Genomic DNA, 143,510 nt, shown 5'->3' on the forward strand with positions numbered 1-143,510 from the left:
CCTCATGAACTGCATGACACTCACAGCAATTATCCGTTGGCGCCCAAGATGATTAAGGTAAAAACCAGACAAAGAATTTGAAACTCTTTCTTCAAATTAATGAACAATTCTGTATTTGGCATGGCCATGGAGAACCCGAGAAACAGAGTTAATGTTAAATTTATCAGGGCATCAGAAACAAAAAAAAATCAAAAGAGAGATGGCAGACCTATGATATGCATTAAGAAAAATACTTCATGAAGATTTGGTCGAAATTCATTCTGCAAAGTCACAATTAATACTGAATCTATACGTTTATACCGGGCAGTCAATGCTGGGTCTAAGTTCCTAATGCAGGAAATACTATATCCATTTTAGAAAGGAATACCAAGAAAACATTAATTTGTTATTCACAGAGATAGTTTGTCAATTAAATTGAAAACAACAAATATTTACGATGACATGAAAATCAAAAAGCGAATTTGTATATTCATTCTTTCCTGACAACAACAACCAAATCAATAATACTAACTGAGTATTAAGATTAATTGTTTAAAAGAATGAAACACACACACACACACATACATATATATATATATATATATATATATATATATATATATATATATATATATATATATATATATATATATATATATATATATATATATATATATATATATATATATATATATATATATATATATATATATATATATATATATATATACATATATATACATATATAGATATAGATATATATAGATATAGATAAGCAGCAGAGAGGGAGGACGAACACACCAAAGAATTCCGACAAAAAAAAATCATCTCGTAGAAAGGTCCAGATTTTTACAAATAAACGTTTCCTTGAGATGATTTTATTTTTGTTGAAACCAACCCCATCAATAAAAATTTAGTTCGAAAAGGTAGCTGAAAAATAAAGTACTCTACGTGTTTATTTACATTTTGTTTAATTTCCACGGACGACCAACGTTGGTAGGCGCCCTCTCTGCTGCTATTAATTTTTTTAAATTTACCACCATACCAAGTTTGATGAATATTTCTCAACACGTTCTCGCTGTCGTTTTTCCTCATCTGTTTCATCTTTATTTGTTTCATCTTTATTTGTTTTGTTCTTCAAGTAATATTCAAGTTCTGATGGTAGTTTTTCTATTTTTGGATTTATGTTCTTTCTTTTTCTGTAATATATCATCAAACTTCTGTATCGATCTCCACCGCAATTTTTGAAAATCTGATATAATCCTCTAACGCCGTTGTTACAACCAACACAACTTCGTGGACCAGCATGAGGGTTTTTTGATAAAATGTAATTGTGTTTCTTGCAATATTCTCCACGACATTTTTTATCACATTTTCTAGTGGTTCCTTGACGCAGCCACGCACAGTTGTTCATTATATTAATTTTATGATCACCCCTGTTATCTAAATATTTTATCAAGACCCACACGATATCTTGTTCTTGGATCATGTAAATTTATTGTTATAAATCCATGCGGAGTAGCTTGCGCTCGTGAGAAGAAATTTCTGAATTTATTATAATCCATGTCACCACCACACCAAGTTTGATGAATATTTCTAAGTGTGTGTGTGTCTACACCATTAAACACAACTAAAATATTGCAATTGTCTCTAATCACTTTCGGAATTTGTGTATATCGTTGAGTAACATAGATCACATCTGTATTTTTATGTCTGCCGCGAGAAAATATTCTGGCTGGATTTGATTGTTTATCTATCATCACATCATCATACACAACTAAATTATTAATAAATCCGTCTAAAACATCTACGGATGGTGCTTCATCAATATCGGTTATAAACTCTATAACATCATTACCTTCGTCCAGTAATCTTGCGTTTTCATTGAAATCTTTAAGTACATCATAACACCTCTGATCATCAACGGATGGTGCTACCAAATATAATTTATTCCATTTCAACCATCTCATTATCAGACTGAGTAATAATTGCGTCTTACCCGATCCAGATGGTCCTATGATAATCATTCTGATGGAATTTGGTAACGCAGGGTGGTGTTTAACTGGCTCTCGTCGACGAGTTGCTGAGAAATCAATTATATCCATATATTTTATAACATGAATTTATATTGTTTACGCTGTAGAGTTAAAAATCGAACTACTGATTTAGCTACGGTTACAACAAAAAATAAAAAATAGCGCATGGTGGAAAATGTTCTGTGTGCGGTAGAAAGAAATTTTCGTTTTTACCTAATAAGCGCGGTGGTGATATTGTTAAAATGATGTCAAAGTTTCCAGGTGCTCCATGGGCTAAATACCGAGGAGAAAAACATCTACCAGGATATAATTATTGCGGTCCTGGTACCAGACTTGATATCAGACTTGATAATCAAGATCAACCAAAACCAGGCGAGGAACCAGTAAACGCTACTGATCGAGCTTGTCACTCTCATGATGTAGCTTATAAAAGTAAAAATCTACAAGATAGGCATATTGCAGATGCAAAATTAATTCATGCGCTAGATTCTATAAAAAATAAAAATATCAAAGAAAAATTAGCTAATTGGTTGGTAAGATATGCGATGAAAGGTAAACTCGTATTAGGGGCTGGTAATATATAATGGAATTAATTTATTATTCACCAAGAGGATATTGGAGAGACAGAGCAGCAATTAGTAAACTTGCTGATGCAGCAGCGGTTAAACGTTCTACTGCTAAAACCTGGTTATCCAAACAAGCAATAAGGAAAATTTATCTACCACCACCGAAACGAATTCAGTACGCGTATTTCGATGTTAGTGTTCCTAATGAAGTTCATCAAGCTGATATTCTGGTTTTACCATATGATACTGTACGTATAAAAACATACAAATACACGTTGACCGTTGTTGATGTTGCAAGTAGGTATAAAGAGGCAGAGCCGCTATCAACGAAAACATCATCTGAAGTAGCCGATGCGTTTGAACGAATTTATCAACGAGGTGGTCTACGATGGCCACAATTATTACAGGTTGATCCTGGTAAGGAATTTCTTGGTCCAGTATCATCGTTGATGAAACAACATAATACCAAAATACGACGAGGGCATACTGCAATTCATCGTGATCAGGCAATTGTTGAGCGATTTAATCGAACACTTGCTGAGCGGTTATTTGGATATCAATACGCGAGGGAATTTATTCAAGATAAAAGATCTCGCGAATGGGTTGCAAGATTACCAAGCGTGATAGCTGCATTAAATAATGAGATTACACGAACAACCAACATGAAACCCATTAATGCAATTACAAAACAAAATATACCAATGCTGCGAAAAGATATTGAAAAACAAAAAATACTGGGTGATGTAACAGTTCGATATTTATATGAACCGGGTGAACTTGAAGTTGGTAAAGCGAGAGCGACTGATCCTATCTGGAGTGTTACCACACACAAAATATCCACTGTGACAAGATCCTCAGGTAGACCTGCAATCTACAGATTAGATTCGGCTGCTCCTCAACGTGGATTTACACGTGAACAACTAAAAATAATCCCCGAGGATACACAACTACCACCGCGATCACTTAATTAGCACTAGTGTCAGCACCCAAGGCGCTGGCACCTCTACGTCGATTACACTCGAGACAGGTCAACATCACATTTTCTCGTGTATGACCGCGACTATTATCTTTTCTGTCTACGGTAAATTGTCTTGAATCATTATTCGAATACCGCCATAACATTATACAATTACAACTTGCACAATGAATATTTTGCTGTTGTTTTAACTCAATAATAAATTCAGCATCAAGATCAAAGTCGCGTTTATTTTTTTTATCAGATTGTTTGTATCCGATTAATTTTTTTCTTATTGTATCATCATCGATGATGTTAAATTTATCAACGATTTCAGGAATTATAATTCTACGTAATTGAGATATTTTTCTCACCCTCGATACCGCTAAATAAACTAAATTTGACCACTCGATGCGATCGTCTACAATCCAAACTCGTGTATCAGAAATAGTTAATCCCTGAGACGAGTGGATCGTCATAGCGTATCCCAATACCCATGGAGATTTGTCAGCGTGTAATGCATCTTCGACTACACTGATATCAACGGCGACAATATCATTTAATACGAGATTCTGTTTTTCAGTCTGTCCTGGAATATCAACATTAATATTCTGTTTTCGTGTATCTGATGGTCTATAACATAACGGTACGGGTAATTCTGAATATTTTTCTTTATGTAGTTGAAATAACTGCTGTTGTAAAGCGTCTCTGATTATTTTTCTGCTTGCTACTATCAAATCGGTGGGTCTCCATAAATTTCAAAAAATCACTCATTGAGGTCTCTGAGATTACTCCGCGTATTATTTCACACTGAATTTTGTTTGATTGTAATCTGATTAATTTTTTAAACTCCTTTAAATATGCATCGAGAGCTCTATGATCATCATCTATTTCTTCGTAATAATCAACGAAATTTTTTAACCAATCATGTGGAGATGGTCCAACAAAAGGCGGCGGTTGACCATGATCGCCACACATTATTATAGCGGTATTTTTCGTCAACAACCAATCAAGAAATGTTTTTAATGTATCCAATGACACCATACATATCTCGTCCCAAATAATTATCTTAGGTATATATTTTTCTCCCATTCGTTCAGGAGTCCATGTATCCCCGCACCACCGAAAGAAACTATGATACGTGCACGATTGTACTTGCCGTTGTTTCATCTCGCGTGCAAGTCTATGTGTGGGTGTCAGCACGATCATATCTGAATTTCTAAAAACATTAATTGCTCGAGTCGTTTTGCCGCATCCACCAGGTCCATTGAGATATACTGTCTTATATCTAGTTATTGGATCACTCACTGACGGTGCTTTCGACATTTCTGATATTTTATTATACTTACGATAAAAATGTCTCATCGGAACATCTACTGATTCTGTATAATTGTGTAATATTTCTTTTTTTATTCTCTACGAACTCCATCGTTCATCACTACTTATAAATTTCATAATAGATTCTAAATATTTACTCGAAATATAAAACGAATCTGTTGCGACTCTGACTGCGGTCTCAGGAAATCTATTAATCATCGATAATAAATTTATAGAAACAGAAGCCAACATAGAAGATCTTAAATGAGTATACTGTGGGGAGACATCATTTATGTAACTAACAATCGTACCCAATTTTGTTCCGTCGGATAAATAAACACTTTCTCGATTTACAAATATATTTCTTGCTGTTGTATCAGCAATTATAAAATCGTGTTCGGCATCATCTAGAATTAATCGTGCGTGATGTCTTTTATGATCATATGCACCACCTTGAGTAAATTTACCTATAATTTTTCTACCGAGATCTTTTGCGGTTTTGAGTTTAATCTCGAGAATTTTAGGAGCTTCTTTGATAATATCATCTTCGGAAACATCAGGACATTTTTCCTTAAATTCCTTAATAACTTCATCAAAACTGATAGAATCTGGCATGGGCAACCAAACTTCGGTCTGCGCGTGATATGATATAATTGCCTCACTGACAACCAATGATGTCAGTACCGCACAATCTAGCATATATCGTAATAAAACTATAGGCGCCCAACGTTTTTCACAAAAATGTCTGCCAAACCAAACATAACAAATCTTGTGAAGATTTTCGTTAAGCTCGAATGATTCAACACAAGCGAATCCAGTCAGATCAAAATCAGGTAATGGTCCATTAATTGCCACTCGCGTCATCTGGTTTGTAGGGTGACCAAATCTTTTAAAGTACACAGAACAATCTCCGTATCCTAGAAAACTTCCCGGATAACATGCAACCATATCAACCGAAATGACATCATTGTAATTATACTTGGTATTCCATAATCCGCCGTGTCCGTATTCGACGCAACTTACGCGTTCGTCCTCGAGTAAATCAAATCGTGTTGGTTTCCATGAATTTTTTTCTCTGGCAAAATGAGCCGCAACAGATGGAACGGTAAAGCAATTAGTTAGTAATTTATCGGTATTTTCTGCGAAAAACTTCTCCGCAAGATTTGTCATCTCGTCATGGAGAGATTCTGTTCGATATATTTCACCATTTGGTCTAACAAACTGATCAAATCCACCTTCCTCATTACTTTTAAATAACCATACTGATACAGGATCATTTTTCTTATTTCGTTAATACAATCAAACATGCTTCCCGAATTTGAGGGGCAAAATCTAACAGTTCGATCACGTGGAAATATTGTTACTGCCATGGTCCATGCGTGCGCGTTATGATCAATAATATTTATTGGAGCTCCTTTCGATTTATATTTTGATTCGTACAGTATTTCTCCCGTTATTGTTGATACTGCTATTGGGAATCTTAATATTTTTCCTAATTCAGCAACATCTTTTATTGTAGCACCGGTATCCTTAACTGAATCAGCCCACGAGTTTATTTTTTCACGTCTTAAATCAGTTAATCCATTTCCACACATCGCGTTTGTAAAGTGTTCTATTACTCGTTCGGCTACACAATTTAACCTTGAAAATTTCATTGGTGCCAGTTTATCAACGTTGGGTTTTTTATTTATCTCATAGATTCCATAAATAACTGCTGTTACAGGATACGCTCGCTCATAATACGGTTTATCAATACCCGTCAATAGACCCGGTCTGGAATTTTTGCTTAATATGGCAATTTTATTATTACCAAAGACAGGATATTTATCACGGATAATCCAACTACCTGTTTCTGTTAATACAACAAATTTTACTCTGAAGAAATATTTTTGATTACCCTCGTATTCAGTGATGTAGTTAATGATAGTTGCCGCTCGCTTGTCATTCATTGTGGCGCATAATCTTGAACGTTGACCATACATGAGATGCACCATCTGTGTAAAATTCTTTCTTGGCGTCGTGAATTTTATTGATCAAACTTTTATTTTTCGGATCAACCAGATCTCGTACTGGTAAGTCAGAAGATAATCTGTCGAGAGTAAATTTATATTTAGAAGGCCTAGTTTGGGATAATCTCTCAAACTCGTTCATATAATTAAAACAAATATTTAAATAAAAAATATTATATATACAATGTCTCAATGCAGATGGCTCATGATCGGCTCAGTAAATCGATGCAATAAATCCTGCAGAAAGGAATTTTGTTGGATGCACTTACAAAGTATACGACGAGGAAGTCTAGGACCATTACCATGTCTGCGATGTGGTGTTGGGGTGCGAGGAAAAACAGAATTATGTGGAAAACGGTTCAGAGAACTTAAAAGATATTATAACAAAAAAAATAATAATGGTGAAAACGCTATAAAATCCGTGGAGGATTATATATCAAGATTTCAGACAAGCAATGATTTAAACAAATAATATTATTGTATAAATGGAGCAAAATATATGTTCTGCTGCGAAATACTTTAATATTCACCCATATTCGATTAAAAAAAGTAGCAGAAAATATGCATAAAACTGCTTTCTCAAAACAATATAAGCAGAAAATCACCTTCCAATATCAATAACTATCATCACTACATCGAATTCTATTTATTTAATATTTGGGTCTATAGTATACGAGCAGACTTCTTACCTGAAGAAGGGGGATAACTCCGTTGAGCATACTCATGTAATTGAGTTACTTCCCTTTGACCGTGTTCACGATCGTAAGCGGAAGTTTGCTGTAATACATCTATTTCAAATTTGCGATGTATTTTTAACCACCTAACTTCGTAATTAATACTCGTAGAAAGATATTTATGGTTTCTAACATACAAACAGAAAAAATAACTGCAGTTACATTGTATAATAGTAGATCCGTTGCAAAGATACATTTATCATTTTGATGATGTGGAAAAACCCAAGAAAAATCCCCCAATTATGGGTTTTTCCGGGTTCCTCCACTATATATACTGGCCTTATACGTTATGTTTATGCCTCTAAACTTGCTAGTGTGCGGTGGCAGACTAGGAGTTATGGGGCCGCCTCTAAACTTGCTAGGCTGCGGTGGCAGACTAGGAGTTATGGGGTTTGATTTTGTGTTTTGCCTCTAAACTTGCTAGGCTGTGGTGGCAGACTAGGAGTCATGGGGTTTAATGTTGTGTTTTGCCTCTAAACTTGCTAGGCTGCGGTGGCAATCTAGGAGTTGTGGGGTTGTACTGTCTTTATATGTATCCTTGAACTTGCTAGGCTGCGGTGGTAATCTAGGAGTTATGGGATTTATATGTATCCTTTTATGCCCTTTGAACTTTGGTAGAATGCGGTGGCAAGCTACGAGTTCTGGGTTGTGCTGTCCTTAATTAAGATTATATGTTCCGTGTGTCCTCTAAACTTAGTAGAATGCGGTGGCAATCTGCGAGTTTAATGGGGATTGTCTTTACCCTCTTGGGCCTCTAGACCGTTGTTTGACGGGTTAGGGGCTCTCATAGGGAGTAGTGTTTCGTGTGCCCGTTGAACTTTGGTAGAATGCGGTGGCAAGCTACGAGTTCTGGGTTGTAAATATATTTTGTGTTCTGTGTATCCTCTAAACTTAGTAGAATGCGGTGGCAATCTGCGAGTTTAATGAGGCTGTAAATATGTAAATACTACGTGCTGTGCCTTCCTTGAAACATCCCGACGAACTCGATAAGGGTTCTATCGGGAATAAAAAAAATTATTTTAAAGATTTATATATTATATAATGAACCATGAAAATATCAAAGATATTATTTCTGCTATCAGAAAACTAGAAGAAAACGGAATTAATATATCTGATGAACTAAATCCTGAAAAAATAATATCTGATTTTGAAACATTAGAAGAACTTAAAAATGAAAATAAGTATGTTCTATCATCTCAAATATAAGTTCATAAAGCGGATTCAGGCAGCTATGTTTCAGTCACTAGCTATGGTGAGCGATGATCAAGTAAATGAATTTATTCCTCTTTCTGTCGTAGTAGAAAAGGTCAGATCGGGATTATCCAGCGAGTACAAAACGAAAAAAACATTCAGTACCCGCATAAGATACTTAAGAAAAATTATGTCACCAAGTAACGACCAAAGCAACCCTGTCTGAATTATTATATATTTATTCTGAAATATTTTATTTATTCTGAAATATTTTATTTATTCTGAAATATTTTATTTATTTATTTATTTTATTCTGAATTATTTTATTTATTCTGAATTATTATTTATTTATTTTTTCTGAATTATTTTATTTATTTATTCTGAATTATTTTATTTATTCTGAATTAGTATTTATTTATTTATTCTGAATTATTATTTATTTTTTCTGAATTATTATTAATTTTTTCTGAATTATTATTTATTTATTTATTCTGAATTATTATTTATTTTTTCTGAATTATTATTTATTTATTCTGAATTATTATTTATTTATTTATTCTGAATTATTATTTATTTATTCTGAAATTGATGGGTTAGTTGGTACTCAGAATTATGTGAAATAATCAAATTCATAATTTTGATGGGTTAGTTGGTACTCAGAATTATGTGAAATGATCAAATTCATAATTTTGATGGGTTAGTTGGTACTCAGAATTATGTGAAATGATCAAATTTATAATTTTGATGGGTTAGTTGGTACTCAGATTTATATAAAATGATCAAATTTATAATTTTGATGGGTTAGTTGGTACTCAGAATTATGTGAAATGATCAAATTTATAACTCTGATGGGTTAGTTGGTACTCAGAATTATTCTGAACTATTATATTTTTCTGAATTATTATATTTATTCTGAATTATTATTTATTTCTGAAATTGATGGGTTAGTTGGTACTCAGATTTATGTAAAATGATCAAATTTATAATTTTGATGGGTTAGTTGGTACTCAGATTTATATAAAATGACCAAATTTACAACTCTGATGGGTTAGTTGGTACTCAGAATCATACAAACCAATCAAATTTATAACTCTGATGGATTAGTTGGTACTCAGATTTATTCTGAATTATTTATTTTTTCTGAATTATTATTATTTATTCTGAATTATTATTTTTTCTGAATTATTATTTATTTATTTTTTCTGAATTATTATTTATTTATTTTTTCTGAATTATTATTTATTTATTCTGAATTTGATGGGTTAGTTGGTACTCAGAATCATACAAACCAATCAAATTTATAACTCTGATGGGTTAGTTGATACTCAGAATCATACAAACCAATCAAATGTATAACTCTAATGGGTTAGTTGGTACTGAGAATCATACAAACCAATCAAATTTATAACTCTGAAGGGTTAGTTGGTACTCAGATTTATTATTTATTTTATTTATTCTGAATATTTTATTTTATTTTCTGAATTGCATATTAGATCGTCGGGTAAAGTTGCCTGATTCTCTAATTGATTTTAATTGAATAAAATACCAAAATCAATAAATATCGGTAAAAATTACAAAAAATCAGTAAAATTAGCCCAAATATCAGTAAAATTAGCTCAAATATCAGTAAAATTAGCTAAAAAAGTATGTAATTTTTGACTGATTTACTGGTTTTTACTGGTTTTGATATTTTATTCAATTAAAATCAATTAGAGAATCAGGCAACTTTACCCGACGATCTAATAGACAAAATCACCCAAGATGGGTAAAATACCCCTCAAAAAACACGAAAAATTTGTTGATTTTTCACTGAAATTCAGAATAAAATAAAATATTTCTGATAAAATAAAATAAAATATTTCTGATAAAATAAAATAAAATATTTCTGATAAAATAAAATAAAATAAAATAAAATAAAATAAAATATTTCTGATCCACCCCTTGTTTTATTTATTCTGAAATATTATTTTTTTAAGTTGATCGACTTTAATACAGGAGTGTGCATAATTTAGAATCTGATCTCTGCTTCAAATGATCTCGATAATATGCTTTTGACGGAGCTCATCTAACTGTTCTTGTGTTAATAGGAAATCCTCACTTCCGTATTCATCAATAACTAAATTAACGCTAAATTATTCTGTGTTTTGTGAAAACGCTGTTCTGATGGCGTTTTCAAGTACTTCTTTGTCGTGTATAAAAACCCTCACGTGCTGGTACATTATATAGTATTTACTGTATCTTTACAATCAGAGATCTATGATTTCACATACAGATTTATCACAAGCTCTTCTACACGTATGTCAATTAAGCGATTAAGGTGGTCTGTGAGCTTAAAATTTATTCGTGTTAACATATTACTGTGACACCGCAGGTACACAGGATTAGTTGGTTCTTGCACGATTAAATTTCCAGGGGATACTTGTGGTGTAAATGTATATAAAATATATCCCTGTTGAGCCTGATTTGATTTTCCGAGATCTATTTGATAGCTACCATCGACTACGTCACAAACCAGATTGACCACGATCGTACTGGTTATATTAACGATTCCCGGAGATACGTGCCTGCCGCCACCGTGTGGATCATTATTGTATCTGAAAACAGTTGGAGGTGGTGCTAGTTTTCTCCAAGCATCGAGTATTTTAGGATAAAACTCATTAATATTGTCATTGACAGATTTTCTTAACTCGGTTACGTTATACCAAGGAAGTTTAAAATTCGGTAAATTCGCCTCTGGTATTCTAAAGAAGTCTAAAAGCTGCTGCTTATATTTATTTTCATCGCTGTCAACATGATCGATTATCGCCTGAATTAATCGCTGGTTAAAATATTCTATGTCATATGCGAGCTGATTTAATATTTCAATTTGTTTAATAATTTCGCTGCGTGAAGTTATATTAAAAAGATGTTCTTGGAAAGTTGCCGTAGTCGCTGTAGTTGTTTTCTATGTTCTTGATCAATGAATTTGAAGTAATCATTGATCTCATCTAGGCGTATAGTCATGTATTTAGCTGTTCCTCTTTGGAGATCTCGTTCATAAGTAAAAAACCATATAATATTATCCTTACTGTGAAATTCAAATATACTACCCAATGTTGCGTTTTTTTAGCTTAATTAAATTTTCCTCGTATAATGGTAAAACTCCGTGGTATGATTTACTGTCCGTGACATAATCAGATTTTTTTGGTTCTGGTGGTCCTTCATACACCGGTGGGACATCAGGCCAACCTAGTACGAATCTTATAGTGGACTGATAAATATCAACGGCATAATCAGGAGAATGTATTTCAACCGTCGAGGAAAACGTCGGCTCATGAACGTTAATCGATATTTTTGCTTCTTTTCCGGTTATTGATTTTATTCTCCGTTGAAATTCCTCATTGATCTCTTCAACCTCATAACTGCCAGTGGGTATTCCAACATCTATCCAGTCAGGAGTACCATCTGGTTTGTTCTTGTTAGCAAATATAAGCGAATTATTTGCTGGTGTACCATTAAATGATTTTTATCTGATATTTGGCCAGCTGTAATATACCCGTAATTGCGCTAGTGCTATTTCTTTTACTGGAATTGCAGTAGGAAAGTTAATACTAAATTCAGGATTAGTTGAACTTACCGAGATCATCGTTATCTTTGGCGGAGTTGTGTTAGTCACGATCTGCTGGAGTAATTCTGTCATTATTAATACTTGTATCTTTAATACCAATACCTTCGTGATATATTTTAGTCATCATTGAAAACTCGTAATCAGATATAATTCCATCACTGAGACTCGCTGATAACAACGAAGATAACTTCGAGTATGCTACCGTCGCTGTGTGTAATTTTATTATGTAATCGGATAATGGTTTCGTTTGTGCAAGTACATATTTTTTTGGCGATGATATTGAGCACACCTGCAATCGTTGTTGCTGCTGAAATACAAATAGTTACAGCTACTGGTGCCATCATTGTCACCGCTGATAATATACCACCCGTTCCAGCAACAACAGCGGATACTGAATAAAAAATCACATCAACGATAACTAATCGTCGTCGATATTTTTTTACTTTTACTGTATACTGTTCGACTTGATCTTTCAACGCTGCCTGCCATTCACGCGCTTGATTGTACCTGTATTGTGCACCATCCATATATTTTTATGCAGTAACCAATTGAGGTGTTTCAGCTACAAATTCCAAACACCACCAGTAAGATGTTGCGGTTAATTTCTCATCAGCTGCTTCCAGAATAAAAATTTCTTCGGTTCCGCTATTTAATATAACAGATACAACCCCGGAAAACCTATCCGTTGAATGACGCCATAGATACGTTGTAAATATTTCAAATTTTGCACCACTGAACACAGACAAGCTGTACACGCCAGTGACTGTTGCGGTATATTTGATAGTTTTATTTTGCTGCGACCATGTTGCAAATCCCGATGATACCGTGCATACGATGTTTGTGATATGTCCGGGAGTTATTCCAGCTGGAATTTTACTCAAATTGGTTTTATTCACGATCTCAGGAATCCCCGCTACAGATGTCTTGCTGTGTTCGTTTGATCGTGTCTAGGTTAGTTTTGATATCAACGAGTTTTATGTCAATTGCGTGCGGAGTGCCGAAGAATTCTTCTGCGGTTTTTTGATGGTTTCTGCGAAATCTTGCAAAAGCGCTTATATGAACGTCATACTCGGCCCGCAGCGTGCATAGTTTACTGTCTACGTTGTCGACGTATTTTTTTTGTTGCTGCGTCTTCGTCGGATGTTGGATCTCTTAAAACTACTATTTTATTCCCGTTCATGCTTAGTTCACCCGTCATTGTGTCACCGGTATTTTTCACGCGATTAGCGACGCTTTTTGCAATTTCATTTCTGATGATTGCAAACGACATACTTGAATCTCTGATTCTACCACCGTCAGTAAATATAGGAATATTATCCGTAACTGCACCAAGTACTCGTCGAACTATATCATTCCATCTGATATTGCTCGTTTTTAGTTTTCCGTATCGATCCTGAAAAATAACAACCTCATCTGGGTCAACTCCAGCCAGGCTCATGATATCAGCGAGTTCATCTTTAGTTGCGTACTTTGACAGATCAACGTCGCCGGGTTTTTTCTTAACGCGTGAAGATCTTCTTCCGTAAATATCAACCATTATAATAAGACCTGTTGTTTAAAACGCTTTACTCGCAACGAATCGGTTGCTTGTATAATCATGCACGACTTTATGTGGCGGTCTGGATGATTTTGATATAGCGTTAAGTACATTAATTACCTCACGGCCACATACTGGCGGATCTGTCATTGTTTGTGTGGGTAGCGTTGATTACCAAACTTTTGAACCAGAGGTTCTTGCGTGGAGTGGTGCGACGTACTTGATAAATTCAACGGGTGGAACTAACCCGTATGAATCAAAATAAACAATTCCACGTGGATCAACCGCGTATGATACCCAATGAGTACCGGGTCCTGAATTCGAGTCTAGATTAATAATACCTGTTTCGAGTTTGTTTGGTCGGTCCGGCAATTGATCTCGCATAAAAACACCTCTAAAGTTTTTTATTTTTAATTTTTTAGCAACATCAAGTAAATCAAAATTTGATGCTGGAACGTCTAACGTGGAAGCCTCAGACCTCTTCCCCAGCGAGATCCCGGTAATCTTAGACCACGTCCCTTTTTTTGTGCTATATCGTCCACCAGTAATTTTTTCGAAAACTTTTTTACCCGCCGCTTCAGCAGCACCTAACGCAGCAGCTTTTGCTAACGCCGGTGCAGCAGCTGCGGCTATCGCAGGTAACGCAGCAGCTTTTTCTGCAAGTAGTGCTGGTATTGCAGCTAATAGTGGGAAAAATCCACCTATTTTAATCATATCTTTTATAGCGCTCGGAGAAAGATGTAATTGAACTCCAGTTTTTGATTCTAGGGCTTTATTGAAATGTTTAATCTGATTATTTGTCAACGATAATTTGTTTGGACCACCAACAATCTGATCTCGTTTTAGTGATATTTTAGTTCCACATTTGTTGGCGGTTTTTGATTGAAGCTTTTTGACCTGACCAGGAGTCAGAGTAACATTAACATGACTATACGACATTTTTATATAAAATATATTTTTCTAAATAACATGATTAAATATTTTCCACTGGTGCATCAACGACTCTCATTCGACCACTACCACCTTCAGGTAACATGGCTTTATCGCTGAGTATGACCGCGATTGCTCTATAATTAGCACCACCTGTATTTAATATTGCTTTAAGATGTATATCAACGACAGATTGTTTTGACAGATCAAGATGCTCCAATGAAAAATAATAAATCGGATATGATTCTTTAAAATCATTTTGTGATATTTGCAACCCAGTATCAACATTTTGATCACGTCCCATGAATGACATTAAACGATGATAGACACGTCCTATACTATTTTGTTCATAATTTAGTTGTATATTCTCTGTTGGTTCTTGCTGTCCGTCTATCCGTAAGGAAATATCTGTAATACCTAGTTTATCAAATATCATATGAGAGCGAACTTGTGAACCTAATCGATTGGTTTCCTGAAAAGCAATAAAAATATGCCGTGGTGCAGAAACACCTTGTTGTGATGCTATATGCCATGTAAACTGACCGTTAACGTCAGTTTGTATACTATCTGTGCTTGTTGTTAACCATGACAACAAGGATTTACCACCAGTGTCCATGAAAGAAATCAACTTTTGTTCTTCTGCGATCGTTGGAGTCATTACCGGCATCCACAGTAAAAGTTTCGATAATACTACAGAGCATCGTTATCATCATCCTTTCTTACAAGAACAACCGTGTGTCTAGCTCCAAAAATAACCTTTCTAAAATTTCTGCAAAATCCAAAAATATGCGATAGTGCAATTGCACATGAAAATCTTCTATTGTTTCCTAGCAACATTTTTCTACGCGCTGCAAATCCCAAGTTGAAATTTTCATTAGAACCCATTACCACTGGACCCATATCAGCATCTTGAGCAACATTACTAGTTTTCTTTGGTGTTCCTATTATATATTGATCACTTTCAGGGTGATCAGAATTATCTTTCACAAACATAATTGCGGGACCTGCTGATCTTGTATAATCATCAGAATATCTTGCTAATCCTATTATTGTTGTAGCAACGTCGACATCTTTCTGAATTGATTCAATATTTTTTCCATCGATCATATAAGTGGCGCTATCAAACAGTGCCATGATCCCATTGTTGACAAAACCAATTTTTACTGCATTTCCATAATTAGTATTATCCGTTTTTACAATTGTACCTTCTTCCTCAATAAACGCCTCAGCGGGTAAAAAGTATCTACTTGTGTCATGAACTTGTAGTTCAATTCTTCCACGTTGATCTGGTATTCGTGCGTCATAAGAATAAAACTGATAATCACGCACAGATTCATCTTTAAGCACAGGTGCTTCCATGTCAAATGCTGTGTCTGATATACGCTTGAACATTTATTATAATTATTTTCCGTTTAACACGTTGATTACCGCGTTCGGGAAATTCCACTTCCTGATATCAAACTTGAAATATTATTCCCTGATTCACCTGCTAACGCCGCTAGTTTTTGATTTGCAGCCTGATTTATTATTTTACTGACATCTGCAGGCATAATTTCAGCACTTGGTAATTTTACTGGTGGTTGTGATTTTCGTCGCAATAGTCGTGCTAGTCTTTCTTTGATTGCCGAGATAGCCCTACCAGCAACATTAACAATTGCTCCAGGACCTTTATCACGAACAATATCAATAGCTTTCATCGATAATTGTTTCGCAACTTGCGCTACTTTTGGAGCTATCCTTGTAAATAATCCCCGTACAAAATCACCAATTCCATCTCCGTAAATTGCTCTATAGGTTGGTAATCGCGAGTTTACTGCTCTGACCTGTACAGATTTACGATGATTATTATGTATGATCATCTTATTTTATTTGTTATTTATCTAACAACTAGTCATCAACAAGTTCATCGATAAGTTCTCGGTAAACTCCGATATCCATGATACCACCTTGAAATAATCGTCGACAAATATCAGATGCTTCATTAATTATTTCTGGTGAATTATTTCCACCTCGTTTTCCTCCTTTGGGAACTTCTAACCGTGACACATCATTGAGGATATTATCAGGACAAACAAAATTATTTCCCAGACCACTACCAGTAGCACCTGGTACATCATCGTCAGGATCTTCTTTTTTAGAATCTATTTTACTTGATAAAAGAGACAATTTCTTTTTCCGCTCAGTCTCTCTCTCACTCAATTCTTCTTTTTTTTTTGTCTCGCTCTTTCTTTTTTTGTTCCATTTCTGCCAGCATCCTTTCCCTTTCTTTTTTAAACTCTTCAATTGACTCCCGCTTCGACGAAGAAGATTGTTGTTGTTCTATTTGTTGCAGAGGTGGAGGAAGTTGATACTGGGCGAGTTGTTTCAGTCTCTCTCTCTATAAAGTCTTTTTACTTCTTCATTAATAATTTCATATTCTTGACCTCTAGCTTGTTTTTTGTTGTAATATACGCGATATATATATCTAATAAGATTATCATCATTTACTTTTTCATGACGAGGTTTTAAAATGCCAGATTTATTAAATATACTATTTAATATTACTTCGGGTAATTGTTCTTTTTTAGTATTTCTAATTTCTTCAACAAACCCTTTCCTAAACTTTGCAATCAATTCTACGTTTTTTTCTACTAGTTCGGGTTCAGGTGCATGTTCTTTTTGCACGTCGGCAACTTCAGCACGAAGTTTTCCAATTTCTTCAAGTATTTCCTCACCAACAGGTGGAGGTTGAGCCGCAGCTATATCAATTGGAAGATCTCGTAAAATCTTCTTTGTTTGTTTAGTTCTTTTTGCTATTTTTTTAGTTTGTGCCGCAGTTTGTTCTAATACCGAAAAAATACCCTTTTTCCTCTTCTCATCTTCGTCCGCAATATCTCCCCATATAGTTTTTTCAACAGCCGCTGCAGCTTTCTTAGTAGCTGCAGTGACGGGTTTAAACAGCTTTTTAGTGTCTTCTTCGTACTCAACTTGTGCTTCTTGCTGCGCTTGTAGATTTTTTCTAAATGAGTCTCTGACAGGAAGAAATTTTTTAATTGCTTCTAATAGTTCTCGTGCTATTCTTGCAGTATGAGATTCTGGATGTATCATTATTTTGATATAACAATTTTTTAATTAATAGCAGCAGAGAGGGCGCCTACCAATGTTGGTCGTCCGTGGAAATTAAACAAAAAGTAAATAAACACGTAGAGTACTTTATTTTTCAGCTACCTTTTCGAACTAAGGATTTATTGGTGGGGTTGGTTTCAACAAAAATAAAATCATCTCAAGGAAACGTTTATTTGTAAAAATCTGGACCTTTCTACGAGATGATTTTTTTTTTTTTTTGTCGGAATTCTTTGGTCTGTTCGCCCTCTCTGCTGCTATATATATATATATATATATATATATATATATATATATATATATATATATATATATATATGAAAAAATTGAGATGAAACATGAAATGCGTTATATAGAAAGCGAAACACAACGCATAACATTATAAGAAGATAACTTTTAAAACAAAAATTAAAAAATTAGTCTGCCTTACACTAAAAAAAAAAAAAAATCAGGAACATTGTTGTTGTAGGGTTTAACGCCATTTTTCAGCACACGATAGGCTGTACATGGCGGCCAGTATTAATGTTGGAGGAAGAACCCGGAAAACCCCCAAAAGAACCATCGACCCACGAGAAAATCAGGAACAATGGAATCAATACCTATGCTTAAGGCCATTATGAGACAGGATGATGTCCCTTGTTTTTCTGATGAAATCGTTAGAAAGTACTGTTGAATCGTTGTCTCCCAAAAGCATATTCACCGCGAAAATGCCATCAAGCTCCAATCCATTAACATGTTTATCTGAGTCTCTAAAACGGATTTTAGAGCATAAAGTGCCTGAGCTAAAGCATATTAAATCCAGCGGCTCTGAACACTACGTACAACGTCAACAATTACGTTTTATTGTCTCGAAAAGAATAGCCCGAAAGCGTGAAAATAAATAAATAAATAAATAAATAAATATAAATAAATAAATAAATAAATAAATAAATAAATAAATAAAACTGTCTCGGAAGGCCATTTTGCATCTACCGACGCTCACGAAAATTTTAATAACCAGTGACCGACATGGGTCATGTTGTTTATGTTCTTTTTTTAAAAATGTATTTATGGAAAGCACTTTAAAATGGTGTGCTTTTTTTTTTTTTTAAAAAGAAAACATTTATATTTTTCTTATAAAATGACCAAAGAATCGAAAAATTGAGTTCAAAATTAATCAGCTGAGTCAGAAGTTACGTTTTCTGCACTTTTATTTTATTGACAAGTAAATGTTATATGAATTTTGACGCGACTTTACCTTTTTACCCAGTCGAGTCTAAGGGTATAAAACAGAATTCATTTGTGTGAACGGTTCAAGAAGCTGTTGATACGTAAAATATGTATTGGACTTCCCTTTCAGTGTTTACTGTTGATTTGTTAAATCTACGCTGCTGATTTCGTGGGTATTTTATTATAGTGTCTAACGCATATTTTAGCACAATCAATACATTTGACATAGACTGAGGACCTATTCTGTTTATAAATATTACTTTACAAGAATAATGTTACTGGTGAACATGTAGAAATATGTTGTGATTTTTTTTTTCCTAGCAACAATAATGGGGGTTCTAAAAGATTACTCACTGTATACATGAAATCAACGATAAGACAATGGCAAATTTGCTCAATATTATTTATCCATGTGGACTAGACATATGACTCACTACTGTTCGGATTGAAGAGTACAAGATGGTGGGCGTGTGAAAAGCATGACTCATTGGTCGACCATCTCAAAACTTTTTTAATATCAGTTAAATTATCTTTCATAAAACTACTAATATAAAAATATATACTTCCCAAATATAAAATTTTGTTTAAATAATTGAGATAAACTAGATACTTTCATAAAATAATGAATAATTTTGCATTAATGTTGGAAACAATAGTGTGATCTGCAATCACATTTATCAAAGTTTGAGTTGATCCCCTACACACGCAGTAACATCTCGCGCAGGTGCGCTTTGAGCGAAACGGTTACGAGATTAATTGACTATCTCTACTTCAGCGAAAGACGTTTCCTAATTTCAGTGAGAATCATGTACAGCGGCGACAGACTCAAGTGTTAACCTCCGGTCGTAGACGCAAGTATTAAACTATTAGTAGGTACATGAAAGCTCTTAAGCGATTGATCCTGTTATTAATGAGCTTGCCTAGTTAGCCGCTCACTGTTGTTATCATTAGCCAAATGATTGGTGGGGGGGGGGGGGACTAGTCTAAAACCCAGCGTTTATTTACATCAGGGTTTCCACTTTCAGTGGAAGGGTTTTATTATGATTCCTAACAGATTAAAAGAATCCATATGCTATTTTAGTATGCGTTGTAAATGTATATTAATACGAGGACATACAGAAATACGGGTGCAACCCCCTCCGTCTGTCTCTGTCTCTTTCCACCTTTATTTCGGTTTCTACCAGTAAATGCCACACTCTCGCTAAATCGTGCATTTAGGGCAAGTATGCTAAGTACCTTAGTGTATTTTAGGGACCTCTAAAACGGTGACAAATGATTGTCACATGTATACATAGGCGGTTGCCATAGTAGTATTAGCACAATCTCCCGTTTGTTTGTAAAGATTTTAAAACTGAAAAGCGTCAAGGATATAAAAATCCACAAAACTTAGTAATTTTATTCATTGATGTAAAATGTCCTGCCTGACTGCCTCTGAGGGACCCAAACACTGTTAAATTATTGGTGTTTCAACACAAACAGAAGCTCATAAACGTAAACACGGAAACATACTGCTTGCTGTCCATTTCTGGTTTCAACAATAGTTTATTTCAGGTTTTTTTTAAAAGTTGCATCCAGAATTTGCATTGAGTAGTTTTATTATTTCTTTACTAATTTTTTTTATTCAAAGTGATGTAAATAAAATAGTTACAAAAGCATCGAAGCAAATCATGACTTAAGACTTGTCTAGTCCAACAATGTAAGACATAGCACATGTTGTTTTTGTTTTAGTGCTATGTCTTACTATCCAAATAACAGCCTTGTATAGCGTGTTCCAATGTCGTTGACATCGGAGTGAGTAATCAAAGTTTCAGGAAATCTCACACACTTGGCAGCCATTATCGACACTTTTCCACTAATTTATGTGTAATTAACATACTAACTGTGCTGTCTTTATCCTGGTGGAATGAAAATATGATACTAGCAAATGAACGCATTTTCATGTTCCATTGACATACATTTGAATTTCTGCAGTGCAATGGTAGTCGAGGTATGCCGAAATTCAAGTAGGTACATGATGGGGATATGTTTTTTGAACGAAACGAACCGTTTCTCACAGTTCCAATAGGCATAATATATTTGTGTTCGTTTCATTAAGACTAATATTTTAACTTAACTTGATTTCGGCATTCCCGGCTTTCATCGCTATCCAGCCAACTGAAATGAAGGCCAATGAAATTTGAAAACAGGTCCATTTCTTTTGTGAGAATCTGAATTTATTAGAGAAAAGACATCAAAGTAAGTAAAGTCTGACTAAAACATTATGACTTTGTAGAAAAGGGTCGTTACTTTAATTGTCACTTGTATGAAATAGGGGGCCCCGAGTGGTCTAAAGCGCTCTCCGTTACAGATCACTGCCATCTCATCTCTGTCAGCATGGGTTCGAGTCTCAGAATCGGTTAATGTGGGTATGCAAGAAAGCTTGCCAGTAGCTTCTCGTGGGTCGGTGGTTCTTTCTTTGGTTTTCCCGGGTTCTTCATCCACCATTAATACTGGCCGCAATGTATAGCCTATCGTGTGCTGAAAAATGGCGTTCAACCCTACAACAACAAGAAGTATGAAATATTCCAGAAAATTTGACTTTCGTAACGATGTTAGTAGACATCAAAACACACTACATAGCGCTGTTAGTTAGGCTATAAGACCTTGACGGTCTCAACATAAACAATCAGCGTCAAGGTCTTACATGTAGGACGAAATACTTGCCATGGAACACCTATGCCTAATTTGTCTACTGTATGTCAGTACATAACATATTGCAGTAGAAACCGTTTTGTTTTGTTTTTCACAGTTATCTGTCGTAAGCTTGATACTTAAAATGGTAGATATTATAAACATATTGTATGGCAATTTCACAGTTAATCTTCACATTCTTAATGCTGTTTGCATTTACAGTGACATTTTACAATGGACACCATACATTTATTTCTAAAGTGATTTTTTGTAGTTCTGTGCATATTTTAAGACAGATCATTGTTTTTTAGTGTAAGTTTTTGGACACCTTTTCAGTCATAATTAATTCTTAGCTGGTATGATGATTAAAAAAATGGGTAAGAGGTGTAGGATTTAAAAATGAAATCATTTTAAAGTTTCATGTTTAAGAAATTCACTCAGAGTTAAATTTTATTAAAAATAATCGATCTATAGTGATTTTCATACGTTTCTTCCTAACTGCAAACATTTGAAAATCAAACCTATATAAATCTAGGTGCAGTATTGGAAATTAGATGTTTGCAGTATGTAAAAAGTTATTGAAATTAAAACACTTGTATGTTGTCTTGCCACAATTCCCATCAATAAATGCATATAGAACAGGGGTCTCAAACTCAAAGCACCCTGCACGAGGGGATTTTTGATAGCCCAAGGGTCACACCACCTTTGTTATCTCTCATGATACTTTGATGCAAATCATTTTGTGGACCACAGGATATGGCTTTGTGGGCCATGTGTTTGAGACCCCTTATATAGACTGGTATGCACTGCATTCATCTGTCTTATTATGGTATTCACACATACTTTCTGTAGTTATCTAGACTAATAATTTAAATATTAAATTAAATTTTACTTGGTGCAGTGTGAAGTATGCATCAAAGACGTTTACCGTCGGGTATTTATTAATACAAATATTACTTCATTTTCATGTAAATTCAAACAACTTGTATTTGTATTATATTTTGTGTTTTGCTGTACACTGTATTGCAAACTCCATAGTAATATTTCCTTAGATATCTGCAAGCACAACACCCTTAGCTTGATGTGGCAACCCTTTCATTGAGTTGCATTGATACTTGCTCTGTGTCAATCAGTCATAGAGTCAGATAACAGTTTAGTGGAAATTCCTGCTAGTATGCCGCATAAGTGTATCCCATTCAGTTGGCTTTAATTCATTTCACAGAATCAGAATGTGTACTCAGAATAGAGTGCCAACTGTTCCGTTGATTCAGTTTGTTTTAGAAATTCTTGTGAAAACTGGTAAGAAGAAGCCAAATTTGGATTTCTTGGATCAAACTTTGTAAATAAAAAAATCAGCTGACTTAAAAGAATCTGGGGTTGGCTTACTTTGTAAATAAAATAACCTTTGTATTTGATAGCCCAAGTTGAAACAATGGGTTTATATCTCTCTGTGCCCTTCCAGGTAGGCTTTTTCACCATCCAAGCTTTTATTCTTTGCCACCTTGTTATCAGAGTTGATACAAACAGGCATTAATGTCTCAGTTTACAATAGTATACACAGCGTTAATTGTCTTTATGACTTATTTTGTAACCCATGGCAGCAAAGTTATTGTCATTTGCATTTACCATAAAAAAAAATTAATTATTATTAGTACTTTAATTATTTAATAATGATTCTATTCGTGAAATATTGACATATTGTTAGCCTGCATGTAATACTCTAATGGCTATTTTGCTCCATTCACCGTCATATGCTGGTGCATTGAAGCAGTTGTAATTTCTCTCTCTCACACTTGTTTATGGTTTTGTTGGATCCAATTTTCAGTTTGATATGACGTTGAAACCCTTTAGTAAAACCACGCCTGATTCATTTATACATCTTCATGTCAGTGAATAATATTCAGCATAAGCGATGCATACTTTGGTTACGTACATGACATCACAGGACCATACAGTTTTTGATAATCGATATTTTCCTTTGCACAAATATTGCTTATGAAGAACAAAAACTAAAAATAAATACGAATTGTACAAGGTTAGTATCTTTCAGTGTATTATCAAATAAGCATTACATTTTCACACTATTGGGAGTTGCCAGCAGATATTTCTATTAGCTTTTTTTATACTTTTTTCACAAGAAAATTACTGGAAACATAAATTTGAAATGAGTATTTAAGTGTCTCAGCTGTTTCCCACCAACTTTCACTCAATGCATGCTGTTGTAATATATTTATAAAGCAGATAATGTCGAGACAACTGGCACTTTGTCAAAATCAGGTTGGGGGTAATAACCTAGAAATGCACCAGTTCTTTTGGCCAATCAGTAATCTTCCTTTCTATGGCACCCGTTTTTAGCCTTCTAGAAGGGAGGTTTGACTAGAATGGATCATTGAGTATAAAGTTGGTGGAAATTGAGATGATTGGAAATCTTGTTCAAATGCAGGTTACTGACATTTCTTATTATAAAAAGTAATTACATATGTTACAGCTATGTTGCTTTTCAAGTTTTACTCATGATTGTAGATTGTACGGGTTATCTTGTAAACAACAACTTACATAGCTAAAACATTTCCACAAATGTTGACTGAATTTTAAGGTAAATTTTATAAACATGTTTACTGAATTTGAGCTCAGGACAGTGGGAATTCCTGGTCTACCTGAAGCTTGTCATGTTCTTTACTAAAATTTTACTAAGAATGTTCTGGCAATGAACTTTTCACCCTCATCCTGATCCGCTTGTTGCAATGTTAGGTTTTTATATTAAGGTTGTTTATATCAGAATTATTCATTCTTATCTTAACATCTGTAGTGGTTCAGTCATTTAGTTGTGTTCAGAGGATTTATTTATTTAAATTATTCATTAGAGTTACACAGTGCTCATTGACTTCTGGCCCCAATCACTATTTTTTGGAATTATTGTGAATTCATTCAATGACATTCTGGATTTTATATCATTGTGATAAATCAAAACTGTTGGCACATTAGCACACTCAAGGTTACTGGTGCATCAGCTCATTCAAGATTGGAATTCATTCAGACCACCACTGGAATTCATTATTCATTAGGAATACTCTGTACTTTTAGACTTGTGAAAGAACTTTTAGGACTGTTTGGGATTTAATTTACAATTCTGTAAGTTCCTTTTCTATTTTCACTTTGTATTCCAGAGAAATAAATTATATGTTGAATTTTACAAAACTCAGTTTTAACCTTATTCTGTTACTTAGGTTAAGACCATAGAGTTGTAAAACTTATATAAATATTTGCTGGTGTCATTACTTTAGCATGACTATATTAATAAAGCTTCACTGTGTCGAAAATACTGCAAGCTTAACAATGTCTGACCAGATGCAAATCTCATAGTTTTGCATTTCTCTGTCTCATATAATTCTTCTATATCTAGTTCACTAAGATGTGTGATAACTCATTCATGTAGACAAATTATGACCTTTAGATAACAGAAAGTGTTCACTATTAATGCAAATACCACTAAGAAATATGGGGCTGTGTATGCAGCTGCATTTCTATAACTTGTTATAAACCTTCCATAACCATTGTAGTGAAGACATCTGTATTGAATATAATTAGTACCGGGACAAATAACTGTTAGAATATACTCGTGTGCTTCGGAATTTTTTTCCTGAGCCTGTAAAGTAGTTGTCTGCTATAAGTTTCCCAAGTTATTGTCTCACCATCCCTTAAAGCCAATCAGGAAATGTATATGACTTGTTGAGATTGACCTTTACTTAGAAAAGTACAGCTTAAAATTCAAGGAAAAAGTTCTCAAGTGTTGCTCACTTTTTGGCTTGTTTCATGTTCATATTCATGCCATATCCCAACATTGATTTCATTACAAGGTATTTTAATGTGGGTAAGAAAACTTTGCTGTCGTTGATGGGTTGTGTTGTATTGAAGTAAAATCCTAGAGCAGCAATATAACAAGTTCTGTTGTACTGTATTGATCTCTGTTGAATGGTTATCCAACTGCAGACATTATAGATCCATGTCTGTCAGCCAGTTATGTGATAGTATATTTAGGGTGATGCTCTACCTCATACATGAGCGGCTAAATGAAAGCAGACCGCTCCGGTGGCCAAGTAGTTTGGAGCGTCCACCTTGGATGCGGCAGGTCATGGGTTTGATCCTCAGCTGAGTTATACCAAAAACTTACAAAAATGGTACTAACAGCTGTCTAGCTTGGGGCTCAGCATCAAGAGGTTAGTATTAGAACTGGTCGGCCTGGTGTCAGGATAATGTGACTGGGTGGGACATCATGCTACATATCTGCGGCATGATGCCCCAGTGCCCAACATCACTATAAATTGCCACACAGCAGACATAGTAGCGATATGACTGAAAAATTGTTAAAGCTAGTTTAAAAAATCCAAATTACACACTAAATGAAAGCAACAAAGTTAATATAAGGAGGCACTTTAAAAATCATTGAGGGAGTGATCCCAAAGTCTTGTTTAATTTCACAGGTTAGATGATGTATTGTAGTCCATGGCAAACATTTGTTTTACACAGGTGTTGATTGAAAAAAAACTGGTGAATTTTTCTGCATCATATGATCTTATGGCTGTTGTGTGTGTGTGTATATATATATATATATATATATATATATATATATATATATATACAGTGTATCACCTAGGGGTGCAAGACTGGAGGTCAGACTGAGTAAAAAAACAAACTGGTATCAAAACTGGGGGTCAAATTAAACATTTGGGGGTCTCTGAAGCGCAAATGATGGTAAAGGGAAACATACACACTATATATATATATATATATATATATATATATATATATATATATATATATATATATTTCCAATTTAAAACTAAACATTTTGTTGGTACATAATGGGAAGTGGATTATAATTATTGTCTCCACTGAAATACAGTTTCCCCTGATGCATATTATCTCCCCTGATGTATATTTTCTCCCCTGATGCGTATTTCCTCTGATAACTGTTGTCACTTTTGAGTGTGACCTAATCCATATTATCTCAGTTGCATATTGAATTTTATAACGTTTTGTTTCTTGCAGGGACATTGAGAAAGCCTGTTGATACAATTGGGACTGAAGCAACACCATGTCAGATTTTGAGGACTCAGATAAACCCCCAGCACCTCCAGTCAGGCTTACCAGCAACAGGCTGTAAGTTATATGTGACAAAACTTATTGTTGCCATTAAGAAAGATACCCTCTAATAGCAACCCTGTTTGCTTTTTGTCCTAGTCACCATAAGAATAAATATATTCCAGAAGGAGACTACCTCCCAATTAAGACCAATATTTTTGCTAACTTGTGCACAACGGTGTAGACCACACTATAGGTGAGGGTGTGAGTTACCGAAAAACCTCCCAAAAATCAAGGTGACATCTTCCCCATATTAGTTCTGGAAGTGCCAGAAGCTTGAGCTGTTGGAATTTTTAAAAATTTAAAGAGAATAAGCTTTTTCCAAAAGCTATAATTGTAGAATATCAAAAACTGTATTTCCAATTTTGAAGTCTTAAGATTTGTGACATAATTTCCTTCGGAGTCCTGAGATATAATGGCTTCAGTGAAACTTTTAATGGCGTCAAAGAGAATTTTTTCTTCTTCTTCTTCTTCCTGCACATTGGCTGCATGTGGCTAGACCCGTTGTTGAAATTACAAATGTGAGTAGCCTCTCAGGTTTGTCGCATTAATTTAGTTTTAAACGTAATTGAAGATTATATTCCTTGAGATATAAAGTCTTTCCTTAATAGATTGGTAGATTAATAATTCTGTATCAGGCTGTACTGTTGGTTGGTCATGTATATTACTGATGAGAGTATATATTTTATGTATATATATTTAAGCACTCACTCTCGCACACTCTTTCTGAAAACCTTTAAAAACAATATATAGGAAAAGAAACGGCACCATTTGTACTCACTTGTAAGTCCAACTTCAGACAGAATATGCAGATCTGCTATTATGATGTGCTGTCAGGTCTGGGTCTCTGCAATTTGTTAAGAGTAATCAGTAGAACCTGATCAACCTGAATATTATTTAATTGAAGATCAGGGTTAATATTGTTTGCCATTGGACTCGATTTAGAAGACAGTATATATGGTAAGTTTTCTTTAGGCTAGTAATTTAGAAACATGCTGAGTTGCTGTTGTTAATTTATATTAAACATTTATATTAAATTATAAGTTGTTAATTGTGAACCCAGTGTACCCACCTTGAGACTATAATGTTTTAGGGTAATTTAAAAACTAATTCACTCCCCATGCAAAACTGGAAAAGTCTCATACTTTTTTACTTGCCTGGAATTGAGATTTTCAGGAAATTAGACAATATATTAAAATCATTTCATGCACGCTCAATTCAGAATTTGTTTCCAAGTATAAATTTGACTTGCCCAAGAAATATTGTATCATGTCCTTCTCGGCAGGGCAAGAGATTTTTCACTGTGATAATAATGTTTGATTACTTGTGTCTAAATATTTTAAACCTTGTATGTAAAAAAATAATTGTCTTTCCACTATGTGTGGTTCATGGAATAATTAGTAATTCACTATCCATTGTTGGATGTTTCTCTGGTTATTGTCACTCTTTAGTGATACCCTCCATCTGCCATCTATAACTCAATCTCTGTCAAAACTATTGGGTGGCAACTATAAATAAGTTGTCCATAGGGTATCCATCTGCAAAAGGGGTATAGCTTTTGATCCTCTTTCTGTGGTGGGGATGGGTTCAATAGTCTGCTACACAAATGATGTCAGTTATAGTGACATGTTGTATATTTTTAACAAACTCAAGACATACAGTTTGAGCAGGGTGATGCACAATACATATAATAGATTTTGGTTATGACCCAAGGGTCAGGGTTCATGGGATCATGGGTTGTGGTCTGTATAGTCCTTGTGGAGGGGAAGATATGTAATAACAAGTGTAAGGGTTTGCAATGTTGAACTGTGGAATACCTTTTGTTTTCCAATTCATTCTAGCTATTGAATAACTGAGTACCACCACCTGAGTAGTTGAAGTTAGTTGGTGTACAGGTTTATGGTACAGTTAGCATATGGTTTTTACTTGACTCCCGTGGATCACTTACTTGTACCTCACCATTCGGAAAAGTAATTTGGAAATATTTTTTTTCTCTTTTATAGGGATGTCAGTGTTACACAGGAAAATAAACCACTGCCAAAAGAACCAGACAGCAGAGATGAAAAACGCAAAATCAAACCACAAAAAAGTAAGTAGACACTTTAGAAATAAATCAGTTGGAGAGATGGCTGTCTGAGCTGTATCAATGACCAGTACAGTCCTATTTGCAATAGAAAATTTGTTGCAATTTGTCGTTATTTTTATTGTCTGGGTCTGTACAGTTGTTAGAAGTAATCAGCAGATCAAACAACATAGACCCTAATCTGTAGGCACATCATGCTAAGGCAGATCAGGCTCTTTGTTGTTTGCAGTATGACTCAACTTATAATTGAGTATATATGGTAATATTATTTAGATTGTCTTATTCAAATTTTGTTATTGATGTTACCTGTTGTTTCATTGGGAAATAAGAGTGAAAGTTACATTGTGTTCCTAAATATAGTATTTTAAAAAAGATAAAGTTGGCATTTCTGGCTCCAAATTGAGGGAAATCCTAATTTCTAAACCAAAGAAAGGTCACTTGGAAAGGATGGTTAGAGGTAAGGGTTGTAAATTATGTGAGCTAAGTTGGACACTGATCTATTGTTCTAATGATTACTCCTACCAAATTACATACACTCCGATCCGCTGGTGCGTTATGCTACAACAGATCTGGGTGTTCCAAGAAAGTTTGGACAAAGTTGCTTTAACCCTCTTAACTGTACTTTATGATGTCTTTTTAGATAAAAATCTGGTGTTCTTGGATTGCATTCAGATTATGTGCATTTATTCATCTATACACTATAGATTTGATGCAATCTTGCATGGTCATGAGATGACACTGAGTCCACAATTTTATATCCCAGACAGAGGGCGGGCAGGGGGGATGAGTTCTTTGCAGATCACTCATGTCTCACCTATGTCCACTTGAGTTTGATTCTCGTCTCAGCCAGTATGGGCATTTGAGAAGAAAGCTTGCCAGTAACCAGGTTCTTTTCGAGGTTTTCCCATGTTCTTCCTCCAGATATACTGGCTGCTGTGTATAGCCTTTCATGTGGTGAAAAAATGGTGTCAAACCCACAAAACCATACCTAGCTAGTCTTGGGTCTTTGTTGTATGTGGTGGCACAATTTATCCATCCCAGAGTTTTTGCTTGCCTAGTTGATAATTTTAAATGCCTGGGAAAGATTTGAATGGAACATTCCAGATACGTACTGTGACTAGATAGTGTATTGCACATCATAGTCAAGTCCTGACCTCAAAGGTCAAGCATTGTTTCTCTTTAGACTCACTTGTGCATCAGAGAACTCCAAATTTTTACTTTGGCCTGCAGTTTGATGCCAAAGGTTTTTTATGGGATTTTTATTTGCTCAGTGTGAGCCACCAGTTCTGACATCAAGTTTTTCACTCTCGGTCCTGCACCATTTTAGGAAACACTGGTCAAGATTACAGCAAGGGAAACTGTAACTCCGTGACCTGTATCATGTTGTGTATTCAAAACTATTTTCAGGGATTTTTACTAGGTCATACATCATAACTAGGTGGTATGTTGTTTATCAAATTCAGGACTCTTATCTTAATGTCGACATCACAGCAAGGGAAAATGTAACTTTGGTATATGATTTCATGACCAGGATGCAATTTTAATCCACTGATTAAACTGCATGTGTGTGTGTGTGTCTATATATATATATATATATATATATATATATATATATATATATATATATATATATATATATCTTGTTAGCATGTTGCATACTGCAGCCATTTTCTTCTAGTTCTAGGTCATTGCTTGGAGACATCTTTGCTTTGTTTGGCAGTAACTGTATGATTCAGTATCCATCTTGGCTTGATATTATCTAGATATCCATCTTGGCTTGACATTATCCAAATATCCATCTTGGCTTGATATTATCCAAATATCCATCTTGGCTTGATATTATCCAAATATCCATCTTGGCTTGATATTATTCAGATATCCATCATGGCTTGACATTATCCAAATATCCATCTTGGCTTGAAATTATCCAAATATCCATCTTGGCTTGATATTATCCAAATATCCATCTTGGCTTGATATTATTCAGATATCCATCATGGCTTGACATTATCCAGATATCCATGATGGCTTGACATTATCCAGATATCCATCTTGGCTTGATATTATCCAGATATCCATCATGGCTTGACATTATCCAGATATCCATCATGGCTTAACATTATCCAGATATCCATCTTGGCTTGATATTATCCAGATATCCATCATGGCTTGATATTATCCAGATATCCATCATGGCTTGATATTATCCAGATATCCATCATGGCTTAACATTATCCAGATATCCATCATGGCTTGACATTATCCAGATATCCATCATAGCTTGACATTATCCAGATATCCATCATGGCTTGATATTATCCAGATATCCATCATGGCTTGATATTATCCAGATATCCATCTTGGCTTGACATTATCCAGATATCCATCATGGCTTGATATTATCCAGATATCCATCATGGCTTAACATTATCCAGATATCCATCATAGCTTGATATTATCCAGATATCCATGATAGCTTGACACATAGCTGCCAACCCTCACGAATTTGGTGTGAATTTCACGACTTTTTCAGTGATTCACGAATTCACGCCGTAAGGCAAAAATTCACAAATTTTCCGATCCTCAATTATTTTAAATCTTTAATAAAATAACCGATTTCCCGTTAAGCGCTAGTCATGATATTCACAGTTGCCGAAATGGTCCGGTACCGCTGGTCACGATATTAGTAGATCTACAGCCGATTAGTACAGTTGGCCCAGTGGCAAGCATTTTAGCCTATTTTAATCTATATGTATAAGAGTAGTTTTAGAAATGCTTTTGAGAGAAACTGGGGCCTAACCGGAAATTTGCTCCGCGCATGCGTCAAAACACTGATTCGAGTTACCGTTCAGCATCGCATGTACGATTTTGAAAATGTCTTCACCGCCAAGGAAAAATAAATGTATTACTCAAAAAGTGAAGTTTAATTTGGAATATATCAAAAATTGGCCGTGCATTCTGCCATTAAACATTGATATTCATTCATGCTTTTTGCACTCAGTGTGCCATCGCAGAGACGATGTAAGGAAGAATGTCGGTTGCAAAAAACACGTAGAAGTTGGGAAAATTAAGAATTCGCAGATTTCAGCTCTGGAATATTTTAAACCATTGGTGGAAGACCTGCAGGCTACCAACGCTTAAGCATTATTTGTGAGTTTTCTTGTGTCAAACACAATCTACCTTTATCAGCTGGAGACCATGCTAAACATTTGTTCTGACATATGTTCCCGGACTCAAAAATCGCTTCCAAATTTTCCTGTGGAAGAACCAAAAATGCTGCAGCTCCTGTGCATTCCTCACAGCAACGGTAACAGCGAAAGAGTATTTTCTTTAGTGAGGAAAAATAAGACAGACTTTAAGGCCTCCGTAGCTGCAGAAAATTTGTCAGCAATTTTAGTCCCCAAGATCAACCAGCAGGCAAGAAGTCGGAACTGTTTAGAAAACAAATTTACGATGAAGCAGTTGAGGAAGTTCAAGTCTGCCACAGTATCATGTCTTGATAAATAAATATTTCTGCATATATGTAGTGTTTTATTTTTATTTTGCGAACTTTATATAGTGTAGTATTGACGGTCGGAGTAGTAAGAGTGAACGGAGTTATTGTCATGGTATTATTCACGAATTCGTGTCCAAATTCACGACTTTTTATCCCTATTTTCACTAATTGTGAGCCTGGAAGGTTGGCAGCTATGTTGACATTATCCAGATATCCATCATGGCTTGATATTATCCAGATATCCATCATGGCTTGATATTATCCAGATATCCATCATGGCTTATCATTATCCAGATATCCATGATGGCTTGACATTATCCAGATATCCATCATAGCTTGATATTATCCAGATATCCATCATGGCTTAACATTAACCAGATATTCATCTTGACCTGATATTATCCAGATATACATCATGGCTTGTGTCACATATATATATATATGTATTCACACCAGCTGACTAAAAGGTAATGGTCTTACCAAGGTAAAGTGTAACTCTCTTGTTTGTTTTCTTGTCTTTCTGCTGTAATTTGTTACCCATTGGAGATGCTCAATGAAACTTTACCAAGATATTTATCATGGAGAGTGTGTCATGCACCACAGTTTAGCCCCACAGATCAAAGGTCATGGTCATAACTGGTGAAGTTTAATAATGGTTCTACATAATGTCCATCTGGACCATTCTTTCTACTCCATAATATTTTAATGACAACATGGATTGAAAACAAATATGTGTGTGTGTGACTTGGATTTTTAACATAGCTTCAAATAAAATTCAGTCATATCATTGGCAATTGATAGTGATGTCTGGCATTGGGGCATCATGCTGCAGACATGTGGCATGATTTCCCACCCAGTCACATTATCCTGACACCAGGCCAACCAGTCCTCTTAATGCTGAACACCTAGGAAGGCAGCTGTTTGTACCATTTTTATAAGTCTTTGGTATGGCTCGGCCAGGGATTGAACCCACAACCTCCCGCATCCTAGTCAGATGTTCTAACCACTAGGCCACCAGAGTGGTCCAAAACAAATATGGTATGCCATTGTCTTCCTGTGTCTGTTATTCTTCTGAAATAATCATCTAATTTTACCCAAATAGACAAAGAAAATGAAGTTTTACATTGCCTTTTCTCACGTCAGCTCCTTTTTTTTTAGTTAATGACTTCACGCATGCACCCACCTTTTTGCCATTCAGTAAGTTTAAGTAAAGTATCCTCTTGAATTTTGGTCTGCTTTGTGACAGTTCATTGATCATTTATTTTGTGCAGTTATGTTTTAATATTCCTGCCAAAAATGTGCACATCAGGCTTAAAGAATCGCAAGCAAGTTATTACTCTGGTGGTCAAGATGACCAGCTTTATTTCATTTTTCTTCTTCTTCATCTTGCTGATGAAAGCAAGGGGTTGTGGTCACTAAACACAATAATATAAGGAGCTGAACTAGTGTAAACTTCAAAATGTTGTAATGCCAGTATCAAACATTCCTTCTTGATTGTTGAATAATTTCTTAGAAAACTAACACACTGGATGATCAATACCATTTTCATCTTGAATGCAAACTGCTCCAACCCCAACATCACTTGTATTAACAGACAGTTTAAATGATTGGCTGAAATTTGTAGCTGTAAGAACTGGCACACTTTTAAGTATGGCTTTTAACTTGTCAAAAGCCTCCTGACATTTTTCAGTCCAAAGGAACTTGTTTTTTTTACTCAATAAATTTGTCAGAGGTTCAGCAGTTATAGAAAAATTGAAACAATATTTCCGATAGTATCTAGCCATTCCAAAAAATCACATCAGTTGCATTTTATTTAGAGGCACGGGGAATTCAGAGATAGCCTTGACCATAGTTTCTATAGGTTTAACTTTTCCATGTCCCACGATATATCCAAGAAAAGTTACACTAGCACAGCCAAACTCACTTTTGGATAAATTAATTGTTAAACTTGCATCTATGAGTCTGTCAAAGAATTTCTGAATTGTTGCTAGATGTTCTTTCCAGGTATCATTGTAGATGATGACATCATTGGTGTAAGCATCACAATTGTCTAGACCAGAAGTAATCATATTCATAAGACTTTGAAAAGTACCTGGTGACCCTTTCATCCCAGACGGCATTACATTATATTGATCAAGTCCATCTGGTGTCATGAGTGTCAGAATTTCCTTTGCTCCTTATGTTAGTGGAATTTGCCAGAATCCTTTCAGTCAAATTTGGTGACATAATTGGCATTTCCAATCTTATCAATACAGTAATCGATTCTTGTTAATGAAAATTAATCTGTTTTTGTTTCACTATTCACCTTCCTATAGTCAGTGGACATACAGAAGTTTTATCAGGTTTTGGAACAAGTATGCATGGTGAACTCCAGTCACTTTTACTGGGCTGTATTAAATCATCCTCCAGCAAATACTGAATTTCATTTTTCAAGTATTCCTGTTTGAGAGGGTTCATCCTATATAGGTGTTGTTTCACAGGTTTGGAATTTGCAATTTCAAGATCATGGAAAATTTTGTTCGTTCTTGTAGGAACATCTGGAAATAAGTGCTCATATTCAAATAATAACTGTTTACGTTCATTTCTTTCTCACACTTGCAAATGTGAAAGTTTCTGATCCAGATCTTTCATAATTTCTGATCCGAATATTTGTCACTGCAATATCAGTAGAATCCGTTGATATTCATTCACTTAAGTCTTCACTGAGTGGGACAGGTACAACTAAATTAATTGCATGTTTATCCTGGCTATCTCTTTCAATATATTCCTTTAGCAAGTTTACATAGCAGAGTTGATTTTGGGTTTTTTTCGCCTCACAGGAGTATTTATGATGTAATTTAAGTAATTTATTTTAATGTCATCTGTATAGGGACCAAAATACTTGGCGTGAAGAGGATTTTGTGGTATGGGCAAGAGAGCCAGGACTTTATTGCCAGGCAGAAAACCTCTTTCCTTTGAGTTTTTATCATATCTTGACTTCATTTTTGATTGAAAAGGATTCAGACCTCACAAGCCTTTGAAACTTATACTTAAAATTGGAAACATAATCAAGAAAATTAATTTCAGTATCTTCATTAACAAGAAGTTTCTCTTTCAACAGCTTCAATGGTCCATGCATAGTTTGTCCAAAAACCAGTTCAGAGGGACTGAAGCCTAAAGATTCTTAACTGGTTCCCAAACAGCAAACAATTGTAAATGAATGCCATCATCCCACTACTTACCCATATCAAAACAATATGACCAAATCATATTTTTCAAAGTCTGATGAAATCTTTCTAATGCCCCTTGGCTCTCAGGCTGATAGGCAGATTTGAATTGTTTGATGCCTAATTTGTACATAACTTGCAGGAAAATTCCATACATGAAATTTGAGCCTTGATCAGAATGGACAGATTTGGGAAGACCAAATTAAGTTTAAAAAATTCTTTATCAAAGCTTTTAATGTTGTTTTAGATTTAATATTCCTCAAATGAATTGCCTCTGGAAACCTTGTTGACGCACACATAATGGTCAGCAAGTATTGGTTACCTGACTTGGTCTTAGGTGAGGGACCAACACAATCAACCATAATTCTACTAAATGGTTGTCAAAGGCATAAATAGGTTGTAGATGAGCCTTAGGTATCTTCTGATTTGGTATTCCTATCATTTGACAAGAATGACAAGATCTACAGTATTTACCAACATCACTTTTGATTTTTGGCCAATAGAAATGAGTCAAGATCTTGTGATAAGTCTTATTAATCCCCAAATGACCATCCAAAGGAGTTTCATGGGCCAGACTAAGTACTTCCTGCCTGTAAGGTTTCAGAACTAGAATTTGAGAGTTCACTTACCACTCATCACCAGCAGACAGGAACTTCATTGGCTTCAGTTTCACTAATGTCCCTTTGAAACAAACAGGAGATCTCTGGATCTTTTTCCTGTTCAACGACAAGTGATATCGTTTGTCACCCTGATTAGAATAAAGAGAAGGAGTCCTTAAAAAAGGATCACTGTGATCAATACCTTCTGATTGATCCAGACAAGGAGTGAAAGTGACATCATCAAAAACCTGACCAACACGTGTGTTAGCTAAAGGAATACATTCCTTATCTACATCATTCTCAACAGTTTTCTCTGCCACAGCTCTGGTGACTGCACCAGATGGGAATAAACCAGTGAATTCATTTTCAATTGGATCAACTTTCTGATCCAAGAAAGGCTTGTCAGTTACAAGTGGATTAACCACAACCTTGTCTCCAGCTAGGTTGTTGCCTAGTAATAAATGAATGCCCTTGACAGGTAAAACAGACACTGTGCCATCACGGGTTCTTCAGCTAAGTCTGATGACAAATTTACACAATGGAGAGGAACACTCTCATTAGAAGAATACTTCTCAGAAAAAGGCAAAATTCCTGACCAAAAAAAAAGACTTTGAGAAGCTCTTGTGTCCCTTAAATTTTTAATAGGGATAGGATTGGCTGAATCACCCAAGAGTAATATAGAACCCTTCGATATGAATGGTTCATAATTCTCCATAATAAAATCAGACTGGGGTTTATTAGACCCAACAAATGTATTGCCTTCAATACATGACTGTGACCATGACCTCTTAGAAATATGAGCATTTGGAATAGGTCTGTCTTGATTCAGATGCATATTTTTTCAATTTGCAGCAATCAGAAATAACGTGTCCTTTTCTCTTACAATAGGTACACGTAGGAAGAGACAACGATCTTTGGTAAAGCTTATCTGAAGCTTGATTTATAAAAGCTGTGTCAGTTTGAGATTTAGATGGGCTTGTATTAGGCTGAAATACTTTTCTGCCAAAAGACTGTTGAGTAGAAGTCTTTTTTTACAAAAGGAACTTAATGAGTTAAAGAATAGTTATCAGCAGTACGAACAGCATTTTCCAAGGTTTCAATCTGATGCTCGTCAAGATAAGTCTTAATGTCACTATGGATACAGTTCTTGAACTCTTCAAGTAATGTAAGTTGTTTGAGACTTTCATAATCTTGTTCAACTTTCTTGGCTATGCACCATCTATAAAATAACTGCTCTTTTTCTCTAGCAAATTCAACATGAGTTTGTCCAGCTTCTTTTTTTTATAGTTTCTGAACTTTTGCTGATAAGCTTCAGGAACTTACTCATAATCCCTTAAGATGCATTCTTTAACCGTATCCTATTCATCACTTTGTTGAAGTGACAGTGAGTTGTATATATCACTAGCCTTACCAGTGAGTATACATTGTAATAACTGAGTCCAGTGTTCCCATGGCCATTTCAAATTTTCAGCAACTTTTTCAAAACGAGTAAAATATTTGTCTGCTTTTCTTTCTCTGAAAGGGGGCAATAATCTAATATTCTTTGTGATATCAAAACTTAAATTTGTATTTGAAGTGGGAATGTGCTTCTCACTTGCCAACTCCATTTCTTTTATTCTATATTGATATTCCCTCTCTTCCTTCTCACTTTGCATCTGCATATGTCTATCTCTCCTCTTTCTCAAACTGTAACTGCGTTTGTTTTTCTTGTAACTGTATTTGTCTTTCTTTTTCTTTTTCTTCCGCTTGTAAATGCATTTGTTTTTATTTCTCATTCCTGTCTCTCCTCTTTCTCATATTGTAACTGCATTTGTCTTTCTTTCTCTGTTTCTTCTTTCTGAAGTTCCAGCTTCCTTAACTCCAATTCCATCTTGTGTTTTAATTCTAATTCCTTTACTTTTATGTCTGGTATAGACTTACTCATCGAGACCAATGCACTTTTATCCAAAACATTCTTTTCTACCAAATACTGGACCGCAGTATTTTCTGGCAAGTTGAATTAATTCATCTTTTTTGAAAAGGTCTAATTGGTCCTGGGTACAACTTGAAAGAAAGGTTTTCTCTTTTGATGACATTTTAGAAAAAAATGTGCCGATTTCACTAAAGATTTCAAAAACATGTGGAATTCAAATTTCAAACGATGGTGTTTTCTGAAATATTATAGCCAAAATTCATAAATCTAAGGATGAGCGCCCAATTATGTATGTTTCTTCTTTAGGCTCAAATAAACAGTAACAAGAGAAACAGTGAAAACAACAAGCTTTGGAAAATTTAACAAATAATTTATTTCCCTGGAAAAAACACTATAAAAAATAAGAACTTACAGTTGTAAGAATCAAATCCAAAAATAATCTAAGAATTAAATTTTAGAAGTCCTAATAATGAAATGTTCTAATTAATTAAAGTGTGACTCCAGGCAAAGAATTCAAAATGGAAGGCAATGACATATACTGTAGTCAGTATGGTGTTGTATTGTCTACAGTTCTTTTTTTTAGTCCACAGTCAATAATATTCCGGTGTTTGAACTTTCGAATTAGAGGAGGATAAAAAAAAGAGGAGGATAAAAATAAAAAGTTGTTTACTTGTCTCAGTGATTTCTGAATTAAGTTCATGAACTTGGTCAGCATAAGATACAAAGTTTGTTGTTTAATATTAACTCTAAGTTCAAACTAATTTCAGGAAAATATCAAATTATTAGTAGACAAAATTATATTATTTTGACATAATAAATTTTTTTTAAAAAAAATTTAAACTTACAATTCAGTTAAATCAAATATACATAACATCACTTTATCACCCATTTTCAGAAGTTACCAATTTTCAAAATTATTATCTTTTGCAAAAAATAAAGTCATACAACAATTTGCTGAGACAAACTGAGAAATTTGTAATATTATCGTTAAGTTTAATGAGTGTTTCTTTATTTTTTTTAATAGATTTTAGGGCCCAAGATTTAGCATAACTTATGTTTTACATGACTGTTTTGAACATTATAAATTTTTACTTTTCTGTGCTCAGTTCTTCCAATTTTTCTTATTTTGGTCATGGAAGGAAGTAAATTTATCCAATTATTTGAATCCAGCATGGACCAAAGTAGGTGTGTCTTTATATTACATTGTTTAGTATAATTTAGACTGGAACCAAGATATTTGTCCAGAAGCTTGCAAAAATTTTAAATCTGTCAAGAAAATATAGTACCAGGTCAGGTCATTGAGAAGCATAATGATATTTAGAGCATTCCAGTTGGGTTTTAGCTCACCTATTGAGTTTTATGGTATGACAATGTGTCTGTCATTTGTCTTGTGTTATGCATTGTCCATTTGTCAAGAATTGATTGTTATGACTATGGAGTCCATATTTCAGATCTGATTTCAATCAAACATGCAGTATTGGTTTTTTATGACCTCAATATCTCAGGTAAATTTGACATTGAGTGATATCCACATATTTATTCTGATGAGGTGATCTTGCGTCTGATTCCCTGAGCTTCTTGTCATCCTGGAGGTCATGTCTCTGACCTTATTTATTGTTTTTATCCATGTATCATCAAAAACATGGATGTGTTTGGTAATTTGTGAGATTCACAAATAATAATGATATAACCTTGTGTCTGATTGGTTGAGCTTGTTACCAGTCTGGAAGCCATATTTGTGTACCAGTCTGGATCAGACTTAGAATATTTTATGTATATTTTGGACAATTTATTAATTTGCTAGACCTGTGCATAGTAATGAGGTGGTCTTGCATCAGAGTGGCCGTGCTTGTTACCACTCTGGCTGTCATGAATTAGATTCACTGGGCCATTTTATATGCTACACGAAAATTACAAAAGAATTGTGAGATTTTAAATATCGGTCTATCTGAAATCTGCAGCAAAAATTCTGTCCAAAATGTAAAAAAAATTGTGTGTCCAAAGACCAGTGCCTATGTGAAACACTTTGTTGTGCAGAAATTTATAAAATAAATTTTCACTTTTTGAAATTGAATTGATTTGGCTCATCTTTAACTTAGATCTTACCCTGGTATCACAGATTTAATGAACTTGTCTTCTCTTTTTCACTTATACCTTGCCCCCTCATCACAAATTCTCAACAATTTACACCAAACACAATGAGGCAGTTGACCCAGACTGGCATGGATGGATATCAAAATCGCACTATGTGGATTACAAATCTAATGAACTGCGAACTGAGCTGCTGCACCCTAAATTCTGAGGAAAAAATTGTTCGATTCTGTTTTATTCCATTTTGCGTTTTTATGCACAGCAGCAAAATAATTTGAACTTGTCAAGTACTGAGGCTTTGAGACCCTACAGTTGCTAACCTGGGCCGATCAGATGGTTTTATTGGAACCATCATCCTTATGGTCATTATTCTGGCACTCTAACCACAGCTTGCTGAGAAAAAATAGATGATAATAAGTGTATGGGAATAAAGAAATCCATAGGTTTGGATTTATAAATATCTTATAATTCTTGAGATGATATATATACCCATTTAATCTTGCATGCTGAAACTGGTGTTCCATGCAGCTGTTCAATCTGTATTTCTGTGTCACACACCCATACTACTTAGGTGCCTTCTTTGATGCCTCTGCATAAATTTTCTTAGACACAGTAAAGCAGACTTTTATAAATCCTGGTTTCTTTTGAATTTCAGTCATACATAAAAGATAAAAATGTTTAGGAAGCTAAAATACAGTACCACATTAGCATTTTGTTTTTGGGTTGGGGAAAGAACTCATTTGATATTGTTTATGAACAAGTCTCATCCTGAAAGCCTGGATGTATCCCTATGCCAAATCAAACTTGTTCTTTCCATGGAATAAGAACAAAACATGTACCGGTATGCAGTTTTGTGGATGTACATTCAGGGGATCATGCTAGGGTGAAAATTTAAAAAGACAAAGTGACATTTCCCTTTTATCTGACTAGAGCAAAAAGTGATGGAAAAAATAGGGAAAAGTGAATTAGAGGTCAAACTTTGTTATGACACAATAACACTGTTAATTTTGTTTTAGTGGCTGTACAAATTAAATACATGTAGCAATAAAATAAGATAATGTAGTCATCATAACTTAAACAAGTACATGTACTAAAAACTTACATGTTTTGAATTGGAAAAACTGCTAGACAGTAACCTTAAAATGCCTGTTCCCATACAAAAGGCAAATTGTCAAACCACTCAATGCTGTTAGGTAAAATGGTGGTATAAAATTTAATGATCAAGGTTCTGTATTTATCAAAGCATATATTTTTACCGATTCACCAATAAAGGACTTTATGTTAACTTTGTGAGTGATTACATAAAATTTACACTTCAATAGACACCCAGCTGTGATCAGTTAGACCTTGAGATTTAAACATGTTCCTTCTTTCTGTTGTCTTTTCAGCAGATCCTATCAACAATGCATTTTTTAGGTAGCTCATAATTGTCTTTTCTTAGCGTACTCACACTGCATCAGAATACCTAGCTCCATTTTTGCTTGCTAATGATCATAAGTCCGCATCATTTATAAGCCATGTGGAACTAAGTGTATCAACTACCCTTGGCAAGTGAAAAAGATGTAGCACAGACAGCATCACAACAGGAGAGCTAATTAGGGTTGACATGTTTTTTTTTTCAGCAAATATTTGTTTGGGTTTATCATTCATTGCTCTTGCTTTCTATGCAGTAACATAATGTCACTTCAGTTTTTAGAGAGATCAAATTGATAACATGACATTGAAGCAAAAGAGCAGTAATGTATCTTGGTAGAGTTGTTCATCAAGCCTTCTGTATATACTTTTCTTGTCATTTGCATTGAGTGCATGGATACTGGAAAACTTGCAATGGGTGGGGATGGGTAGATGCTGGAAAGAGTTGACCATGTGACAGTTTAGAGCTAATCCCATGGAAGAAAACACAGTTCATATCAGTTGGAATCTTATACATAAATCTCTTCATAGGTTTTAGTTCCAAAGCTTCTTAAACAGTACAGTTTGGGGTTTAGTGTTGAATTGTTGTTCATTTCCTGGAGATTCACATTTGTATGGTTGGACACAACACATATTTGAAAGAACCACAAACAATTAAATTATCACAGAAGTTGATGTTAAAGCTCATTTCTACAGCTAGAAGCCACAAATGTAAGTTTGTAACTAAAACCAATTCTAAAGTCACTATTTTAGGCAAAATGTCAGCAGATCTAGATGGGAAAATGAGGGTGAGTATGAGCAGTTTTTTTTCCTGGCATGTTGAATGAAATTTCACTGAACAGAGACTATTTCATCCAAGTCATCCAATATTATGTCCCTTGGCATTGTCTTACCACTCAGGTGGCCTAGTGGTTAGAGCGTCCGCCTCAGATGCGGGAGGTCGTGGGATCGATCCCCGACCGAGTCATACCAAAGACTTACAACAATGGTACTAACAGCTGCCTCGCTTAGCGCTTAGCATTAAGAGGTCAGTGTTGGGACTGGCCGGCCTGGTGTCAGGATAATGTGACTGGGTGGGACATCATGCTACATGTCTGCGGAATGATGCCCCCGTGCTAGACATCACTATAAACTGCCACACTGCAGACATCGTAGCAATATGACTGAAAAATTGTTAAAGCTACATGAAAAATCCAAACCACATCACAACACATGACATTGTCTTGAAGTACCCATGTGTATGTTTTAACTTCTTAAAGGGGCTCCAAGTGTCCCAATGGTCTAAAGCACTCACCATTCCATCTCACTGCCATCTCACCTGTCTGTGTTGATTCGAGTCTCATGCGCAGCTAACATTGGTATGTGAGAAAGTCTGTCAGTAGCTTCTCATGGGTCAGCGGTTCTTCCCAGGGTCTGCGAGGGTTCTTCCTCCACCAGTTATACTGGCTGCCATGTATAGCCTATCTTGTGCTGAAAAAATGGTGTTGAACCCTACAACAACAACAACAGCGACTTCATACAATGGATGAAGAACAGATTGGTTCTTAGAATCACATTTATTTCAGGGATATTCCAGTCTTATCTTTTTTTTGGTTTATTTTGTTATAAGGGCCTTGGGAAGTGAAGAAAATGTATGTCAATGATTTTTTTGGGGCACTTTTTTGTTTGTTTGTATATAAAAAATTTACAATGGGCCTGGGGGCTCACAGAAGAAGGAAAATGTATGGCATGGATTTTCCATATTTTTTTCCCTTTGTTGCATGGGGCCTTTAGAAGGGGAAAATTTATATCAATGATTTTCCATTCTTTATTTTACATGGGGCCAGAGGCCTACAGAAGTGGAGAAATTACAAAAGATCAAACTGTATTGGGAACTTTTCCAGTCCAAAACTAAAAAGACAAGTGGCATCTCTTAAGATTTAGTTTTGTTTGGAAGGTGATTTTGGAGGTCAAGGTCACTGTGATTGAAAAGGAGGAAATTGGTTTCTCTGCAGTAACATTAGTTCAACATCACATACCAGGACCAAACTTTGCAGATGGCCTACATTTGCAGTACAGAAGAAGCCATTCCTTTTGGAGTCAAAAGGTCAAAGGTCACAGACACTATGACTGAAAGCAGAAAAGAGGTTTCTACATAAAAAAGCAGTTACCTATATAGAGACCTATTATATGTAGGTTGAGTGCATAATTTCCTGACCATCTTGCATTGGGATGGGACCAAATTTGTCTGCAAAATTGATCCAGGAAAATCCATATATGAAGAAGACAAATTATATATTATTTTATTGGTTATTTCCATTTCTTTATCAGTGCATATATCTCTCAGCTGGTCAATTTTCCAAGCAGTCTAATCTCCATGCAGATTTACTGGAAGAGAGTCCTCATATTTGGTGTGATGTAACATAAGTATGGGTAGATGGCAACAAACATTGTTAGCTCATTGATACAGCCTAGTGATAGATGAGAATAGATTGGGTCAGAGGGTAGAAGTTATTTTTTAAAAAGTTATAGATATTTGTTTTTTTTTTCTCAACTAGTTTTCAAATGTTTGCTGTAGAACTTTTGCAGTATCTTTCATCCACTGTTATTATTGTGTGGTGTCATGGACATTGTCATACATAGATCTGATATTGTTTGGCACTAAAGAGGACTAACAACCAAGCAGATCTAAGTAATTGGTGGTGATCTTTGACTTTTCCAACCAATTAACAATGCACTTACAGTTCAGATCACCTGCACCAATGTAGTACTTATTCAGGCAAACAGGTGCCTGTTCAATGATTTACTTATCACGAGATACTAATATTGCAATTATTTCCCTGGAAACAAAGCTGATTGAGGGCAACACTAGAAGAATCCAATGCCTGCATACTGAAAAACTTTCCAGCAAGCGCACTTTTTTATAAGTGTGCCCACACAGACAAACATATTTTTTTCTATGAAATGTTTCACAACCACTCCGGTGGCCTAGTGGTTATAGCGCCCACCTCAGAAGTGGCATGTTATGGGTTCAATCCCCGGCTGTGTCATACCAACGACTTACAAAAATGGTACTAATGGCTGCCTCGCTACATGCTCAGCATTAAGAGGTTTGTGTTATGACTGGTTGGCCTGGTGTCAGGATAATGTGACTGGGTGGGACATCATGCTACATGTCTGCAGAATGATGCCTCAGTGCTAGACATCACTATAAACTGCCACACTGCAGACATCATAGCAATATGACTGAAAAATCATTAAATCTACGTTAAAAATCCTAATCACACAAACACACACACACATTGTCAGTATTAGTCCTGGGAGAGGGGTGCAGTCATATTTATAAATATCTTACTGTCTGTTTGAGTCAACAAGTTTGTACAGTCAAGTTAAGAAGAGCATTTACCAAACTTGAGTTATGGAGAAGTGGGCTTACCAAACAAGAGTCATGGAGAAGTGAGTATACCAAACTTGAGTTATAGAGATGTGGCTCTACCAAAGGTGTCATGCTGTATTATGTTGCAAGTATCGAGGGAAAATATTACGGGCATTTGTTTACACCATAATTTGGGAAGACATTTTTCATCTGTCAAATATTTGTGGAATGAATCTTTGTGGGCACAAGGTGGCTGAGTGGTCAAAGGTTACATGCAACAAAAGTATACACTTATTTCATCTTTATGTTACTTGGATCTTAAATTTCAGATCAATGCAGGACAAATCTTTAAGTGATCTGGTTGAAATTAATTTCAATACTGGATGGTCTAACATGAAATGAAAGTAAGCATCTCTGAGTAAGATTGATGATCTTTATATCTGAAGAAATTGTTTCGCCTGTGTTTTTCAGTCTCACAGTTGTTAGGCATTGTGTACTTATGGTTTGGCCCTCCATATGTTGTGTGTTATTCTTTGTGCATTTGTCAACAGTTGCTGTTTTTAGCTTCTCAAAATTCTCTTGACCAGTTTTGACCTAATTTGGCCACAGGTCATTCTGCCGTGAAGGCGTGAAGGTCTTTCAGGTTTGTGAAAATGATGCATATCAGCCATTAGGTATGGCTGCCATTACAAAAAAGTTTACAAACCTTTTAAATAAAAGAAAAATAAACACCAAACAGAATTTGATCAAATTCAATAGAAAGCATATTGCCAGGAAGACCTTTCATTTATTAAACATGGGTCTTGTTACTAAAACTAGAAAAGCCATTGTTACTGCAAATAGAAAAACCTTTTGAAAAAAAACATCTATAACCACCCTCCTGTTGACTCGGAAGTGCCTAATATTAAAAAACAGCCATTTTTGGAGGGAAGAGCCATGGTGTAGAGTAGGCCTGATGTCATAGGAAGCCATTATTGGAGGCAAGACCAGCGGTTGCACCGTGTGTCATACTTGTGACCAATAGGGTATTGGTTTGAATCATACCATTGGATCAGTTTATATTGGCCCCCATGATGTATCCTTGAGTAAGGTAATTTACACCAATTCCCTTGGTGCTAATTGTGGAAAACAAACCAATCCTCTCCAAAATTGCTAGAATTTGACAAATTTTAACAAAATAGCAAATGTAGCCACCATTACTAAAAATATCAAGACCTTGAAGCAATTTCTTCTCCAAAACTGCTAGATTGAATTTGATGAAACCATCTGGAAGAAAAAGCATCCAGAACTTCCATTTTTTAGAATCCTACAGAGGGCTGTGCCTTTCTTGACCAACGTACTGAATTTTCATTGACGTAATCAGTACATAACTAATAACATTAACAGGCACCTTGCTATTTTAATGCCGTAAATTATCATTATTTGTTGGATATTATTTTTACTTTTTATATTCACAGTATAAATTGTACTTTTTTTGAATATTCCAACATAAATTATTCTCTAAGAAAGATAATTTATTACAAGTCATGAATGTTTTGATCCTAAAATCAGAGGTATATAAGCTAATGTGAAGTGGAATTTTTGCTAATGATAATTTAGATGGACTCCTTGCCATTGCTAATGCTACCGTATATACTCACTTGTACGTCCAATTGCAAACTGACAGACCAAGATGTGCTGATGCATGTACCAGCAGATCTGGGTGTCAGCAGGTTGCTAGGATTGATCAGTAGAACAACTATTAGCTTGTATCGTATACGATGGCAAATCAGGGTCTGTGCTGTTTGTGTTTGGCTCCACTTAACATGCACGCGTTTAAGCATTTACACTAATTTATTTGACAATTGCAGTCTTTAATTAATAATAATAATAATAATAATGACCTTATTTAAAGAGGGTAACACAATTAGCTAAAAACTAATCTACCTTGAGGCCCTCATACAAAGGAATTCATTTATTTAAGCTGCATCTCAGAAGCCACTGGATATATTGGGTTTGGAAGAAGGAAATAGAGTGGGCATTTCTAATCTCAGCTGGAATACTATTCCAGAGCAGAGTTCCAGAGTATTGGAAACTTTTTTTAAATAACTCCTTATTTGGTTTGGGAATTTTATACTGTTTGGTTGACATGGATCGCAGGTGGGGAGTATTACCAGGTAGCCTATACTGGAATAGTGATTGTAAATATTCAGGAGCACTATTCTGAGATATCCTGTACATTAATTTGGCTTTTCTCAAACAGATTCGGTCTTTAATAGGTAATATTTTTAACCTACCAGCTAAACTTTCCTTGCTTTCTTTCTGGATTGATATTAGCCCAAATGCTCTTTTTTGAAGATGTGCCAGCTTTGCTATGTTTTTATCATTTGAATTACCCCATACTGTACTACAGTAGTCCAAATAGGGTTGTATGTAACTGTTATAAAATAGTTTCCTGTGCCTTTCAGGGAGAAAATGTCTTATCCTACTGAGAAGCCATAAACTTGAATTGACTTTTTTACTGGTATGTTTGATATGTTCAGTCCATGATAGGTTATTATCTACCAGAACACCAAGTAGCCTATCATGACAGACTATTTGCAGATTTGTATCCTTCCATGTCAGACATAGTTCATCACTATCAAGATTTGTCCTTCTTTGCCGTGTTGAGATAAGTAATATTTTAGTTTTACCAGTATTTACCACCATGCCATTACATGTGCACCAGTTTTCCAGTTTGTTTAGGGCATTCTGTAAAGAAATTTCGAGCTCATGCTTTGTGTTTTGGATGTCTGACAATGTTGTGTCATCTGCATAGAGATCTGTAGATGTTATTGAGTCTCTTAGTAAAAGTGGTAGGTCATTAATAAATAAAATGAATAGTAGTGGACCTAGAATTGAGCCTTGTGGTACTCCATATCTAATTGTTCCAGGTTCAGACAGAACGTTATTTATGTAAACATGTTGTGTTCTCTCATTTAAGTACGAAGTAAACCATCTAATTGTTCCTTCATCACACTGGTAGATTTTCAGTTTCTTCAAAAGGATTTCATGATCCACCATGTCAAAAGCTTTCCTGAAATCTACAAATACAGTTCCTATTATTCTACCTTGGTCAAGTGCTTGAAGCCATTTATCAGTTAGGGAGATCAAGGCAGTCTCACAGGAATGGTTCTGTCTAAAGCCTGATTGATTAGGGTGTAACAGCAAGTGTTTGGTTAAATATGACATGAATGAGTCATGGACATGTTTTTCAATCAATTTTGACAAGTTTGGTAGTATTGAAATTGGTCGGTAGTTATCAGCATCATCCTTAGAACCAGATTTGTGAATAGGAGTTACTTTTGCAGTTTTCCATATTTTGGGGACAGATGAGGTTGCAATACTTAAATTAATTATGAATGTTATGCTATCTACAATAGCAAAGGCAGAAGATTTAATGAGTCGTGGACCAATCTGATCAAGTCCTGTAGCTTTCTTGGTATCAAGTTCACTGAGACATTTTTTAACAAAGTTTTTTGACACTGGTGGGATAGAGAAACATACCTCCTTTGAGATTTTACTGCTGCAGAACTTTTTCAGTTCATTAAAGTTGTTTTCTATCACTGGCTCTTTTAACTTTGTGGTAATGTTGATGAAAAAATCATTGAAAACATTTGCAATGTCAGTTTCATCAGTGACTATGGTGTCATTTACCAGAAGTGAGTGAATTTTATTTATCTGTTTTATGTGCGTTCCTCCAGTGAGTTCATTGAAGACTTTCCAAATGGAGTTTGTGTTGCTCTTTTTGTTTTCAAGCAATGATTGATAATAAGTTTTTTTAGCTTTTTTGATCATACTTGTTATTTTATTTCTCCATACTTTATATTGTGCATGGTTTTCCATAGCCTTGAATTTGTCTCGTGTTTTCATAGCATCTAGGATTTCAGTAGTAAGCCAATTAGGTTGAATATCAGTCTTTACTCGATGTACTTTCAGTGGTGCATGCTTAGATACTACATCCATAAACAAGTCAGTCCACACCCTCATGGCTTCATCTATGTCATCCAAATTTTGGATCATACTCCATGGAACTTTATATAGGTCATTGAGAAATTGTTCTTCATTAAAAGTTTTGAACGATCTGTAAGTGATCGTTTTATGTGTATTTTTCTTATTTTTCTTGCATTTAACCTTTCTTGTCAAAAAAGTAGGATAGTGGTCACTAAGACCAACATTCGGTACATTAACACAAGCCACATTGTCTGGTAGGTTAGTATAAATGTGATCAATAAGAGTGCTTGATTTGTCTGTTACCCTTGTAGGCTCATTTACCAGCTGGTCTAGGCCTAATGATTCAATAAATTCCATCCAGTTGTTCCTTATTTGAGTATTGAGAAGGTCCTTATTTATATCTCCGAGTATATATGTTTCTTTCTCCTGTGCTAGAACATTTTCTATTTGTTTCAAAAAGTTATCATTCCAAAATGCTTTGGAGGAAGGTGGTCTATAAATGAAACCAGCTAGGAAAGATTTTGCATTATTTTGAAAGATTTCCACCCAGATACTCTCAATTTCATGTGACTCCAAGTCAAGTCGCCTTTTTACATTTACATCTTCCCTAATGTATACAACAAGACCCCCCCCTGCCGTCTCTCTGTCCCTACGAAATGGTTTATTGTAGCCTTGACAGTGAAATAGATCGTCATTGTGGTTAGCATTTAATTTGGTTTCAGTGAGTCCTAAAACATGTATATTATTTTCCATGGAAGACAACATTAACTTAATCTGGTCTATCTTTCCCACTATACCTTGTACATTTAAGTGACCTATGTTAAAACCTTTTGTATTTAGTTTCATATCAATTACATGTATGTCATCATGCAATGGGGTACTCACTGAGATTGTCTCCATACTACTTTTATCATTCTAACCATCTTGATATGCAATAAATACTGAAATATATATATATATATATATATATATATATATATATATATATATATATATATATATATATACACACACACACACACATATACATACATATAATAAGTGATGAACCATTTCAATATTCAGTGAATAATCAACCATACAATATATAATGAACTATCTAGATCAAGGGTACACAACCCACAGCCCATGGGCCAGATCCGGTCTGCAAACATGTTGTGTCTGGCCTTCGGGGCAGATTAAAACAACACAGAAATCTGGCCCATGAAAAGTAATTATATTAAAGAAATTAGTGTTTGCAGCCCTCAAGTGGTCTTAGAAATTGCCAAAAAAGGTTGTGCACCCCTGATCTAGATAACACATCAAAAATAATGTCTTGGTATAGGGATAGCAGGAAACCACTCAGATATATATACCTACAATATGTATTCGCTTATACGTCCTCAGATTGCAGACGACAAAGATTCTGTTTAGCCATGGTATAATGCGTCCACAGTACAAGGTATATGTTGTTTGTTCTACTGGTACAAGGTATATGTTGTTTGTTCTACTGATTATTTCCTAACTGCACTGACCCAGATCTGCTTGTGCAGTATACGATGATATCTGGTTCTGTGCAGTTTGCAGTTGGACCCGTCTTGTAAGCGAGCATATACAGACTTACAAATATGGTACTAACAGCTGCCTCGCTTGGCGCTCAGCATTAAGAGGTTAGTGTTAGGACTGGTCGGCCTGTTGTCAGGATAATGTGACTGGGCATGTCTGTGGCATGATGCCTCACTATAAACTGTCACACTGCAGACATCATAGCAATATGACTGCAGATTGTTAAAGCTACGCTAAAAATCCAAATCACACACACACACACACATCTCCGTATGTCAGTCAAATGCCAAAAAGTGCCAAATACGTATGCTGAACAAGACCATCACTGGTAAAGGTGTGAGGCATCACCTGTTTTATAGGTGTTCTGGAAGGTTGTAGGGAAAGTTGGACCTGACGTTTGTCATGTAGCAAACTTCCACTGTATACTATAAAGGGTAATTTTGATATGAAATGCTATGTTAATGATTCAGTATGGTTGTTTTAGGTCTGGTGATAGACCAGTTGAAATGGTCACTTAGATGTATCACATACTCAAATGACTAGTCCAACTGCAAATAACCTAGACCCTGATCTTCCAGTGCATAAATGCTGTCAGATAAGGGTATGTGTTGTTTGTTATATTGATTACTCCTAACAGACTTAATAGACCCAGATCTGCCTCTGTATTATACCATTGGAGCTCTGGGTCTATGTAGTTTTGCAGTTGGACTCGTAGGTGAAAATATATGATACTAAATTGGCTGTAGTTTTTCACATGATCTTAAATTTTGTATACCATGTCCATAAACTCAGTCCATAAACTCGTCATTTTTTGTTGTTTTTTTTTTTTTTTCTTCTGATTTTTCACACAGAATTTCATATTGTTATTCTTATTCAGATCATTTGCCGGTGATTGTTTACTTGAAAAACAGAAGAAAAGTATCAGTTACTTTTGCCCATTAATATTTGTACATCCAAAGAAATTTTTACAGTAAACAGGACTCACACAGATGGGCAAAATAGAGTGAATACATTAAGGAACCTGACATTGCCCTGTTTTAATGACTTATCCTTAGAACAATCTGGGCAACAAATTCTGTATATACTTGCAGTGCGATGATGTGTGACTAATTCTACTGAGGGGTTTCGGAGACCTGTGTAGTCCACACAAACACTACTACTTGTTTTACAGTAGAACTAATTAACTGACTTAGATTTGTAATGTGCTGTTTGTGTTAATTAACTAACTTAGATTTGTAATGTACTTTCAATAAAATAGATAGTTATTAAAAAGCTTTTTGAATTTTTCTTCTTTTTGGAATGTGAATTTAGAAAATTGTTTTTAAAAAAGTAATGGTAATGTACTGTCCTTTCCTTTTGTACTGTCAGGGTGGCACTTTCAAACTGGTAATATAATGATTTTTACTTTACACTCATGGTGTCACTGTCAAGATTGTAATGTAATGACCAGTGTTTTCCTTTACCCTCATTTGCACTTCACAGACACCAGAAAGTTTGAATGTGATGCCCAGTTTTGATACCAAAGATTGTTTTATACTGGGTCAACCCCAGTTTCGACACCAAGTAGACTTGACTCTCAGTCTTGCACCCCTATGGGATACACTAATAACTTGCTTGACACCTTCAGGATATCACTAACAAGATGGTTATGCAATGGCTTTTACTTGACATGTAGGGTGTCACAGTCAAGATGGTTATATAACGGCTTTTATTTGACACATAGGGTGTCACTATCAAGTTGGTCATGAATGACTGATTTGACACCATCAGGGTGTCACAAACAAGATGGTTATATAATGGCTTTTACTTAACATGTAGGGTGTCATAGTCAAGATGGTCATGTAATGACTGGCTTGACACCATCAGGGTGTCGCTAACAAGATGGTTATGTAATGGCTTTTACTTGGCACATAGGGCATCACTGCCAAGATTGTCATGTAATGACTGACTTGACACCATCAGGGTGTCACTGTCAAGATGGTCATGTAATGACTGACTTGACATGGTCAGGTCATCAATAACAAGATGGTTATTAATGACTTAATTCATTCAAAGTCAAGATGGTTATATATATTAGAGCAACAAAATAAGCCAGGTGCTTCTTGAGATGAAAGTACATTATGCATGTAACGCAAAATTTCAGTTTGCTTTCAGTGATAAATGTATGAACAAGTTGTTTAATTGTTTAAAATGTTCTTAACTATGAAGAGTGTGGGTGCGTGTGATTTGGATTTTTAATGTATCTTTAAAAAAAATTCAGTCATATTGCTGCAATGACTGCAGTGTGGCATTTTGCAGTTTTGTTTTATAAGTCTTTGGTATAACTCGACCTTGGTTCAAACCCACGACCTCCTGCATCTGAGGTGGATGCTCTAACCACTAGGCCACCAGAGCAGTCCCTTTAATTGGAGAAAGGTTTCATATCCAATAATAACATTGTCATAATATATCAACTTGGTAATACATGTATATAAAGTTTAAGCAACATACATGCATTGTTTGTCAATGCAAATTTGTTAATGTGCTTTTCTACTGCAAACTTCGAATGAATTAATTTAAATGTTTGTTTATTAATTTAAATATTGGAAAAATATTCATTAAATAAAAGCATTTGATGGATAAATTGTAAAGATATTACATCGTTCTTGTACTGGCTTTGACTGGATTTATCCAATATATGCACCATACACATCTACGTTTATCAGCATCTTTTTTTTTCTTTCTTTAACATCAATAAGTACACAGATTCTTTTGAATTTTGCTTAATACTTCAAGTGAACCAAATAAAACACATTAACATCATGCAGCTAAATAATCAAGCATAACGCATTACACTTAGTTGGTTGTGAATGAATCCATTCACCCCACCCACCCACCCACCCCGCTTGGAGGGAGAATTTACTTCTCCACAAAAGGATGAATTTGCCCAAGTCCAGAACAAGGGTATAAAAAATTGTATACAGAAAACACAGTACACTTTACATGTGCAAGGAGTGTCTAGGAACTGGAATTAAGAAAACAAACGGGTTTTACAACACTTCTAGTTTGGTTTGCTATCTAATGTACTGAAAAACAGAACCTGAAATCAGACACTTAAGCCTTGTAACCATTCATTAAATATGTAGAAAAACAGGGATCCCTATTCAAGTGAAGCAGAAAGTTATCACTGGTATTTGTATACCTTATCAAAAGAATGCGAAAATGTCTTTCTATCTCACAAGGGGGGCCTGGAATCTCCCCCTTCCCCCATTTAACCCATACAGCAATTTCTGTCTCCTTTCCACCTTCATGCCTGTTATCATTGCACCCTGCACCTGCTACAGGCCTTGCTTGTTGCATTATCTTTTTGGAATTTATGGGAAATATGTAAGAAAAAAATGTGAAAATACAAGTTGCTCTTACTTAAACTATATACTAAATCATTTTTCTTCTGTTTGCAAGTCACTGATGAAAAGAAGTATATTATTTCTAGGTTAGGAGGTTGTATGTAATTATGTTTTGATACATTATATTGTGGGCTGTCTTAGGGACTCTAGAATTCTGTGCATTTAAATCAAGATGATATTACAAAATTCATTTCTTAAAATTTGGCAGATTCTGTGATTTTAGTTTTTATTTGTGCAGATTACGTCCCAAAACTACCATTTGTACCCATTTATAAGTCAAGACTAACTGCAAACTGCACATACCTAGCTCAGTCGTTCCATGATGTGTCGGCAGATCTGGGTCTATGCAGTTTGTTAGGAGTGATCAATGGAACGAAAACCATAGACCCTGATCTGCTGGCACATTGTGCAGCAGCATATCAAGGTCTCTGTTGTTTGTGGTTAAACTCATATTGTTAATTTAAGAGTGACTTTAGCCCCTCTTTAGTTTCTTGCAGTAATGTTGAGCCACAAATAAAACAATCATCATATCACTTTAAAACTGACTGAACTTGTTATATGTAGGTTTTATTTGACCCAAATCTACAGCAAACAGTGCAAGATTCCCAAATCAATACAAAAAATGTACGGCAAAAATGTCTTTATTTACTACTTGGCTCTTTTCCTGATCTCCTGAATCTCTCTGCATATTGTGCATTAGACCAGGAACCAAATGCTATTAATTCCAGACTTGGATTAGAAAAGCTGTTCTGCTCCATGCCAATCTGATGATGGTAGTAGTCTGTGAGTGCAGTGTTCCAGTCTTGGGAAGCACCAGGCTGAATTTCAATTACCCAGGGGCAAATATTCATATCATGACCATCTGATCTAAATAAAAGTGCAGGTTTTTAAGTAGCCCTTTCCTTACAAGAATCAATTATCCATACGCTTTAGCTGTAGGGATGGGGGATGAGTGGATTATTGTGCATATTTGTGATACTCTTAATAAGACAGCCTGTCCGTTAACACATTAACCCCTGGTGACGAGTTTACGTGGCAGGAGGTAGTAGCCTACTGCTGAGCTCTGTAGCGTCAAGGTCATGTATGATACACTAAAGTGGATGGTATTATAGAGAGGTAGATAGATGTAGTCTACAATGATACCAAATAATCTGGAAGTTCTAGTTGTACTACAAAATACAGAGGGAAAAACCTCATTATTTGGACCCGATTTTTTTTCTACCCAAAATTCGCCCGTGTACGGATTTTAGACCTTTTGGTCTCAGATCTAAGGCAGACTGGTATAAACTGCAAACAGACAGATGAACCTTTGCAAAAAGTAGGATAAGATGGGCATTTCGAATAAAAAGTGGTCTCGATATGAAAATAATGTGTCCGTTAAGGAAAAAAAAAACCCAAAACTCCAACTTTTACACTTTTGCTCATGTGTGAGCCAAATAGACAATGAAAAGTGATGTTCCTAACACAACTAGGCAGTATGTTATTGGAAGATCACCTGGAAGTTGGTATTTTAGGATGTATTCAGAAATGGCTTTCAAAATGTGTTTCCTACTCGAATTTCAGCCAAAAATGACAAGAACCTCCAGGTGTTAATGTGTTAACAATACAGTGTATCTCCATCTCAATTGAGGATGGAAATTGACCAATCTTGCTACAGTACTCCCACTTTAATTCATTGTTGCCATACAAATAATCCACCTTGTCAGTGAGAAAGCTGTGGGGGGGGGATGTTCCAATAAAACTGTATCCTTAGAGTGCATTAAAGCAAAAAAATAGTTTCTCAGATAATGTGAAATCACATTATGATTAGCATGTATGCATGCAATCATTATGTATTTATGCAGGTAGGTAGGTAGGTAAGTACATATGTAATTACATACATATGTATATATGTATAGTGTATAACATTATTAGCTTGGTGCTAGTGTCAATCGGTGTTTAAAATGAAAGTTATATATGAGGGTTAACAGTATGTCATTGTGATACTGGCTGTATTATAGTGCAACTAAAAACTAAATTTTAAAAATGTAAAGATAAAGAAGTGCCAGGAGAAAGAAAGAAATGCTCCAAAATAAACATGAACATGTCATACTACAAAATAAACAGTAAAAGATATGGTTTGTGGCAGTTTTTGGGGTTTAATGCCATTTAACAGCACATGATAACAACCAGAATTTGTTTTGGTTGAAGTACCCAGGAAAACTCTGGAATGTACCACCTACCCATGGGAAGCTACTTTCAGTTTTTCTCACATATCAGCTTTGATTGAGCTTAGACTCAAACCCACACTGACAGGTTAGATGTCAGTGTTAGACCACTTAGCTGTGACCTGGGGTCCCGGATAAAAGGTAAAGATTTTAAAACTATTTAAAAAGTTTGGTTAGTTGGTTTGTTTGTTTTGAGGCACTTTATTGCTGGCCATGTCATGCAGAGGAAATAGAAGCTAAATACCTTTCCCTAAGACACAGCTTACCCAGGCTGGCCTTGGTGGGTATCAAACCTGAAACCCTTGGATCATGAATTCAGTGCCCTACAAACAGAGCTACTTTAAAAATATATGAAACAAAAGTTAATGGTTAAAACATATCAGATATTCAAAATACAGGGTCAACATTTTTTTAATATGAACTGCATTCTTCTTCTGAGCCAAGACTAAATTGTAGCTAATTGAACCAAGCATCAGGTTTGCAAAGGAGAAAAATGAAGCCATATCCATCTACGTGTAATCATGAGTCTAGTGTCATAAATATTGAGTCTCCATGGCTTCCTTAGAGCACTTATGGATATTTTCACTCTAAGACATAATAGTATTTATTACTAGAATGCATGTAATATAATCAGTATACATGTACCATTATGCTGTATCCATGGCAGTATTGACTAAAAGGAAATTAACTTTGCATAGGGTTATTTCTTATAAAATACTTAGCTCCACTGTCATTTCCTTTTGCTACTGTAAGGCTTTTAAGATATGTAGATGAAAACCGAATTTTCATTAATTTTTTTTTTTTAATTTGAAAAAAAAAAGCAGTTAACAGTTCATGGAAGTAAGTTTAATATGAAAAGTTATAATAATATAATGTCTGTGATAAAATTTTTAGTGGACCAATTCATAGTTTACAAGGAGGGTGGGTTGGTGTTATTCCCAGTGTCAGCTTGGAAGATTTGTGTGATGTCTGTGTGATGTTTGACTTGATCGAGTTTAGTTTGATGAACAAAGAGATAGAGATTATTTGGGATAATGTTTAGAGAATAAGAAAATTTTTCATAAATTAAATTTTGAATCAAAAGTTTAAGGGTTAACAGTAGTGATAAAAATGGATTTCATGATCGTTTTCCATCTTAGTGATAATGAGAAACTTTTGCAACAAGTACATATCAACATACTAGTAATATGATCTATATGTGACCAAATTTGGACTTTGGAGGTCATGGGTTATAAAACCATTTAAAAATGCTGGGTTGAAGTAATGTATGTTAAATGTTTTCATTGAGTGTTATACGGTTCAACTTTCTCCATGTATATACATGTACAGAGTTTAGAAAATATTATCAGTAGTCAACACCTATTGACATGAAGCTTTGAAAATGTTGTCAAATACAGTTAAACCTGTGTATAAACGACAGGCAAGGGAGGTGACAAAGGAGATGATGAATTGGCTTTTTTATGGACATGTCTTCTTTATATTCAAGGCCACTCCTCTGTATGTGCTTTACAACTTTAATGTTTATGAGAGTACTGCACAGCATGCAAAACTTGGAGGTTCTTAGGGATAATAGGATTCTTTCTCAAAAAGTTCATATCACTATAAGTGAGAGTAACAAACTCCAGAACTGAAAATGTCAAAATCCTGTAGCAGTGAAAACTAAGCAGTGATGGTATCAAAATCCTGTAGAAGTAAAAACTAAACAGTGATGGTGTCAAAATCCTTTAGAAGTGAAAACTAAACAGTGACTATGTCAAAATGCTGTAGAAGTAAAAACTAAACAGTGATGGTGTCAAAATCCTTTAGAAGTGAAAACTAAACAGTGACTATGTCAAAATGCTATAGAAGTAAAAACTAAACAGTGATGGTGTCAAAATCCTGTAGAAGTGAAAACTAAACAGTGATGGTGTCAAAATCCTGTAGAAGTGAAAACTAAACATTGATGGTGTCAAAATCCTATAGAAGTGAAAACTAAACAGTGACTTTGTCAAAATCCTGTAGAAGTGAAAACTAAACAGTGATGGTGTCAAAATCCTATAGAAGTGAAAACTAAACACTGACGGTGTCAAAATCCTGTAGAAGTGAAAACTAAACAGTGATGGTGTCAAAATCCTGTAGAAGTGAAAACTAAACATTGATGGTGTCAAAATCCTATAGAAGTGAAAACTAAACAGTGATGGTGTCAAAATCCTATAGAAATGAAAACTAAACAGTGACTGTCAAAATCCTGTAGAAGTGAAAACTAAACATTGATGGTGTCAAAATCCTATAGAAGTGAAAACTAAACAGTGATGGTGTCAAAATCCTATAGAAGTGAAAACTAAACAGTGATGGTGTCAAAATCCTGTAGAAGTGAAAACTAAACAGTGATGGTGTCAAAATCCTGTAGAAGTGAAAACTAAACAGTGATGGTGTCCAAATCCTGTAGAAGTGAAAACTAAACAGTAACAGTGCACATTTTGGTTTAAACAAGAGTTATAACTGGTAGGGCTTTTAATGCAAGTAATTTTAAAATGAAATAGTTAGCCTCATCTAAAGGTTCAAGGTTGGCAGGAAATTATTTGATTAAACACTTGATAGGGTTATAGGCAGTGATTAATAGCAAAATAGAAATGTAAAATTGACACCATTCATATGAACTGTTCTTACTTGTAACCAACAGTCTTCCTTAATAAAGCACAGATTTCACTAACATGTTAGCCATCCACAATGGCAAACTGTATTGAACAAATTTTCATCACTAAAGTCAGCATTATATGTTACGTTTGTAAGGATTTTAATTTGAACCAGGTCTTGTCACCTATACTAGCTCATTGACTCCTCACCCATAATTACTGTATACTGACTCATTGACTCCTCACTAATGCTGACTAATCAACTCCTCACCCATATTTATAGTATACTAGCTCATTGACTCCTCATCCATACCAACTCCTTGACTCATCACCCATGCTTACTCATTGACTCCCTTCCCATACTTACAATATTCTGACTTGCTGACTCTGCACCCATACTGACCTGACTCATGGACTCTGAACCCATATTGATTCTTGGAATTCCTTGCCCATGCTGACACCTTGACTCCTTGGCTCATCACATATACTGACTCATTTACAAGATATCTAGAACCATCGTTGTACTGCTTTGGTGGCCTAGTGGTTAGAGTGTTTGAACCCTGGCCAAGTCATACCAGAGACTTATAAAAATGGTCAATACAGCTGCCTCACTTGGCACTCAGCATTAAGAGGTTAGTGTTGGGACTGGATGGCCTGGTGTCAGGATAATGTGACTAGGTGGGATATGATGCTACATGTCTGCAGCATAATGCCCCAGTGCTAGACATCACTATAAATTGTCACACTACAGGTATCATAGCGATATGACTGAAAAATTGTTAAAGCTATGTTAAAAATCCAGATCACACACACACACACACATATTCATCATTATGTCCATCAGCAGGGACCTATCATTGTCACTTAATTATTTTCATTGAGCTTGAAGCAAGATCTTATCATCTATGAAATCAATGACAAGCAAATTTAAATGTAATGAGGCATTTTGGAAAATGGTTTGCTCACAATAACCTGGACCAGACATTGTGGATAACTCGCACTTGAAATAAGGAAGAAGTAATTTCAGGGTTTAAAGGTCAGAGGCCAAGGTCACTATGACTGAAAGAAGGAAAAGGTTTCTGCACACAAAATCTGCATTTATCTTCACAGAAGACTAATTAACACAGTGTGGGCATATGTGGATTTCACTATGCTCTTTACTAGCAAAAAGTATTTCACTGCCCAATACAGATTTGAAACATTGGCATTGTATAAAGAAATTACATATTTGGTGTAGTGGTCATGGATGGTATAAAGAGCCAAAGGAAGAATGCAACTATCATTGACTATAGTTCAACGTATGGTCATTAAAAGTATCCACTAAACTTCAGGACTTTTATACATTTTGACTTGTTTAGGTGTGTCATGAAAACATGGCTGAAACAAGGCTAAATATTTTTGTTGTTGTTTTGTGGGGTTTAATGCCATATTTCAGCACAAGATAGGCTAAAGATGGTTGCCAGTATAATCTGGTGGAGATAGAACCACAGGCAAACCCTGGAATGAACCACTGACACATGGGAAGCTACTAGCAAGCTTTCTCATGTACCAACATTTGCCAGTCTCAAGACTCAAACCCATGCAGTCAGAGGTGAGATGGCAGTGATCACTTTAGACCACTAGGGGCCCTGCTAACATAGTAAAATCACAATATTAGAAATTTGTACAGGTTACATAGTAAAATTAAGGTTAGAGTTCAACTTGATAAGTCTCATACATGGACAAGCAACAGGTAAAGAGGATAACCAAGCTATGTGAAACATTACATACCATATGAGTATACAAAGATTACATACTTTACGAGTATACAAAGATTACATACTAGACAATTATACAAATTATACAAAGATTACATACCATACTTGTATACAAAGATTACATACCATATGTATATACAAAGATTACATACCATATGAGTATACAAGTCAAACTGCAAACAGCAAAGATCCTGGTCTATCATAATGCACAGCCAAGGGGGGGGGGCCGGGGCAACCGGAGATATATAGCCGAACAACACTTTTTAATTTTATAAAAGAAAAATTTTGTTTGAACAAGAACTAGCAGAGGCCAGGGTGTTTCTTACCCTATGGCCCTGTGCACAGACCCACATCATCTGGCACATTATGTGTTGGCAAATCTAGGTCTTTACAGTTTGCAGTTTGTTTCATCTTATAGGCGAATATAGAAAGTAGTCACATTTTTTCTGTATGTTGTGGTTTGGTCAGGTTGCTGATAATTGTGGCTTGTATTAATAATACATATCTGTAACTTCATTAAATTTTCTCCCGTTTTCATTAAATTTTCACCAAATATCTACATATCTCATGTGAATCACCACAAATTTATTTTGGTCATCATCTTTTTTGTTTCCAAGAAGAAAGATGCCAATATTATAGAAACAACTGCGATAATTAGTTATTTATAAGAGGTCAGTTTAAGCCATGTAGAGAAAGTTTGCTGTAATTTCCTATTTTCCTTGAAGACAAATTTTTCCATATAAAAATTTGGCACATCCATCCTTACATTTTTAAATGGGAAAAAAAAAAACAAGACTGTGTGCACATAGTTTCATGGACGTTGTATAAATGTGACTTCAAAACATACACCAGTAAGTTGACACAGGACACTTGAGAAAAAGTACTTGAATTTTGACGCACATATTAGTGCCCAAATCTATCACTTAATTTTAGTAGTATTCATTGTCATTATGGTGGAATTCATAGTTGTACTTAGGGTTAAGTGTTGGGATAACAAAAGACTGTGTTTCATCCCTAATGAGTCATATCAGGAAATGTGTAAGAAACTTGATAACTGAGCATTTTTCCTGTCATTTATGTTAGTTTCAGTGGAAATTAATGGTTGATGTGCACTGGCTCCGTGTAATTTGTGACTCTAAATATGTGGACTATATATTGAGTCACCCAGCTTACGGATTTACTTTTTGTTAATGGGATATATATAAAAATTCTGATGTCGAATGCGTGGCACAGACTGTCTGCCACATTTCAGCGTCGGACGTCTGGTGGTAAGAAAAGAAAAAAAATCAGTAATAAATTTATTTCAGTTTTGAATTTTGATGAATAGAGTGTTGCGAGAAATTGTTGAAGATGATGGTGGTAGTGGTTGTGCTGCTGCTGCTGAAGACAGCATTGTCATTAACAACATTAAGTTTAGTCACAAACCAATATTGTTTGTTCGTTTAATTGATTAGGTTTATACATCATGTATCAGAGATCAGCGCATGCTAAATCCACACATACCCTCTCCCCCCCAACTTACAATCCCTTTAATTTTATCCATTCATGTGATCTCTAGACATACAGATTAAAATTATTAAGCAATGTTATGTAGGTAGACAGATTAATTTTTTAATCTACTATGGATCGTGAAATTCTGATTGGGTTTTTTAACACCTTAGAGATAAGTTCTTTTTCCAGCACCCCACCCCTTCCTATTGTTCAGCCTAATTTGCATTTATCAGCATACATCAATGAAAACAGCTTAATTCTTAGGAAGATCAGGTTCTGTGCATGAAGAAAAAAACTTGAATGTTTGTAAAACATTATATCCAGCACTCCCCAGCTTCGTCTCCCCTTGCCCCAATTTGTCACATTGGTATCTAGTTCCAGGAGATATATAAAAAAAAACAGACCCAGGGGCCAATTTTAATCACATGTCTGAATATTTTGAATTCATGTTTTCATGACAAGTAAGTGTATATATTTGTTTTTAGGTAAGACTTAGTAGTTTCCAAGTTGTGACTTGATGGCCAGATGTTTTGGGGATAGGGATGGACATTAGGGCCAGTGTCAGTTGTATGTATAAATTTGTCTTCACATGCTCATTAAGTGGATATGAGGCTATAATGTAGAGATCTCGATAGTTTCTGACCTGTGACCATGTTACCATTGTCAGCATCATGCATTTCTTTTTGTTGCCCAAGATAAATAGTGGTGCCAAAGTTTGGGTGCCATGGATTTGTCACTTACAGTAATTGTTAATTATCTATGGTTAGAAGCATATACAAATATACATTCAAAGAGATGCTTTAATTAATATTCTGGACACAAAAAGAGATGCAGCAGGGAAAAACAAGAAAGAAAGATCAAGAATTGTGATTTTTAATCTATTATATCCTTTAAACAAAATATGAAAGAAAAAAGGCTTTAAAAGGGAAAACACCATTTGCATAAATTTGTCTTTTAATGCTCAGTAAGTGTATCAATGGTTATGTTATGACCAGGGGGCCTAGTCAGGTCAGCTGGATGAAGTTTATACAATACAACCCAGGGCTTAGTCAGGTCAGCTGGATGAAGTTTATACAGTATGACCCAGGGCCTAGTCAGGTCAGATGGATGAAGTTTATACAATATGACCCAGGGCCTAGTCAGGTCAGATGGATGAAGTTTATACAATATGACCCAGGGCCTAGTCAGGTCAGCTGGATGAAGTTTATACAATATGGCCCAGGGCTTAGTCAGGTCAGCTGGATGAAGTTTATACAATATGACCCAGGGCCTAGTCAGGTCAGATGGATGAAGTTTATACAATATGACCCAGGGCCTAGTCAGGTCAGATGGATGAAGTTTATACAATATGACCCAGGGCCTAGTCAGGTCAGATGGATGAAGTTTATACAATATGACCCAGGGCCTAGTCAGGTCAGATGGATGAAGTTTATACAATATGACCCAGGGCCTAGTCAGGTCAGATGGATGAAGTTTATACAATATGACCCAGGGCCTAGTCAGGTCAGCTGGATGAAGTTTATACAATATGACCCAGGGCTTAGTCAGGTCAGCTGGATGAAGTTTATACAATATGACCCAGAGCCTAGTCAGGTCAGATGGATAAGTTTATACAATACAACCCAGGGCCTAGTCGGGTCAGCTGGATGAAGTTTATGCAATATGACCCAGGGCCTAGTCAGGTCAGATGGATGAAGTTTATACAGTATGACCCAGGGCTTAGTCAGGTCAGCTGGATGAAGTTTATACTGTAAGACCCAGGGGATAAGTTAAGTTAGATGAATCTGTTTAATATTTTATGACCCATGGGCCAAGTCAAGTCAGTTGCATACTAGTATTTGAATATGTCTTTTCACATCTAAAATGTGTACATGTACATATAATGTATAGGGTTGGGTTCTCAATAGATATTACCAGTAAGTTGTGAACAAAGGGCTGTATATTCCTGGGGCATGACACAAGAGTCCCTTTCAAACCCCCATCTTCGATATTTTGACACATTGTTTTGGTTGGTAATCATGCACACCTACTCTCAGACAAGTTAGTCTCATAATATCAGAATCATTTTGAATTTCTTAAATACAAATAACCCTTAATGTGCCCCCCTCCAGCTTTACCCCCAGAAATTGTTTCAAGATTTAAAAACTGTTTGTGCACATTTATAAACTATGATGAATCATATCCCAAGATGTGTTACCTCCTTTCCTTCAGTGTAGGAGTTATGTGACAGTACTTTACATGCCTACTTATGCAAACACAGACAGTACTTTACATGCCTACTTATGCAAACACACACACACACACACACACATTCATGTATGCACATCAAGTTGGACAGAACGGGATGAGATAATATGGTCATTAAAAACACATCCCCACACCTACTGGATTTCTCTGCCCCATTACTTGGTGACACCAAAACTCATGTTTGTTCTTTTCTTTTCAGGTAATAAAATCACAAAATTAAAGGATGACAAGCCAGTCATTTCTCCGCCACTCAATTTTGAGCACACAGTCCATGTTGGCTTTGATCCCCTCACAGGGGAATTCACTGTAAGTTCTTTTTATTTTTTAAATTAAATAAATCTTTCATTGTAATCATATTATTGTAGGTCAGGGTGGTATCGTCTTGTTTTTCAGGACACAATTGAGTACCAACACTTGAATGAAGTTTTGATTGCCCCTTATATTTGTTGTCCCCCACCCCACCTCCCCCTTCTCCCCACCCATGTGTTGGTAAAATAAGAACTCTTCTGCAAGACCAGAATTGAAATAATTTTAGTTTATGGCTTGACACTGCATCTACCAGCTGTCCAGCATTCTTGTGCTTGCACCAAATTTGCAGTTTTCATCATGTACAAAATCATGGGGCCTCTAAAATTTGTACAAATGATGATGATCCGCACGATATTACCAAATTTTACAGCATCCATAGATGAAGGCCTTTAAAATTTGTACAAATGATGATGATCCACACAATATGACCAAATTTTACAGCATCCATAGATGAAGGCCTTTAAAATTTGTACAAATGATGATGATCCACATGATATGACCAAATTTTACAGCATCCATAGATGAAGGCCTCTAAAATTTGTACAAATGAAGATGATCCACACAATATGACCAAATTTTACAGCATCCATAGATGAAGGCCTCTTAAATTTGTACAAATGATGATCATCCACTGTCAAATGTGACTACTGATCATTAAAAAATTAAAGAAACTTTAATGATTTCTTCATAACATTTGTCCAAATTACACAGAAAGCATCCTGGTACAAGACCATCTTCACTCAAATGATGCCAAGCCACCATCAATTAACCAACAACCGTTTTTCATTGCTGACGTTAGCACTTACTCCTCCTGGGGTTTAATTTTTTTTAAATGTTAAAATTTCAACAAAAAAATCCCCCAATTTTTTCCAAAATAAAATTTCAAAAAATTGATTTTTGCATCTAATTGAGCTGGTTTAGCCTGGTACTGGAAGTGCTTAGTACGTTATATGTACTGATCCTTATAAATATATAATTTTAAAAAAAAACTACATGTACTTACCTACCCCAATTTTAAAAACAGTGCAATAGGAAACACATTGTTTTTGCCTTATGACTGTCATTATTCAAAAATAGAAAATCTTTTTATATCAGAAACCATGATGCTGACTCATATTTTTTGGCCTGCTGTCCTTGTATCTGGACTTGAGGTAAATGGTTGCCAAGGGATCATTCCCAAAACCTACTTTCCGTATATACTCGCTCGTAAGTTGAGTCTAAGTGCAAACAACATAGATCCTGATCTGCCATGTCATAAAGCACCTGCATATCAGGGTTTCTGTTGTTTTTTCATTTAATTACTCCTAACAAATTGCACCAACCCAGATCTGCTAGCGCATTATGCAATAGCAGATTTGAGTCTGTGGAGTTTATATTGAGCTCATCTTATAAGCAAGTATATATGGTAAATTTATTGTTCCATCAGATCTTGATAAAAACTATACCACTATATTGGTTTCTGTGAATATCTGGTAGGAGCAGAACAACTTTTGGGAGGTTGATGCTCTGTACAGCAATGCTCCTTGGGTTAACACGGTCAAGAGAAGGAATTTTTAATACATTTTAGTTATGACTGCGGTGCTGCAAAACAGAGGGAGCATTTGTATACTTGTTCAGTGAAGCATGGTAAACAAATGCATAACTGCCATGCAAGCTTGAGCCTACAACCAGCAGGTTCGATGTAATCTAATCAAGCATTCAAACCATCTTGAATTTTGGAAGTCACACCATACACATTTTTTGTTGCAGTTGGTCAAAAGATTATGCAGATATTTTAGAGAGAGATCGTTGTACTGTACTTGACTTAATACTTGCTGTAATAAGTCCACCTCACCCCTTTTGGGGTTTAAACTCAGATAAGAATATCCATCGTTAACATAAATTGCAGCATGTTATGTGTGAGGGGAGGGGATACTAAAATCCACATTTAGCAATGTAAATTTCTTAAACTTACCTCCATGCCTTGTGACTCCTTAAATCTTGATGTTTAGGGTTTAAATCAATTTCAGAAACAGATCTTGCATTTCTGTTATTCAACATGACCATGTTGTTTTTAATAAAGAAGCCACCACAAAAGTGCAGATTGCACAAAATAGATAAAGGGAGCTAACTCTTCTAGCATGTAAACATAATTTGAATATTGTTTTGATTTTATCTGTGTGCAGTTTTTTTGATGGGCTTTCATTCTTCCAAAAATTTCCAAAATGTTTTTTTTAAATTTTTTTTTTAGATAGTGGTTATTGTGTCAAATATGGTAATTATTAAAAGTAATGCATTTAAATATGTACCATATATACTTGGTAACAAACTGTATCAATCCATCGCGTAATGGGTCAGCACTCAGTTTGTAAGGAGCAGTCATTAGAAAAACAACATCAACCCTCATCTGCCAGCACATTATATGATGGTAGATCTTGGTCTATGTTGCTTGCAGTAGGACCTGACTTCAAAGCATATATACACCCCTTTTAACTTTGTCACAGATGCTATTCTGGGAATGTGTATTTTATACATGCATGTGATGCCTGACCTTTAGTTCAGAATTTTTAAAGATAATATAGACAGTTAATGGTTGACTGGTTGTCATTATGTCATTGTAATTTGGGGTTAAATTCCTCTCAGTGCTGTACATGAGTAACAAATGCTGTCTATTATAACTACATATACACTTTGCATATACATCAAAGACTTGTTAACCTAGATTTGAGAGGAAATTTCAAGGGTTATTTCCTGTTATAATTTGTACTAAAGGGTCATTGACAATGTATAGCATAGGTCAAACTGATTAAACATACCCAGTACACACACTAGTTTAATTAAATGTATGGTTATAAAACAGGATAGCAGAAAGAAAATATCTGATAATCTCTGGCTTTTATTTCAACTTGTTTTACACATGAGCTTTAATATATATTTTTTTATCTTGATTGCAGTAGTATGTAAAATTTATTGGAAGAAACATCTAAAGTTTTTAGGAAGAGCATGTAAGAAAAAAATTCATGCAAGAAATTAAAATCACTGAGTTTGAATTTTCATCTTTGTTTATGTTTTAAACTGCTAAATAATGAATAAGGATAATCTCATTGAGTTTTTATAGTATGTGGAGCACGACCCTATACATACGCTTGTTACAATAAAATAAAATATCTTTCTTTTGCATTAAAAGATATTTGAAATGAATGTGTGTTGATCTGGAAATGGGATTTCCACTTGTACCCTTTCTTTGCAAGTCCAGAATGCTAACCACTGAGTCCGACTGGATCCTAACTTTGAGAAATTGTCGTTTGCTTGGGAGTTGACTATCTCTATACTCATAAATCGTGCATTCATGGGTTATGGCTGCCATACATATCACTTGAACTCAAGAACAGCGACTCTAGATGTTGAGGTTTAGTGAAATTATTACATACATGAAGATACAATTTGCCACATTTCATAAAGAATCTGTATAGTAAATGGAATATTAGATTCAGAAGAGGATTTAGTCCTTGGTGTATACAGAGTCCATTACTAACATCAAAGGCTGTCTAGTGATTATGCTGACTCTTAATACATTACTGCCGAGAGGAGAAACAAAAATCAGACAGATTCTGAAAATTGATAAATCAAGAAGTTTGTTGTTAGAAATTATGATACTCAAATGCATTTAACTCAGTTAATAGCAACCACCCTTGGGAAAAAGCAAAACCAGCCTTTGTACACAGGTGCCCTCTATACACAGTTTCACCTTTTAAAATTGTGTTTTGAACAAATACCATGCACTGAATATCACATGTTGTTGCTGTTACTTTTTATATCGTTATTACATTATCAAGATTGTTTTATGTGCACTGTTCTTCAAAATTATACAATACATGCATATGTTGTTCTCTCCCAGATTTGTGTTCCACACAAGATCACTAGATTTGTGTTCCACACAAGATCACTAGATCAAGATCACTAGATTTGTGTTCCACACAAGATCACTAGATCAAGATCACTAGATTTGTGTTCCATACAAGATCACTAGAGTTGTGTTCCACACAAGATCACTAGATTTGTGTTCCACACAAGATCACTAGATCAAAATCACTAGATTTGTGTTCCACAAAAGATCACTAGATCAAGATCACTAGATTTGTGTTCCACACAAGATCACTAGATTTGTGTTCCACACAAGATCACTAGATTTGTGTTCCACACAAGATCACTAGATCAAAATCACTAGATTTGTGTTCCACACAAGATCACTAGATCAAAATCACTAGATTTGTGTTCCACACAAGATCACTAGATTTGTGTTCCACACAAGATCACTAGATTAAGATCACCATATTTGTGTTCCACACAAGATCACTAGATCAAGATCACTAGATTTGTGTTCCACACAAGATCACTAGATCAAGATCACTAGATTTGTGTTCCATACAATATTACTAGTTTTGTGTTCCACACAAGATCACTAGATCAAGATCACCAGATTTGTGTTCCACACAAGATCACTAGATCAAGATCACTAGATTTGTGTTCCACACAAGATCACTAGATTTGTGTTCCACACAAGATCACCAGATCAAAATCACTAGATTTGTGTTCCACAAAAGATCACTAGATCAAGATCACTAGATTTGTGTTCCACACAAGATCACTAGATCAAGATCACTAGATTTGTGTTCCATACAAGATCACTAGATTTGTGTTCCACACAAGATCACTAGATCAAAATCACTAGATTTGTGTTCCACACAAGATCACTAGATTTGTGTTCCACACAAGATCACTAGATCAAGATCACCATATTTGTGTTCCACACAAGATCACTAGATCAAGATCACCATATTTGTGTTCCACACAAGATCACTAGATCAAGATCACTAGATTTGTGTTCCACACAAGATCACTAGATCAAGATCACTAGATTTGTGTTCCATACAATATTACTAGTTTTGTGTTCCACACAAGATCACTAGATCAAGATCACCAGATTTGTGTTCCACACAAGATCACTAGATCAAGATCACTAGATTTGTGTTCCACACAAGATCACTAGATTTGTATTCCACACAAGATCGCCAGATCAAAATCACTAGATTTGTGTTCCACAAAAGATCACTAGATCAAGATCACTAGATTTGTGTTCCACACAAGATCACTAGATTTGTGATCCACACAAGATCACTAGATCAAGATCACTAGATTTGTGTTCCACACAAGATTACTGTATCCTGCTTCACTTTAATCCATCCTATAAATTAAATCATCACTGACTTAATCAGAGATCTTAGATTGTTTTGTACTTGTGATGTAGCAGTAATTTCATTAATGATTCACAGATTACATTTGAATGTAAAACATGGGACTGACTCTTTGGTAAGCCAACTTGTACAAGTTAGATGACTCTTTGGTAAGCCAACTTCTACAAGTTAGATGACTCTTTGGTAAGCTAACTTGTACAAGTTAGATGAGTCATTGGTAAGCCAACTTGTACAAGTTAGATGACTCTTTGGTAAGCCAACTTGTACAAGTTAGACTTGGAAACAACTGTTTGCATTTTCTAAATAGTACATGTATCTAGATTAGCCTGTTGCTCAGCTCACTGAGATCAAAAGACAGCTTCTTATGTGAAAAACTTGTGATGAATAGAATATCAAAAGAAGCCATATATGTTTTGTTTTTATAAGCCATGACCTGACAATTTGCCTGCCTTTACAGACAAGTTTTAAATAGTAAATGACCCATGACCCTAATGAAAAGGTGAAAAGGTCTTCTGAGAGACAAACTTTTTTCTTCAGAAACAGCTTTACTACACAGGCAAATAGATGAATATTTCAGACTTTACCTGTCACACAGACACGTAGGCATAATAGACGACTTCCATTTCTGCTGTAACAAAATGACTAATTTTCCCACCATCCAGCAAATTAATTATTTTGACCCTCTGCCCTAATGACAAAGCTCGTTTTCAAATTTGACACATCAGTACCTTTTAGTTACACTTTCTTTGTGATTGGAATATGTAATACAAGCAAGGTAAAAAATATTTGCACATCAGTTCACATATTCCTTTGTCTGAAGAATGCCTTCTTCATGAAGCAACCATTTAATTTGCATGGACTGAAAAGTCACTATAGATAAGTGTCAGAGGCTGCTTAAATCAAGAAGAAACCATTGTTTCATTAGGAAGCACCTGGTTGCTGAGTGCAGAAGGCAGATGACTGTTATATACAGGTGATTTGTATAGGAAATTTGCCTGAAAAATTGGAATGGCCATTATAAATAGTTGACCGTTGGGTAAAAGTAATTGTTTGAATAAGTTTGACTATAAATCCAATTTTCTATATTCATCAGCTTTTAAAGGGATTTTATTTTATTGCAGCAGTTTATATACCTTGTCTAAGTCTCCACCACTTATACGTTAGGCCCTTTTATATACCTTATGTAATCCTCCACCTCTTTGAAGTTAGGGCCTTTTATATACCTCATGTAATCCTCCACCTCTTTGGAGTTAGGGCCTTTATGTTCCTCATGTAATCCTCCACCTCTTTGAGGTTAGGGCCTTTTATATACCTTATGAAAGCCTCCACCTCTTTGAAGTTAGGGCCTTTTATGTACCTCATGTAATCCTCCACCTCTTTGAAGTTAGGGCCTTTTATATACCTCATGTAATCCTCCACCTCTTTGGAGTTAGGGCCTTTATGTTCCTCATGTAGTCCTCCACCTCTTTGAGGTTAGGGCCTTTTATATACCTCATGTAATCCTCCACCATTTTGAAGTTAGGGCCTTTTATGTACCTCATGTAATCCTCTACCTCTTTGAAGTTAGGGCCTTTTATGTACCTCATGTAATCATCCACCTCTTTGAGGTTAGGGCCTTTTTATATACCTCATCTAATCCTCCACCTCTCTGAAGTTAGGGCCTTTTATGTACCTCATGTAATCATCCACCTCTTTGAAGTTAGGGCCTTTTATGTACCTCATGTAATCCTCCACCTCTTTGAAGTTAGGGCCGTTTATGTACCTACATGTAATCCTCCACCTCTTTGAAGTTAGGGCCTTTTATGTACCTCATGTAATCCTCCACCTCTTTGAAGTTAGGGCCTTTTCTATACCTCATGTAAGTTCCACCTCTTTGAAGTTAGGGTCTTTTATGTACCTCATGTAATCCTCCACCTCTTAAATATTAGGACCTTTATATACCATATGTAAGACTGACTATTTCAAGTTAAGGACTTTTAAATACTGTATGAAAAGTGAAATTACCCAGTAGTAGGATTAAATAGTATTTTATTTTTCCCTTCTGAGATAAAATGCTCATTTTTGTATATCTTGTACAGGGTATGCCAGAGTCATGGGCCAATCTGCTCAAGACTTCCAATATCTCCATATCGGACCAGAAGAAAAATCCACAGGCGGTGTTAGATGTCCTTAATTTTTATGATTTATCAGCTAAGGAGAGAGAAGAGGCTAAAGTCAAGTTCCTTACAAATGTCAAACCGCCAAGTAAGTATCAAAACTATAGTGTCATCACATTTGCTTCCATCTGTATGTTGCTAATCACTTTTTTATTCCCCCAGCCAGCCATATTTGCATGGGAAGTTGGAATTGGATTTGTCCTTCCATCTCTCCATCAGTCCGTCCATGCACCTCACTCCTGTTTCCAGACTGTAACTCCCAAACTGTTTAAGACATACAATGAATATTGGTACAAATGTGCATTCTGTCCATTTGTTGGTCCATCCATTGATCATTATCAACACTTCATTTTTGGAGCAGAACTTAAAAACAATTTCAAATGTGTATGAAATTGCTACAAACTGTTATATGAGACTAGTGGTATAGATGTTCATGGTATAGATGTACAGTGGTATAGATGTACAGTGGTATAGATGTTCATTGGTATAGATGTACAGTGGTATAGATGTTCAGTGGTATAGATGTACAGTGGTATAGATGTTCAGTGATATAGATGTACAGTGGTATAGATGTTCAGTGGTATAGATGTACAGTGGTATAGATGTTCAGTGGTATAGATGTACAGTGGTATAGATGTACAGTGGTATAGATGTACAGTGGTATAGATGTTCAGTGGTATAGATGTACAGTGGTATACATGTTCAGTGAGATGTTCAGTGGTATAGATGTTCATTGGTATAGATGTACAGTGGTATAGATGTTCAGTGAGATGTTCAGTGGTATAGATGTTCTATTGCCTTTGCATTATCATTCAGATTCAATATTGTTTATTATTTTCACCTATTTGTTCATAAAATCCATCCATCAGGAAGACATTGTAGCTCAGTTGGTGTTAGACCGATAATCCAAAGGTTTTATACTTGCACATACCACATTATGTCATTTGGAATGACACTTAGTTCCCATTTACATGGCATGATATAAACAATAATGTGTTGAAAATACCATTAAACCCAAGCGTCCAGCTAACTATCCAACCATCATAAACACTTTAGTTCCTAGAGCACAACTCTAAATCTTTAATAATTTTTTTTGCTCATATTAGACTGGTGATCCAGATATGCTTTTGCTATTCACAGTTCTTCAGTTTAATATTCTTAATGTTGTAATCCTGTAGCCATTTTATTCACCCATCGTCACGCTTTTTTTCCAAAGCAGGACTCCAAAATTATTTTGAGATATATCTGTGACAGCATATACACATATTAGATTAGTGGTATGGGTGTGCCATTTCTAATGATCTAGTGGTCCAGGTGTGCCAGTTCTAATAATACACACATTAGATTAGTGGTCTAGGTGTGCCATTTCAGATGATACACACATTAGATTAGTGGTATAGGTGTGCCATTTCAGATAATACACACATTATATTAGTGGTCTAGGTGTGCCATTTCAGATAATACACACATTAGATTAGTGGTCTAGGTGTGCCATTTCAGATGATACATTATATTAGTGGTCTAGGTGTGCCATTTCAGATAATACACACATTAGATTAGTGGTATAGGTGTTTCAGTTCTGATAATACACACATTATATTAGTGGTCTAAGTGTGCCATTTCAGATAATACACACATTAGATTAGTGGTCTAGGTGTGTCATTTCAGATGATACACACATTAGATTAGTGGTCTAGGTGTGCCATTTCAGATGATACACACATTAGATTAGTGGTCTAGGTGTGCCATTTCAGATGATACACACATTAGATTAGTGGTCTAAGTGTGCCATTTCAGATGATATACACATTATATTAGTGGTATAGGTGTTTCAGTTCTGATAATACACACATTAGATTAGTGGTCTAAGTGTGCCATTTCAGATGATACACACATTAGATTAGTGGTCTAGGTGTGCCATTTCAGATGATATACACATTAGATTAGTGGTCTAGGTGTGCCATTTCAGATAATACACACATTAGATTAGTGGTATAGGTGTTTCAGTTCTGATAATACACACATTATATTAGTGGTCTAAGTGTGCCATTTCAGATGATACACACATTAGATTAGTGGTCTAGGTGTGCCATTTCAGATGATATACACATTAGATTAGTGGTATAGGTGTTTCAGTTCTGATAATACACACATTAGATTAGTGGTCTAGGTGTGCCATTTCAGATGATATACACATTATATTAGTGGTCTAGGTGTGCCATTTCAGATGATATACACATTATATTAGTGGTCTAGGTGTTTCAGTTCTGATAATACACACATTAGATTAGTGGTCTAGGTGTGCCATTTCAGATGATACACACATTAGATTAGTGGTCTAGGTGTGCCATTTCAGATGATATACACATTATATTAGTGGTCTAGGTGTGCCATTTCAGATAATACACACATTAGATTAGTGGTATAGGTGTTTCAGTTCTGATAATACACACATTATATTAGTGGTCTAAGTGTGCCATTTCAGATGATACACACATTAGATTAGTGGTCTAGGTGTGCCATTTCAGATGATATACACATTAGATTAGTGGTATAGGTGTTTCAGTTCTGATAATACACACATTAGATTAGTGGTCTAGGTGTGCCATTTCAGATGATACACACATTAGATTAGTGGTCTAGGTGTGCCATTTCAGATGATATACACATTACATTAGTGGTCTAGGTGTTTCAGTTCTGATGATACACACATTATATTAGTGGTCTAGGTGTGCCATTTCAGATGATACACACATTAGATTAGTGGTGTAGGTGTGCCATTTCAGATGATACACGCATTATATTAGTGGTCTAGGTGTGCCATTTCAGATGATACACACATTAGATTAGTGGTCTAGGTGTGCCATTTCAGATGATATACACATTACATTAGTGGTCTAGGTGTTTCAGTTCTGATGATACACACATTATATTAGTGGTCTAGGTGTGCCATTTCAGATGATACACACATTAGATTAGTGGTCTAGGTGTGCCATTTCAGATGATACATTAGATTAGTGGTCTAGGTGTGCCATTTCAGATGATACACACATTATATTAGTGGTCTAGGTGTGCCAGTTCTGATGATACACACATTATATTAGTGGTCTAAGTGTGCCATTTCAGATGATACACGCATTACATTAGTGGTCTAGGTGTTTCAGTTCTGATGATACACACATTATATTAGTGGTCTAAGTGTGCCATTTCAGATGATACACGCATTAGATTGGTGGTCTAGGTGTGCCATTTCAGATAATACACACATTATATTAGTGGTCTAAGTGTGCCATTTCAGATGATACACGCATTAGATTGGTGGTCTAGGTGTGCCATTTCAGATGATACACACATTATATTAGTGGTCTAGGTGTGCCATTTCAGATGATACACACATTAGATTGGTGGTCTGGGTGTGCCATTTCAGATGATACACACATTATATTAGTGGTCTAGGTGTGCCAGTTCTGATGATTATCTCATCACTGAAACAATGTTACCCTATCCATATGACCTACTGTATTTTGATTGGATCATAAGATAACCATAAGATAACACATTTTTTGAGGTTTCTCAAATGAGCTTATGTGTTATGATTGGATGATAAAAATAACACTGTACTATTGAGGGTTTATCATACGAACTTTAGTATTTTGATAGTTCCATAAAATAAAACTACACTGCTGATGGTTTCTTATATGATCCTCTGTATTTTGATTCGACCACAAGATGACGATACCATTGAGGGTTTCTCATACCAGTTTCTGTTTTGTGATTGGACCATAAGATAACAGTACTTTTCAGAGTTTCTTATATGAGCTTGTGTATTTTGATTGGTCCATAAAATAAAACAATACTGTTGAGGGATTCTCATATGAACTGTATTGTGGTTAGACCTGTACTATTGAGGTTTTCTCATATGAGCTTCTTTATTTTTATTGGACCATAAAATAACACCATTCTGTTGAGGGTTTCACATATGAGATTCAGTCTTTTGATTGGACAATAATATAAAACAATACTGTTGAGGGATTCTCATATGAACTGTATTATGATTAGACCTGTACTATTGAGGTTTTCTCATATGAGCTTCTTTATTTTTATTGGACCATTAAATAACACCATTCTGTTGAGGGTTTCTCATATGAGATTCAGTCTTTTGATTGGACAATAAGATAAAACAATACTGTTGAGGGATTCTCATATGAACTGTAGTATGATTAGACCTGTACTATTGAGGTTTTCTCATATGAGCTTCTTTATTTTTATTGGACCATTAAATAACACCATTCTGTTGAGGGTTTCTCATATGAGATTCAGTCTTTTGATTGGACAATAAGATAAAACAATACTGTTGAGGGGTTATCATATGAACTGTAGTATGATTAGACCTGTACTATTGAGGTTTTCTCATATGAACTTGTGTATTTTGATTGGACCATAAGATAAAACAATACTGTTGAGGGATTATCATATGAACTGTATTATGATTAGACCTGTATTATTGAGGTTTTCTCATATGAGCTTCTTTATTTTTATTGGACCATAAAATAACACCATTCTGTTAAGTGTGTCTCATACGATATTCAGTCCTTTGATTTGACAACAAGATAACACTGTACTGCTTAGGGTTTCTCATAGAGCTTAAATGTTTTGATTGGACCATAAGATAAGACTGTACTCCTTAAGGTTTCTCAGACAAGCATCATTATTTAGATTGGACCATTAGATAACACTACTGCAGAGGGTTTCTCATATGAACATCAGTGTTTTGATTGGACCATAAGATAACACAGTGCTTTTAAGCGTTTGATGAATATCATTGTTTCATACATATGCACATCTGAATAGCTTTATGAAGTTGGGAAAATGGTTACTACCCCTGCTTTCCAATATTAATGCTAATTTATTAAATCAGAATCAGTTTTATGCAGAGGAAACTAAGTATTTTGAAGGACACTAAATGAATGGACTTCGGCAGTGTCCATTGTTTGATTTTCACTGAGGCAGGCAAGTGAGATATTTTTTTCCTTCCCCCATATCACAACATGTCTTTCTGTTGCTTCATGATATATTTCATGTTTAAGTACTTTTACAGCAAATATTACATATTGACAGAATGAAATTAATTGTTGTTTTTCTTTCAGGTGCAAACTCATTAAGACCAACATTATCAGATAAATTCTCTACAAGTGTTACTATTACACCGGTAAGTAGCTTGACAATAAATATTTATGTGTATAAAATGTTTGCAGATCCTTGCTACAATTCAACTATATAGTTAGAAATGATAATTTAAGTGAGATGTGCATTGAAACTGTTTCCAAAAAATAGCTCAACATTGGCATTTTTATATCACTCTGGCCATTTAATATCTGTACCAACCTGGCCATATGACATCTCTATCAACCTGGCCATGTGATATCTGTATCAACATGGCCATATGGTATCTGTATCAACCTGATCAAACCTCATTTGTGCTTTATTGATGGATAGAGGTTGCAGCATATCAATTCGGTGGCTGTTTGGTCCAAGTGCACTGAAGCTGAAAATTTGGTTTTCTTTTCTGATGATAAGTCAAGTTTCCATGGCCTGATTTTCATCAGACATCATGGGCAGACAACATTTGAGCAGGAGCAGCTTTCTGTTTGATTCTGAGGCTGAGAGGTCAGAGGTCGAGGTAGTGCTGCTGAGATAGTAATGTTGTTTTTTTTGTGTCCAGTTGATAAATTAACTTTCCTGGATTCAGATTTCATCAAACTTTCTAGGTGGTCAACACATGGACAGAGGTACCTTCTATTTATTCTCAAGCCAAGAGGTCAGAGATCAAGGTCACATGTTATTTCCACTTTCTTCAAGTTTCTGTCATTTAGTTATTTTAGCTTCACTGGTTATAGACTAGAAGAGCCTATGGGATGGTCTGTTGTCCATCATCTATCCATCTATTAGCACAAGTTTGTTATGGCTAGTTATTCTACATTACATGGAGGATTGCCATGAAACCTTACACACACATTCTTCCCATGATCTAGTTGGTCCTAAATGAAAATGGTGCCACTCAGACATCCAGTGTGTCAGCCATAGTGTTTATCTTGAAAAACAATTCATTGCTACTTCTGATGATATTGAATGGCTGGTCATATCAAAATGGTTTTTTCTCTAAAAGACTTCTTATTTCACATAGCTGATTCTAAATGAAAACACGACCTATCTCATCCATTCTGGTCACCATAGCAGGGATCTTGAAATCGTATCACTCCTCCTCCTGTAAGGAAAGTATTATTGCCATGGAGGTTTTTTCAGAAGACTTCATATGATGTATTGTTACTCCTAATTGCAAATAATGATGGTCACCCTAATGTCCACTTTAAAAATCTTGTTATGGCTACTTGGATGGTTGTATTGGCATGGGGATTTTCACTAAATGACTTAATATGATGTCTAGTTGATCCTAAATAAAGATGGGATCGATCTGATACTACTTATGGTCACCACAGTGGCCATCTTGAAAATTATTATATGCTCATTTTTTTCTCCGTTAACTTTGCGTTGTCAGAATCGTTCAGTATTTTATGATACTGAACTCGCACGCATCTTCATATTGCACTTATAAAGGAACTACTTTCTATTATAAACAAACAATGAGTGCAGACGGCCAGCACTTTTTGTAAACAAATCATGTACACTCAATTAGTAGGCGGTTTACGTTTTGGTTGATTACATTTGTTTCTGAATGAACTAAAACAGATGTTTCATGGACTGCCACATTCCAGCTGCTTTGCTACGTTACTCGTTAACTTTTTTGATACAATGTTTCGTATTTAGGCAGGAGATGCCAGATTTCATAAAATTGCTGGGTACCTGCAAATAACATGCAAGTGACAAGGCATAAACTGTCATCTTTAGTGGGTAATACGAATGGCAAAAAATTTACTTACAGTTTTACATCCTGAATTTCCTTTCTTAGTTCTGCAAATCCAAATTACATGAGCCATGTCATGGGTTCTCAAGCTTGATTACACATTTCGAAGTTGTTCTGTAATTTTGACTATATTCCAAGTGCGATTACATCCTCCTTACTGCACTCAAAATAAAATAAACATTAAATTCCATAGAATCTTTTTGATGATTGCGATTGAAAGACTTCTTATTTTTCCCACATTATGATTTCAGATATTCAGTGACAGAACAGAAACATACTTGCAAATGTCAACATGATTCTCCCTTGCTATTTCAGTTTGATGTATTTCATGTAGAATTTGCACAGATGAATCCAGTCCATAATCATGAAATTAAATAGAATTGACAAAAATACCAAAATCTATTTATTCCAGATCAAATGGAAAAGTTGTTGCAATGCGCATTCATTCACAATATGAATCTAAATTTCAATTTTCAGTAGACCAAAATGCCATTTTCTTTCAAAAGTTATGTCTGGCGCACGACTAAGTTCAAATTTATCTGGGCAGAGTTAAGTGCACATTAATAATGGTGTTGTGTAACGATGAATCTGCGCTTGTGTATTTATTTTGGAATATGGCATACATTCAGTTACTTTGTTTCTTGTAGTGTATTATGTTAATATAATTAGGTCTTAGGTAGAAAAAGAAAAATGAGCATATAATAAAAAGGTTACTGTATTTGTATGGGTGCAGTATTCCATCCAAAAAACTTGTTCATATTTTCCTATACAAATGCAGTAACCTATAATGATTGGCCATCTTGAAAATATTTTTGTCAGTTTCCCCTGAATGGATGGTCATATCAACATAGGGTTTTTACTACACAATTTCTTTTCTTGTCTGGTTGGGCCCTAATTGTTCAGACATTTGTTATGCGTGCCACAGTGACCATGTTGAAAATTTTGTTGTCATTGTTTCACCAGAATGGATGGTCATATTAGTATGTGGTTTTCACTAAAAGACTTCTTATGATGTCTAGTTGTTCATAAATGAAAGTGGTGCTGATCTGATGTTTAATATGGCTGTCATGGCAGCCATGTTGAAAAATCTTGTTATTGCTACTCCTACTTGGATGGTCATATCAACATGGAGTTTTCACTAAAATACTCTTTTATGTTGTTTAGTTGGTCCTAAATGAAACTGGTGATGGTTTGACATTTAAATAGGACACCATGGCAAAATCATCAAATCTTATCATTGTTACTCCTTTTGAATAGATGGTCAAATCAACATGAGTTTTTACTACAAGGTATCGTACAATAAAATGGTGCCAATCTGATGTCCTATATGACCATGACTATATTTCTTGAATTGATGCCATCCTTATGGGTTTTCACAAAAGACTTTTTACAGTGTGTAGTTTGTCCAAAAATAAAAAAAGGTGCTGAACTGATCTCCATTATGGTCACCATAGCAGCCATCTTGATATTTCTCCTGAATGGATGGTTGTATCATCATGGAGGTTGTCACTCAAATACTTCTTAACATGCCTAGTTGACCGCTTCGGTGGCCTAAGTCTTTAGAGTGTCCACCTTGGATGTGGGAGGTTGCAGGTTTGAACCCCAGCCAAGTCATACCAGAGTCTGATAAAAATGGTACTACCAGCTGCCTCACTTGGCGTTCATCATTAAGAGGTTAGTGTTAGGACTGGTCATCCTGGTGTCAGGGTAAATTGACTGGATGGGAGATGATGCTACATGTATGCGGTATGATGCCCCAGTATTAGACATCACTATTAACTGCCACACTGCACGTAGCGATGATAGAATTTTTTTACAGCTATATTAAAGATCCGAATTGCACACACATTTATCATGCCTAGCTGGTCCTGAATAAAAACAGTGCTGATCTGTCATCCAATATGGCTACCATGACAGCCGTCATAAAACCCTTGCTAACACAGTTGTAATGGAACAGAAAGTTATATTGATATGGGTTATCACAGCAGCCATCTTGAGAATCATGTTATTGCTGTTCCTAAATGGAAAGTAACATCTCTGAAAATATTATGGATGGCTATATCAACATGGGGTTTTCACCAGTAGACTTTTTATGGTATTTAGCTCCAAAGTGAAAATGGTGCCAGTCATAAATCCAGTATGGCTGCCACAATCACTGTCTTAAAAGTCTATCTTTACTGAATTGATTGTCGATGGAGGGGAGGTCACAAATTCCTAAAGGACAATGGTGTCAGCCATTTCATCCAATGTTGTCAGGAGGCCCACAGAATGGATGATCATTGTGACATTGGGTTTTCACCAAAAGACTTTTAATGTCTTCTTTGTCCAAAATAAAATGGACCCAAACTGATATCCAGTATGTGAACCACAGCAGTTGATTTCAAATCTTGTTATCGCAGAAGCATATCACAGATGGTTTCAGTGCTCAGCAGTTAAAAAAAAGAAATTGTCCTATCTTGAATTCCTGGCTGTTCCTTTTGCCCAGTAGAGTATCAGTCCATTTGATAGACTCAGTGTGAGTAGGTTGATGGGAGATAAACAATTCATCAGTTGCAAATGCATAAATGAAATCAAAACTTAGAATAACTTTTATATAGTAACAAATATTTGATAAAAACAATTGCATCATCTCTGTGACATGCATAAAAACTGAAAAAGTTAGTGTCTTGCAGTCAAAACCACCTGAAAATTCAGGACCCGCAACGCCTGAAGATGAAGAAGAGGAAGACATTCCTCCACCTCCAATTGCAACCAGACCAGACAAAACCAAATCAATTGTAAGTGCAACCATTATATATATATATATATAAAAATGTATGTATATACATATATTGAGTGAATATGCCCATGTGCCAGTTCATTTTTTTTTTTAAATAATAATTTAGCAGGAAAACAATAGTGTGTTCATAAAGTAGGATTTTATTCCTGATTTCCTGTTGAATATACTATTAAAATTACTGTGTATTATGTTTATATGTCTGATCCTTCTTTATATATGATAGGACCATTTAAACAGTCCACAGTTCTAAGTACCAACAAAATTGTCAGTTTTTGAAGAAGAGAAAAAAAATGTAATATATAAGAATAAAAAATCTATTTTGTTGTTGTTGTAGGATATTTATTTAATTTATTTTATGAATGGAAATAATGTTGATCCTTTTTATTCATAACTTGGTAACCTTTCACTTGCTGTCTCACACAGTTTAATTATGCAGGATGAAATTAGAAAGTATTTGTCTTTTATGTTACATTAGTATGAGTGTGAAGTGATAATGACATTCATTTTAAATCCAGATGCTACACACAATGCATTCCAACTTGCTTAACAGGGCAAGACTAGAGTTCAAATCATCGCCTTCATCCAGTATGGACATTTTTAGTGAGTTGGTATGCTGGATGTTTTCTTGTTGAGTAGAAGATTTATTTTTATAAGAATTGTGGAGATGTAGACCTGTTTGGCTGATTTGAATAAATGTGGAAACTTACTTTGCACTGTTTTTACTTTCAGTACACAAAACCGATTGAAGAGGATAAGCCCAATGGAGCAGTATCTATCGGCAATAAAAATGACAAACCAAAGAAGAAAAAGATGACAGATGAAGAAATATTAGAAAAACTCCGAACTATTGTTACACTTGGAGATCCAAATCGAAAATACACAAAAATGGAGAAGATTGGTCAGGGGTAATTACGCCAGATTTTCTTGGCTTATTATCTGATTTTAGATTTATTCTGAATTTAACAGAATACCTATTATACTCATTTATCAGTTGAGTCAAATTGCAAACAAAGTAGTCCCTGATCTGCCATTGCATAATGCACTAGCACATCAAAGTCTGTATTGTTTGTTCTACTGATTACTCTTAACAAACTGTCTAGATCCAAGATCATGCAACATCAGATCCGAGTCCATTCAGTTTACATTGGACTCTACCTACAAATGAGTATATAGGGTACTATAAGTCGTTATTATTTATGGAATGGTATTTACCTTGTAACAAACCACAGTTTTAATGAACAATGTTTTCTGTATCCTAACAATAGAACTTGTTCCCCAATCCTCAAATTTGGGTACTGACAAGAAATGTATTCATTAAAACTGATAACCAACAAGAATAAATTAATTCACAGTATAAGACAGACCGCTTTGGTGGCCTAGTGGTTAAGTGTCTGCCTCGGATGCAGTAGGTCATGGGTTCGATCACTAGTCGAGTCATACCAAAGACTTACAAAAATGGTACCAACAGCTGCCTCACTTGGCACTCAGCATTAAGAGGTTAGTGTTAGGACTGGTCCGCCTGATGTCGTAATAATGTGACTGGGTGGGACATCACACTACATGTCTGTGACATGCCCCAGTGCTAGACGACATTATAAACTGCCACAATGCAGGCATTGTAGCAATATGACTGAAAAATTGTTAAAGCTATGTTAAAAATCCAAATCACAAACACACACGCACACAGAGCGTCCAAGATTTATAATATTGGCCGTGGTCACTTTTTGCAAAATCTTGACCTCATGTTATTTAGGTGCTGACAAGAAATGTATTCATTAAAACTGATACCCAACAAGAATAAATTAATTCATAGTATAAGACATATTTGGAGTCTACTGGATACTATTCATTTTAAAGAGCAATAGAGATTTTGAAAATATTTTCTAAGAGTTTCAAAATTATAAATTTTATAAGTTTTCGGGCCTCCTTGTTTTTCAGGTTTTTTCCCACCATTCTATTGCAAAAATGTTTAAATTGAAAAAATCTTGACATAACCCCTAGATCATTGTTTAACGAATTGATGTGTATTGGTCAAAACACACATAATCATACAGTGCTGAAAATTAAAAGGTTAAATACAATATTTAAGAAAAGGATTTGAAAAGCAAGCAGTGATACAATTTTAGAATTCAGCAGGAAAACAATGCTCTTCATATTTCTCATGTTTGCCTGGTTTGTGACTTAATTATTAGTCTGCAAAAATACAAGGACATCCAGTCATATGTTTAAATCGAGTGCTTGTATGGTTTGAGTATTTCCTTCAGAAAAATTCATTTATAAAGTTACCTGTGTGAAATGCTATATAATTCACTTGTTTACAGATTGTCTTCAGAAGTTTGCTTTGTCATGGACTGGGGCATTAAAAGTATAGACAGACTTTAAGAACCAAGTCGAATGAAACTACAAACAACATTGAGCCTGACCTGCACCGGCAGATCAGGGTCTCTGTTGTTTGTTCTAATGATTACACCTAACAAACTGAGTAGAACCAGATCTCTAGTATTTATTAGTTACAACATTTATTGGATAAACACATTTCTTTTTGTTTTTTTAGTCCAGTTAATGAAACCTCAAGTTGAATTATTAATTTATGCATACCTAGTCGCTTGAATGTATTAAATGTTCCATTTGGGTCCTTTCATGCTCTGTTCTGTTTAACCAAATGTAGTTTGTATTACTAATAAAGTACAGAGTTCCCTCGCTACCGGGAAATCAGGAAAAAGTGGGGAGAAATGATAATTGTTTTCCCGACCATGAAAAGTCCTTGAATTTTGCAAATATTGATAAAAGTTGGGAAAAACCAAGGAATTTTCCTCCACAACTTGACGCACGAAACAATTACATAATTGAGTCATAACTGAACTGATCACAAGTTAAATTTATCGAGTTCTAACCAGAATATTAGGATGTTGCAGTATGGATCATTTGGGTGCTTTCCATAAATATATTTGTTGAGATAATCCAAACACTCAGTGGATTAGATTTGTCTGGTAGACCTTTTGTTTCACAGACAGTTTCGATATCCATTTATTTTTATATGTAAGGTATGAAAACCAGTCTAGCATTATAAAAGGCCAACATGGTGGCGTTCAGGCATAGCTGCTTTGTAGATGGTCTAGCAAACTTAAACGTTGCTAAATTGAGTTATACCTGCATTGAATCGATATGAATATTATTTATTTTCTCAGAAATTGCGAGTATTAAAATTGTTATGTCTTAATCTGCTGAAAGATGATAAACTAATGCGTTGATGAAATTTGAGTTGGTACTTGCAATTTCGATTGCTAGTCACACAAGCACACAGAATCTCACAACTGTCATTTCAAATGTTGTAGAAAAAATATATTAAATGAAAGTCATATACTGGTTGTAATAAAAATACAAAAATGAAAGAACACAAAATTCTCTATATTTATTCTGAGACCAACTTCCGGAGTTTTGTTGTATCACGTGACTACCATGTTGACATGTGCTCTATCATGCAGGGAGCATGTGAAGCAGGAAACCAGACTACTCTGCTTTATGAATCAGACCGGCCAAGTTTTTTTATGTTCTCGAAATAAATATGTTAAGAAGTGTATGTTCTTTCTGGTTTTTACAAAAGGTATCAGGCTTTCATTTAATATAATTGAAATTCTGTACAACGACATTAAAAAGGAGTTTGTTGTTGATATCGTGTGACTATTGGACTTCTGATGTTGTTGTTTGAGAGTTATGAAGTCATGTGACTATTAACGCAAATGGCAAGTACCGGGTCAGGTTTCATCTACACCGAGTTTTGTTTAGTCTGTCAGCGGATTAAAGACATAATGCCATTTTTGAGAAAATAAATAGTTTTCTTATCAATTTCATGCAGGTTTAAATTTGCTAGGCCCACTGGTAAGCTATCTTATGGTGCCGGCAGATTCCAATTTTCTTTAATGTAATTGCTCTGAACCCACATTCCATCCTAAATGTCCAAATATGAAAAATGGGGTTAAAATATTCGGAGGAAACCCAGATTAGAACTTTTTTAAATCTCTGATCTGAAATTTAGTGTGAAACTAATACACAGTGACATGTAGCTTGAAGCATTGGTTTCAGATCTTAAGTAGAATGCAGGTGAAATGGGAAGTTGTCGTCCCTTTTATTATATATTAGAAAACGATAAGAGCCCATGTATCAATACAGGTTTTGGGACTGGTTTATTGAACTACAAGAAGACAAGTTGATTTTACAGAAAATTTAGTCCTTGTTTATACAACAGTATATAATTTTGAAGGTCTTTTGTCAAATTTAAATCATCCCTTTGGTAAATATCTTTAAATGATGGAATATTTAACCAAATTGTCTTAAGGAGTTTAGGTTGGTTGAAAAATCTTGTTTTAGATTTTATTGGCACACATAAATTCAGTTAAACTTTTTTCATTACAAGATAAGATTCTAATACTTTGCATTTATTGAGGGTTTTTTCATACTGTGATAGAAAATGTTCACTTTGTATAACATGCACATATATTGCTCTAGAATTCTTTAGAATTAAAGGTTTGAAAGAAAACAAAATAATTTATGCTCATTATGTTGTTTTCACGAGCAACATAATGCAGGTCAGCAAAGTAAATTTAGAATTTGTATTTTGTACCTTGAAATGGCTTTAAATGCCAATTTATAGGAATGTAGTCAGATTTGTTTTGTGTGACTCATTTTGTGGTTTTATACATGATCGTCTTTTCTGACATATATGTTTTGGGGAGTCTTGAAAGAGAAACATCATCAGATTCGGAAAATGCATGTTTTGTAATCCAAATGTTCTTTAATTCCATTCTGTAATGGTCATATTCTAACCTTGAAAAAATTAATTTCATCCTGGAAAAAAACTGGAAAAGACCTAGAAATTTATATTTAGAAAAGCATGGGAACCATATAAAGTAGTAACAGAATAAATTGAAAAAATTGTTAACAGAATATCGATCCAGTGATCGATCATGTGAACTGTGTGTATAGGGAGGCAAGTCAAATTTAGTCAAATTTGAAGACTTGCAAGTAGTTATCTCCCTTGGATATTGTTCCAGTGATGGTAATATTTGAAACTTGAGTAGAAAATAAAATCTTTTAAAATGAAAACAAAATTTCTCCACAAATATTTTAAATGTTAAATATAAATTCCCTATTTGACACACAAACATCCAGAAAAATATATGGATTATTTATGATTTTATCTAAATTAGTAGTACTTGAACCCTCCAGGCAATGAGTTTCTCAATACTTTTTCAGTGCTTCTGGTACAGTATATATTGCAATAGAAGTGGCAACTGGTCGAGAGGTGGCCATTAAGACCATGAATTTATCTCAGCAACCAAAGAAGGAGTTAATTATCAATGAAATCCTAGTTATGAGGGAAAATCAAAACCCCAATATAGTCAACTACCTGGATAGCTATCTTGTTGGGGAAGAATTATGGGTAAGTGTGAATGAAAGTGAAAATGCATAATTCATGTTCGTTTTCAGATTTATTCTTCATACCTGTTGTATTTAAAATCTCATTTCACAACTATTTTTCCTGACATATTTTTCTGTCCACCTCAGATGCGGGAGGTCATGGGTTTGAAGCCTGGTCAAGACATACCAAAGACTTATAAAAATGGTACTAACAGCTGCCTCACTTTGCACTCAGCATTAAGAGGTTAGCACTAGGACCAGTCCGCCTGGTGTCAGGATAATGTGACTGGGTGGGACATCATGCTACATGTCTGCAGCATGATGCCTTAGTGCTAGACATTACTATAAACTGCCACACTGAAGACATCGTAGCGATATGACTGAAAAATTGTTAAAGCTACATTAAAAATCCAAATTATACACACACACACTGCCCTATTTTCCAGGAACCAGTATATTTTAGAATCAGGCTGTAAAAGATGATAGTCAGTGTTAACTTCAGAAGCATAGAAAAGACACTTGAAGTTTTGGCTTTAAGACTTCATTTTTCTCAGTATAAGTTATTAATGATTTTCCTTTTGTTGTTATTGTCTGAAAGCAGAAGTAGAATATCCTTTTCAGTAGCAGCCCATTGGGCTACCCGAATTAAGCACATAGTATTCCAGACTCAGTATTCTTGTAGCCACTGATCTCAAGGAGCATGCCTTGATATCCTTTGCAGCAGCAGCTCACTGGGCTACCTGAATTCAGCATATAGTTGCCCAGGCTCAGTATTCTGATGGCCACCAGTTTTCTGGGCACAAATTGTGATATCCTGGGCAGTATTAGGTCTCTGGGCTACCTAAATTCAGCATTTCATTGCACGGAACCAGCATTCTGGGCACAAATCATGTACTCTTTAAATGTTTTGAGTGTAAGTAACTCAGTTTTCTTATTTCCATAGAGCTAATAATGCTGATATGTTATCAAAGATGGATGAAGATACTAAAAATAAATATAACTTGAAACAATTGTTTACACAACTTATGCATTTTACAGAATTTGGAAAAATTGCTACAAAAAATACCCATCTGATCCCCATATTGCTTCCAACTTAACTGAATTTGGCTGTTAGGCTGATGTCAGCCATACAGGCAATCAAAATCCACTTGGGCCTCTTGTTAAAATCTCATTCAGCTATTATTTTGGGCATGTATTTTGTGGCAGGGTATTTTGGCCTATACACTGTTTGTGCTATGAGCCTCTCTTGGGGACATTAAACCAGGTGTTGTACTTAGAAAGTGCACACCAAAATTTTCTTGTGGTGTTGGATTGCATACTCATTGATATGTAAAAATACATATTTTTGTAAAAATTAAATGTTCAGTCATCTCTTAAGTGATCATCCATTATCTTCATTTGTCTCTATATAACCCAAAAGGACTCATTTGAGTTTCATGGCAGCATTAGCAAATGGTGATAACCCTAAGGACTCATTGGATTTTCTTGCCAGCATTAGCAAATGGTGATAACCCTAAGGACTCATTGGATTTTCTTGCCAGCATTAGCAAATAAATGGTGATAACCCAGAAGGACTCGTTTGATTTTCTTGCCAGCATTAGCAATTGGTGATAACCCAAAAGTACTCATTTGAGTTTCTTGCCAGCATTAGCAAATGGTGATGACCCAAAAGGACTCATTTGATTTTCTTGCCAGCATTAGAAAATGGTGATAACCCAAAAATACTCATTTGAGTTTCTTGCCAGCATTAGCAAATGGTGATAACCCAAAAGGACTTATTTGGTTTTCTTGCCAGCATTAGCAAATGGTGATAACCCAAAAGTACTCATCTGAGTTTCTTGCCAGCATTAGCAAATGGTGATAACCCAAAAGGATTCATTTGGTTTTCTTGCCAGCATTAGCAAATGGTGATAACCCAAAAGTACTCATCTGAGTTTCTTGCCAGCATTAGACAATGGTGATAACCCAAAAGAACTCATTTGATTTTCTTGCCAGCATTAGCAAATGGTGACACTTGGGTATTAGTTTGCCTGTAAAGATTGCTGCATCAACATTTGTACTCTTTCTTAATTGAAGTGTTTGGAAATTTTACAGTTAATGGTATGTCCATGAACACATTGCAGGCTATCACCATGTTTTTCAGAGCCCCTGTAGTACAGTATCAAAGAATATTACAGAAAGTATTATCAAACATTTTGGATGCATCAAGTTAGTATATTGGTTTTTTTCTTGATTTATTGTTAGGTAGTAATGGAGTACCTGGCAGGAGGTTCATTAACAGATGTAGTCACAGATACCTGCATGGATGAGGGACAGATAGCTGCCGTAATTAGAGAGGTAGGTGAGATAGCAACCAAACTTGTAGAAATTGATCTTAGTGCATAAAACTCAATTATATTACATGAAGATAAATGTGATCAGTTAGAATTTGAACCCTCCATCAGGAATCTTTACCGCTTCAGTGGCCTAGTGGTTAGAGTGTCCGCCTTGGATGTGGGAGGTCCTGGGTTCGATCCCCGGCCGAGTCATACCAAGGACTTACAAATATGATGCTAACAGCTGCCTTGTTTGGTGCTCAGCATTAAGAGGTTAGTGTTAAGACTGGTCGGCCAGGTGTCAGAATAATGTGACTGGGTGGGACATCATGCTACATGTCTGTGTCATGATGCCCCAGTGCTACACATCACTATAAACTGCCACACTGCAGACATTATAGCGATATGACTGAACATAATTAAAAATCCAAATCACACACACACACAAACAGGAATCTTTACAAAACTCCATTCTTTTTTGAAAATTTCCAACAAATTAAAAGGCTGCATTTATAGATTTCAGGAAGATTTCCAAGTCTGGAGTAAGTTTTGCCTCAAAATGTTGAGAAAACTTGTATGACAGTTAGGCCATGATTTGAACCCAGACTCACCATACACTAGTTAGATAATCTACCACGTGAGCAATTGGCACCAAAGCCTGACCATACTTTATTTACCACTTCCACTTTTGTTAGTAAGGGCACTCTGTTTATAGACCTCACAAAATTGATGTCCCCTTGTGAACATGACTTTGTATGGAAGGTAGACAAACTGACCAAGTCCTGACTGTGACAGACCTATTTTGATGTGGTTTTATCTGTTAACTGACATCACAGGATGTGGCTTTAAAAATCACTTATCCAGTCTGCACCTTGGAGGAAGTTTCCCATACCTGCTTTATACTAAGTAAATAAAAAGAGGTTTCTTACATTAGGGAGTATAATCCAGTTGTATTTCTTTTTCTCACTCCCTCTATCATAGAAAAAGAATAAATGCTTTACTTATATGGAGCTGTGATAGCACTGTTTTTTAGAGCATTGGAATTGTAATCTTTTCACAAGTGGGAAGGTGAATTTTAGCACTTTTTTTGCACACAAAAAAAATCTTGGGAGGGCTAGATTTTCGGGTATTGGAGGTACTCCCAGTGTTTTTATGATCAGAAAAGTATTATCAAAGAAACATTTGCTTTTTCCAAAAATTGGTTTCTCCAGATTACAAGGGTTGAATGAGAAAATAGAAATCACATAACATGTTTTGGGCTAATTCTGTATCCACAACATCTACTGTTATCCCCATTACCCTTCTTCACAGTTTGAGTATTTTTCTCCTTGCACATCTAACATTTGTATATCTAATAATTAATCAATCTGCAAAGGCTTCCAAAATGGATTTTGCTGTATTTACTAGATATGTGTGATCGACAAGCAGAAGTTTTGATTGGTTACTAGCTGTACGTACTGGATATGTCTGATAGTTTGAATTTGATCGGTTGCTAGCTGTATTTACTGGATATGTCTGATAGTTTGAATTAGATTGGTTGCTAGCTGTATTTACTGGATATGTCTGATAGACAGTTTGAATTTGATTGGTTGCTAGCTGTACTTACTGGATATGTCTGATAGACAGTTTGAATTTGATCGGTTGCTAGCTGTACTTACTGGATATGTCTGATAGACAGTTTGAATTTGATTGGTTACTAGCTGTACTTACTGGATATGTCTGATAGACAGTTTGAATTTGATTGGTTACTTGCTGTACTTACTGGATATGTCTGATAGACAGTTTGAATTTGATTGGTTGCTAGCTGTACTTACTGGATATGTCTGATAGACAGTTTGAATTTGACTGGTTGCTAGATGTATTTACTGGATATGTCTGATACACAAACTGAATTTGACTGGTTGCTAGATGTATTTACTGGATATGTCAGATACACAAACTGAATTTGACTGGTTGCTAGATGTATTTACTGGATATGTCTGATACACAAACTGAATTTGACTGGTTGCTATACTATTGGTATATCAATTTGTGATCCACCCATGGCACAATAATATGCATATCTAAACATTCTGCCTGCTGTCTTTTAGGCCTATAGGTCAATGTTGAATTTCCACTCATTAATAATTAGTGACATATAAATATAATGATAAAATGTAATAATTACTGTTTTCTAAATGAATTTAACCTGGTACACAATTTCATTGCAATCCTTTTTGCTTTCGGTTCCCCTCCCCTCTCATGCATAAGGGACGAAATAAACAGAAATCTGGAGTGAGAGAGAAAAAGAATTTGGACTGGATGAAAACCTTGAAACTGAATTTAACACCAAGTACCGTATTTTCGCGTATATAAGACGCATCTTATATAAAATTTTACTTACCCCACACCCTAAGTGTGTCTTATATTCGTGGGCGTCTTATATAATTATTTTTTTACACAAACGGAAACTCAGTCAACAATTTTTATAATAAACATTTACTAAAAATACTGTTTGTCTTGATTTAAAATCAATCTATTCATCTTCATCGTCATCAGTTTCTGCTTCAAATCCATCGAAATTTTCATCGAATTCACTCTTGTCGCCGAATACCTCCATAGCCGCTGATAATCGATCCTCATTGGAGTCAGTGGTATCGGATGTCCGAAGAACTGATATCGGTGGCCAGTTCTGGAATTATCCCACACTTGATGATTGTTGTTGTTTTCACTTTCTCCCATGCCCGGAGAACCCAATTACACACCTCTACGTACGTTGCACGACGTTGTCGAACAGCTGGCGTGAAGGTGTGCTTACAGCTAGTCATCCAACGATCCCATTCCTCATGAACAAAAGTCCTAAATGGATGATTGATGGCAACATCCAAGGGCTGGAGCTTACAAGTCAGACCACCTGGTATAATGGCTATGTGGGCTCCAGCATTGTGGATGTGTTTCTGCACAGTTGTCTCCTTATGGGCAGCCATCGCATCGAAAATCAGAAGATATTGCTTCTTGAAAAATCCGCCTCTTCTTGTTCTGAAGCACTTATCCGTCCAGGTCTGCATCACCTCTGTATTCATCCAGCCTTTTTTTATTGCAGACAACAACAACTCCAGCTGGCAAAGTTTCTCTGGGCAATGGTTATCCTTTTAAGGATAACTATGGGTTTCAGTTTTCCTCCTGCAGCTGTGCAGGCCAACACAACAGTTAAGTTCGTTCATTCGTGTCCCGTTGTATCAGCCGCTACTGTCTTTACTCCTTTCTCTGCCACTGATCTGCTAGCTGGAATATCGAATGACATTGGAACCTCATCCATGTTGATGATGTCATCATCTGCCAACTTCAGTTCAGTTATTTCCTTCTGAACAAAGGTGTTGAAAACATCCAATTTATTCTCCCAAACGTCTGAAAGCTTCTGTCCAACAGTTGTACGTGCCCGGACTGCAAGGTTGTTCCGTTTCATGAACTTGTACACCCAGTTCCCACTGCCACGAAAGTCCATGATCTTCATTGGAGTCAGTGGTATTCATTCATTCATTTCTGTAGCAATAATTCGAGCCTCGAGTTTGATCGATATCGTTGAAACCGCACGGTTACTGTCACATTGCGAACGTACCCAGTTGGCAGGATTTTCTTCCAAGTTCAGCCATCTTGCCTTTCTACCTCTACGAGCTCATTTCCTTGGATTCATCTTCTTAAGCTCCTCTTCCTCCAACTTCCAGTCATGTAAATTCACGTGCAACTAAAAATTAGTTCACGTGCAACTAAATTCTCTTCCAGCAGCTCTGTTGCCGTGCTCCTTGGCAAACTTGATGACGTCTAATTTAAAATCGGCCATATATGATTTTCACTTCGTTATCGTGAAAATTTTATAAATGCTCAAGAGATTGATCACTCATTTATTTATAACAAGAGATTGATCCCACGTATACCCTATATACCGGTATATACCGGTGTTTACTAACCCCAGCCACTGAAGCCTAGGCCTAGCGGCCTAGAGGAAGATAAGATCAAACGATAATTGTTGCGGCCCTGCCTCAAACAATTCTTTGAGCTTCAGCCAAAACGGTCAATGGAGCCATTTTTACATTAGGTGAGTGATCGAAACATTGGACATATTTGCGTTTATGACAATGGAAAGTACATGTACCGGCAGCCACTTTGATGCACGTGGTTTGAAAACGGATGTTTACCGGTACATATTTGAACAAAACATCACACAGAATTATTCAAAAGATTTTATTAAACTTTATTGGAACAATAATGTAATAGTACTTAACAAAATAATATTAGATACAGATCAATACCGTAAGTAACTTATAAGTTTTTTAAAAAATCAACGCTATATCATCTGCAGTCAAAATAGGGTTTGCTCAGTTCGGCAGATGGCGTGGCCGAGTGCGTCTTATATTCGTGGGCATCTTTTTAAAATATATTTTACACAAATCGTCAAAACCCGCGTCTTATATATGGGTGCGTCTTATAATTGGGTGCGTCTAATATATGCGAAAATACAGTAACCTACAAGAATATGGTTCATCGTATTGATATGTGTACACTTTCCTTGGGATGTATCTACACTGTTTATATAATCAATGATACAAAGTTGCAATAGCCTGTCAAGATTATATGATAAATTTGTTTGTTATGAGGAACACATACTGTAATTTATTTAATGCTAAACATATTTCATGTAATTTTTCATACTTTTTAATTTTTTTGTACACAATCCAGTTATCAAAATAATAATTATTTTTCGTACATATCACTTTATATTTTTCGGGGGAAAAATCCATTAAATTATTAGAGATAACATTTCTGTTAAGAAGATTTAAGTTTGTATAAAAGATTGAAAAAAAAATTAATTATTGGTGAGAAAATACAATGATTGATGCATAAGCATGGGCGCCCATTCCGACAAGTTTAACGATGCAAATGAAGCTGAAAATATGTCACAAGATTCTGTTCAAAATGCTTAGTAAATATTTGCTTTAGTTTCAGACTGCTTACTATACTAACTCTCCTGGCCGTGCAAAGCAGAATATTAATTTGATTAACTTTAAATACATTAATACATTCTAGTTACCTCTTGTTGGTTCGTCATTTTGTTTAGTTTCTATTTCACACTAATTTCCATTCGCTGGTATGTGAACGATATGTTTGTAGGGCTCTGTTTTCTTCATTAAAACATCACTTGTGTTTAAATCATAAGTGTTTCTTTGTGAGTGAAAATAGGAACTTAAAAAACAATCAACTTATCAATTTGCAATGGTGATTGTGTATAGCCACAAAAGGCATAGAACTACATTTTGTAGCAGACATACATGGCAGGAATGTGAAGAGTTCATTCACTCAGTCAATAAACAGTTGCCAGTAGTCAATCTTAATTCCTTCAGAGAGCAAATATGTGTATTTGTATGTGATATAAATAAAATATATATGTAGTATGTATGCTTTATCAATGATAAACCACTCATTATATAAAGTTTTAATTAAAAAAAAACTTGGCAAGCCTCATTTCCTTTTAATGAAAAATTCATATATCTCATATCATTGATACAGTGTTAATAATATATATATAGTCATTACAGTGGCTTGCCAATTTTTTTATTTTGTTTCTTCACATTATTACAATAGCATGAAACACTTTTATAGGAAGAAATTCTAGTGTACTATAGTTTCCTTTTGAATGTTTTTATTTTTTATTTTGAAAAAGTGACAGGTGTATTTTTAAAAGATAATTTGAATACTCCTCTCATTGTTGGAATTATTGCAGTTATTGCATGAATAATAGTATCATAAGTCATTAAAAATGTCGCCCAAGAATAATTTGATACTTTTTGATATTTCAGTGTTTGCAGGCTCTTGAATTTCTGCATGAGAATAATGTGATACACAGAGATATAAAGAGTGACAATATTTTGCTGGGAATGGATGGCAGTGTTAAATTAAGTAAGTACGAGACTTGCCATTAATATAGCGCTATTGATACCAACACTGACTGTAAATACTTTTAATTCTGTAAAGTATTTTCAACTGTGCAATTTTTCACCTAAAAATGGAAGGATAAATGAATTGTTCACAAATCTGGTCTCATTTGGAGTTGGAAATTATTTTTTATTATTTCAGTATAGAATAAATGCTGTATTTTAGAATGTAATTTTCAAAATTATTTCCAATAAATATAGATTCTTTTCTTCAAATGACTTCTGACTTTCAGATCTCATCGCTATCTGAAAAACGAAATCAGACAAATATAATTATAGACATTAAAACGAAATGAGGATTTTATAAATATCATGTGACATCAGGTTCACCTGCGAAATTAAAGAACTAATGCTGAATAATATAATGTTGGGGATAATAATTTTCTAGAATTTCATGGAAGGAGTTAAGTATTTTAGCATATAATTTCCAAAACAATCTCTTATAACAGTAGATGGTTTTTTTTCTGAATGACCTCTGACTTTCAGATCATTTCAGTGCAGTGAAAAATACTGTCAGTTACAATGTTTTTATTCCGATATTATGACATACATAATTATAGACAATTGATGAAAAATGTTACTAGCAGCTAACTTGCTTGGCACTCAGCATTAAGAGGTTAGTGTTAGGACTGGTCGGCCTGGTGTCAGGATAATGTGACTGGGTGGGACATCATGCTACATGTCTGTGGTATAATGCCCCAGTGCTAGACATCACTATAAACTGTCGCACTGCAGACATCATAGCAATATAACTGATAAAATGTTAAAGCTCTGTTAAAAATCCAAATCGTACACACACAATTGATGAAAAATTATGATTTTTTAAACATGACATGAAATCAGGTCAGCCTGTGAATAAACACTTTCAGAAATAGTGTAATATTGGGATACTAATTTTCTTGGATTTCATGATTGCTGCAAACTTCGAATTTTAAAGACCCCCCCCCCCCACAAAATATATTAATCTGTATAAGTAGTGAGACTCCATCACCAACAAGAGGAGGTACTAACTACAATGTCACTTAGCACAAACATTGAAAATTAGTATGTGTAAAAATTTAAACAAGTCGCAGTAGTATGGACTAGTATATGCCTTGGCAGTTATTAATTCCAGGATGTACATACACAGTAATTAATTATTGGATATACATACACAGTAATTAATTCCAGGATATACATACACAGTAATTAATTATTGGATATACATTGACAGTAATTAATTCCAGGATATACATACACAGTAATTAATTCCAGGATATACATACACAGTAATTAATTCCAGGATGTACATACACAGTAATTACTTCCAGGATATATATACACAGTAATTAATTCCAGGGTGTATATACACAGTAATTAATTCTAGGATATAAATACACAGTAATTAATTCTTGGATATACATACACAGTAATTAATTATTGGATATACATACACATTAATTCTAGGATATAAATACACAGTAATTAATTCTTGGATATACATGCATGGTAATTAATTCCAGGATGTACATACACAGTAATTAATTATTGGATATACATTGACAGTAATTAATTCCAGGATATACATACACAGTAATTAATTCCAGGATATACATACACACTAATTAATTCTTGGATATACATTGGCAGTAATTAATTCCAGTATATACATACACAGTAATTCATTCTTGGATATACATTGACAGTAATTAATTCTAGGATATACATACACAATAATTAATTCCAGGATATACATACACACTAATTAATTATTGGATATACATTGACAGTAATTAATTCCAGGATATACATACACAGTAATTAATTCCAGGATATACATACACACTAATTAATTTTTGGATATACATTGGCAGTAATTAATTCCAGTAAAAAAATAAACAGTAATTCATTCTTGGATATACATTGACATTAATTAATTCTAGGATATACATACACAATAATTAATTCCAGGATATACATACACCGTAATTAATTCCAGGATATACATACACAGTAGTTAATTCCAGGATATACATTGGCAGTACTTAATTCCAGTATATACATACACACTAATTAATTCCAGGATATACATACACAGCAATTAATTCCAGGATATACATACACAGTAATTAATTCCAGGATATACATACACACTAATTAATTCTTGGATATACGTACACAGTAATTAATTCCAGGATATACATACATAGTAACTAATTCCAGGATATACATGCACAGGAATTAATTCCTGGATATACATACACAGTAATTCTTGGATATACATACACGGTAATTAATTCTTGGATATACATTGACAGTAATTAATTCTTGGATATACATACACAGTAATTAATTCTTGGATATACATACACAGTAATTATTTCTTGAATATACATTGTCAGTAATTAATTCTAGGATATATATACACAGTAATTAATTCTTGGACATACATTGTGAGTAATTAATTCGAGGGATATACATACACAGTAATTAATGCTAGGATATATTTACACAGTAATTAATTCTTGGATATACATATACAGTAATTAATTCCAGGATATACATACGCATTATTTAACTCTTGGATATACATACACAGTAATTAATTCTTGGATATACATTGACAGTAATTAAATCCAGGATATACATATGCAGTAATTAATTCTAGGATATACATACATGATAATTAATTCTTGGATATACATACACAGTAATTAATTCAAGGATATACATACACAGTAAGTAATTTCAGGATATACATTTTCAGCAATTAATTCTAGAATATACATACACAGTAATTAATTCCAGGATATACATACACAGTCATTAATTCTATGATTTACATGCACAGTAATTAATTCCAGGATATACATACACAGTAATTAATTATAGGTTAAACTTACACACTAATTATTTCTTGAATACACATTGACAGTAATTGAATCCAGTATATACATACACAGTAAATAATTCTTGGATATACATTGACAGTAATTAATTTCAGGATATACATATACATTAATTAATTCCAGGATATACATACACAGTAATTAACTCTTGGATATACATACACAGTATTTAATTCTTGGATATACATACACAATAATTAATTCCAGGATATACATACGCAGTAATTAATTCCAGGATATACATACAAAGTAATTAATTCTTGGATATGCATACACAGTAGCTAATTCTTGGATATACATACACAGTAATTAATTCTTTGATATACATACACAGTAATTAATTCCAGGATATACATACATAGTAATTAATTCTTGGATGTACATACACAGTAATTAATTCCACTAGTTCCAGAATATACATTCATAGTAATTAGTTCTTAGATTTACATTTGCAGTAATTAGTTTTACAATATACAGTCAAATAAATTATTTATATTATTTACAATTGCAGGAATTAGTTTTAGGGTATATAATCACATAAATTATTTCTAGGATTTACATTTGCCGTAGTTAGTTCTAGGATATACATTCACAATAATTAGTTTATACATTGAATTTCACAGTAATTAATTCATGGATATACTTTGAATTTTTCAAAGTAATTAGTGCAAGGAAATACATTTGCACCAATTAGTTGTAGAATTGACGTCTTTTGAGTGGGTCGCCAGGCTCCACCATAATAATTTGAAATTTCCTTTGCATGTGGCTTTTTAGCATTTATTGCTTGATGAGGCAAACACCACAAACCTATTCTTGGTCACTGCCTAAAAATGTTAACAACCACCACATTAAAATGATGATTTTGATTTCAATATGAATAACTTTCATTTAAATGTAGTACCTTATCATTATTAATAATTGTTGTTTTGTTTGAGTTATATTGCTTAATTCCTGGCTTGCATACAGTTCCTGTAACCATTGTCCTGGATTTGATTCGAAAAGACTTACATGCACACTAGTTAGTCGTCAATCATACATGGTAAACAATTGGATCACTGTGAGAATTTTCTGTCTGAAATCCACCTTAATAATAATGTGATGGAATCAGATAATGTATAACGGGGAAAATTTATGAAAAGGGCAGAGAACTCAGTCACACACTGGTTTATGCAAGATTAAATAGTACTATATGACACTTTAAGGAGTTATTTAAACAAGTAAACGAAATTGTTCTTAAGTTAAAACTAAAAAGAGGAATAGTTTCATCTTTCTGCCAATTATGTGTCACCTCAACCACTGCAATTTATTGTTCGGGTGCTGTGTGACATTATGTGGCAAACTCTGAACATGAGTATGCAATGGTCACTTCTGTAATATTTCCTAGCCATTTTTCTGATTGTACTCCTTACATTCGGACCATGTACCATTTGACATGGTAGATAGTTTTCTGGTTTCCCCCAACAGATGGAGCACCACATTCCATCCTGAGTGCATTTATGAGCAATAATTATTAATTGCCAGATTGTCTGGTTCAGTCAGCAAAAAAGTTTGATTCTTATTTAAGTGAATGCAGTTCAGTTCAATTTAATTGAACCTGATCAAGTTTTTGTGTAATATAAGAATTATTTTGTCCCTGCAGCTGACTTTGGCTTCTGTGCTCAGCTGTCTCCAGAACAGAACAAAAGATCAACAATGGTTGGTACACCATACTGGATGGCTCCTGAGGTTGTCACAAGGTCAGTTACATCAATACTTTGTTTAGGTCCTCAGGCTGTACGGCCAAGTGAACTTACATTACAGTCCTGCATCAACATTGTGTCTTCCTTTCTATGTCATATGTCAGTGTTAAATACAAGTACTGCTGTCTATTTAGTTCTTGCCAAAAAAATATACAGGTTATTGCACTTTTTAGAATCAGCTTTCAATATATTTTCATGACTGAAGGAACAAAATTACTGCTATAGAAATGAAAATGAAGAGATATGTTAAAAAGAAAAACAATGAAGACAGAGATTAATAGGATAAAAGGAATCAAAACCTGCATCATTTCTTTGACAGTTTACAATAAGTACAGTATAACACATTGTATTGTAAATGTGTAATTAATGCTTTGGGTAGATCCATCAGCACAACTATTTCTTAGTCAAATACATTACCTGATCATGTTAGCATTAAGTCCTGTTTTGAGTAGATTCATCAGTACATCTGTACCTTAATAAATACATTACCTCATCATGTTAACATTAAGACCTGCTATGGACAGATTCATCAAGATTGCTATTTCATATCAATTTCACTCTTGTTTTTTTAAACACTGTTAGATACTGGTATATTACATTTTTTTAAGGCCTTTTGATATTTCATTAGAGTCTTGTTCATTTTCAGGAAGCAGTATGGCCCCAAAGTAGACAATTGGAGTTTAGGAATCATGGCTATTGAGATGATTGAAGGTGAACCTCCATATCTAAATGAAAATCCAATTAGGGTAAGCACAAATAAAACCATAAACCAGACACACAGTCAAGGGATTAAAAGAGTGCGGTATCAGCAAAATAGTTTATATAAACTCAGAATAACAGGTTTTGTCATAAACAGTATGACATCTACCACTGAGTTGTATTTATCAAACAGGGGCCCTGAGTGGCCGAGTGGTCTAAAGCATTCACCATTATGGATCACTGCCATCTCACCTCTGTCTGCGTGAGTTTGAGTCTTGGGCTCGGCTAATGTGAATATGTGAGAAAGCTCGCTGGTAGCTTCTCATGGGTCGGTGGTTCTTTCCCGGGTTTTCCCGGGTTCTTCCTCCACCATTAATACTGGCCGCCATGTATAGCCTATCTTGTGCTGAAAAAGAATTTCCAGGAATTACATCAAGATGAGAGGCCACAACAAGCCATTGAGCTGCATAGGGTTTGGAACTCAAATTTGTGCAGTATACTAGTGGTAAAGTTTATGCTTACTTCACAGACTTTTCAGTTGAACATAATGTTTATCATTGCTGCACGTGCCGAATACCAAACTTTTAATTACTTTTTCCAGCTTTACAATTACAGTTTATGATATTTTGTTATACCTTACTGAAAACTGGTCAAACTTACAGAAACAAATCAACTGCCTTACTGAGATGGACTCATCAAGGTTGGCAGATCTGATAATCTCCTGATTCTGTCAGAAATGTTTTGAATGTAACATAATGGGAGGCCATGCCAGCTTTTGTTAATTACAGGCAGTATTGTAATGAGAGGCCATACTAGATTTCCTTGACTACAATGCAGTGTAGTGGGAAGCCATACTAGATTTCCTTAAATTCACTTGCAATGGGAGGTCTTGCCAGATATCCTTAATCACAGTTTTAATGGGAGGCCATACTAGATTTCCTTAACTACAGCTGTAATGTGATTGGATTCTTTATGCCATTTTTAAAATGTTAAATGCTTCAACATTTCACAAGATATCAGCTCTAATGAAAAGGATTAGCATTCATCAGATTACCATTCTCGTATGTCACTATAAACAATATGCTAAGAGAAAGGTAAACAAATGTGACAGGGACAGACATGTAAATAAAATCTTTTTCTCTCCTTTGTAATTGGAATCTTCAGTAGAAGTTGGAAATTTATCAACTTTTATCAGAAAAGTGGGAGGATGAAGAGAAGAATATGGTTTCTCTGTCATTCAACTTTGTTTCTTTGCATGTAAGCTAAAGGGAATGCAGTTTATACTTTTACGTCTGATCATGCTGCAAATGGCATAGGCGAATATGTGCCATCTCCCAGTGTATCAGCAGATACGGGTTATGATGGTTGTTCGGACTAATCAGTAGAATAGACTACATAGACTGGTATGCTTTTGCATTGTGCAACATGAGGTCACTGTAAATGTATTTTGTTTGCAGTTAGGGTAGATTTTTGGGAGAGAAGGAACTTTTTTAATGTGACTTCAGCATGTGTTAACACCATAGTGTTGATCAGTGTAAATATCATTTCACATCATAATCATAATCAGTATATAGTAAATATCACACTATTGTGACTCCCACCTAGCAATCTTGTGTTGGAACTTCCATGAGGTGAAGTCTTTACAGCTATGTGATAAATAGACTATTATTGAACTCATAGTCTTTGCAGTTTTGTGATAAATAGACTCAGTCTTGTAGTATTTGCATCTGTGTGATAAATAGACTATTAAACTCTTAGTTTATTTTTTGTAGCTGTGTGATAAATAGACTATAAAACTCTTAGTCTTTGCTACAGTGTGATAAATAGACTCAAACTCTTGGTCTTTGCAGCTGTGTGATAAATAGACTATTAAACTCTTAGTTTCTTCTTTGCAGCTATGTGATAAGTGGACTTTGTGTGTGTGTAATCAGGATTTTTAATGTAGCTTTAACAATTTTTCAGTCATATCGCTATGATGTCTGCAGTGTGACAGTTTATAGTGATGTCTAGCACTGGGGCATCATGCCGCAGACATGTAGTATGATGTCCCACCCAGTCACATTATCCTGACACTAGGTCAACCAGTCCTAACACTAACACTAAATAGATTATGAAACTCTTAGTCTTTGTGTGATAAATGACTGTCAAACTCATAGTCTTTGCAACTATGTGATAAATGACTGTCAAACTCTTGGTCTTTGCAACTGTATGATAAATAGACTGTCAAACTCTTGGTCTTTGCATCTGTGTCATGACTAGACTATCAAAAATCTATTATTTATTTATTTATTGGCTATGAAATTTATGAAATCCCTTGAATAATTAAATATGACATTTGCTACAGAGAGCTTCAGTATATGGTGCTATTTGCATCATAAACATCTCATCAAATGAATAACCATATACAGTCATCTGTTTATGAAGTCTCATTGACAAATTTCCTTGCAGTACCAATGTTCATGGATTTTCATGGTTATTGTAAAACATGGATTCAGAAACACAGTAAACTAGGATATGTGTTGATATTTCCTTCCGAAGTTTACAAATTTTAGTTTTGATGAAAAATGTAATTTTTAACAAAGCCACAAAGATTTATATTTTCATATAAAATGAATTCAGTCTTCACAACTCTGCACCCAAAATAAACCCCAGTTTTAAACATGGACTGCTTTTTACTATTCCAGGCCCTGTATTTGATAGCTACAAATGGTAAACCAGAGATCAAAGAGAAGCACACATTGTCCCCAGTCTTTCAGGATTTCCTTGACAGGTGTCTGGAGGTGGATGTAGACAAGAGAGCATCAGCTTCTGAATTGCTGAGGGTAAATATGCATTTCTTCAGATCTAACCAGGATTTCTATTCACCTTTGCATCACAATGAATATAGGAAATACTTGTAGGAGTTATTTCCCTCCCTAAAATCAGGTATTTGTATTTTCATCACAGTGGAAGTCAGTCCCATCCTATTGCAACTGAAAATTGTGCCCAACATTACTGATCAGGAGATCTGATTACATATACTAAGAGGTAAGGACTGCATTGAGATAATTTTTATTTTGACTAGTGAATTTGTGGCCAAAATTGCTTCTGTAAACTGTTATACATTTTATGTCAGTTTAGAAGTATAATATTAATTTTTTTAGTTTCTTTGGTTCTTTTCTGCATGATAGTCATGGTAGGGCAGTTGGTAAAGCATCAGATTCATAATACAAGGGTCAAATTCAATGTCCACTCTAAAGCGCTCTCCGTTACGGATCACTGCCATCTCACCTCTGTCTGCGTGGGTTCGAGTCTAGGATTCTGCCAATGTGGGTATGTGAGAAAGCTTAACAATAGCTTCTCGTGGGTCAGTGGTTCTTCCTGGGGGTTTTCCGGGTTCTTCCTCCACCATTAATAATGGCCGCCATGTATAGCCTATCGTGTGCAGAAAAATGGCGTTAAACCCCACAACAACAACAACAACAGTCTTGGAGAAAGGCACCTAATTCCCATTTCTATGGCATGATATAGCCAATAATGTATTAATAGTGCCATTAAAAAGCCAACAATAATGAAACAGTCCATTCCATGGTTTTTGAGCACCATTCAAAATGGAGAAGGCACAGGGTAATGTTGTTTTAATCTGCAAGTCTAACAGTGTAGAGGAAGTTACATTCTTTAACATGATTTGTATTTAATTGGATTGACATGTAAATGTGATCACTGTTCTTAAAACTATGCGCTGTCTGTCACAGAATTGGATTGACATGTAATTGTGATCACTGTTCTTAAAACTATGTGCTGTCTGACATAGAATTGGATTAACATGTAATTGTGATCACTGTTCTTAAAAATATGTGCTGTCTGACACAGAATTGGATTGACATGTAAATGTGATCACTGTTCTTAAAACTATGTGCTGTCTGACACAGACAGCTTAAGAAAATGATTGCTTCTGAGTGCTGAGAAAATGTCTTTAGAAATAGCATAAAGCACACTAATTTTATCTGTCTTTGAAATATGGAAAAGAATTTTCACAGTGTATTCATTTCTGAAAGTGCATTTAAAATTTTAAATGTTGTTGGTTCTTTTCTTTGTAATTTATTTATAAAGTTAAGGATTGAAAATATCCATATAGTGGTAGCAGTCTTCAATGAAATTCACATCAGAATCCTAGCTGTGTACAATAATTAATTTCTGTATACAGTGTTAGTCATTGCTGTATACACCAGGTCATAGCTGTGTACACTGTGTAAGTCCAAGCTGTGTACACTATGTAAGTCCTAGCTGTGTACACTATGTATGTCCTAGCTGTGTACACTATTTAAGTCCAAGCTGTGTACACTACGTATGTTCTAGCTGTTTACACTATGCAAGTCCAAGCTGTGTACACTATGTAAGTCCTAGCTGTTTACACTATGTAAGTCCAATCTGTGTACACTACGTATGTCATATCTGTGTACTCTAAGCTAAAATCAACCCTATCATTCAGATATTAAACTTACCCTGTGTAAGTCCTAGCTGTATACACTGTAGAAGCACTATCTGTGTACTGTAAGCTAAAATCAACCCTGTTATTCAGATATTAAACTTACCCTGTGTAAGTCCTATCTATGTACACTGTAGAAGCCCTATATGTGTACTCTAAGCTAAAATCAACTCTGTCATGCAGGTATGAAACCTACTCTATGATATACATGTTTCTCTTTTCATAACTCGGATTACTTGTTTGGAATATCAGAGGATACCTTTCCTCTAAAGTTTGAACCAGGTGCAAAAATACAAAACTTTGGAGTGAAACCTAATGATGTAGTAATTGTGCAACTGTATACACACAGCCACATCTGATGTTGGTGGTGGTGGTCTACTCCTCATCAGGATTAGTAATGTGCATTTGCATAGTTGTTTAAGGTACTAAACCACTAGCTCTTTGTCTAAGTCAGCATCACTGCAGAAACAAGTAGCAAAGTGATACCTTTGATTTTTACTGACAGATGTGGCAGAGGTATGCACACCAGTGTTAACACTCAATGAATGATATTGTGGCTAGGAGTTCTTTGGCCCTGTACATTTGTTGGCAGATGTCCTTTAGGGTTCCAGTTGACAGCTTGTTGATGTTGAATGATATTTTGGCTAGGAGGTCTTTGGCCCTGTACATTTGTTGGCAGATGTCCTTTAGAGTTCCAGTTGACAGCTTGCTGATATTGAATGATATTTTGGCTGGGAGGTCTTTGGCCCTGTACATTTGTTGGCAGATGTCCTTTAGAGTTCCAGTTGACAGCTTGCTGAAGTTGAATATAGAAAGCCCTCTTATTTGCTGAATTCATTTAATTTTAAAACCAGCTGATTTATCTGACAGAGATTATTTAAATCCTTGATGTGAATTAATCTAAAACATTAACTTTACCACATTGATACAGACTTGTTTATCCTGGACCAGCTCCTTAAATGAAATTTTCACTTGCCTGACAAAGAATTTCATTCCTTCATGTGTTTGATTTACTCAGCCCAGCTTTGATTTCTGTGACCAGTTCACATGAGATATTATTGTCGTGATCTTAGATCTTAAAAGTTAATATTAAAATTCAGTGTTTTTTCATTACATGCATCATGGATTACAGAAAATTCATGTTGACCTAAATCCTTGCAAAGTTTCCATCATTATGTCTAGCTTGGGGCAGAAAATGATTGAAAACAAAACAAGCTTTTGCAAAGGCCTTCGGGGCCCCGAGTGGCCGAGTGGTCTAAAGCGCTCTTCGTTACGGATCACTGCCATCTCACCTCTGTCTGCGGCGGTTCGAGTCTAAGATTCAGCCAATGTGGGCATGTGAGAAAGCTTGCCAGTAGCTTCTCGTGGGTCGGTGGTTCTTTCCGGGATTTTCCGGGTTCTTCCTCCACCATTAATACTGGCCGCCATGTATAGCCTATCGTGCTGAAAAATGGCGTTAAACCCCACAACAACAACAACAAAAGCAAAGGCCTTCCAATCAATTCACAGTAAATGGGCAATCAGGTCTGCATTTCATTCATGTCTGCAGTTGTGATTGCAGTGCTTCTTATGAAGCAAATTTAGACATTCAGAGTTGTTTCGTTGAACTAAAACTTTAATCTGATGCATGTGTTCATGTTGCTGTACATGCAGGGAGTGGGCTGGCAGTGGTTCAGAAAAGTTAGGAAGACCTGAAAATCCTGAACTTTCAAGTTTGACAATCTATCTGCAAAGAAAATAAAGTCAGTAAAGATTGACAATCTATCTGCAAGGAAAATAAAGTCAGTAGGACTCCATATCATCCTGATCAAAAGACAAATGGCTGGAGTACCTGTACACAGGTTATACTCCTGGTACATCACAGGTTACACTCCTGGTACATCACAGGTTACACTTCTGGTAAATGTCAGTTTATGGCTTGGTTGACTGACCAGGGCAGCAGGTGGAGTGACTTGATCTCGGCCATGACAGTAATGGACATTGCAGACTCGTAGGTCATGAATCTTCATACCTTAGACAGGATTGGAAGGCACTAGGTCATGTTGTCTCATGAAGTCACTCAGCATTTTTATGTCTAGCAGACCAGGAGTAATTAATTATTTGACTGGAAGTAAAAGTTGACATTTTTCTCTACATTTTATATGAAAGATCACAGGAAACTATTTTACCATGAGATTCTGGAGCCCTGACAGGATGAAAACTAAAGCAACAGCAAATCTGTAACTGAAGTGACAAATTTTCAAATACATATAATATGTTGGTATATCGTTTTTTATATATATTTTTTATCCCTTTGCTGTATTTCTTTTTAATGTTTTTATATTCAGTTTCATATATTTTTGGCTGCCACACTCATTTTCAGGAACAAATATATGGCAAGTATCATTTGAATTTTAGGATCTCTGTTTTGCATATATCTAAGTATATGACTTCTTTTTTCAGCATCCATTTCTACGTCTCGCCAAACCACTAGCAAGTCTTGTGCCATTAATAATGGCTGCCAAAGAATCACAGAAAGGGCATTAAAAGTATTGAATGATATGTGAGTATTTTATTGTATTCAAATGAGATATATATGTATTCCATTGTACTAATGAGATGTAAATGTGAGTATTCCATTTTACTTTGATGAGATATATAATTGAGTATTCCATTGTACACTGATGAGATATATATGTGAGTATTCCATTGTTCTCTGAAGAGATCCATATTTGAGTATTCCTAAACCTTGGTATATTAAAGTCCCTTTAAAATGGACATAATTTTCTAGTTTTACATTTACTCTCTTTCAATAAAATGAAACTAGTACACCAAAAGACCCTCACAGTCCAAATTTTTATTTTGTTCCAGTGATTGGGGCTTCTGAGGACTAATTTTTGCATTATTTTTGCTATTTTAGAAACTTCAAAATTCACTGCATTTCATTTTCAAAGTTTTGGCGCTAGATGGCTTGAATGATTCATTTTCAAAGTTTTGGTGCTAGATGGCTTGAATTATTTTACTTCCTTAGTTTGTGCAAGCTTCAGTTTTTGTGATTTCAACCCTACCATGAAAATAAAGTAAAATCTGCATGGAAATTTACTGATGTATTTATTTTTTTATTTATTTTCAGATCAAAGTTGTGATACTTAATGGACACAAGTCTGCAAAGTACAAGTTGCTGACACAATCAAAAAACAGACTGTGTGACTTCATCTTGTTGCCGGTGGTTATAAATCAGAAAAACAAATCAGAATTCCATTCTGTATCAGACATGCAGCTTCTACTGGGACCTATTCTGATCTGTATTTTAATGTTCCACAAAATTTGAAAGTCCCACATAATATCATGCTTTTCATACAAAGATCATTTACATCTCATAAAATTTGAAGTCCCACTTAATACAATGCTTTTCATACAAAGATCGTTTACATCGCTTAACCATTGTCTCATTTACTTTGTGTCTGATCACTTCCATACTATGTGTGTGTGATTGAGGGAAAAATTAATTTACATAGACCAATAAAAAAAGTGTATAATTGTACGGATACTACTGAGTCATTGCATTTCACACACACACTGCTTAACAAGCTTAGTGTTATCAGATCTGATACATCTGATATGCTTTAATATTAATTACAGAATTGTTTCATTTCCCAAAGTGTAGTTCCTTCAGATATTTTGTGTCTCGATTTTTTTTGTGTTAGATTTATTATGAACTAGTGATTACAGGTATTACAGTGGACCCTGCCTTGAAAGACCTTCCCTTCTGCCCAAACATAATGGTCTCTCATGACAGGTGGTCTGTCATAACAGGTCATAACACTATGTAATCATTAAATCTTTACATGGAGAGCCTGGTCTCTGAAGACAGGTGGTGTCTTATAGCAGTGGTTTCTCAGGACAGGTTTTACTATATTAATGACTGTGATTTATTTAATTAGAGATTAGTTGAGTTTTTAATTAAAAACAGAATTCCAAAATTAATCGGTTTTTTACTCATAATGCTGGAATACATCTTTTAGTTTTCATTCTTTGGAATAATGTAGTGTTTCAAATCCTTGGATGAGTTAATTTTACATCTGATGGGAAAGCATGATTTTCCAACTCGGTTTCCTTGGGAAAACCTCCAGATAACCTACATGCCTCATTGTGTTTAAAAGTGCTTACCTTGTAGAAAGACAAAATAAATATAAGTTGGAATCACACATATTGTTTTCCTTTTGGTTTAATTAATGATAATTGTTTGTTGAGTCCATGCCCATGTTAGTGGGAAGCAAGACAGAGTCACTTCTTCAAGTATTGGCAGTGGAAACAGTCTGTTATGGTTTTTGGTCAAATATTTTGCATTTATTTCCTAAAACCTTTGATGGAGTCTTATCATACATGGTATGAGTCAACATGAAACAAAGGCAACATGTTCGTCAATGGGCTTGGTAACCTATTTGGCCTTGAGGTCAAGGTCAAGGTCCAAAAACTTGTGTTGGAGTTTTAGTTCAGTATTTTTCTGCATGCTTTTATTTCATAAACCCGTTAATGGATTTTCTTGATACATAGGATGAGTCATTACAATGGTAGGAAATTCATTTTGTGGCATGCCTATATGCCTCTTTTTACCACACGGTTAAGATCAGTTGTTGAAAATTTTGTTGATTTTAATTTTTCATTTTGCTTATATTATTGAATATCTTGATACCAAAGATCAATCATCATAAAGGTAGAATTTTTAACACACACTGTCAGTCAGTTGAAATTGGGGTCAGGGTCACATTGTAAAGTTATGCTTTGATTGTCGGCTCAACGTGCAGAAGAGGTCAGGGAGGCAAGATTTAAAAGTATTGTTTCCCATTTAGTCTGAATTGTCAGTAATTCATTGTATTTTATTTTCAAAATGATTTTTCTTCTAAAGAGAATAATGAGTAAAAACAATTCCCAGTGTCTTCCACAACTTACAGGATACTCATATTACTAGTAAGTTGCCAGTTATAGTTGTTGTCGTAAAAAAAAATGTTTTATTATTTGGTTTTATTATTTCCTAAGTTCCATTTTTTAAAATCATTTTTGACAATCAAAGTTGTTTATACATTTTTTCATTGCTACGTACCAGAATAGCTCTCATTATTAAAAATTGACTAATTATTACAAATGAATTTCTTGCAAAATCTAGTTTTGTTACAGTTTACTTACTTAATTTGTGTCTGACAAACTTTGCTATTTTCGTAAAGTATCTTGTCTTGAAAATTAATATCTTTACTTTGTATTGAAGTGCCCAGCAAGTTAAGTGCTGGTCATAATTCGGCTATGTAAACTGTTATATCCTTGATTGCAGATACAGAAAGCTTGTCAGTCAAAAATGACAGTGAGCAGTTGATTTTATTTGATGATTGCTTCATGTTTTCTATGTCCCCCCCCCCCCCACGTTCAAACACTTGTGATGCCTTTCAGATTGTATATACTGGGAAAGACATTCCCATTGTGTACTTGCTGTCACTTGCACACAAGCTTTCGTTCTCACATTTTTGTTTTAATAACATTTGGAATTGCATGATTGAACAGTTTGAACCAACTGAAAATCATAAACAACCATTGGTATTTTTTTTCCTAAGCCCTTACTGCTTCTTAATTCAAATATGTGGTGCATGGGGATAATGCAGTGTCCATCCAGGAGGACAGAGAGTGAGTGACAGTACATATATGGTTGCATTTACCATATAAATAAAATAATAGTCATTAACAATGTTATTAAAATGAGAAACCAATTTTATATGTATGTATATATATATATGTGTGTGTATATATATATATATATATATATATATATATATATATATATATATATATATATATATATATACTGAATGTATGGTTTGCTGATTGATAATATTGACTTCTGTTTTTTTCAGTTTCACCTCATACCTTCTAGATTGGGCACAAGAGTATTTAAATAACATAAAACACACACACCTGCAGGTTTGGGGATGTAGAATAAGTTCAATTTGCCATCCTGTAACATATGACTAATGTATGCAGGAGCTCTGATTACTTAGAGGTTAACATGCCAAAGGGTGCAGGTTTAAATCTTCACATAACATCAACCTGGGTAAGCAGCTGAGCATGTTTGAGGGCCTTGGTGCTAAATGACCTACTTGTGTTGTTGTGTCATAAAACAAAAAACCAAGCCAACTAAAAAAATAGTGCAAGATCATTTTCACCTCAAACTGCTTGATTTGTTATTGAGAGTGCACGTATACAGCTGTTACAACTTATCAATAGAAAACAGATAAGTTGGAATTGATGTAGAGTATGAGTTTATATATCCCTCAGAAAATTTTGACAAAGGCTCTTCCATCATGTGTTCATTATAATAGACACATTACTAGTTATTTAAAATTTTAGCCTCAAAAAGTGGCTTGTTCGAAATAAAGGGACACAAGTCCAATTCTAATCTTCATATTCAGAGCAGTTAATTCCCTTGTTTAAGTTTGCCAGCTTCTGTATAGCAATTTGAACAATCATTACAATAGAAACTGCTCATAAAATATATTTTCTTAATCTTTTTTTATATCAAAATGTTTTAGCAATTTCTTAACTGATTCTCTATTAGGAAATGATGAAAAAAAGCATTTAAAATTCAGATTACATTTTATTAGAGGGATATGGAATTGGCTTGTGATCATAAAATAACCCAGATGAAAAGTATATCACAATTTATGTTGATCTCTTGTATTACCCAAACCCTCCAGGTTGTTAGTACTCTTGGTACTTTGATTCTGGACTTTCATTGCATCTTAGAAATATTGTATGCTTGTATTTTGTCATTTTCATTTACATACAAGTAACTAAAATTTTGCTGTATGTTCGACTGGGATTTTGTTTGTTTACTGCCACCCCAAGACATACATGCTGTTGTAGAAATTTTTGTCATTCTTGTTATACCCCAGTTACAGCCTTATATTGAGGTTGAGATTTAATTTACAGAAATATATTTTATTATGGTTAATAACAAAAACTCCATAAAGTGTTAATATTTGCTGAACAAGAAGATGCTTTCAGGAATAGGTTGATTACGGAAACCAAAAAAACAAGATGGCTGTGATGTATGGAAAATAGGTATTTCCTTCCTGGAATGTGGACAATTCTTACATCATGAGTCTCGGAGGTGAAAGCAGAAGTGTAACTAGAACACAATTTTAGATTCATACATTTGAATAATCTTTTCCTCTTTAATTGAAGGAAAAAAGTTTATATATAGTTACAGTATAAATAACTTGTACTGAAGATTGCCCATGAAATAAATGTTTATTGTTTTATCATTCAGTGTGGAGAACCTTAACCTGATTTTGATTCACATATGACAGCATTACACCAGGTATTTCATTTCATTATCCACCTTTTTAAGTCTGGTGTATAATATTATGCAGTAGTTCTTCGTCTGGTAACTTTTGTTTGATTGGCTCATACATTTGTAACAGATTTTCATGAAATTTTGTCAGACGTGATTTTAATCAGTTTCTCTGCTTGCAATCAGACATGATTTTAATCAGTTTCTCTGCTTGCTGACAGACATGATTTTAATCAGTTTCTCTGCTTGCAGTCAGACATGATTTTAATCAGTTTCTCTGCTTGCAGTCAGACATGATTTTAATCAGTATCTCTGTTTGCAGTCAGACATGATTCTAATCGGTATCTCTGCAGTCAGACATGATTTTAATCAGTTTCTCTGCTTGCAGTCAGACACGATTCTAATCGGTATCTCTGCTTGCAGTCAGAAATATTTTAATCGGTATCTCTGCTTGCAGTCAGAAATATTTTAATCGGTCTCTGCTTGCAGACAGACATGATTTTAATCGGTATCTCTGCTTGCAGTCAGACATGATTTTAATCAGTATCTCTGCTTGCAGTCAGACATGATTTTAATCAGTATCTCTGTTTGCAGTCAGACATGATTCTAATTGGTATCTCTGCAGTCAGACATGATTTTAATCAGTATCTCTGCTTGCAGTCAGACATGATTTTAATCAGTATAATGTGGATTTTTATTTGATATGAATGTATAAAGAAATAGGGACAGAATTCAAACACACTTTCATTAATCAAGAAAAGGGTTGAAAGGAAACAAAAGCAACCTTTTTGGAGCTAAAAATAGGTATTCATTAACTGGTGTTTCTCTTTTTTAAATTTGTTTCTTAAATATAGACTGCCTTTACCTGTCTGTCTTTGGAATATTCTGGGAGATTGCAACTTACATGCAATAAAATATATTGAGTATGATAACAGCATGTAGAACACCAACTACAGTGACCCCTCACTATAATACAGTCCATGCTTCCTCACTATAATACAGTTCATCATATCATAATATGGTTCATTCATTATCCCTCTAATTTGATTCAAATTCCCTCATTATTATGCAGTTCATGATCCCGTTATAATGTGGTCATCATACCTCATAAGGTAGTTCACTTGCCCTGATTATAATGCAGTTTGTGCTCCCACATATACAGCTCGTGCTTTCTCAATGATGCAAATTGTGATCTCATTATAATGCAGTTCAGAATCTCTAATTATAATGCAGTCCATGATCCTCATAATGCAGTCTATGATCCCTCATTCTGATGCAGTCCATGATCCCTTTTTATAATGCCATTCAAGATCTCTAATTATAATGCAATTGATGATCCCTTATTATAATGCAGCTCATAATCTCCAGTTATAATGCAGTCTATGATCCCTTTTTATAATGCCATTCAGGATCTCTAATTATAAAGCAATTGATGATCCACCATTCTTATGTTAAATGCAGGTCATAAGACTTCACCTTGTTATTAAGATTGATGTATTGAAAACAAAGCTGTCTTGTAATGAGGTGTGTTATATACCTCATTTCAATAATTTAATTCATATGCGGAATCACGTACAATATATAATCACTTATAAGTCAAGTCAAACTGCAAACAACAGAGATCCTGATTTACTGTAGTACAATGCACCAGCAGATCTGGGTCTGTGTTACTTGTTCTACCGATTACCCCCAAATAACTGCACAGATCCAGATCAGCTGGTGCTTAATGAACTGGTAGACCTAGGTCTGTACAGTTGGATTCATCCTATAGATGAGTAAATATGGTAATGATTATAAATTAGACAAGCTCTATTAAGAAGTAAAATGAATGAAATACATTGAACAAAATTGCAATTTTCTCAGTCTTAATTGATTAGCAATCATTCACATGTTAAGCGAGGGAGTTCAGTATTCATATATGCTTTACAGTGAGGGACAAATTTTTGTCTGTATTGTTTTTATCCATTGTGCACAAGATACAGTTAACAGATATATGAAATGTCACATAGGTCTTTGTAGGTTTGCAAATTTCCTGTGTATAGTGCTAACAGAAATTCGTTTATATGTATTGTGATTGCCAGAGTAATGTGTTTTCAAAGTGTCTTAGCTGAAGTTGTACATGCGTATCTGTATTTTTCAAATCTCATAATGTTGCCATTGCTGATGGAAATTCATATATATATATATGCAGATTTAGGTTACGGTACTGATGCTGTACTTTACATGTATCTTGACGTATCAAAGATTGAAAAATTTGTGGTTTGTATATCAGGTAATTTTGAAGAATGTAAAGATTTTATCAAATCAGTGCAGTTTTTCATCAACATTTTAAGTCTCCGAGGTGCATCCTTACCAGAGTACTGTATAAATGAACTGTAGCTTTGTATCCTCCTCAACCATACTTAAAAGATTTTTTCTGTATATTTGAAAAGTTCTTATACTGTATTACTGCCATATATACTCACTTATAAGACAGGTCAAGATGAAAACAGCATGTGCTGTCAGATCAGGGTTTGTATTTGTTCTGCTGATAACTTCTAACCTGCATAGACCCAGATCTGCTGTTGCATTATGGGACTGTGCAGTAGGATCTGACCTATATTGGAGTATGTGTTGCTGTGCTTGTTGGCAGCAATCAAGGATTTATCCAAGGTACCGGATGATTGCCAAATATTTTCCATCATTAAGATAACTTCATTTATGTCACTTTATTATAAGTGGGGGAGGCCTTTCTTTTTTTAAATAGTGTGTGAAGCATTACATCACCAAGATTAAGGTCTTGAAAAAAATCATGTAGCTTTACATTTGTATTTTATAACATTTGAGAAATTAATCGCTTTGAAGAATTTAAAATGCATTCATGATGTAAATGAAATGTTTATATTACTGAATATATTCCCTTACAAGCCGACCGCTCCGGTGGCCTAGTGGTTAGAGCGTCTGTCTCGGATACAGGAGGTCGTGGTTTTGATCCCCAACTGAGTCATACCAAAGACTTACAAAAATGGTATTAACAGCTGCCTCGCTTGGTGCTCAGCATTAAGAGGTTAGTGTTAGGACTGGTCGGCCTGGTGTCAGGATAATGTGACTGTGTGGGTCATCATGCTACATATCTGCGGCATGATGCCCCAGTGCTAGACATCACTGTAAACTGCCACACTGCAGACATCGTAGTGATATTACTGAAAAATTGTTAAAGCTACATTAAAAATCCAAATCACACACACACACACACACCCTTATAAGCCTAGTCCAGCTGCAAAATGCACAGACCGTGATCTGTCATTGCATAATGCACTGGCATATCTTGGTCTATGCAGTTTGTTAGGTGTCTTGAGTAGAACAAACAACATAGACCATGCTCTGCTGTTGCATTATGCAACAGCAGATCAGGGTCTCTGTTGTTTGCAGTTGGACTAAACTTGAAAGCAAATATTTATGAATTATGGTTCTAAAAAAATGTAGCAAGCAAGCTTTAGATTTACAACATTGATTATAAACTGATCTTGTCATGTGTTTTTTTCTAACATTATACTTTTTGTATTTACATTTGTCAAGGATGTAATAATTGAAGTAGTGCATTATAAACCAGCTTATTTTTCAATCATATATCGAACTTTCCATTCAGTTTTATAACAATTTGTTACGTGGATGTTTTTGTCCATATTCCCATTGTAATCTTACTTATCTTCACATCATCTAATTGTGAATGTTGAATAAAGGTGACATTTGTAGAATGATTTTTTTTGCCTTGTTATTCATTTCAACGAAAAGGACCTTTTGATTATTTTACCAGATTTCTCTGACAAACCCATGTTTAATGATAAGCCCATGCTTGATGATAAGCCCATGCTTGCTAATAAGCCCATGCTTGATGATAAGCCCATGCCTGATGATAAGCCCATGCTTGCTGATAATCCTTGATTGATGATAAGCTAGTGCTTGATGATAAGCCCATGCTTGCTGATAATCCTATTGATTGATAAGCTCCTTGCTCAACGACAAGCCCATTGCTTGATGACAAGCCCATGTTTGATGATGAACTCATTTCTTGATGATAAACCCATGTTTTGTGATACGCCCCAGCTTAATGGTAAACTCACCTCACCCTCCATATGTACCAGATATTTAAAATATTTACTGAGTCTGTCTTTGTTAATAAGTCAAGCCCCTACTATTGATATGCATGCCATAGGTCGATCATATTATGATGTCCACTCATTCGTTATCGATTTTGTTTCTGCACATTAACACGAGTTGTCCATCAACCATTACCAAACTTTGTGGATTGATTACACTTGGGTAAAGAAAACTCGATTGATTTTGGAGTCACAAGGTCAAGATCACTGTGACTGAAATGAAAAACATGGTTTCTGCACAATAACTCTAGTTTTACAGACACTTGGATAAGAAAGAACCCTATAGACTTTTGAGGTCAAAGTTGAAGTTAGTTTTCAATGAAAATGGTGCCTATCTTGAAAAACTCTTATCAATATGGGATTTTCACTTAAAGACTTCATATCATGTCTAGTTGGTCCTAAATGAAAATGGTGCCAATCTGATGTCTAATATGGCCACTTTGGCAGCCATATTGAAAATCGTGTTACTGCCTCAATATAAATTTTAAGTCATATCGACATGAGGTTTTCACCAAATTTCTCTTTATGATGTTCAGTTAGTCGTTAATAAAAATGGTGCTGTCCAGGCATCCAATATGGTCACTATGGTGGCCATGTTGAAGGTGTTATCACTACTCCACCAAGTGGATGGTCATATTAGCATGGGGTTTCCACTGAAAGACTTCATATGTATAATTGGTCTTAAATCAAAACAGTGCTTATCGAAATTGCAATATGGCCACCATGGCAGCTACCCTGAAAATTGCATTATTGTTACTCTGCCTGAACAGAAAGTCGTATCATCATTGGGTTTTCACTGGAAGATTTCTTGTTATGTCTAGATGGTCCAAGATGAAAATCATACAAAAATGCGATATCAAATATGGCCACCAAAGTGGTCATTTTGAAATGTTATTTATTTGCTCTTCCTCCTAGATGGAAAGTCATATCAGGTCCAAAATGAAAATGGTTCCACTTGGACATCCAATATGGCTGTCATGTTAACTATCTTGAAAATTTTGTTTTTTGTTACTCTTGGATGGATGGGATGGTCATATCAAGGTACCACACACAAAAGTATTCACAATGAATATATAATAGTTCTATTTCAAAGACATTCATGCGTGGTGGTTACAGTATGCATATAATAACTAAAGTCCAACTGCAAACTACATAGACCAGGGTCTGCCATAGTATGATGTGCCAGCAGATTTTGATCTATGCAGTTTGTAGGGAGTAGTTAATAGAACAAACAGTATCGATCCTGATCTGCTGGTGCATTATGATGCAGTACATTAGGGCCCCTGTTGTTTGCTGTTGGATTTGACTTTTAAGCAATTATAAACAATAATTAAGAATTTAAATATTACAGCTTGGAAAGGAAATTCAGACAACTGAATATGTTCTTCAATTGTTCTGTTCCCTGACCATAGCCATAGTGGCCATAGCACTAATAGAAGAGCAATGTACTCTACACTGTTCTTCCTAAAGACCATTAACGTTCACTAAACCAGCATTCCTGAAACAAATTTCACCGAAACCGACAGAGACGGAAGGAAGGAAGCAGCTTACACGTGGAAAACACAGTGAGAAGCGCACCACCTGAACCATGTCAGAAAGTAGATGAATGTAAATACTAGCTGATACGAAGAAAGAAGAAAGAGTGGACTTAAGGAGTTAAATGGGAAGTCTAGTAGGCCAACTTTCAAAAAAGAAAGTAGTAAGACCCGGACACCAGGGAAACTCATGTGACAACCCTTCTATACCGTACAGCTACCAGTAACACCGGAAGCCTGCAGTTGAACAAGCAGTCTACAAAGAGAAGAATATAAGATTGTTACCATTGCCTTAATGCTACACGGCTTTCATTTGGCTGAAAGCCGTATTTGATAATATCTCTATTATTAATCCAAATTGGACCTATTTTGGTACCGCCGTTAAAATTTTTACACCTAATTCTTACTATGCGTGACTCAAACTAATATAAGTCGTTTAGACTTCACTGATTGGTTTTTAATTCTTATTTTATGTACACTCTGTACATGAAACTCAAACTTGTTCATAAATATTCATTCAAAATTAGAAACTTATGTTGATTTGACTCAATTGCAGAGGTGGCTAACACATTATTGGTATTTTTTAAACGTCCATTAGTACAACTGGACTTAATTTGAAATAAGTACGGGCTAGCCTTTCAGGAAGTACACAACATCCATGGCTGGCTTGCCGAGTGCCTTTTCCTCCCTCACCACGCTCGGATATCGTACACGTGGCAAGATGTGAAACAATTTCCACTTGCCACACGACCAGGTGTCCTAATGTGACGTCATCGCTGCCGACCTATCGCAGCGGGCGTTACATACCGTTTGGATTGACACCTGGGGCGTTTCAATGCATCTGAACTTTTAAAGTAACATGAGTTGTGTGGTACTATTCCCTCTCATGTAACAGCCATTCAGTCAGATTGTTAGGGACTTATTAGTCCTACAATCTGAAGGCTAAATTAAATAGTACCCTGTGGGTACATTAAAGCCTGGGGGAGGTGGCTCCAATTCCTTCCCTCAGGAGTAATTAAAAAGGTGCACATAGCATCAGTAACCAGTGGTACATGTCCCTAGTGGACGAACTCCACTTTAATCCAATTCAAGTTCAAGGGTTCTTATATAAAAAGCGCGGACGTGAAGGAAAACACCCCCCAAGACCCAAAACTTATATTACCTAGATCGTCACTTAAAACGCGCGGACGTCAAAAAACCCAATGACTATCAGGTCCAGCAGCACAAGGCTGCAACCAAAAATCACACCTAGGAAAATAGGACCCAAAATAAAACATAAAGATGGACAAAACACCAACTCCATCCAGGGCAAGCAGCACAAGGATGGTTGTAAGGACGCTTAGCGAGTCACTTATTATCAGTGTTCGGGGTGGGTTGTTTTTTTCCACCCATTCTAGTGCTTTTAAAATTGCCCAGAATTCTGCTGTATAGATGGAACAGTGGTCTGGTAATCGGTGACCATTTTGTATATTTAGTTTAGGTATTACGTAAGCAGCTGCTGTTTTTGCGGGTTCTGTGGTTTTCGATCCATCTATGTATATTTGTAGATGGTTTGGATAATTGGTTGTTAATAGTTCTGATGTTACATTGCGCAGCTGCAGTTCTTGATTTGTTTTATTGCCGTGCTTGGTGATGGTGACTGGAGACTTCTCCCGGTATTATAGTCAAAGCGCGGGCGTGAAGGAAAACATCCCTACACGGTTTTCGAGTCGGAACGTTCAATGAGTGTTATGGGAGAGATAGAGAGAAGTCAAAGAGCATGAATCAAGATACCTATAGCCAAACAAACCACAAAGGCATTAATTTCAAAACACAACATTTTTTATTCAAAATCACTTAACACTAACAAACAACTATAACATTTTTAACAATAACCATTTAATATAATATTAAACATTTTTTTCAAATAACAAACATTTGTTTAACTAACACATTATTTTGGACACGGCTGACAACGTTGTGAATGAAATTGTGATTTCCACTGTTGGAAGTCATTAGGCCATTGATGGACACTACGTTTCCTAGCTTGAGACAAAAGATAAGTATAATGGTCACATAACCATCGATCTTCTTTCACATCGTTTCTAGAAGAAGAACGAGGATCAAAATGAGTCACTAAATGTTCTAAGGAATAGCCCAGGCTGCGATGATGCAGAAAATACACACAATATTGTCCACACACCAAGGACTATGTGCCTTGTAATTTCACATTATTGAATCGTGTGGTCTGAGCATTTCTTCTCATAAAGTCAATGATATCGTCTTCCAAAAGAGGCAATCCATAGGAATCGAAATATTCCACACATCCTTCTTGAGGAAAGTAGACGGCTACCCAGTGGGTTCCTGTGAGATGACTGTCGTCCGTGTTGATCACATAAGCTTGATGGTCTTGAGGTTTGCGATGAGGGAGTTCATCTTTAGCACATACAACAGGATTCCAAGAAGCAGTATACGAACTGTGGTTCAAAAGATAATAAAGTTCCCAGGTATCCATTTATTTGTGTGTGTGTGTGTTTTCTTTCTTTCTTCTTCTTCACAGGTAATGATAAGTGATCAATTCGATCCTGACTTTCTGCTTGAAAATGTCTGACAAGTAAAAGGCGACTAGTTCCGACTTCTTACTCTGGTCAAAGAGAGATTCGATGCGACGGCACTCCAGAGACGTTAATGGAGGAGAAGAATGTTTATCCAAGCCTTTATACCACTGATTCAACACGAATTATATCTAGATGAAACCCCAAGCTTTGTCCAGATATTCGTCCAATTTTTCTTCTTGACTCAACATCAGACATGTGTCGTGTTGAATTTGACTGGGATGATCGTTGTGACATCCATAGCACTCTTCCTTGATCAGTTCTTTAATTTTATCTGCCAGGACTGTAGCAAAACAGGAGACTAAATGGGCTTCTTGTTCTGGCCATCTTGACTTCAGCATGACAACTTCTTCGTCTTGGGATTCTTTTTCTTCCATGGTCTCCTCACATTCCATCTCCAAAGTTTATCCACTTTGTAAAGAGGGATAACAGTCTTCCATGGCTTCTAATAATCTAGAATGACTTCTCTTAAACTGTTGATTTCTATTGTATTATCGAATTCGGCATACAGGATGACGTTCACCGTGTTATTTACGGGTATAGGTTCTGCAAACTGAAGTTCCACACGAATCTGACCGGATTTTATAGGGTGAAAATGTCCCTCGTCGCTGCCTTGGTCAGGAGTGAAATCAAAAGCCCACAAAGCATAGCCTCCTGCATATTCCTCGTACGAAATACCGTGACTGGTGTTGGTCTCTAACTGTCCGGTAGCTTCGTACAGGGACAAGTACGATCTCATGTAATTCCTGTCACCAAACTTAGGTTCGAAAGGCCTAGTACACAAGGCCTTGCCATCGCGACTGACTTCAATCTTGGACACATTGTAATGTTGAAACTGGAAAGGATTTTCATTGTAGGTTCCGTTGAAGGCTGAATTCTTGACGATACCAGTAATCAAACGTTTGGGTAGCTGTCATTGGAACAGATGATCTTCGATCATGGATCGCTGTCCAGCAGGAATGGTGAACGTTTTCACTTTCACACGACGTATCGGATACTTTGCGGTCGTTCTGCTCAGCGTCTGACTGATGTCGTTTCCCACTTCAGGCAACACTTCCACACGTCGCACGTATAGTCTGGCTTCTTCGATTTTGGTTTTGTAAGTGGCATCAGCAGCAGCCATCAAATGGAAAGCGGCACTGCTACGATTCAGTCTCAGACGGATATCCACACCGTTGAGCAAATACTTCTCTTGTAACCACATGTCTAGATGCAAACGATCCATCAGTTCTAAAGTGCGACTTCTAGCAATTTTCGTTCGTCGTTCTACAAATCCCGTTGTATTTTGATCATCCCCAGCAACTGTAATGCTGTTGAACTTAGTGGCTTTGTCAGGTTTCCATACCACACAAGCATCCAAATGGATGTTCTTGGCTTCTTTTCCGTACGTCAAGAGATTTTCCAGGTACGCTCGATAGGGGTAAGTATCCATGCTGCTGCTGACCAGTTTGTTATTCAAGTACAAATCCACTTCGCTGAACAAGAAATGCATGAAATTATTGACGGGAGCTACTACATCATCATCTAGGTCAGTGTTGGGTGGTTCGATCACTTTCACTTTCAAGTACAGGTAACTGCTATTCAGATCGATGTAATCTTCGGGCTGACCTTTGATTTCAAACTCGATGGGAGCTGAATCCGTCAAAGAGGAGACGGGGTGAAATTCCACCCATTGGGATTCTTGCATCGTCATCATGGTGGGTGGCATGGCAAACAGATCCAGTTCCGACTTGGAGCAGGCGCAAGACTCTCGGTGCATTATTTTTTGTTTCTCAATACTTTAATAATCAAAAACGTCTAAGTCTTGAACGGTTCTTCTTTTCTTTGTCTTTCTAGCTTTAGAAGTGTGAAGTCTGGTGAAAGGGTGTTTTCTTTGTCGTCTTTTTCTGCCGTGTCCTTGCCGTGGCTTCAAAGCGGGAATGCCTGACTCGGTAGCGTTCAGGGCATTTATAGGTGTTTCGCGTCGACCCAAAAAGTTTTTACCCGTTTGCAGCAAGACATTTTTGCCTGCCCTCATGAAGGCTTCTTTGGGATTTTGTTTGTCGATGATGACATTTTGGACAAATTCTTTGCCTTGCGTCAGTGCGGCATCTTTCAAGGTTTGCAATCCGCGTGTCACCATCGGTTCAACACCGGAGTCACCGAACGAAAGGCCAATTTTAACATATCTCCTAAACCGTGTCCTCGCTGTCGAGCAACCCCTCGGTACACTGGATACACGACTTACAACTCGTGAGAGAACCGTTTTCGAAAATGGAGTTTCACCGTGACTTTTCCTTTGGTGAATGGAATATTTTGTCCCAGATCTCCTTTTATAGCAATGTTGACCGTGTCCAAATACGACTTGCTGACAATAATGAGGATGTACAAATTCGCGGTGAACGTGATAAGTGTTTCCACCTTCCTCGTCAGCGGCCGTGGCAGAATCTACTTTGAAAGTAATGACACGCAGTAACGGTTTGGAGGTGTGTCCCACCACGTCGTACTCCACCACATCGGAGTACACAAAGATCAAATTCAGTCCTTGGTTCAGTTCTACCGGGGCAGGAAAAAACTTGGCAAAAGAATCGTTGTCGGAAATAACTGGTAATTCGGGGTTTTGCTCTACTATCTTCCTCAGCTCCATGTCCCCGCCAACATGGCAAACAATTCAGGACAAAATAAAATGGACATGATTTTACCCCCCTCAGGAAATTTCATTAGGAAGCGTCGAGCTACTTTGTGGTATTCCAGGATGACACTTTTTATGACACTCTCCAAAGCTTTAAGAAATACGACATTAAACCTGGAAGCAATGGTGCTCACTAAATGTTGACCACTAAAATAATAGCCTGGAGGAATGAACAAGTGATAGGTGGTCGACTTTTGAGTTTTTGTGCCAGTGGTTTTCTTATCATATTTGACATGGGCATCCAAATACTGTTGCAATGGCTCCTCATGAACTTCCACCGTCAAAAAAATTTTGATTGGGAAGGACATTGAGGACTTGGGTCGGGTGAATGATTTCCACTAAAGCCACTTCCCAATGGGCTTCTTGATCTAATTGGATGGCCTGAGGTAATTTGGCCGTGTAACAGCACAAAGTGTTCTTGGGAAACACCTCCATGGAACTGTCACTGGGTAAGGTTAAGTAAAATTGGTATAGGTGACTCATAATTCCAGAGTTCTGTGGCTGTCCGACGGGTTAGTGGACGTCAGAGGAGTGTCTCCGCCCAGAGCGGGATTGTTGTTGTTGTTATTGGAGTGGTGACTGACGCTGGTACTGGACGCAAGGTTCCCGTTATTCCCGTTCGAGGAGAATTTCAGGGAGGGATTGGGAAGCAGGTAACCGATGCAGTTGCTCAATAAAATGGTCCACAATTGTTTGTCTCCTTGTTGCAAACTCAAATTGGCGATGGCTGCCCCGATGACTCAATACACCACGAAGATTTGGCAGAAAAAGACGATTTGCGTTTTAGGCACACGTTCTCCGCACCACACCCACAAAGGTTGTTTTTGTAAATCTTGCAGAGAAGAACTAGGTGAAGGAGTGGTCGACGTAGCTGCATCTGTGTGAAAGGGCATGATGGTCACTTCTTTTTATAGTCGATGACTTGCGAAGCGTCGATCCAAGAATCAAAACTGGGTGGATATCCTTTCCAACGTACTTTGACTTCTTTGACACGTCGTTTACCCACTTTACGGGTTCTGCGTTCGAGAATGCTTTCGATGTCGTACAAGTCGTCTTCTTTTTTGGTGACACGTTGTAACTCGGGTAAGTAAAACGTTCCTTTGAGCACTTCTCCGTTCATGTCTTCCAATTTATAGACGGCAGGATCACGGCTATGCACTCGTCCAGTGACACGAAACAATTCGGTCGTCCAGTTAGGTAAGTAACCTTTGTCGAAAGTGCATTTGGTTTTGCCAATGCGCACCCAATCTCCTACGGCCAACACTCCACTTTTCTTGGGGACAGCCCTCGTTGGGACGTACCAAACAGTCGCTCAAACACCAACACTTCGTTCTCGGGAGTCACTTCTTGCGGGGCACGTCCGATGCTTCGATGGTAAGATTGGTTGTACGCTTGCACCAGGTGCGGTAAGATGTCGATGTACTTCAGAGTGTGGTGATGCGTAAAATATTTCCACATACGTTCTTTCAAAGTGCGTTGAAAACGTTCCACGATGCTGGCTTTGGTTTCGGGATTCTCGGTGGTAAAAAAATGAATGTCACGTTTCTTTAATTCTTTTTGGAAAGCTTGGTTCAGAAATTCGGTGCCTTTGTCCGTTTGCCATCGAAGAGGGTGACGACCACTTTGTTTCAACACTCGTTGCAGGGCTCGCACTAACTCGCTGCTCGATTTGGAAGTCAAGGGTACGACCCAGGCAAATTTGGAAAAGACGTCGATGACACAAAACAAATATTTGTAGCCACGATTGTAGCTGGCCAAATGAGAGACATCGGCTGAATCGGCTTGCCATTGATGATCGATGCCTTCCACTTGGGTGCGACTTCTGGAAAACTTGCGTCGAATGGGTTTGTGTAAAGTGTAGGTAGCTTGTTCTTGTAACCATCGTTGCACTTGAGGTAAACGGAGACTTTTCAGTCGCATTTTGGCAGCACGATACAATTTTTGAACTCCTGCGTAACCTGCAGGATGGGATGAATCATAGTAAAAGTTGGCTAACACCTTCTCCATTTTTTTGTTTCTTAATAAGGCACCCACTCTTCGAGGATACTACTTTGGGTGGAACGAAAGGGTGGTTTGGAAACGGATTTACGTGTCCGATGGGCTACAGGAGTAGAAGTCGAAGGTAGTGGTGGAGGTGGCAATGGAATGGCTTTGGTCTTCTTTTCTTTTTTCACTTCTGGTTTCCCTTCTTTCTTTTTCACTCCTGTCGAAGGAGGAGTGGACATCATCTTTTTAACCCAAGCTTTCATTTCTTCTTGTTGGGGTGTGGGGAACGGGGTCAACAAGGATGTTGCAATCCTACTAGACATGGGAGCTGCTGACGGTGTTTGAAACACGTATCGTATCTCTTCTTCCTCAGGCCTTCGTGGGGTAGCGTCTCTGGTGACCCCTGGGGATGGTAGTAGTGGTGGTGGCAGTGTGGTGGATGGACTTTTCATCAAGGTCTTAAAATCTTTCAGAGTGGGAAGAGCTGTTTCGTCTAAAGCTTTCTGGTGAAAGAGTTGCAGTCGTTGCAAGAGTTGACCGTACTTTTGCGATTTTTCTGTTTCGGACAAATCTTGGCGATCCATCAAGGACTGCAGTTCGTGTTGTAACTGGGACATCTCGCTCAAATTGGGATTGGGAGGTAAATGCGGGGTGCGTTGTTCTTGCCAACGATGGTATTCCATCCATCGTTTGTAAGGCACTAAAGCTATTTTTCGTCCTTCCATGGGATGTCAGGGGTCAATTCTGAGATCTTGGGACTCCAGAGGCTCTTTTTATCTTGCTCCCAGCAGTCCTTCCAACACGGTTCCCAAGACTCCTTTCAGTAATGGGCCTAGCAAGACCAACATCTTCTTCTTTTGTCCAATGGGGATTTTCTTTTGAACCATTTGGCGAAGAACGTGACGATGTTTGCCTAAGCATTGTTTCTGGTGTTTGGACAAAGGGATCGTGCCTTTCAACACGTTCAAACAACATTCGCACACGGTATCAATGACCTCTTTGGAGGCCGTTTGAATTAGTTTTTTTCGCAGGGGTGGAGAAGCTTTGGGCAGGATAGATAACATGTCCCCATGTTTGACTAAACGTGGAGGCAGTCCTTTCCTTTTCTTTCCATGGGGTTTAGAAGAGGAATGTTTTCTGGAGGGTGACATCTTTGCTTGTGGGTTCCGGGACATTCACCCATCATACACTAACGTCAATGACTTAACACACGCCCTTTTATCTTTTTTGGGGGGACTATCGCTTTGTCATAAAGGTGACAATGTTTTTTTCCAAAATCGCCAAGGAATCCTCCCCTTTGTTGACGCCTCTTTTTCTTTGAACGACTGTATCTTTTCTTAGGGTAACGTCGATGCTTGGCTAAGCGCTTTGTCGGATGACGAGTCTGCCTTTGTCTCTTTCGTTTTTGACGATAGTGACGGTGTGCACTTCGTTGAGGTGACATCTTTTGGAAGTTCACTGATACCCCTACTTTGTCGCAGGCCTTTTTTATACTGGAACGCGTCGCCACTGATTGTCTTTACGTCGTATCAACTTGAGGACAGGTATGACACGTCGTGCAGGGGTACGCAACGGACTAAATCGAGCCAGTTCTTGCTTGGACAAATCCAGTAAACTTTGTAACATGCCCGATCTCTCATGGACTTTGATTTTGGGAGAAGGTACTTTGTGAGCAGCGGCCACTGCCACTAAATTGGAGGGTCCTGCCACTGGGGAAGTTCTTGGGGTCATTAACGGAGAAGTTCTTGGTGTGATCAACGTCTCCAAGTACTTTTCAGTTGTTGGTGTCATCAACGGAGAAGTGAATGAACCTGAGACTACCGGAGACGCGGTCACCGTCGTTGCAGGTCGTGGTTTGAGAGTGTAAGGTTGCGTCCTAGCCGAAGTGCCTCTCTTGCGACTATTTTTCTGTGGGCTTTTCTTTTTCTGGGGACTTTTTCTGTTTCTTTTTCTGGGGCCTTTTCTCTTTCCGGGGTGGTGACCGGTAAGAGGAGGGTCCCGCCACTGGAGACGTTCATGGAGACACGGGTCTCTTTGGGGACCTGGTCTTGACACCGTGGCTCTTTTTCTTCTTTTTGGAGCTTCTTTTGACTTTTTTCTTGGGGAGAACTTTGGGAGCATTAGGATCCCATCTTAAGAAAGAGCGAATGATGACACCTCCTAGAGTACCACTCCCTCCAGGTTTCAAAATGATTTGTTTTTTGGTTTGAGTGTCGATGCGGGGATCGGCCTGTTGGGTCAAAGCGACTTTGTTTCGATCAAAAGAGCGTTTGGTTTGATGAGGAATCTGAATGATCCCTTGCAGTAATTGACGTGCTGTCACCATGAACCATCGTAAGACTTCTTTGAGACTAGCTTCTAAGACACAAGCCCGTATTTGTGGATTTTTTTTCTCGACTGATGCCATACAAGACACGAATCAATTTGACGGGAAGATGCGACTGAAGGGACGTCATGTTGAGACTGTGAGACAGACGAAAAGTGTCTGAGGCTTTTATAGATTTTTTTTGGTGGGGTTAAGTCGAGGACGGAGACGTGTACAGGACAGGCCCTCCGTCTTGACACTAGTGGTGAAACAAGTGGGTACGAAATCGCAAATCATCGGGGGTAGTAGGTTTCAAATCGACGAGTAAATAGGTGTGTGGAGTTTGAGTGGCATCGTCGTACGCCTGAGTCAGCCAAGGCGTTCCTAACTGTTTGGCTAAGACTTGCACTTGCGATTTATCTCGAGGGCTTTTAAACAAGACCATGTAATGCTCATTGAGACTGATGGTGCGATGGGCTTTACTTTGTTGAAACAAATTTTGAGTGATGTAAATGACACTGGCATTACGATGATGCCCTTTGCGCGTGAACCAAAGTTTAATTTCTTCTTCATCTTCTCCTAACATGTCATCGAAAATTACCAAATGGGTTTGACGGGAGTCAGAGACGATGCCGTCGTCTTCTTTAGGAATGCCTTCCACAAACACGATGGAATCGCCTTGACTTTCTCGCAAGAGGCTGTACGCCGATTGCCACTCTTTGTAACACCACACGATGCGTTGAGGTGGACGATCGATCAAATGATGTTTATGTTCGATCAAACGTTTGACGAATTCGGTTTTGCCTGAACCGCTAGATTCAGCAATGAGCATGTTAAAGGGATGGCGAAGATACAAAGCCTCCCAACTGGCACGATCTAAGTGTTCGTCAATGACTTTGACAGTGGAGGAAGAGGGAGCAGAGACAGTAGAGGTAGCCATAGTGTTAGGAATGTCACTTGTGACACGAAAACAGTCAAGAAAAGAGTGTATATACCTTTTTTCAGAACACGTTTATTGAATGTTTTAAACATGAACACGAAAGACAAAAATACATATACATAAAAAATAAAATCCAAAGGATTAAGTTCAACGATAAAAGGCACATGAAAACCATCAACGTGGAATAGAAACAAGTTTCTGTACGACATGTTTTGGGTAATATTCTGACCAGTTCTATAGGGGGTAAGGTCACACAAGTGTCCTCTCGAAAGGGTCTTTCAGGAATGTCCACGACAGTCCTGTCCTGGGTGACGGGTTCTTCTTCTGGTACTGTCACTAACACATGTTGAAAAGTAACTTTTTTACTTGAACAACTCTCGTGCATACTGGGCTATTTCTTGGGTCCAAGCCTCAAATCCCCCTTTTTCCAGGCACGTACATCTGTCCAATGGGGGTGTAAGTCACAAGCTACACACACATCGTCATACACGTCTTCGGTAGCTAAAAGTTGACGAATATTTTTTTTCCTGTAGAGGTCGAGAAGTATCCAGATGAAAACGCAAAGCTTTGAGCAAAAGGAGTCTTTCGTGACCATTTAAGGCCATTGGGGTGGTAAGTACTGTTCGTAAAGAGTCCACAAGGAATCAGCTGGTAAACGAAATCCCAGAAAACAAGTCACTAAGACACACACCACTTGTCGCCCCAAATTGAACGGAAACAATTCTTGTAATAATTGATGGTAATGATCCACGGTTTGAATATTGTCATTGAGTTCCTTCCACGGAATCTGTTCAAACACATGTGATAAAAGTCTTGACATGGCAACCTGTTTTTATACTCTCTTTGTTTCGGAAGCAATACACGTACTTTCTAGCCAAAGATCTTCGTTCTCCAGTTGGAAATTTAGATGCTCCAAACTGTAACCTACAGTTCAAACTTCGTTTAGAAGTTTCCTCTTCCGCTAAGCAGATTCCACGTAATAGACCTTTGTAATCCTTTAACTCGTCTTCCTCAATGCATTGCTCTAGGTGAATCTCAAAGTAACCAAAATGATGAACATTTCGATCATTCACTAACTCAAAGTGTTGAACAAGGTCTGACCACTGAAACAATTTCTGACGAATCAGTTCTCTTATACCATTCAGCTACCAGTGGTTCAAACACCGATGACGTAACAGATGCAATTGTTCTTTACGTTTGACTTGTATTTTGACCAGCTCTCGGTAAATGCGTTCTCTCAACTCAACAGGCAAGCCATGAATGTTCTCTTGTAAAGTATCCATGAATAGGTCATACTAAATCCTCTTTTGTCTGACACAAAAAATGTACCGTTTGCACAGACATGGTTTTAATTCAGTGTCGAATCTAAATCATTTAATCACTAATTTACACATTACAATTCGTTCAGAAGTTTCCTCTTTCACTAAGTTGACATTGTGTAAAAGATGTTGATAATTCGTTAACTCTTCCTCTGGAATTCGATGCAGTAAGTTTACAATGTAGTACATAGAATCATCAATAGCAAACCAATCCTTTTTTAAATCAGGGGGTCGTTGATCAATGTCTGTCCAATGGAACACTTTCAACTGAATCAGTCCTTGTATAGCATTCAGGTACCAGTGGTTCAAACACCGGTGATGTAAGGGATGCAACTGTTCTTTACGTTTCACTTGTATTTTGACCAGTTCTCGGTAAATGCGTTCTCTCAACTCCACAGGCAAAGCACGAATGTTCTCTTGTAAAGTATCCATGAATAGGTCAGTCCGTACAGTTCACAATCTTCTCCTAGAGCAAAAGTAGTCCACATAGTGAGTAATTTCTGACCACTGCCACTCAGGGTAACGTCCAAGAATCTCACTGAAATCTTTTGATGTAAACGGTCTAAAGCGGTATAATAGGATAAATGCACACTTGACCCAGAGAAATCTAACATATCGGTTGACTTTTTTCACTTTCCTCTTGTGAATTTTTCGACACAAAAGTTCTACAGTTACCCATTGAGATTTCACTCTAGCAAGTCGCTGCCAAACTTCCTTGTAAATCTTCTCTTGCAGTTCTTTAGGTAATGATTCAATATCGTTTTTGAAATGGAGTTTAAATACTGGTCTCGGTGATGTCCAACATTTGACTCCTAACCAATCTGGTTTCTTCTTCTTCAACGACATAGTAGGTTACTTCAATGTCTCGGTCCCACTAAGGGTAAGTAATGACAATTCGGTGACCAACGAGCATGTTCTAGGTAGGCCGAATCTTGTGGTTCCCAGTGGTGAAGTGACACACCGCAACTGAAGCACTTGACTTTATCCCCTTCACCCAAGTAGAAAAATCCGGCTCTGGCTAATTCTTCGGGGGTTGGTCCTCCCATATACTTAGGCCATTTTCCTTTGAACGATTGAAGACGATTTTCAAAGTCGCAGTATTTCGACAAACGCACAGGAAACGAATATTCGTCTTTCACATGATCTCGATGAGGGTAGGGTAACATCGATAGGAGTTTGCTCAGGGCTGGATGACATCCATAGGGGGTAAACGTAAAGGTTGACATCCACATTTAAAATGAAACCCAGTAAAGTGTCCAAGAGGACGAATCATATCGCTTTCGCATCCATCAGGTTTGACAAGCACAGCATCACTTTCCATGATAGGGTACTGAGAACAAAGTTCCCATGATGCTTTACGGCATTGCTAAGGTCACAGCGTACAGCATCGCTCCCATCGCAAGGCTCACAATCGCATGCAACTTCAGAGGCCCCAAACTTGAATTGTGCCTGTCTGAACTTGCTTTGTGTTTCTCTGAAAGTATTCATCTTGTTCGCTTGGTCTTGGTAGTTACAATGAACTATCGATCTTGCCTAGGGTTCCTTTTTATACTAGTCGCAGTGAAGTCTCAAGCTTGTACATCGTTCCTTTTCTATGTCGTGTTTTGGAAGGTACCGTCTCTAAGGTGCCGTCATAATAGTACCGTAGTGTAATGCGTGGAAAGGCCATAGAAAGGTAAGGACAGTGCGGAGATCATCGAGTATGTTCCAGAATAGCTGAATCTTTAGGTACATAGATCCATTCGTAACTTCAGGCCACAACTGAAATACTGTACTTCGTATCCCAATCCAGTCTCAGGTCCCAAGTAGACAAATCCTGTTCTAGCTAAACCATTCGAAGTAGGTAATCCTTTCCTATCCGTAGGCCATTTTTGAAACGTGTCCAATCGACGGGCACAATCACAATAGTCAGGCAAGAAGACCGGAAAATGGTAGGGTTTGAACTTGGAGTTCTCATTGGGTTTCTCACTCGATTCTTGTTGTGGCGAAGTCATCCTTCTGGTGAGTGGCTATCCACTTACAACCAAAGTTTTATACCAACATGTCCATACGGCAAAGTAAAGTGATTGGGAAGTCGCACTCGCTTCTGGTACACGATTTGATAGACTTTTTCCAAAGGTCGACTGACGATGTGGTGAGTGGGTAAACGTACAATCTTGTTTGGCTGATAGGTGGTCACTTTAAAGTGGTCATCTTTTCCAGACTGCAAGGCTTCTTTCAATACGCCAAAGTTCACCACTCGACTGGTACGATAATTCAGAGTCAATCCTTTCACTTTACACTCCGTGTGCACTTCTCCTTGCTTGTCCCGGTATTCGAAGCCGTAATTTTTAGGTCCGCCACTCGCAAAACTTAGAATCTTGTCGTCGGGATGTTCGTCTGTCCAGGCTCCTAAACGGTCTCCTTCGATGTCAAGGTGCTGTTGACCCGGGCGATGGATGTAGATGCAACTGTCCGTGTCAAAGTACAGGACGCGATCCCCTAACAGTTCTAAAGCTTCGTACAATTTTAAGCGAGCATGGGCTGTCACGTAAGCTGCAATGACATTTCCAAAGGGGTCGGCTTGTACAAAGTCCAAATCTTCTTCGTAATTCACTAAGATCAAATCCTCGCGAACGACGTCCACGTGTTTCATGAATTTAGTTTTGTCGTGAATCATCTAGAAGTAGCGGGAAGGTTCTGTCAAATATTCCGTCTTGGGTAAACACGGTCGTTGTGCCATTTTACCCCACAAGCAATTAAACATCACTTTGGCAAACGATCGTCTGCCTTCGTTTTTCTCGATGTGATCTAAAGGGATGCCTTCTTGAGCCCAGTATTTCTCTTTGAATGTATTTTGGTCTTCGGGAGTGTGACACCAGGAAGGATAGCCACTGGCTTCTTGTTTCAGTTTCAAAAAAGCATCCACGTAGTCGGCGAAAATGCCTTTCTGAGTGGGGTCACCCTTGTGGTATTGTTGTGTCTTGGGAAAGTGACAAATTTCGTACACTTCTAACAGTTGGTATCCCATGTCGATAGCTTTAAACAATTCTACGCTGACCCACGTCCCCGTCAAGGCGCGTTCTTCCTGGGTGTGATGACAAGATTGGTCTTGGTTGCACGTTTCGGCACATGTGTGACACAAGGGAAACATCAGTTTGCCTTGACAATGGTGAGGTAACACAGGATGGTACAGGTTCGTGGGAGGCAAGACTTTGCACTTGATCAAACCTTCGTATTGTCGAATGCGGTTCAGGTCGATGTGTTCGGTTAACAATTGCGGGTGTCCTGCAGGAAAGTAACAATATTTGCACACGTAAGGATACAGCGAACACACATCCAAGTATTTGATTTCTTCTCCTTTCTCTTCATTAGCGTGGTAAAGCAAACAGGTGGCATTGGTCCGTCCTCCATACAAACTATCCCTCGGGTTCAGGGGGTCCATGAACTGGTAACTTTCCACGATGCGTTTAAACTCGGGATCAGTTCTCAAACGGTGATCGTATTCGTGTTCCCACATTTCCACCACTTGGTATCCTTGCTGTTCTAACTTTAGGCGTCGCAGACAAGTGCCCTGGTACAGGTTTTCCATGGTTCGATGTAAAAACTGATTTTTAGTGCCACGGTCAGGGTAACAGACGGGACATCTGTGAAATAAGCAACCGTTAAACTCGTACACGATCTTGGGGTTTTCTAAGTCTCAGCCATCGACCGAATGCGTTCCGATGGTCTTTTCGCCTCCTCCGTTGCGGACATGCTGAATCCATTTGTCTTCCTTGTCACACAAGTAATGTAACCAGCGTAGGGCTTTGACCGAGTATTGACGTTTGACATAGTTGGTCGTTTGAGGGTTGATGACAGCCACGGTCTTTTCAGGCATAAAACGTTGGCGGTACACTAAGGAACACGCTTTGGCAATGGTGCAAGCATCTTTCAAAGGATCCACCCCTCCGTGTTCCATGAACAGTTCTCGAAATTTTCCACAGCAACGGCGTAAAATGTCCACGTCGGAACGACAATACTTTAGCATTTCTTCCTGAAAGTCAAAAGGGTCTGAGGCTTGAGTCTGATACCAAGCGTAGAAGCTTCTCGTTGTTCGGTACGCATGTTGTCGAGGTCGTAATAGTGGGCCTCAGGCAAATGGGGTAGAACAGCATGTTGATTGACTTCCGTATTGAAAAAGTGTGGAAAGTACCCGTTAGCCATTTATGTCATTCCAAACGTTTTAGGCATTCGACTCAAAGGCATGGCTAAGTAACTCATCGAATCTTTAAACTGTACTTGTCCCATTTGCATGAAAACGATTTTGGCTCCGTTCAAAGTGACTTTAGGACGTTCGGTGCAATGTTCCGCAAAGTACCTCAAAAGAAACTGTCCATCGTATCCCGATAAATTGTGGGCTATGACTGTAGCATGACGATGACAATCTCCGTAACGTTCGATGTCCTCTTTACTCCATGTCTTGTCGATGGGGTCTAAGACCCATTTGGCAAAATCGTCTAGCGTCTTGGGTCCTCGAAAGATTTTTTCACGTCCTCCAGGAATCTTGCTGCAGTGAGGGCAATGACTAAAGATAGGTTCTTGAATGCACTTTTCACACGCTCGATGAGCCACGCAGAAATTAGGAATGTGTGTGCCAGTCTCTTGCATGCATTCGAAATCGAAACAGATGAAATTGCCTTTCTTCTTCTTGTGACCGTCATCTTTCTCTTGTTGGGGTTGGTATTTTTTGCATGTATCATTGATGTTCCAAGTCCACGATGTGGTGACAAATGTGACATTTTTTCTTTCCTCGACATATGTGTGCCTTGGCAGTATTAGTACATAGGCCTTGTCCACACGTGGGGCACAATCTCAGCAGTTGACAAGCGCATTTCTGTTGTGAACCTTGTGTTTTCAAATGTTGTTGGTAACAGATAGGACTGACAAACGTGTGCAGACAAGCAGGACAACGCACTCGTTCTTGTCCTTCGTTCAGACAGGGTTGAGAGCCAAACATCCTGACCATTTCGATCCACAATGTTTGTGTTGCTCTCGATTGTTATAACCATAGTCACATTTCTCACAGTAATATTTGTATCCCAGGAATCCAGTGATAGTGGTAATGGTATCGAAATGTTCATCGTGATAATAAAGGTGAAAGTATTTTCCATCTTTAAAATCTCGGCCTCGAAACAACAGAGGCCCACGCACTTCTTGACGGTACACTTTCAAGGTGTAGCGTGGAGTTAGGACATTTTGCAATGTTTGCATCTCAGGAATGCCACAGGGTGTGACTTTGGACAGGCCTGCTTGTTGTAACAGAAATTCAGCTTCATTTCGTTGTTTGGCTCGGTCCGATTGTCGAATGTTCTCCCAGTCTCTTTTCCATTCTACCGTGTCGTTCTTGTTGGCATAGGTTCGTCCCACCACGATAGCCCTGGCTAAACACATGTGGTCTTGAAAATTGTTAATTTGAACGAGGCTGTTTTTGGTAATGCGAAGGTTGTTGACCAACAAGGTCTTTCTGCGTTGTCCGGTCCCTTGAGGAGGAGAGACGTGGGTCATGTCCAGTGTGGCTTTTCCATCGGTGATGTCAAACTGGTCATTGGATTGTTGCACGTGTTGAATCTTGTCCATGACTTTGGAAGCGGTCAATTCCGCAGGGCTGCTAAACTCGATCCAAACAGGGGATTTCAAGCCGTCGTGTTGTATGGAAAGTCTCAAGCGATCGTAATCTTTCGGTTGACATTGTCACTTGAGTGTGGTGAGCAAAGAATCCCACATCTCGGTGATGAACCCTTCTGCTTTCTCCAAGGGTACGTCGGACTTGAAATCTTTAAACTTCACCGTGTATTTGTAAGCCGTGGTTCTAAATTTTCTAGAGGGACGCTTTTCCGTCTCTCGAATGGAATAGTATTTTTCAGGGTTGACTAAGGGTGGTGAACTTGAACTAGGTGCAGACTCTGTGGGTTTGGATTCTGGTTCACTCATGTCCTCTTCAAAATCACTAGCATGAATTTGTGCCAAGACTTCAGCCCTGGTACGAGGCGATAGGTCACGTTTCTGCCTCTTACTTTCTTCTTCTTTCTTCTCAAATGAATTGGATCGTTTCATTTTGATAGCAAAAAGTCAAATGACTAAAGTTTAAAAACCATGGGCTACTTTATAGTCATGGCAGATCAGCGTATATAAAGGGTGTCTGTCTTGTCCTTTCACTATTCATTTCACTCTCAAACCGAGCGGGGCCCCGAGTGGCCTACGTGGGTTCGAGTCTCGGATTCAGCCAATGTGGGTATGTGAGAAAGCTTGCCAGTAGCTTCTCGCGGGTCGGTGGTTCTTTCCGGGGTTTTCCCGGGTTCTTCCTCCACCATTAATACTGGCCGCCATGTATAGCCTATTGTGTGCTGAAAAATGGCGTTAAACCCTACAACAACTACAACAACTCAAACCGAGCAGAACGATGGAAGAGACTACCGAAATCGAACGTTTCATCAGAGCTTTGCGAGGGGTCATTAGAAAATTTTCTTCAGACCAGCCGTCGGACTACTCTCCTTCCTTTCGAGATAAAAGTCAAGATACTTGCTATATCTGTCAGAATAAAGGGCTTTTGTCTTCAGAGTGTCCAGACCGTCAAAAAAGCAAAACAAGGGTTAGAAGAGACGAAAGTCAAGATACCTGTTATTGTTGTCAAGAAAAAGGACATCGGTCTCCAGATTGCCCTAAGAAACAAGAGAAGCAAGAAGAAGAGAGGGATTCTGGAGAGGAAGAAGAAGAGGAAGAAAGCAGACAGGTGAAGAAAAAGAAACAGGAGAAGAAAAGAAGAAAGTGAGGATGAAGAGGAGGAAAAGACCGTGACTGTGAAGAAATTCAAAAAATAGAGAGTGAACAAACAGTCAGAAGATGTCTATGAACTTTCTAAAGTGCTATGTTGTGAATTGTGAATTGGAATGTAAATATTTATAAAAGAATAAATTAGGTATAAAAGGTAAGTGTCTTTGGGTTTTGATTTTAAAATAAGAAGCTACACTCACGCACTCATACACAGACACGTACTGTAGGGGTAAAATGTTTTTTTTTTTTTTTTTTTTTTTTTTTTTTTTTTTTTTTTTTTTTTTTGAGTTTGAATGGATGTTGGCAATTGAAAGACTATCTCTTTTCAAGAGACATGGGTGGCCATGAAAAGGGCCTTTTTGGTGTATGGGTGAGTTTAAACAATCAACTTTAACTGCCTTAAGCTTTTGTCACGGCCAAGGCCTACTTCTGGACTGCGTAATGTTGATGATGATGATGATTTGGTTGAAATCACTAAGGGTGGTATGGTAGGCTTAGTCACAGGGTTGAAGTGTTTAGCTCGGGAAGGTCGTATTCTCTTCGGTCGTAATAAAGAAGTCTGATACATTTGTTTCAGACTTCCTAACTCTGCTAAAATGCCTAACAGTACCCTGACCGTTTGACTTTCACACCCTTGTTTCTTTGCTGCTGCTTCTTCTTGTTGTTTCTTTCTTAGCTCTTCTTCTTGCTGCTGTTGTTGAAGGAGTAAAGCGTGTTCTGCTTCCTTTTGCTGATGTATAAATTTCTCCAATTCTTGTTTCTGTCTCTGTCTAAAATTGTCCACGTGCGGTAATGAAGGAGAAGGTTCCGGAACAAATTCTTGCGAGGTAAGAAAATCCACAAAATCCCAATTCACCTCTTCTGAAAGTAAGTCTGGGTTCCCTTGGGTAGTCTCCATGGCTGGTGCACCCCAATTTATCGTTTTCTGAGTTTCCGTCATGTTGAAAAACTGCCGCATGGATTGACTGCGCACAGGCGCTAGCGAATCTATATAGGGAATGTGACGTCACAGACTGCTCTTTTCGGATTGGACGTGGGCTGACTGAATTTTGTAACGCATGTTTGGACTGGTTAACCAACTTAATCCGTTTCAATCCTTCCTCTCTCTATAAATAATTGCAGTTCACTGCATTATTTCACCTGTTCTCGGCACCCTAACATGTGGAACAATGTGGGATCATCAACTTTAATTTCATCGATGATGTTCTGGACGGACATACCGATGTATGTCCTATCCAAGTGGACTATTGTCAGGATGACAGAAAAAAGCCTGTGGATGAGAAGGATTTACGTGGAGAGGCAAGGATGCCTAAAGAGGGTTCTCATTTACGACCCTGAAGTCAGACGTAGTTTGAGGAAAAGAAGAACATCTCAAAGATGTCCTCTATGTTAAGAGTAGTGTATGTTAACATAAAACCAAAGGCCCTTTTGAGGGCCCCTTCATATGCCTCGAAAAGACCTTGACTTTCATGCCTACCCCTTTTTTAAATAGAGACCTCTCCCTGTTTAAATTTCCCATGTTCAATTTCCATAGACCCATAAGGTCGGGACCGTATTAAAATAGGGTCCCGACCCTGTTCCATTCCCCCTTGTCCCTATAATGGATATGATGTTTGTCCAGTTAGAGGGTCAATGGAAAAACTAAAGTTCTTTTCCCATGATAAATTCCCATTGACCTATAGTGGATACGTTGTATAGGAAAAAGTCTCGGGGTCTATGGAAAACTAATTTTACTTGCCTAATGTTAATTTACATAGACCCTATAGTCGATATGCCATATTTTCCATAGTACTTGCCCTAGACCCTAAACCGTCCCTATTCACTACTAACGCTCTTCGTTTATTTCACCTCGCTTATTGTCTACGCCACGTGACATGTACAATTCTGAATTGCCTTAAAATACTATTATGTATATTTGATATTTCGTCATCATGTAATCATTGTTTCTTTTTAATAGCTTGTTTATTGTTCACTTGTTTGTCCGTATTGCTGTGTGCTGGATAAAAATTTTTTTGGTCTGAGATTTATATATATATATAAGCATAGTTAAAGAATTAAAAAATAACTTTCAGTGTATGCAGTCCTAGAATATTATCCCAAACAAATACAATAAATTTCGTCTTAATCCAGAAACTAATGTATTTCAAATGAAGGTTCTACTGTGTTTATACAATAACATGCTAACACCACTGAAGAATCATAGTTCTAAATCCAAATGATTTTACTTCAATGTAATCTATGAAAGTAGAATGTCACTAATGTCCTTAACATTTTTACATTATCCGAATGAATTATTTACATGTTCAAGTCCTTGCTTAATCTGACTGAGTTATTTACATGTTCAAGTCCTCGCATAATCCGACTGAATTATTTACATGGTCAAGTCCTTGCATAATCTGACTGAATTATTTACATATTCAAGTCCTCACATAATCCAACTGAATTATTTACATAGTCAAGTCCTTGCTTAATCTGACTGAATTATTTACATGTTCAAGTCCTTGCATAATCCGACAGAATTATTTACATGTTCAAGTCCTTGCATAATCTGAATTATTTACATGTTCAAGTCCTTGCATAATCCGACAGAATTATTTATATGTTCAAGTCCTTGCATAATCCAACTGAGTTATTTACATGTTCAAGACCTTGCATAATCTGACTGAATTATTTACATGTTCAAGTCCTTGCATAATCCGACAGAATTATTTATATGTTCAAGTCCTTGCATAATCCAACTGAATTATTTACATGTTCAAGTCCACACATAATCCGACTGAATTATTTACATGTTCAAGTCCTTGCATAATCCGAAAGAATTATTTACATGTTCAAGTCCACGCATAATCCAACTGAATTATTTACATATTCAAGTCCTCACATAATCCAACTGAATTATTTACATGTCCTTGCATAATCCAACTGAAGTATTTACATGTTCAAGTCCTTGCATAATCCGACTGAATTATTTACGCAAGTCCTTGCATAATTTCACATAATGCTCAAGTATTGACTGTTTTTGAATAAATGTTTTCCACTATGCAAATCATCCAATAAACATATTATAAATCAATTACAATTTTCCTCTGGTACATGAACTGAAGAATTATGCGGTACTTTAATTCCCTTGTATAGTCTTTATGTGCGCACCAATTGAAAAACATGAAAACACAAATAATTTAAATTGACATTTAAATGGATAAATTATGAAATAATTAAGGGTTCTGTATCCGACCTTCTCAAACTATTGAGCCTATCAACAACTAGTGGGAGCATGATATCTCTACAGAAGAACTGTGTTCCTAGTACGATGTGATGTTTTCATGACCTCCATTCAAATTAATGCATTGCATGCTTGACCAAACTAAATGCTAACCTGACCTTGGCAATTCCCCTTGATTTATGAAAGAAATTTGTATACATATTATGCATGTACTTTTACAATAAAACAAGCCTGCCACTGAATTTAAAGAATTAATATATAAACGTCGTGAATCCAAATAACTTATATAAAACTATATTATAAAGTAATATTTTCTTCAGATATCTGCAACAACACACACACACACACACACACACACACACACACACATATATATATATATATATATATATATATATATATATATATATATATATATATATATATATATATATATATATATATATATATATATATATATATATATATATATATATATATATATATATATATATATATTACCACTATTGCTTGTGTTATTGCCACCAGTTCCAAATAATCAACAACAGTAGTATCAACAATAACTGATACTACTCTTAAGTCTCCTTCTGCTGCAACCACCATCCCTCATTTTAAGAAATTAATACAAGCTGATCCAGCCAGTAGTTGTTTTTCATATTAAATGAATGATTTAAGATAAACAAATATCGGAACATTAATCTCGATGTTTCTTGAAGATACTGAATAAGTTTAGCCCCTCCTCCATTATGATGATTCCACCACCCTCACCACCTGTTCAGCATCACCAGTTGGAGTATAAATACAAATATTTTCAACCTTTTTGTTTCCTGCTTGAAATCTCTAGATTTAAGAGCCGATGACAATGCAAATGGCACTGAAAGGCCGTCAAACATAAGTGTTTTTTTTGAGAAAAATGGTGAATCGTATTTAAACTTCGTTTGTTTCCTGCACACACACACACATACACACACATTCAAATTTACTCACCAGCAGGGGCATGCCCAAATTATTTATAAATATCTTTTTAGTCCTGATGTCTCCATTAATCACTCTATGAGTATGGAGGTATGCAAGAGAAGAGAGCAACCTTACTGCCACAAATTTCGTTCGCTTCATATAAACTAGATAGAAATAGAACACTTGTATTGACATTAGGGCATAACAATTAGATAAGAACACATGAAGAAGACGAAATACAAAATAAATTCTACATGCATGCAGACATGGTATAAAGTGCTCTCTGTTACGCTGCCATCTCACCTCTGTCTGCGTAGCTTCGAGTCTTTGATTCAGCCAATGTGTGTATGTGAGAAAGCTTGCCAGTAGCTTCTCGTGGGTCGGTGGTTCTTTATGGGGTTTTCCAGGGTTCTTCCTCCACCATTAATACTGGCTGCCATGTATAGCCTATCGTGTGCTGAAAAATGGTGTTAAACCCTACAACAACAACAACAACAACCAAAATGATGTTACTCAATCAGTGTTATATGTACTTGTGTGCAGCAGACACACTCACATGATGACCTAGTAATTAATTCTCATGTATCTAGACAGTCATTCCGGACTCCTATGAAAGAAATCATTAAGGTATATATAATTAATTATAGCGAATTATGAATATAATTACATGCCTGATAAAAATTGCTATTTCACATTGCTATTGTCGACGCCACGTGATGTACCATTATGAATTGTCTTAAAATAATAACATGTATATTTGATAATTCATCATCATTCAATCATTGTTTCTTTTAAATTGCTTGTTTATTTATTCTTCACTTGTTTGTCTGAATTGCTGTGTGTTGGATAATGTTGTTCTGTCTCCGGTTCTGAGCATACATATATGGCAAATGGCAAGAAAAGGCTGTCTTACATAAAACATGTTTTCTTTGAAAAGAATTTCGAATCGTGTTTAAATTTCACTAGTTTCATGCACACACACGCATGCACACACACACACACATGAAAAAGTATATATTTTCAACAAACTGACGCTGAAAATTTAGTTTTTAACAAAACTATTTAGGCTTGTTCTATTCTTTTATCACTCTCAATAGTTTTGTGTCTATTTGACACCAAGTTCACCAGTTACAAAAGAGACTCATGGCCATTTACATATTGACTTAAAATTTGTATTTTCAGTCGAGCATACCAGATACCTTACAAAAAAGACTCAAGGCCATTTAAATATTGACTTAAAGTTGTATTTTCAGTCCAGGATACTGGATACCATAGAGATACCCCTTATCTTGTTTGTACATATCTTGAACCTGCTTGAAAGGGACCGCGGCCGAGGCAGGAGTGGTGCATATTGCCTGCATCTATTGCAAAACTATTTCTAGTGGAATTGAAATGTGGTAGTGTTTATTATTTTGTTACATTTCGATGTTTTCTTGGTTACCAAATGGAAAAAATTGTTCAAATTTAGCTGATAATATTTTTACATGATTTTGGACAAAAATAAACTTGCAAAAAATATTTTAAAAAGTGGACTCAAAACCCAACTCTTTTATAAACGAAGAATTGTTAAAGTAGAGGGAGTAAAAGGTTGGTGCATGACTCCTAGAATACCTGTATTGAATATTTGGGCATAACAATTATATCAGGACACTTAAAGAAGACATCATAGAAAACATGTCTCTGTGCGTGAAGATAGTTAATGATCAAAGTGGCTATGGTGAATAAAAACAAAAATAAAATAAATAAATAATCTTACCTCTGTTGGTCTTCCCTGAGAAGCGAATGTAGATCACCATACATTGCCTGCAACCTGAATTTAAAAAATGTGTTGTAATATTTTTAATTTTAATGTTTATTTCAAATAATTTACATAAGTTATAGTTATCAGTGTAGCTTAAAATTGGAAACTGATATACCAATAAAGATGCAAATTTTACGATCGGAAATAATAACAGTATGAAGTTAAATATTTTTTCTGAACTTAATGTATATGCATTTTGTGTGGTTGATTTCATTTGTTAAATTTTCCTATCAAAAGTAAGGTCATAGATATGCAAACACACAAAATCAATCTTCGATGAAACAAACACAGAATTTAAAAATATCAAATTACTCAACTTAGCAAGATTGGGCGACTTGAGTCTTGCAAGCTCTTTCATGATTAGTTTCTTGGGAATTCTGTTTTGATGTAATTCTTTAGGAAGTTTTAGAAAATATGATTTTCATAATCGTAATTTAAATTCATATAATTTTGATATAGGTGATCAATTTTCAATTTTTGTATTAAGTGATTCAAATAAAGAAAATGATTGTTAGAATTTTTGGTTTTATCTGATTCCACTATTGTGCCTTTAACAAAGCCTATCAGCGTTACTGAAGTAATGTAGAGTCTATCATTTACTGTATCCTAAAGCTTTTACATTAGCATCATTGTAGAACAGTAGTTGTATCACTTCAAAACAAATCAGTAAGG

General features: G+C 36.1%; 1 protein-coding gene across 4 annotated transcripts; it reads left to right on the forward strand.

Annotated features, from left to right (window-relative positions):
- The first annotated feature begins 19,899 nt into the window (after positions 1–19,899).
- Positions 19,900–116,313, forward strand: LOC149800049 (serine/threonine-protein kinase PAK 2-like). 4 transcript variants are annotated; one of them, XM_089959590.1, is made up of 16 exons: positions 19,900–20,045; positions 26,892–27,002; positions 28,988–29,073; positions 64,559–64,665; positions 71,981–72,146; positions 77,206–77,267; positions 81,653–81,757; positions 82,489–82,664; positions 87,013–87,199; positions 89,422–89,514; positions 95,327–95,426; positions 99,989–100,085; positions 100,735–100,834; positions 103,472–103,609; positions 107,698–107,797; positions 108,368–116,313. In XM_089959590.1, the coding sequence occupies exons 2-15, from the start codon at positions 26,938–26,940 to the stop codon at positions 107,779–107,781; spliced, it is 1,566 nt and encodes a 521-aa protein (XP_089815716.1). In that variant the 5' UTR covers positions 19,900–20,045; positions 26,892–26,937; the 3' UTR covers positions 107,782–107,797; positions 108,368–116,313. The 4 variants fall into 4 exon arrangements, with proteins under 4 accessions (XP_089815716.1, XP_089815715.1, XP_089815717.1 ...); XM_089959589.1 differs by having other exon boundaries at positions 19,900–20,041; XM_089959591.1 differs by having other exon boundaries at positions 19,900–20,023.
- Positions 116,314–143,510: the final 27,197 nt, after the last annotated feature.

This window comes from Sinohyriopsis cumingii, chromosome 5 (genome assembly GCF_028554795.1).
Source record: "Sinohyriopsis cumingii isolate HCF-2022 chromosome 5, ASM2855479v2, whole genome shotgun sequence".
NCBI lineage: Eukaryota > Metazoa > Mollusca > Bivalvia > Unionida > Unionidae > Sinohyriopsis > Sinohyriopsis cumingii.

Bases quoted from the DNA above. Each gene is read 5' to 3' on its own strand.
- LOC149800049 (XM_089959590.1), top strand. From the start codon at position 26,938: ATGTCAGATTTTGAGGACTCAGATAAACCCCCAGCACCTCCAGTCAGG. The intron at 27,003-28,987 runs GTAAGTTATATG...TCTCTTTTATAG, and splicing joins AGGCTTACCAGCAACAGGCT to GGATGTCAGTGTTACACAGG. The intron at 87,200-89,421 runs GTAAGTGTGAAT...ATTTATTGTTAG, and splicing joins TTGTTGGGGAAGAATTATGG to GTAGTAATGGAGTACCTGGC.